Source organism: Macrobrachium nipponense, chromosome 2 (genome assembly GCF_015104395.2).
Source record: "Macrobrachium nipponense isolate FS-2020 chromosome 2, ASM1510439v2, whole genome shotgun sequence".
In the NCBI taxonomy this organism is placed as follows: Eukaryota; Metazoa; Arthropoda; class Malacostraca; order Decapoda; family Palaemonidae; genus Macrobrachium; species Macrobrachium nipponense.
The window spans coordinates 58596292-58727641 of record NC_087201.1 but is presented as its reverse complement, the minus strand read 5'-3'; the positions used below and the strand labels follow the sequence as shown (position 1 = coordinate 58727641).

Below are 131350 nucleotides of genomic sequence, written 5' to 3'. Positions count from 1 at the left end.
ATAAAATTGCGCACATTTTCATATATAAAACTTTATGTAACGGCTAATTTAAAATGGTGCAAACATTACCACAATGCATGTATGATTTTTCGGAAGAGTTTACCGCACGGACATAAAGAAAATTTTATTTTTTTCATAAATTCACCATAAATCGAAATATTGTGCTAGAGACTTCCAATTTGTTGCAAAATGAAGGTAAATGCTTGAAATATTACTAGAATATAAGCGTTTTAGCTTACAATTGTGTTTTTCGACCATTTCGGTAGAGTCAAGTTGTTACCGAAGTTTGAAATTTTGGCAATTATCGTTATTTATATGAAAATATCTCAAAACTGATAAAAGCTACAACCATGGGTTGTTTTTAGATGTATTGTGCAATGAAATTTCGCACAATTCCATCACATAAAACTTTATATAACGCTCATTTTAAAATGGTGCAAACATTACCACAATCGCATGTATGATTTTTTTCGAAGAGTTTACTGAGCGGACGTAAGGAAAAAAGTTTTTTCATAAATTCACCATAAATCACATATTGTTTCTAGAGACTTCCAATTAGTTGCAAATTAAGGTAAATGATTGAATATTACTAGAATATAAGCGTTTTAGCTTACAATTGCGTTTTTCGACCATTTCGGTAGAGTCCAAGTTGATCGAAGGTTGAAATTTTGGCAATTATCGTTATTTATATGAAAATATCTCAAACTGATAAAAGCTACAATCATGAGTATTTTATTGTTGTATTCTACATAAAAATGCGCACATTTTTCATATCAACACTTCATGTAACGGCTAATTTACAATGGTACAAAAATTATGTCAAAGTGACGAAATAATTTTCCGAGATGTGTCACAGATACTTTTTAGTGCGGCAAGAAAGAAATTCGCGCTTGCGCGCCTGCGTAACGATTGCAAACAAAACACCACCTTGATCCGTTGAACTCCAGCAATCCCCCAAGGCGCGTGATTCAAAAGTTTTTAGGTGGTAGGCCTATAAGTATTTTTCCGCGAATTTTAAAAAAACCTTTTGTAAGTCGACGTAAAATACGTCCAGTCGGCACACGGGAGACAAAAATTGTCGACGTAAAATACGTCCAGTCAGCGTAAGAGGGTTAAACACTGCTTTGATAATTTACGAAAAACGTATTTCTGAATTAAGTTCCATTCAGTAACAAAAGATTGTGATGACATTGGTAAAACAAAATCAGCTGACTATTTACAGAATGCAAACAAAACCACAGTTCAAATGGCAGATTGTTCTGTTCATATTAAAATATGATATGGTAATAATACAGGCAGCCCTGGTTAACGGCAAGGATTCCGTTCCTGGGGGGCCCGAAGCTAAGCGAAATTTGCCTCTAACCGAAATTCAAAAGTCTGTCACAATCCACCTTAAGGCGCCATAGACATGCTAACTATGCCTTAGACAGTGTCACGGCCAGATATTTTGCCCTAATATGTAATAACTCTTTAATGAAGATGGGGAATTTCATTTGCCTAATCTTTACTATGGTCTGACTGGTAGTAATAGAAATTTTTAATGTCACAGAGAGAGAGAGAGAGAGAGAGAGAGAGAGAGAGAGAGAGAGAGAGAGAGAGAGAGAGAGAGAGAGAGAGAGAGAGAGAGAGAGAGAGAGAGAGAGAGAAATTAATGTAAGCTTGAGAGAATCAATGCAAGTTTAAGTCCTTAAAAGGAGACCTGAAAATGAAATGTTAATGATAATGACAAGGCTTCAATATTCAAATTTACAAGAAATTATTAATAACTTTTAATTAATACATCCACAAACACAATGTACAGAAACTAATGCTTACCTTGAGATCCTCCAATTTCTCCCTGATTTTTATAAAACCAAGATGAAGTTTCCCACCAAAGTGATCAGCTAACCTTCGGTCATTGTCATATATACCCAAATAAGCTGAACACACTTCACAAACTCTTAATTTCTGCTGCTGATAGCTCGAGGCTGGCATTGAATTACGATACTCATGTTCAGCTGCTGCCTTTGTCTTACGAAGATCTTCAACTTCTTCCATAAGTTTCATGCTTTCCTAAAATAAATACAGTAATGTGCTACATTAAAAATTATCAATTACAAGTAGCTGGTGGTCTATTAATTTTGGATAAAATTAGTTTCAGCTACTAACAGAGGTTAAGATAGATATGATAATATATATAGCATATATATATATATATATATATATATATATATATATATATATATATATATATACATATATATATATATATATATATAGATATATATATATATAAATATATAGATAGATATATATATATATATATATATATATATATATATATATATATAGATAGATATATATATATATAATATATATATATATATATATATATATATATATATATATATATATATATATATATATATATATATAGATATATAGATATTATATTATTATATTATTATATTATATTATTATATTATATATATATATTCTGTATATCAATCTATCGATCTATATATCTGTATATATATATAGATATATATATATATATATATATATATATATATATATATATATATATATATATATATATATATATATATATATATATATATATGATTACAGCTCACACAATATCATAACAGATAAAAACACCAGTAACAAATTTTGAGTATATTTGTTATAAAATACTTACAAAATTGCTCGAGATGGGGGGATGCAGTAAATTTTTGTGAGATACAGGTTTTTCCTTTTTCCTAATATTTCTTTTGTTCTTATCTTTGCAAAGATAAGAACTGAAATCTATCATAACGTATATGTTAGATAGGAACAATACATTCCCCTAACATATAAATGTTTAAAATCAATAAAACATCAAAATAAAAAGTCAAAATACAGTAGAAACCACCTGTATTCACAGGGATGTGTACCTGATTCCCCCCCCCCCCCCACCCACAATACAGTAGAGCCCCGGACTTCGATGCTAATTTGTTCCAGAAGAATCAATGAGATGCAATTTTGTCAAGATCTGAATGAATTTTCTTTATAAGAAATACCGTATATACTCGAGTAACTTGCGATCTTGCATATCATGCGACCCCCAAATTTTTACCAATAAACAGTGGTTTTGTCATGTATCTCATGTATCATGAGAGTTACTTTTCCGAGAGCGTCAGTTCATAAGGTTGGTTGGTGGTTTAGCATGCTAATGGCCGAGTTATTCAGATGTGTGCTGCTGCTAGTCAAGTTACGGTAATTTTCTTACTAATCTCGAGAATTGAATAGAAAATCTCAAGATTAAAAAAGAATTCCAAGATAATAAATTAATTGTAAAAATAACGGAGTCCTAAATCATTCTCTCTCTCTCTCTCTCTCTCTGATCAGTAAATGTGTAGACATTGTGTGCGTTTAAAAAAATGTGCAGTACACACACATTCCGATGTTTCGGTTTTTGGAATTTTTCAGATTTCGGAAAAGTGAGGTCAGATGCATAATCAAACAAACATCACTACTGCAGTAAAAACATTTTTTCCCATTATGTTTTTCATTATTGTCATTTATTAATTACAGTTTATTTAAATAAATATTAATATAATACTGTTAAATGAATGTGAGATAACTAAGATCACCTACAACAAAATAGTGGGACAATTAATACCACATGTTCACTAATAGCAATAATTTTCAAAACAAACATTCCGTAAAACGCAAAAAATATATGTACATGACAATCAAAATATAATAATGTTTTGCAGTTCAACTTGTGAATTTTAACAATAAGTATGACTATATAATATATTTCACCATATCGATCTTGAAGTTGAAGAGTCGTAAAATTTTGAGGATGGTCCGGGAAAAGGATTTGTACTTCGTGTTTACGGTTATGAACGATTGACTTTACAACCACCCGTAACTAGGAAGCCGCGTGAGCAAGAGTGGTGTCCAGCTGAACATACGACAGTTTTCCCCAGCTTCCGCCTCTCCACACACGCAGCTTGCTTGCTCACTCAGTGTAAGCAGTGTCCCGGTACATTATACATCCTCTGTGTCTGTTTGTGTCTAGTGTTTTAGATAATTTGTGGAATTGTGGTTTGGATAATTTTTTAAGTGTCTACCGAGAGGAAATTATCTTTATCTACTCAGCCTGCCAAGAAGGAAAGAAAGGCCATTGACCTGGACACAAAAATGACAGTGATTAAGCAGTTCGAAGGAGGAAAGAAAGTTAATATGAAGTTATCACACTACTGTGTCAACGATTCCAAACGACAAAGAAAGGATTCGTGAAACTGTGAAAGGTTCTGCACCCATGCGATCAAGAGTGATAACAAAGCAACGTAATGGAGAAGTTGTTGAACATTTGGATGGAAGATCAAATTACAAAATGAACACCGTTAAGCCTTTTTACCAAGCAGGCGAAGGCTGAAAGTCTGTTTCAGACTTTGAAGGAACGTGCCAGAGAAGACTACAATCAAGAATTTTTGGCAAGTGTTGGCTGGTTCAAGAGTTTCAAGAACAGATTCCAATTGCATAATGTTTAAGTGACTGAAGAAGCAGCGAGTGCAGATGAAGAAGGAGCTAGCAAGTTTGTCGACAGTCTGGATGAAATAATTACGGATGAGCAGTATCTTCCAGAGCAGATTTTTAATGTGGATGAAACTGGGTTGTTCTGGAAATGAATGTCAGCACACACTTGCATCCAAAAAGAAGCCAAAAGCATGCCAGGATTTAAAGCTTTTAAGGATACACCGACCCTACTGCTTGGTGGGAATATCGTAGGGTTCAAGCTGAAGATGACGACCCAGAACTATCCCTGCAAGAATTTTGGAAACCGTACAATATTCTTCAGTGTATCAAGAACTTTCTACTGCCTAGGTAGCTCTGACAGAGAAGTGTATGAATGGCATATGGAAAAAGTGTCAAGGCATTATGTGAATACTTTTGCTGGATTTGACAGTGAACAAGAACTTGATGTGATACAGGGAAAACTAGTGAAACTGTCAAAAGAGCTTTCCTTGGAGTATGAAATGGAAGATATCGAAGAGTTGCTAGACCAAGATTCCGAAAAATTTACAAATGAAGAATGAAGAGCTGATGGAATTGGAAGAAGAAAGAGTGGTGGAAGAAGAAAGAGAAGCGGAGAAAGAAGACAAGTTGCCAGAGAGGAAATTTACCGCTAAGGATTATAGTAATTATCAGAGGGTTTAGTTCAACTAAATAAACTCCTTGCACATGTGGAAGAGATGGACCTAAACATTGAAAGATTTGCAAGGATTGAATAGATGGCACACGATGTGTTTCGTCCATACTGTGAAATTTATGAGGAGAAAAAGAAACATGCAGTCCAGACAAAGCTCACCATGTTTATGAAACAAACAACTCCTCCCGCCACCCAGAGCATTGCCCTAGCTGATGAAGCCGACGACCCACAGCCAGGCACCAGTGATGCCAGCAGTCGATAAGTTTTTTTTTTTTTTTTGCTGCTGTTTTCAATTGTATCTTCTATGTTTTTTTTTGTACCTGTATTTTATATCTTTGTATGTTTTCCACATATTAAACCAATTGTACTGATGTGCAGAGAAACAGGTTTGACTTTAACTTGACAAACATAAAAATAAGACAATATGATGTGTAGAGAGACAGTACAAATGGTATAAAAATTTAAAGAAATCATAACAACTGAGAAATACAATAGTGTCTAAAGAAAGATAAAAAGATTCCAAAATTAATTAACTAATTAACAGGCTGACTTACGTCCAAATCATCTTACGACCAACCAATTGCGGTCGTAAGTCAACAACTAGCTGTATATCAAGTTTTTTTTTTAATTACTTATATGTTTTAATAAACAAAATGTTTAATCATTTTTACCTCAACCATTCCATCAGCACCAAGAGCTTCAGCTTTTGCCAGCTTTTTCCCAATTTGCTCTGCTAAGTCATGAACTTTGTTCATTTTGGCTGCCACCTCAGCACTAAGCTCCTCTTGGGTCTCAGCTAAACGTTTTTTAGCAGATTCTGTACGGCGATCACAATCTGTGATGAAAGACTGCAAGTGCTCCATAGCCTGAAACATAATTATATTAGAATTAAACTAATGTCAATTTCTGTTCAAACTTGCTGGTGATTTCACAAGAACAGCAATCAGAGAAAACAATATATGATATCCTATCATTATTTCATCCTCTCAAACCCCTAGGCAAAGGAATGAGATACTTATGCAAGGTATTTCATTTATCATGACTTCAGATTACTTGCTTCATTATACAACATACTGGAGTATGAGTTCATTTTACATGGAACTAAGTCCTAACTCAGAGTTGCAAAAAATTGTTTTAAATTTTAATAGGTGCTAAATATTGCTTTATTTAAATGACCATATGTTTTGAATATTTGAATACATAATTTCAACAACCGTAAATATTTTGAACATAGTCAAATTTGACTAACATTAATGAATGAAAAAATTGTTGGGTTTTGTTATCTATATTTCAAGAAACAAAATTGCATGTACAAATATCTAAATGTGAAAGGGTTATTCAAATATTTAGAATACAAGGGAGGGATAGAAGAGTTACAAAATTAGCGACCTATAACAGTGCAACATGGTGACTTGCAAGCAATATTGCTGAAATGTATAAAAACATGAAGGCTAGTTTTGTTGCTAGGGTATCTAAATAGGCAAGAGATATAACTGAATGGGGAATATTTTCTACAGAAAATCTTTTCTTATTGAAAGATCACCAGACAAAGACCAGGAAAAAAGTTACTGTTTTCAGTTTCTAACCAGCCTGTTATCACTGGGATACTTTTATCTGCAGTATCCAATTGCATATCACCAAAGTGATATGCAAATTAACTTAATCATTTATCTACATGCCTAAGCTCTACTATAGAACTGATCTTTCAACAAAGCATAATTTTCCTACATGCCTGAGCTCTACTACAGAAATGACAAATTTTCTAAGAATTTGTATTTATCATAGCTACAAACCTGAGGTCTTAACAATAGGATAATTTCTAGTGCCTGGCTGCATCCAATTAAAAAACAGATGAAAGCAAGGAATCTTGTGATATCTGGCAACGCATGCATAGATCGGGTGAAGAGTGGTCAAGGACCACTCACCTACGCCACCACATCAGTCTTTCGCAACTCAGGATGTCTCAACACACAGGGGCGGCTAGAGATGGGCAGTATAATGTTAAGAACTCAGGTTTGTAGCTATGAAAAATACAAATTCTCTTAGAAAATTTGTCATTTGTTCATACGCGAACAAACCTTCAGTCTTAACAATAGAGTACTCATACTTGGAGGGAGATACAAGACATCCTAAGCTGGCTGGGGGCCTACCAAACACTCCAGCTTCCAGAAGAAATTACTTATGGAGAGAGACTGAAGCCTGTTGAGAAGCTAGATAAATTGATATCTAACCACTCAGACCCTGAGTGACGTACAATGATAAATGGGAGAACCATTGTATAGGGAACCAAAGAGAAACTTTGACTGTCCATTAGCAAACCAATACACCAGGGTTTGTACTACTCCCAACTCCTCCTTGCCAAGGAGTGGAGCATATGCTACCAAATGGAGGGTTTGATATTTGTATATTAAGCAACCACACTATCACTATGACTACCTTACTCACCTGTATCAGACCAGTCCAGCAAATGATATGTCTATTCCTTAACCCGCCCAAAGGAAGAAGGAAAGGTACAAGAGAAAGAAGACCAGTCAACTCACTCATTCTCTCATCCACACAATCATCTTAGGTAAGTTACGAAAGTGCCCTGTTAAGGGCAACTATGAGTTACACAACCTGTTGGGCAGCCACCACAGTACCCAGGGAAAACGTGTCCACAGACCTGTTGGCAACATCCTTAAGATAGAAAGAGGAGAACGTGGATTGGCGTAACCAAGTACCAGTGCTCAGCACTATGTACAGGCAAGTTCTTTTTGAAAGCCAGAGATGGACCAATACCCCTAATGTCATGCGCTCTACACCACCAACAGTCATTCAGTGATAGAATGCAAAACGAAGTGAACCTGTCATCATGCACAGAGGGATTTTGGGTCTTGGCCACAAATTCCAGGACAAATGTGCAGGACACCAACCCCAAACCCCTAGTGTGCTTCCCATTATAGCTCAGACCGTGGAGCTCTCCTACCCTCTTGGAAGATGCCAAGGCCAGAAGGAAAACTGTCTTGAGCGTCAAGTTCCTGTCAGATGAGCAACGCAAGGGCTCATGGACTCTAGTGAAGCTCTTGAGAACCAAGGAAACATCCCATGTCAGAGGCTTGAGCTCTCTAAGAGAACTCGACTGCTCAAACCCCTAACTAGCAAGGAAAGTTCCCAGGAAGAGGAGATGTCGATACCTCTAAGGCATAACACTAAACTCAGGGTCGCCCTCTAGCCTCTAATGGCAGAAACGGACAAATGTTTCTCGTCTCTGGGGAAGGTTAAAAAGTCTGCTATTCGCTGAATAGAGGTTGTGAGTGGAGAAAAATCCCGTTTACGACACCAATCACAGTAGATCGCCCATTTGCCTTGGTAAACCACGGAGGTTGACATTCTTAGACTGCTGGACATATGCCCTGCTGTTCTCTGAGAAAAGCCCCTCACTCGGAGGAGATACTTGATAGCCTCCAACCATGAAGAGACAGGGATTCTACTGACTGGTGGAACCTTTCCACATGGGGATGACACAGGAGATATCGCCAAGGGGGAATCTCCCTCGGAACCTCTGACAACAACGACAGCAGATCTGGGAACCATTCTGCCTGAGGCCACAGAGGGGCTACCAAAGTCATCCTGAGACCCTGTGAACTCATTAGCCTGTTCAGAACTTGACAGATTAAATAAAACGGAGGGAAGGCATACACCTCCAGGTTGTCCCAGGGATGTTGGAATGCGTCCTCTGCTAATGCTAAAGGATCTGAGACCACTGAACAGAATATCTCCAGCTTCCTGTTGAAGCAAGTCGCAAAAAGGTCCAGCATGTCTCTCCCCAAACTGGAAAAGCTTGTCTGCTACCACTTTATGAAGAGACCACTCTGTGAAAGGATTTGATCACAACAACTGAATTTGTTTGTGACCACATTCTGTTTGCCTGGGATATACCTGGCTGAGAGCTCTACCGAACTGCTGACAGCCCACTGGTGAACCTTGATGGTCAAGGCGTGAAGTTGACGAGAAACCAGGCATCCCTGCTTGTTCACATAGACTACCACCGTGGTGTTGTCCGACATGGGAACGACAGAATGACCTACCTTCTCCCGAAACTCCTTCAGACCCAGGAAGGCTGCCTTCAACTCCAAGAAATTGATATGTGTTGCTTGTCCTCCAAACTCCAAACACCTGAAGCGATGAGGCCGCCTAAATGAGCCCCCCACCTGCGAAGGAGGCCTCTGAGAACAGAAGGAAGTCCGTTGGAAGAGAACGCAGAGGGACACCCTTCGAAAGATTCTGGTCGTCCAACCACCAACGAAGGTCTTCTCTCACTTCCAGAGACAGAGGAACCATTAACAGGGGTGAGTCCCCTGCCAGAGACCAGAATTCTCCGAGTCCCCTGCCAGAGACCAGAATTCTCCCAGTCTCCATTGCAGAGACCAAAGATGAAGATGCCCATGAGGGACCAGCTTCTCCAGGGAAGACAACACTCCCAGAAGAACCTGCCACCAATGAGTTGACTGATTTGGTTCCAACAGGAAGTCGCGCGCCACCAACTGCATCTTTTCCAATCTCTGAACCGACGGGAAAACTTTTGCCAATGTCGTATCGATGACCATGCCCAGGTAGAGAATCCTTTGACTGGGTACGAAGTTCGACTTTTCCTGGCTGACTACTATGCCCAGTTCCAGGCAGAACTGAAGTAGACGATCCCTGTCCTACAGCAGCTTTTCCCTGGTAACTGCCAAGACCAACCAATCATCGAGGTACCTCAGCAAACGGATCCCCTGAGCATGGGTCCAACTTGACACAAGAGAGAAGACCCTTGTGAACACTTGAGGGACTGTTGTCAGCCCGAAGCATAGGACTTTGAACTCGAAGACCTTGTCCCCAAGAGAAAAGCGAAGGAAATTCCTGGATGTCGGGTGAACAGGGATTTGGAAGTATGTGTCCCTTAAGTCTATCGACAGCATGAAGTGGCCTTCCCTCACGGCTGCCAACACCGAACACGGGGTCTCCATCTTGAACCGTGGCTTCCTGATGAAGTGATTCAAGGAGGATAAGTCGATCACAGGTCTCCATCCTCCCGACGCCTTGGGCACCAAGAAGCTGTGACTGTAAAACCCCGGAGACGGATGCACCACTTCCTCTATCGCATCCTTGTCCAGCATTTTCTGCACTTCCTCCCGAAGAACCAAGAACTTCAGAGAATCTGGAGGATATGCTTTCCTGAGCTGCAACTTGTCCAACAGAGGAGGAGAGAAATCGAATGGCAGTAGGTACCCCACCCAAAGGACATCTACCACCCACTTCTCCACCCCATAACTCTGCCACTTGGCCCAATGGCCCGCCAGGCAACCCCCCCACCAAGGGGGCAGGAGAGGAAGAGGCACCTAACCTACCGACAGCCCCCTTTACCTCTACCCTTTGGGCCCCTTCTTGGCTTAAAGGAACGAGAGTGAAAGGGACGTTGATCCCCTGACCTAGGCTGAGTTGAACGGGAAGGCCCTGCCGAACTCGAACTCCTTGATGGTCTACCAGGCGACAATCTTCTTGACTGCTGCTGGACAGGGGGAGGAGGAGGAGCCAGACATCTACAAGGACGAGACTCCGACTTAAGACATGGCATGGTGCACCAGTCTGTATTTGGTGTCAGCCCGGCGCCGGTCTATCGCATTCTCGAGCCTCGGCTGAGGAAACAAATATTGGGACTCAACAGATCTCCATTCCTCAATGTCAGCAAGGACTCCATGTCAACTGATCTCTCCATCCTAAACAAAGCCAGATATGAAAACGCCTTGCCTCCGGACTGCAACAGACTGGCAAGCAAGGATGCACTCACCAACCCTTCTGGGGACCTGTCAGTAGCTATCTTGGCAATGACCACAGACCAGAAGTCCAACCAAGAAACCATCTGTAACATGGAGGCCGCCGTAGATTCCAATGCTGAGGCATCTTGCGGAGACAAGGACGGAGCCACCGACCTCACCTGCTCCCAAGTCAATCCCGGCTTCAGGCGAATGACGTCTGGGTTAAGATGGCACAACATAGAAAATGCAGAGTTTGTAGCATAGTACTTCCTATGTCTCATGAGATGCGGGGGTAGTAGCTTGGCAGAGCCCCTAGAGCGAAGTGAACCGTCCCGGTCTGAAACAGGCGTTAACCTTATGAAAGACCGATTGGACGTGCCCCGACAAGGGAAGCTGAAGAGAAGATTTGGGATCCTGCATACCTCCCACCAAGGCTTCCCAGCAAGAAGGAGTGTAAGACGACTGAGCCTGAGTCCTACTTTCCAAATTGTTGAACCCACGAACAAGATCAACAACTTCCAAAAAGGAAGACAAAAACCCTTGCATGTCTCCCTCCTCCTGCTCCGTTGCCGCAATGAGAAGGATGTGTAGTCTCCTCTAAGGCACCTTCCCATTAAAATTAATGGAAGGATCAGCAGCCAAACACCCCAAAACACCAACTAACCTGTCTGGGCTGGGTCCACGCGTCAGCTCCAGAGACAAACCTACTATAACACTAGGAACATCACTACGTACTTCTCCAACAGATGACTCATTAACATGTCCATGAACGGTCACAGGCGTGGCAGACGTACGAACGTGAGTTGGAGAGGAATCCCGAACACTTGAGATCGAAGGAAAATCCCCCAGTCAAACTCTTGGAAGCACCAGTGAGAGGGGCAGGTAAACACTCCTCCTGCACCAACCCTGCGCTCACCACCTTTGACCTCTTGACAGGCCCCTTGAGATCCTAATGGCGACGAATAGGCCTTGGAGAAGGAGGAGCACTTGTATCATGTGCACAGACAGGGGAGGTTGCAACACCCTTGCGATGTGCATGGATGGGGTAGGTTGCAACACCCTGGCAATGTGCATGGACGTGTGTGTGTGTGTGTGTGTGTGTGTGTGTGTGTGTGTGTGTGTGTGTGTGTGTGTGTGTGTGTGTGTGTGTTGCAACACACCTGCGATTTGATGCAGAGGACGAAGCAGCCACTGCAGATTGCACAAAGGAAGATACACTAACGCTCTCCGAAACACCAACACTCTCAAGAACACGTCCGCATTGTTCCTCCCTTGTAGGCGTAGAAAGAGCAAAGTCTTTAGCATTCCAAAGCTTGATATGCTAATGTGGTGTAGAGGGGGAAGAGGGAGAGGAAGACAGCACTGGTTTCTTATGCGATCTCTTCGCAGGAGGCGGGGACGAAGCAACACGTTTCCTTCCAGTCCTCCCAACCGACAAGGCCGCCAACTTATCATCCAAAACAGAGTCCTACCTCTTAAGCACTGCCTGGCATATAACCTCAGACTGATCTGCAAGAGAAGGCTCCGATGACATGGAAGGGAGATGTAGCGAACTGGGCGGCAAAGATGACGTCATGGCTGAGAGAGGCAGTGCTGAGGGGACGACTGGGAGTGACGTCACAGCTTCCTCTTGGTGTGAAGGGGAATCAGACGCCACTGGTGGAGGAATACACAACGACGAATCCCATGATGTCATCAACAGGACTCGAAGAAGTGGCAACGGTCACTGGCGGAGCAATACAAGATGGCTGACCTCAGCAACCCACGAAGATGAGGCCAGGAGGTGGGGGGATGGCCTGGCCAGGCTGAGGAGGGGGGTCGCAAATCTCCATAAGTGCACAAGAAACCCCTCCTAGGACAGGGGACCCCCTGGCCCGAGGGTTTTCCAATTCGCCGCCATCTTGGATGCCTCCGACTCTGGAATAAATGATTATGATGAAAAAGCCTTCCCCTTCCCGGGAATCAAATTAACTCCTGAAGAAGGGGCGACATTACAAAAGTCAGCCTGGTGGCCTCCTGATACTTTCAGCGACAAATCAATGGAAGAAAAGGAAGGAGACACAGGAACAACACTACTATGGGGGGTGAATACTGCAGGAGACGAAGCATAGGGAAGAGGCGAAAAACCTTCCCAAGAAGGAAGAGTCGAAACCTTCCGATGCTCTCTTGCTATAAAATGACTTTCATTGTTCTTTAAGCCATGCCCGGCATTCCGTGCAAGGATTCATTATAGTACAAAATTGAGAACGGCACCTAATATAAGTGATGTGGGGATCGGTCGCCGCCAAAGCCAAAAAACGAGAACACGGAAAACATGGAATCCCGGGCCACACACGTTGACGAGGCCGAGAAGGAGCAGAAGCCATAATATCAGCCAAACACACACACACACACACACTAAACACGCGAAATGGGCAATGAACCAAGTAAAGGCCAAGAGAGGATAACCATGACTCTCGCCCAGGCGGTTAAAGAAAAGACAGACGCGGTGGTGTAGGTGAGTAGTCCTTGACCACTCTTCACCATATCTACGCATACATTGCCAGATATCACAAGATTCCTTGCTTTCATCTGTTTTTTTTTTTTTTTTACCGGATCCAGCAGGGCGCTAGAAATTATCCTGTTGTTAAGACCAAAGGTTTGTTCGTGTATGAACAACTTCATCTTTTTACCAAGAAGCATTTATCAGCACAAAAAATGCATCCTAAACCCTTCCCAGATTTATATAGATTTCTGTTAATGATGTACAGATAAAACTTTACCACTTCACTCACATCAATATCGTAAAAGTAGTCTTTGGTCAACGAAGCCTGTTCATAGTCAGCTCGAAGGGCCAAGTCATGAATTTTGTAGCACTCTCCCAAATCCATTCGCTGAAAATTCATTGTTAATATTAGTGTCTTACATAGCTGATATTTTATACCTACAACAGGATATTTCCATTACATACTCATCTCCTGACCATACTTTACCTGGGAGTATAAAAATTCTTACCTCAAGCAAGTTACCTTACATTTAAATTTACCAACTACATCTTCACATCAATTATACAATTATCCAATATATTGCAACAGTGTTAAAAACTCACATGTACAGGGGAATGCTGAAGAACTAGACATGAGAAGTACAGGAACAAGATCCTAAATTCTTACCGTTGAGGAGAGAATTTCATGGGGACAGCAGGAAAGGAGAAAGCTTTTACACACCCTTGGATCGGTGAACTTCACCCGGAACCTGGTATCGTCACCTATGGAAAAACCATCAACAATGGATCATCTCTTGTGCTTTTCCAAATGCAGCCCGAATCTTAATGCTTTTATTCATACTGTCACTTGGACAAAACAAAAACCAGAAAAACTATCATTAAACGTTGCAATACATGAACAATGGTTACACAATTCATCTAAATGATGCTGCATTCAAGTAATACAAAGATTTCTGGCTGCACATGGAGTACCAATAATTCAATCTATTCTAAAACTTAACAAAAGTGACATATGACCTTGTAACTGGCTACTTTTATCAATGACTATTGGATCATCATAAATAAATTTCCTATAATGTAGGAGATGCACAAACTCCCATGAATTTGAAATTTCCTATAATGTAGGAGATGCACAAACTCCCATGAATTTGAAGTGAAAATCATAAAGGTTGGTCAAATATCCATATAGTTTTTCAAGACAACTGCATCAGATACCAAAATTCCAATGATACCTACACTCTGCTGAAGCCAAAAGCACACATCTATTACAATATTCTGAAGTTCAAAGGTAATGGAATTAACAGTGTCACATCTTTTACACCAAAGTACATGGCCAGGAAAATTCTGTGTAAAATTTAAAGTTACAGTACAACTGTTATACATATTGCATATATAGTGGTGTGTGACAACCTTTACAACCTAGGACCAAAAAGAAGCAAAAATCGCAAAGAATCATCACATTTACTTAACAAAAAATTACCCAAATATTAGTAATTTTCATGCAGCACATCAAATTAGCCAAAGAACACTATTAAATATTTCGCATCTAGCACTGAAAATGCAAAAAGATACAGCTTGTAACCTGTCCTGTAGGATGAGACTGTACTATACTAAGAGGATACAATAGCCCCTAAAAGCTTACTACAAAGTTTCAATTACAGTGGTTCAGGATGTGTGAACAATGAATGGTTAATGCTTTAGTGCAAGTATTTCAAATAATTACATACTCAAATTATGAATTTTATTGCAAGCCCCTCAGCAAAACTAGAGTGAAACAATCCTTATAGCTTACTTTGAAAGTGCCATGTACCCCACACACTCAAAAGCTGCTTAGTGCATATAGTTTATATATTCACTCAAGATAATGTGATTAACTTATATACAATATAGTTAAAAATATAATATCAGTTCATTTACTTTGCATCATAAATTACTGTACAGGCAGTCCCCGGTTATTGGCAGTCTCAGCTAATGGCGATCCGGTTTTATGTAAAATCGGCCATTTGTGGTGCCATAAGGGTGGAGTTTAGGTTATCAGTGCCATAAGGTGCCGATAATAGAGTTATGGCGCCATAACATATCTAACAGAGACTCCATTGACCAGTTATTGGCACCATTAACCAAAACTTGGCGCCAGACACACCATACATTGCCAAGCTTCAGTTAACCCTCTTACGCCGACTGGACATATTTTACGTCGACATTTTTTGTCTCCCGTGTGCCGACTGGATGTATTTTACGTCGACTTACAAAAGTTTTTTTAAAATTCGCAGAAAAATACTTATAAGCCTACCAGCCTAAAACTTTTGAATCACGCGCCTTGGGGGATGCTGGGAGTTCACGGATCAAGGTGTTGTTTTGTTTACAATCGTTACGCAGGCGCGCAAGCGCGAATTTCTTTCTTGCCGCACTAAAAATTATCTGTGACACATCTCGGAAATTATTTCATCACTTTGACATAATTTTTGTACCATTGTAAATTAGCCGTTACATGAAGTATTATATATGAAAATGTGCGCATTTTTATGTAGAATACAACAATAAAATACTCATGATTGTAGCTTTTATCAGTTTTGAGATATTTTCATATATAAATAATAATTGCCAAAATTTCAACTTTCGGTCAACTTGGACTCTACCGAAATGGTCGAAAAACGCAATTGTAAGCTAAAACGCTTATATTCTAGTAATATTCAATCATTTACCTTAATTTTGCAACTAATTGGAAGTCTCTAGCACAATATTTCGATTTATGGTGAATTTATGAAAAAACTTTTTCCTTACGTCCGCGCGGTAACTCTTTCGAAAAAAATCATACATGCGATTGTGGTAATGTTTGCACCATTTTAAAATTAGCTGTTATATAAAGTTTTATATATGGAAATGTGCGCAATTTCATGCACAATACAACTAAAAACAACCCATGGTTGTAGCTTTTATCAGTTTTGAGATATTTTCATATAAATAACGATAATTGCCAAAATTTCAACCTTCGGTCAACTTTGACTCTACCGAAATGGTCGAAAAACGCAATTGTAAGCTAAAACGCTTATATTCTAGTAATTTTCAAGCATTTACCTTCATTTTGCAACAAATTGGAAGTCTCTAGCACAATATTTCGATTTATGGTGAATTTATGAAAAAAATAACATGTTCTTTATGTCCGCATGGTAACTCTTCCGAAAAAATCATACGTGCGATTGTGGTAATGTTTGCACCATTTTAAATTAGCCGTTACATAAAGTTTTATATATGAAAATGTGCGCAATTTCATGTAGAATACAACAAAAATAATTGAAGGTTGTAGCTTTTCTCATTTTTGAAATATTTGCATATGAATCACGATAAATAGAAAAAAAAACCATGTTCGGTCAACTTTGACTACCGAAATGGTCGAAAAACGCAATTGTAAGCTAAAACTCTTACAGTCTAGTAATATTCAGTCATTTATCTTCATCTTGAAACAAATTTGAAGTCTCTAGCAAAATATTTTGATTTATGGTGAATTTAAAAAAAATATCTTTCCTTCCCTCCGCGCGCGGATTCTCCGCCACAAATCTCCGAAATACGTACGTCCCATTCTTGGAATATTTGCTCAGTTTCATATTAGGCATTTCATAGAGTTTTATATATGAAAATGTGCGCAATTTCATGTAGAATAAAACTAAAAATATTTGAAGGTTGTAGCTTTTGTTATTTCTGAAACAATTGCATATAAAAATTATATATAAAAAAATTTGACTCGTCAGATATGGTCAAAAACTGCAATTGTAAGCTAATACTATTACAGTATAGTAATATTCAATTATTTGTCTTCATTTTGAAAGAAATTGGAAGTCTCTAGGACAATATTTAGATTTATGGTGAATTTATGAAAAAAATATTTGTTTACGTCCGCGCGTTACGAATTCATGCATTATTTTGTGATATTTTCTGTGTTGCTTTTATCGTTTTACAATGTGTTATATACCAAAATGATCGCAATTTAGTGTACATTACAAAAAAAAAGTAACTTGTTACCTTTAACCGTTTTGTGCACAGCACGATTTGAATACAATTAATATGAAATTTCGTTTTTGCGCTATCATATATCGCATTATTTATATATGATAATGATAATTTTTTTCATTTCTGATGGTTGCATACTAACTTCAGGCAATGACAAAAAAAGGAGCCAAAAATGAACTCTTAATCTTGAAAACTAAGCGCGCTGTGATTTTTTGATAAAAATATTTTTTCCGCTTCCGCGCTCACTCCGAAACCCCTCCGGCACACAGGAGACAATTTTTTATTTACCGCTCCGGCGTAAGAGGGCTAATTGCAGGTTTTCGCTTATGAGCACCCCACTGAGAACAGAACCTGCCCTGACAACCAGGGACTGCCTGTATTTTGTGTCAGTATCATTATCGTGATAAAACAACATAGTACAGTATTATATGTCAAAAATGTCTTTATTCTAAATATCAGTGAAAAAGGAAAATGTAATAAGATCTTTCATAATTTTACACAATATACATATACCTCCTCTGCTGCTCAGTGATCGATGCAAAATATACCTCTAATTAACCTTTACTGGACGGGTAAATATATCAATATGCAGTTCCTCAGGCCAGGTAAACTTCAAGGCCGGAAAAAAAAAAAAAAAAATCAATGGAAAGAGGAAGATATGCATATGTACATGAAAAAAAAAAAAAAAAAATTTTTTTGCCCTACCTTCCACAAGAAGTTGAAAATGCCTACCATCCCTTGTGGGGCTTCTTTTACAAGACAATCATACATTTTACCAATTTATATATGTTTTTTCTAATAAAATTTTTTATTTTACTCTGTAAAATTATAATTACTACTCACACAATATCAAAACATGAGAAATAAAAGCAGCAAAAAATTCTTAACATATTTGATGAGGAATATTTACGTAAATTTACAGAAAATGAAGATTCAGTAACTTTTTTTTACTTTTACATGTTTTTTCTAATATTTCATTACACTTTTCTTTGTAAAATTACATTTACAACCGACATACTATCGTAAAAGACAAGAACAAAAAACAACAGCAACCCCTTGGTATATTTACAAGTAAATTTACAAAAAGACATCATGTGAGAGAGAGACAGAACATTCTCCTTGCAAGTAACAAGCACTAGTGAAGTCCTGAGATGCCCACACTCATGATTTTAGCCAGTGTAAAAGTTGCCATTTGTGAATTTATGGGCTATAAAAGTATTGGTAGCCCTTTCCCACCCGATTCTTTCCAAATCGATGGCACATAATATTGTTAATCTACAGGATCAATCCGTCTACCACCCCAAACCTGTTATTACTACTCCCGAGGATCAATCCGTCCATTAAGGATTAAGAAACCAACACCACAAATAAAGAATACTAACACATATCTCAGCTTTTGTATAGTTTGGAAGTGATTACAAAGCAAGCTACACATTTTGCAGTAATGTTCAAATGTAAAAACTTCCGCTCAATCATATGAATAGGCTACAAACTAATGATGTTCTTTCCATGAAACATGTACTACTAAAGCTAAACAGTTTCCAGTACCTAGTATTCAGTATTAAACATTAATAACTAGCCTTCACTACATTTATTTGAGTAACTCCTTAATTACTAATGTCAAATAACATACAATTATCCCTCAAAGATCTGGATTTTGTGAATATTCAAACATTCTTACCGGTTTATATATACATACCAATAAAATATGACTAGAGTTTAAAAGAAGGAAACCCTGTATTAAGGCTTGTACAAACTCTCTACAAATCACTGCAGATCTTAATGCAATGTTGCCAAATAAGGATATCCAGGTGGAGGCTGCTGCTATACTAGTGGAGACAACCAACTAACGATCAGTCCATCACTATACAGTGGAACCTCAGTTTTCATACATATCCATTCCAGAACATCCCATGAAGTCCGAAATGTATGAAATCCGACAATTCCCATAGGGAATAATGTAAATACAATTAATGTGTTCCAGGCACCCAACAATATTAAAAAAGTACATTTCATAGGGAATAAACACAGTTTTACATACAGAAAACAAGAAATATAAATGACTAATGAAATTAATAAATGAACATTTAACATCACTCTTACCTTTATGGAAGACAACTGTTAGCATATGGAAGACGGACAGGAGGGGAGAGTGAGGAGGAAAGGTTTTTGTTTGGAAGGGGAATCTTCCTCCAGAAGGACTTCAGGTATCAAGGACCTATCTGGGGTTAATTCTCTTCATTTTTCACTATCACTATCTGAGGTTACTGCCCCTCTTCATTTTTTACTGGCACTAGGACCAGCTTGAGTCACTGGACCTCCGTCACACAATAAAGCTGTCCAGACACATTTGTTTCTGGCATTTCTTTAAAATTTGCCTAAACTTAAAACACGGCATTGTAATTAAACATGCTGGAGACACCAATTACTACATCTTTGTTGGGATGCTATTTCTCCACAAAATTTTTTACATCACCCCACTTTGCAAACATGTCCTTAATCATTGAAGTACTAGGCACATTATGTATGCCCATTTCCTTTCTGTAATTTTCAAACCAGCCTCTGCTGGCCTTAAATTCACTAACAGCAGCACTTGTTGTAGGTATCTTCTCAATGAGATCGACATGCAGCATCCTCCAACACTTTGCTGCGAGTTCTTTCTTAAATTCTATAGTGTTTCTCACCTTTTTTACAGAAGAGCTAGCACTTGGAACTTTGTGGTCCCACGATGGCTTATTTAGCAGTTGCACTCAAATAAAAAAAAGCACAAAAACAATGAACACAAAAGCAGAATGGGTCACGAGAGAACATGTGATGCTTTGTTTGGGCGCTTGCTAGAGGGCCCTGGAAGGAGCATTTCCAAGTGTACAAAATCCGAGGATACGTACGAAACCCAAGACAAAATTTTGTAGCAAAAAAGTCTAAAAAACTGAGGTTCCACTGTATAAGAATATATGAGGACAGCAGGGCATTACATGTCACAAAGCACTGGATGTCTGTCTGTTCTTCCAAATGTCCATCTCTGACACTGAGTATCTTTCAAAACAGTTGACTCACCCTAAGCTAAAAACAACAGAGACTGGAGACAGGCAACATCTAAATAGACTGCCTCATCCTCAGTATGTTACCTACATAGGAGTAATATGTCTGTAAAGTGCCTTTCAAACAATATGACAATTTCTTGTATATCTTGTCAAACCTGCAGTGGCAAAATTTTTTTTTGGTAACGTGAAGATGCCCTTCAAGCTCATGTTTATTCTACAAACAATTACATACTAGGCTAAGAATACTCCAGGGTTCCAGACAGGGTTCCCTCTCTCACTACTGTAATCTGGATCTTTGAAGGTTTACCACATAAGAATTAAAAAAAAAAAAAGCTAAGGTGAATATGTTTTTTATGCAAACTTTTTTTATAGGAAGTTCATGTTGATAAAGAGTCCAAAATTTCACTTAAATCTAAAGAATAATATACTCAAAGAAAATCATAGCAGAAGAAAGCGTTAAGAAAATACGTACAGTGGTCCTAAAAAATTTGGCTTTCATAAAAGAAGCATCTACAGCCAAGAAAAATGATCTTATTACAGATAACTGGTATTGAGTGCTTTCAACTATGAGCTGTAGATAAAGAACTTTTGTTTGGTATGTATAAAAAAAATAATGAAGTTGTTACCCAAATAATTTGAAGGGGACAATATGCTTAAAACTAAAAACTGTTTTACTGACACTTCTTTTTAAAAATTAGGACTGCAAAGTTTGTGCACCTCCACAAAATAAAAATAAAAATTATGCAAAAATGTTCAACTCAAAAAAGCGCAAAGCAATGTACTTTCATTTACTATCTTAGCTTAAGATCATAAATGGCATACACACATCCCACAGACTGTAATACAGACACTAACAAGGTCATTGTCACTATAAATCTAGTTAATACCTCAGCTTAGACTAATATGTGAGGGTGTAACCTGGAGTGCAATACATGATCCCAGCCTCTCCAAAAAAATAACCAGATCAATCAAAATCACTTTCTCACATCCATACACAACACTGTTAATGACATAATTAAACACATATGCACTCATCCCCACATCAGGTTACACCATATCCTATGACATTAGTAGTGACTCTTATATGTAAAAAATAAAATAAATGCTAAAGATGGACATTATGTATCTAAAACTCACAACCAGCACCCCAAGCCGAAATGTAGATACCTTCTCTGCCGCTCGATTATTCCTGCAAAGTATGCCCATTATTGGACATGGGTTAGAAGAAGATAAATCCAAAAATATCTGCATTGGATACTGTACCATCTTCTTACAAGTTTCAGATTATAAATACTGTAGCTATAACTAATTTCTTGTGATTATAGACTGGCACACAAAAAATTGACCAATCTTGTGTATAGTAAGCCTAAAGTTAAAATACAAATGAATTACCAGACTTGCTAAATTGCAGAAAAAGGCATAAATCAATTTTATCATTTTTATATAAAACAGTAGACATTTGGCGAAAAATAGACAACAGGTTATACACACGTGGTCGCAGTGATTTCCACCATGTCAAGAATAAGCTTTGTGTCGCTCTTTGCTCCACCCTAGAAGAAATTGGGATTAACTCATCAATATCAGTAATAAGCACCAAATGTTTTGTGCAACAAAGCTACACCCAAAAACAAAACTTATTCTGTCAAACCCCAAAACTCCTCTCAACACTGGTACTTAGACAACAGAAAAATATCAACAACTTTAACCTAGATCTAAACTGAAATGACACTGCAAGACCCCACATTCTACCTGGAATGTAAAGTCCTGCAATACCAAGACAAATTATGAAATTCATAATTTCTTTTGGCAAAACAATGGCCACCAAGTTTGAAACATCAACATAAATTCTAACTTTAAACATAAGAATAATAAAATGGTCATGAATGAGGGTGAAAGTGTAATGATACGTTTTGGCTAAAAACATGATCTCTGCCCTACCAAACTCCTATAATTCAAAATACCGATTAGTTCAAAAACACCGATTAACCTCTAGCAAAATGGGTAATAACTAGGTGGAACTTCATATGTTACTGTTTTTCATAAAACATAAATGGACGAGAACTTGTTAAGGATGAAGAGCTTTGGTTAAAAAAAACAGGTACTTAGTGAAGCCCAAAGGCATTCAAAAACCTCTGACAACTTGAAGTTGCAACAGGATGACTAAGCATTCAGAATCAGCTGTATTCAATAGCAACCACCTTAGCTCACTTTATTGATCTACATCCAAATCATACCATCCCAAATTCACTTGCATTACCTTATATAATAATGGCAAATTGAGATAATCTACATCTATAATAGTAACACAAATCCAAGCCTTTACAAGGATATACTTCTAGTGCAGCAGAGGCCAGCTGAAGCTTGGAAACAAGGTTTCATAAGTTGATGGTCTCCTTTGTGCAAGTTGGGAAATGTGTGGTAGAAGAGGTGGCAATCTACTATACAGACTTGAGTTTGTATACCTAGGAAAAGGGCAAATTATCTTGAAAACTTGGCTTTGTTCCAATGAGAATACAAACCCACATCTTTATTTGGAGACATCCTTAGGAAGGGGGAGTTGCCTCTAATGTATATGTCACAGTCATGTGAGTGTGTATGGCGACACTGGCTACCTCCACCTGTCCGACTTAACAGAGCATGACAGGCCAATGGATCCCCATGCCAGTGTGGCAAGGACCCACTCTAGGAAACCATCTGAAGACACCTTAAGGGGATACCAATCAGAAGTAACTCAAGATCACTTACAGTACAATAGCACATTCTACCTCTCGCCTTGGCCCTCTTTGTCTAGAAGCAGCAGAGGGGAATCACATCTACCAACTACTCATATTCATGCATAGAAGCTGTTAAAGAACTCACTTTTGCCTGATCTGTCCAACTTTCATACAGCACTTGTTGGGCTAGAAGGCAGATAGAAGGAGACCACTTGTTGGGCTAGAAGGCAGATAGAAGGAGACTGACCAAATGAAACACCAAACATCTCACCACTTTAACCAATAAACTTAAATAAGATACTATACTGTCCAAGAGGACCTTGGGAACTACAAACTTGTTGAACTGTCATCACAGGGAGAAGAAGAAGAGAAGAAGAAGAAGAAGAGAGAAGGAAGAAGAAGAAGACGAAGATAAGACGAATAAGAAGAAGAGCGACGAAGCAGAAAAAAAAAAAAAAAAAAAAGAAAGAAAAAAAAAAGGCCAATGACTTGGTGGTATCATCCATAGAGGAGAAGAGGTAAAGTAGTCCTGTGATCAACAACTTCCCTTAATACCTGTGGCAAAAAGGCCAAGGACTTGTGGGTAACATCCTAGAGGTAGAAAGAGGTAAAGGTAGTCTCTTGGTGCAAAACTTCCCTTGATACCCGTGGCATGAAAAAGTCTCTCCTGAATGTTATAGAGGAGGCAACAGTCCAACCTCATGAGCTCTCATTTAGGGTATACACTACATCCAAGCCCACAATACACGAAGTTTATTTGATCACTTAACCCTTTAATGCCGATTGGACGTATTAAACGTCGACAAAAAATGTCTGTCGGGTGCCGATTGGACGTATTAAACGTCGACAAAAAATGTCTGTCGGGTGCCGATTGGACTTATGGTACATCTACGAAAAAGTTTTTTTAAAAATTCGCGGAAAAATAGTTAAAGGCCTACTAGGCGAAAACTTTTGAATCACGTGCCTTGGGGGATGGTGGGAGCTCACAGATCAAGGCATTGTTTTGTTTACAATCATTACCCAGGCGCGCTAGCACGAATTTCTTTCTTCTCGCACTAAAAAGCATCAGCGACATCTCAGAAATTATTTCGTCACTTTGACATAATTTTTGCACCATTTTATATTACCCGTTACATGGAGTATTATATATGAAAATGTGCGCAATTTCATGTAGAATACAAGAAAAAACAACTCATCATTGTAGCTTTTATAAGTTTTGAAATATTTTTATATAAATAACGATAAGTGCCAAAATTTCAACCTTCGGTCAACTTTGACTACCGAAATGGTCGAAAAACGCAATTGTAAGCTAAAACTCTTATATTCTAGTAATATTCAATCATTTACCTTCATTTTGCAACAAATTGGAAGTCTCTCGCACAATATCTAGATTTATGGTGAATTTATGAAAAAACTTTCCTTACGTCCGCACAGTAATTCTTCCGAAAAAATCATAAATTTTTTCGTCCGATTGTCGTAATGTTGCACCATTTTAAATTAGCCGTTACATAAACTTTTATATATGAAAATGTGCACAATTTCATGTAGAATACAACAACAAACGACCCATGGTTGTAGCTTTTATCAGTTTTGAAATATTTTCATATAAATAACACGTGCCAAAATATCAACCTTCAGTCAACTTGGACTCTACCGAAATTGTCAAAAAACGCAATTGTAAGCTAAAATTCTTACATTCTAGTAATATTCAATCATTTACCTTTATTTTGCAACAAATTGAAGTCTCTAGCACAATATTTTGATTTATGGTAAATTTATTAAATAAATTTTCCTTATGTCCGCACGGTAACTCTTCCGAAAAATAATAAATTTTTTGTCCAATTGTCGTAATGTTTGCACCATTTTAAATTAACCGTTACATAAAGTTTTATATAGGAAAATGTGCGCAAAGATCCTTCACTGTCTCGCAGAATGAAGGAATGAGTGCCCCTTCATTGTGGACAGACAAAGCGGTGGAGTTGTCTGCAAAGACCGCTATTATCTTCTCTGATACTAGATGAAAGAAGGACTGACGGCCCAGGTGAATTGCCTTCAGCTCCTTTACACTGATGTGGAGAGACTTCCGATACTCCGTCCACATCCCTGAGACTCTAAGACTCCCTAACAAGAGCTCCCAAGCCTACATCTGAGGCATCAGAATACAACTCTAGGTTGGGGTGCAGGGACGAAGAGAGAATCCTTCTTGAAGCCTTCTCTTGATAACCACCATAGGAGGTCCTCCTCGATCTCCGATATAACCAGGAAGACGACAGAGTCTGACAGTGTCTTCCTGCACCAGTTTGCTTCCAGGAAGAATTGAAAGTGCCTCATGTGAAGCCTGCCCAACTTAACAAACTGCTCCACAGAGGTCAGGGTGTCCAGAAGGCTCATTGGGCGAGGAACTCTCAACAGTCAGGGGACAAGACTCGACCCATTTTGGGGGAGGGGGAGAAAAGCCCGAAAAGATAGAGGAGTCTAGAGTAATTCCTAAATAAAGAATTCTCCAATCGGAGTCAACTGAGATTTCTGTTAACTGATCAGAATGCCAAACTACTGTGTTATGCAAGGGTCATCTTCAAATCCTCCATGCAGCAGTTCTCTGACAAGGAACAGAGACCCAGCTGTCTAGGTAAAGGCCTGTGGGGCAGCTGACAGGCTGAACAGTGCCTGAAACTGAAAAATCTTGCGCCGAAAAATGAATCGCAGGTAGTCCAGATGGATTGGGACATGAAACTAAGCATCCTGCATATCTAGGCACCATGGTGGAGAGAGGACATGGAAGAGTGATTTGTCTCCATGTGAAACTTAATCTTGACAAAAAAAATTCTGGGAGCTGACACCCATAACGAGCCTCCATCCCTCTCATGACTTCAGGACTACGAAGAGCCTCTTGTAAATGCTCTCCGAGGACTGGTCCACCACCTCTTCCACTGCCCCTTTCCAAAGAAGGGATTCGACCTCTTGAGCAAGGGTCAGGAACCTCACGGACCCTGCTGAGTAAGCCATCAAGGTGATCGCCGACTTGGATAAAGGTGGTCTTTCCTTGAAAGCAATGGAGTAGCCTCTTCTTAGAACTTGGATTAACCAAGGTTCCACCCCACTGCAGCTCCATTCCTCCCAAGAGGTACAGCCTGACACAAACCAGAGCACGAGGGACCAAATTCTTATTTGCTAGACAACTTCTTAACTGACTTGGAAGAGGGTCGAAGACTGGAACAAGGTCTAGATTGGGGTCTCGATCTTCCCCCTAAAAAGCACTGCTGAAGGGGAGAAAAAACCTTGAAGGCTACTGCAGGGGTTGGCTTGTAATGCTTTGTGAATTGGTCATCAAGTTGTGGGCAGAATTAATGTAAAGCAGATAAAACCTCCTTCATAATGTCTTGCTAGAAAAGATGCACCTTGCCAAGGGGAGAAAACAAAAGAGCAGACTAGACTTCTGAGTATGGATGTATAAGTTTTAGGGAGTGGTGGTCACTATTCGTTGCAAAAGAACACCACAGGTCTTGCTTCTTAAGAATCCCCATTGAAAAATCTGCCTTTTCTGCACAAAAATGTATGCCTAACCAGTCAGAAGAGAAGTCTTCTGCATGGACAAGACAGTCTTCTATTTTCCTGGTTAAAGCTCCTACTGTCCAGTCCAGGAAACTGATGATTTCCAACACCTTGAAGATATCCTCAAAAGATGATCAAGTTCCAGCGAGGCAAACCTAATCTTAGCTGAGGAGAAGGCTGCACAACGAGTGGCGTCGATCAAGATGGAGAAGTTGCCCAGGAAGGAGGCAGAAACTCTCAAGGAAGAAAATGCCTTGGTGGTAAAAAAATGATACCCCTTCTTCAGCAACTTTAAAGGAGAGAAAGCAAATGTTGTTTTGCCTTGATCCCTCTTGGCCACCAACCACTCCTCTACTTCCTGTAGGGATCTCTTCAAGGAAGAGGAGACGACTATCTCAGGAAGACATGAGTCATTAGGTAATTTCCACATAAGAACAGTAGAAATGAGCGAACTCGGAGGAGCTGACTCAAAGAAAAGCGTTGTTGTGGTCCAGTTCTTCCTCATTTGAAGAAATACGGGACAATGAGGGATCCCCACTCTTGGAGACTGAAGATTTCTTCTTAAGAAACCCGTTAAGATCCTTTATCGATGACAACAAATCAGAGCCAATCAAAAGTCCACAAGAGAGGATGAAGAGATGGCGGCAAAAGCTCAACAGCTGGTGCTGAGCAAGCTAGCGCAAGAGGGTGTGGCACTGCTGCTGGAGCAAAGTGCCTTGATGGAGATGGGTGCTTAACAAGAGACCACTGAAGAGTGCTCGTCGAAAGAATCTTGAGGCGAAACAGAGAAGCTGGAGGAGGGTTGGGGACTAAGTCACAAGTCCTTATACCTCTTGACAGGTGGAGGAGAGCTGTCGGCAACAGTAGATTGTTCAGAGGTCGAGAGGCAGAAGAACAGCGCCACCTGCACCTCCTTTCGAGAGACGAACCATCTGAATCTATCGATAAAGGGGCTCTAAATGAGATGTCTCTCCAGTGGCACTCTGTAGCAGTGTGGAAATACTCAACAGACTTGAAGGGGTGACTGCCCCCGGGAATACCCCACCAGCCTCCCTTGGACCTCCGGTATGTCTTCTCCCTGGTGTTGAGGAGTGGGACAGGGATCTTTGTCTAGAACTAGTGGGACAGACAGCCAACTCCTCAACATTCACAACATTGTCACCTTGCACTGCATTTGCACTAACACTTGTCACCTTGCACTGCACTTGCACTAACACTTGAAGTTTCCTACACAAAAGACTTTAAAGAAAAACCTTATTCCATCACAGTGTTCACTAAGAAATCAACAATGGTGTTGAGATTAGCAGTGCAGGAAGCTGGTAAAGGAGTAAGAGGTAAAGGAGTAGGAGGGGTCAGGATGGGAGACAAAGTCTACCAACGTCTTGAACTTACTCTTCAAAAACTTGAAGAGCTATGCAGGGATAAACTGCTGTTACTGGATACAAGCCAAGCGAATAGACTCTTACCAAAAATCTCCTCATGGTAAGTTAGTCCACAGGTTAGCAGTCTGCTGGGAAAGGGACATCATGGTTATACCTTTGATCACAGTAATCAACCATTAGTTGCCTGGAAGGATGCCATGGCTGCCAACTCCATCACACCCTATTCCACAGCTAAAAAGGATGTCCCTTCTACCTACAGTAACTCTAACCTGAAGTTACTTGGTCCACTTTTAAGGAGAAATCATGTCCATCTATGCTAGAAATCCTTCTGCTCACAGAAACCAGGGCAAACTGTAGGATGCAGTGGCTTCTGTTCTCACTCCTACTAGAGTTTATTTCAAAAATATAAGGTGGCTGCTGGATGCTCTAGAAGCTGCACCAAGCACATTCCTTTCATGGATAAGCTCTATCACTTAAAATGGTCTGTCCAGATATTCTTGTACAGGTTCCACTAGCAATAGCTCTTCCAAACCAACCAAACCTGTGGTAGGTTAGCTTGCCAACACTGCAATAGGAGCTGCAGCCAGCCAGGGCAAGGCCCATGCAGAAAATCCAAATCCAAGTGTGGGGAAAGAGACTTCTATGCCAAACAAGCTGGTCCCACCCATACGCGGCAAGCAGAAGAGCACACTATCAGTCTCATGCTGACTGGTGCACAGGTTGGTGAGTCACCAACTAGTGAGCAGACCGCTACAGCACTGAACAGTGTCCTGGCTGGGGAAGTACCATACCTACCCCACTCCATGCCCACTGAGTACAGCTGGACACTGCTACCTATGTGGCTAAAACTAATACCCCATCAGATGACAGCATTATAGCAGGATGTCCTGGAACCTGGTGTAACAACCCGAGTTTTGCCACTGGATCCAGACCTGGGCAACTTGGATTACCCTCCATGACCCAAGAAGGAAATATGAGTAGAATGGGTAGAATGAAGGTTGTATCTCTTATCTGAAGAAGAAAAGGAAATACCACAAAGTAGAAACTGCATGTACTGAATGAGGTCTGGATGAATCTTTGCCTCATCCATCTATCCCACAAATACCAGCAACCTCGTTCAGTTACTCCCATCACTTCATTTCAAAAAAAGAAAAAAAAACAGCCATGCATACACTTCTTAGCAATCTAGGTGGTCCTCTGTGCCTCCACCACCTCCTACAGTCCAGAGAGGTGGAAGACAAGGGAAATGATAAGAGGACAAAGATGATGAAGAACCTCTTCCATTCCTCTTAGATTCTCTTGCATGTGACTGGCATTTCCATTTCCCTAACATGGGGTGAAGCTGCAAAGTGTCATACTCATACCTTCCATCCATCTCCTAAGGAAAAGCAAATGCTAACGTTATGATTCAGATATGGATAAGCCAAAGCCAGGTTACAGAGTTTCACTCTAATCAGATATTCAGAGAAAGAAAACATGAAAAGTTTATCCATGGTTTGGCTCGATTTTGAATCAGCCACCATTAGTTTGTTGAGCATCCACGAGGGCAGCACCACACAATGCTTACAATTTCCCAACAGCAAAAATTATGCCATGTTTCTTTTGTCTTTATGAAATTAATTGTTAGTAATGAAAATTTATGAAATAAAATATGTTTTTGATATGAAATTTTAATGCACAAATATCTTTTTAAAAATCCCAATTGAGAAGGCTCTATTAAGTCAAAACTTTTAATCAAAACTATGAGACATTTGGCAATGCACAATCCTTATTCTTTGAGTGCTTGAAAGACCTGATTTCTTTTATATTTGGTATGCCACCCAAGAGATCAGATAGTTAAGAAGAGCAAGCATAAATTTTAATCTATACTGGAAAATATTTCTATCCTTCCCTCTTCCCATTAGCAAATGTTTTAGTGTTCATTTTCCTGAAGAGATGGCGGTGTGATTTGTTTACTTTTTGATGCACCGAGTGATTGCCGAAATTCAATCTTTTTTGTCATTTCATTACCACCTACAATCAACATAAATGACAAAAAAACTAATAAGTAGCAATAATTATGATGATGGTAAATTTAGAAAGTCACTGATAACATTCTGCAGATTCTGAGAAAAGTTAAGTAGTTGATGACATAGGGTTAGGCTAACTTGGGAATGTAGGCTAAATGTGTTAAAAGTATATATTTAAAAGCAAATTATACAATATGAAATTATAAAATGATAACATGAAAATATGAGTAATAAAATTATAAAAAATAGTGTCAGGACTCAGCCAAGTACAGGCAGTCCTTGCTTATCAGCAGCGTCAGTTAACAGTATTCCGGTTTTATAGCCTTAGCTAACAACGTTGTTCACCAGACTTTGGTGATGGCAAGTGATTTCTGGCAACACTAATAGATTTCCAGTGTTGGTATGCAGTTTATCAACACCAATAAGCGGCTCATAGTGCCCCAGTCAACAGTTTACAGGCACTTACAACATTATAAACGCCATTACAGTGGACCCCCAATATTCGCGTTCTCCGGATTCGTACTCACACATTCGCGGATTTTTCACAGGAACGTTTCCCTGCATTATTCACAGAAAATTCACTTATTCACTGTAGTTTTCTATGAGAAATATCCACAAATTCCTGGGTTGGTTTTTTTTTTATCAATAACATCATAAAATGCAGTTTGTGCTAAAACTATTAAAAAAAAAAGTATAAAAACTTTTAGTGGGTTTTTCTTGTTTTAACTAGCAAAATAGGCTATTTTCAGCGTTTTTATAGGAGTTCCAACTACTCGAGGTTCTAACTATTCAAGGGGGGGTCTGGTACATAACCCCCAAAAATACGGAGGGACCACTGTACCAAAATTATTGGTTATTTTTTTATTATCAGCTCTAAGCCTGGAACAGACCACCACCATTTACCAGGGGACTGCATGTAGTAGGAAGTCAGCAACTAGGTAGAGGGTGTGTGTGTGTGTGTGTGTGTGTGTGTGTGTGTGTGTGTGTGTGTGTGTGTGTGTGTGTGTGTGTGTGTGTCATTAGCTTGCAAGACTATGTTTACATAGGAACTGACTTTTTTAGGGGTGTATTTTATATTCTGGGATTTTCTGTGGTCTGGCAGTGGCTTAGTCCAAAGGTTCCTGGATTTAAGAGATTGGACTGTACTGAGTCCAGCCTCTTAGCCACAACCCTCACATATGAGAGACTGCCAAATTTTAAAACCTTGTTTCCGAGCTTCAGCTATCCCTGGCTGCAACAGAAGTATATCCTTATAAGAACTCGGGTATATTCTTGGAGGAACAAAATTAAATAAATTTTCATGATGAAATTTATTATTTGGATACCTACTTAACTACTGTTAAAAGATTCGTCCCAAATAATAAAAAAACATTCCAAACAGTTTCAAATTAGACAATACATATACAAAGGTGCACAATATTACATATTTAATTTGACTCACTAAATAGAAAGTAAAACAAAACAAACTTGGCCTTTCAATTTGTGACAAAATCATTTCCAGTCATGCAAATATAAACCTAAGAGATTCTGATAATTGCAAATGAAGTCATCAATAGAAATTTCCACCTGAACTCTCTATCATCACTTTGACTTCTTAGTTCCATTCTCGAACAATAAAGTATAAATACTCAGCTTCTAAATAACATCATAATTGACATTATAAAAGGAAAAACAAATCCAAAAGGAGTAATAAAAGAAAAATATTGTGTGCCCATAAGCAGCCAAGGTGTGATGTTACAAGCAAACTTTGGGATTCCCAGGGAATCTCAAAGGATTAATAAACTTCATACCATAGCATTCATACAATACACAAAACATCATGCCCAACTCTGTCATTCACACGATCATTTTGCATGTGTTTCTCTACTCATAAAGGACAAGAACATTTTATTAAAATACAATTGTTTATGCCTAGTGTAATTTGCTGCATTGTAATCTGGCTAAGTCTAGCATAGATGTGTTTTGGCTGCACTATTCTTTGGATACATTTTCACTATACTACATTTTCTCTTTCACCTGAATGAATCTGTAATCAAACTATATGTAGACAAGTTTTCCTTAAATAACAAATATATATCATGCACATTCATGTGAAAATTAATTCTTTTATCCGCAGGCCTAACAAGATGTCACACACACACACACACACACACACACAGAGTCTGTAATGAATTATAAGGACTGAGACAAGATGCACAAATTTTTGTCCTCTAGCTACAGCTTCCAACCTTTCAGTCAGGAACATACTGTGTGCACTTCTACAGGAAAGATAAAGTGTGGCCCATTCGTCAGTTAGATAGTACTTGAATACAATTAAGGTTAAGATGAAAGCCCTCTTTCTTTTTGACCTCACACCTAAAAAGTCAACTTTCAGTAAAAAAAAAATTAAGAAAACATGATTAGCAGTTCATATGATTTACATTTCTTACACTAATTATGGTACAAGGATCCATCCTAACCATAATTGCTCTGTCACCAAGGTCAAGAGTCAGCTATATCCTAAATAGCTATAAGCCTACCTATTATTCAATAATACACAACTTAATTTGACAAAAAGACTCAGCAAGGAGCTGTGTTTAGTACCAGCCCCTCAGGATGAACGATAAAACAAAAGATGGCATATTTCCCAAATAATTTCACCTAGTATGTGTACAGCATTATATACATAATGCCTTATCTATATTACTTGTTTACTTGTTTGGTTTTATGTACAGCCCTCAGCAGGGATGATTACCTCTCTTGGTGGGCCCTCGTATGTTTTCAAAATAAGTCATTATTTTTTATAAGTGTTTTTTAGTGTTTCTCATCAGTATCATAGCTCCTGCAAAATAGGAGTCCTTACTTTTTTAAAATTTGCTTTCTTCTTGTATGATCTTAATTTCAGGCCCTATCACTGGAGAATTCTTCCGTAGAATTATAAAACACAATACTTATTTTCTGAAAAATGAGGGTCACCATATGTCTCTCCTAGACACAATTTTATATCTTTCACAGTACAGTAAAACTGAAAACTAACTATAATAGCAAGGCCTGGTTCCTGTCAGTCAGTGACCGTAATATTTACCAACTTTTACTTATATTTTTGTTTATTTTTGCTTTTTATTTGACTATGATATATAAGGTAAATGAACAGACGGTGACGTTCACCTGAAGAAAGGCCACTTTTTTCTCTCAATATTTAATTGGTGAAACAATATATGTAATTAAATCTTTAAGCATACCATTCAAACAACTGAAGTTTCATCAACAAAATGAGATATATGAAACCGCCATACAAACTAAAATAAGCACGTGAAGTCTTCGTAAAATATGTGTTCAAGGCAGTTTTTAAATCCAATATGGAGTCTCTTCGGGACTAGAACAATTCGTCACTCACATGACGGCCACGTCCTTCCCAACATTACATATATATTTGCATATACATGTAATATTACTCAAGATTGTAGTTGTAATCAGCACAATAAAACATAAAAGTACGAGACATCTTATTCTTGGGGTCATGTTTTGAACTGAAAAGCATTTTTACCTTGTAATTGGTGATTTTATCTTTACAGCCATCACAACTGAAATTCCAGTTGGGTATTTGATTGCAATTATACACATTTTGTTCTTAATTCACTCCAAATTCCATTTGAAATACATGAGTTGGATCACAGTGAAACCACGGCAGGAACAATTTTTTCAGTCTTATTGCACATCTAGCTGCCAAAAACATCAGCGAGCAGACAACAGATAAGTGAATTGTCTATGCCAAAAGAAAAAATTTTTTGCTAGCATTTTTTATTGATTTAAGTAGATTTAAGTCTATATTAATATTTTGGTTCTTCAGTGCTAGGAATGACAAATGGAAACATCGTTGCTAATTTAGTGGAACTTGACACGTACCGATGCCTTTACAAATTGTTTCCATGAATTCTAACTGCAATAGTAATGCAATAATGATAAAACTGCTCTAATATTAATGTACAGTGATACCTTGAGATACGAAAGGCTCAACTTACGAAAAACTCAAGATACGAAAGCCAATACGAAAAATTTAATGGCTCTACATACAAAAAGTTTTCAAGATACGAAAGGTTTCTGTAAAGTCCGAGATTCGCCCGAACCACCGATAACAATTTTGAAACTCGCGCGCCGCCAACTTAGTAGACTCGCCACCATCCTCCTGCTCTCCCATTGGTTCCTGATGCTAGTTGCAACCATGAGATCCTTCTCTCCTATTGGCCAGCGTCCCTCCCATCATGCATCTATGTACGTGGTGGCGTGCCTCGGCCACTCGGTACCAGCATAGTTATAGTACGCACGCGGTATTCGTTTCGGGATCGTCAACTGTTTCTGAATCTACTAGTCATAGAGTTGACATTGTGATGGTGTTTGTGTCATGTGTATTTAAAAAAAAAAAATTTCTCATATCTTTTCACAGAAAATGGAAAAAGAAGAGCACCTCTTGAGTGACAACATATATGATATGATTGACCAAGATCTCTCTCGTGGGATAAGTGACCAAGATCTCTCACATGGGATAAGTGATCAAGGTCTCTCTCATGGGATAACTGGAAACTTTGCAAGGTTGGTAGAATCTCCACTCCCTGCTGAACAGAGGGTGTTGACCAATCATTTACAACGTGCATACCAGTATAATCAAGGCACTTCAGTTTACGTTGAAGGTCAGCAGCCGAACATTCAGTACCCAAATCAGTTGCAGAGAGAGCATTTGGTTGAACAGGGTTTTGATGGACACCAGGGCCAACAGTCATGAGGTGCAACAATTAGTAGATAATTATCAAGACAGGCAACCGTTAATGAACACTACGCGTTTATAGAAAAAAAAGACACCCCGAAAAGGCTCACACAGGTCGTATGCTTGCACAGTTCGATGACGTTTGTCCGAGTCGTTTCGGAAACATTGTGAAAAGTAGGCAGAAGCAATCTTCCTTGGATCGTTATTTTTTAAAGAGGCCTTTAGCATTAGCAAGAGTAAGCAAAAAGGAAGAACCAAGTGATAAAAAACAGAAAGTTGAAAGTGGTGATGAAGTTGAAATTCTGTAAGTAAAAAGTTATAAATCAAAAAAAGAAAAAGAAAACGGCAGAAATTAAGGATATTCTAGCCACTTTTTATAAAGTGCAATCGTTTGTCCTCCTCCTCCTCTGCCGCCACTTTCGGAGATAGCCTCACTCGAAAGGTAAGCTTCCACATTTAACATACAGTATTTCTTGTATGCCATGTACACTAATACATTTTATTTACAGGTTATTTTGCATTTCGTTATAAATTTAGGTATTGAATGGTCCAAATTGTAGTATTATTTCATTGTTTATAGGTCAATTTAGCTTTATTATGAAATTTACAGGGGTGTTTTTAGAGGGCTTGGAACGGATTAGCCATTTTACATGTAAAATGTGGTCCAAGATACGAAAACCTCATGATACGAAGGGCGCCTAGGAAGGGATTAATTTCGCATCTCAAGGTACTACTGTATATATTACAAATAAATACACTAAATTCACTTAATTCATAGATACTCTAAATTCACTTATTTCCAGTCTTGTGTAAGTTGTATCCCCAGTGTGGAGAGTAAACACACATACCAAATGGCAACAGCTCTTCCTGGGTATTGAGTAAACTTATGTTTTCAGTCTTCTTACTTCTGCTAATTAGGTATGTCCTGTTCCTATTCTCCCTGGTTTTAAATTTTTTTATAATTTGTATATGTACTATTGATGCTTCAACGTGCCTTTTAGTAAAATGCAACGAAAGCATCTGTCGTGAATCGTTTGCATAATAAACTTGTAGGAACAATACTGCCTTATCCCTTTGTCTTCAAGTTTGTATCCTGAGCGGGGAGTCACACTAATTGATTTATATATATACATTTACATATATATATAATTGATTTATATATATATATTTACATAGTGATATATATTTACATATATTATGTATATATAATCATGAAAGTTAGGAACATGATAAATCCATAAAGATATAAGCCACGGGGGAAAATAAACAACGGAGTATCCACGGGTTCTTTCGAATTTCAAACGTCCTTTACATACGTGTACACACACACACACACACTATATATATATATATAATTATATATATATATAGATAAATAATTACAGGACATACATACCATTACAAAACCCACACACACAAACATATACGAACATATACCTAATAATATATAAATATATATATATCTAAGACTTTCCCATTTTTATCTCACTTATGTTGTCTAAACCAGTATTAACATTTTGTCATTATTTTTCAAGGGGGCCACATATTCACGTGGCCGTGACGGCGCAGGCCATGTGCCTGGCCACTTGGCCGTTTTTGGTCCATATGAAATGAAAAGGCCCGGATTTGAATCACCCATGAAATCATTAATATAGGGAAGTTATCATTTTGACCAGTATAATTCATTAAGGGTTAATTCATTCCCCACCCAAAAAACCCGGTTTCCCACTGGGGGTCCTCCAAGATTGGAAAGGTTAACCAAATAGGGTAAAAATACTGTTCCTCCTCAAAAAAAAAGACCAACTTTAGATAAAGCACTAAGTAATTAAGTAATTCATCAGAAAAAAATATCAAAATTAACAGTGGCGGAACTACTGTATAGAATTACCAAAATATATTATACGAAGACCTCGCATGCTTATTTTAGTTGTTACCTATATGGCATTTTCACCCATGATGTTGATGAAACTCCATCTTTTGAATGGCATGCTTAAAGATGTAATTGTTTTGTTGTTTCACCAATTGAATAGAGTGAAAAAGGGTGATGATCTTGGGTAAAATGGACTTAAAGCGGTTGCTTACCCTAAGCTATGCGTAAAAAATTATACAACTTGGTGGTTGTAGGTACCTAGGTAGGTATGGCTAAATTCTAGGTAGTACCTAGCCTAGCCTATAACTAGGCTAGGTAGTTCGCCACAGCTTTTGATAAGTACCTAGTTCGAAGTAGACAGCCTATGAGCTGCCTACGTATCTTAAGTTGGTTATTATCTAGTGCTGAATGTAGGCCTAGTCTAAGGGAACACGAAATAAAGGTATAGTAGGCTAGTGGTAGAAAAACTACAAACCCGACACCACACGCTAGGCTAACATACCCTATCAGCTCCTCTCTCTCCACTAGGTAACTCGAGATACCAAAAAAATGAATTAGGACTACACATAAAAGTGGGTATGAGACGTAGGCAGAAGAATATAATACAGTCCTCGGGGTGTTGGCTTTAAAAATGCAAAGCATCCATTGCCTAATCGTCGATCGCCGTAGGCTGTGAGGGTGAAGCTGTTTCCTACCGTAGGCTATCATTTAGTATTCGCCTGCGAAAAAATCACGAAACAAACACAATACTTATCAAGATCCTCACCATTTCTGGCCGTTCCCATCAATTGGTCCAACATAGCACGCATTTGGTCATGCGCCGACATGATGACAAAATTTGGGAGCAGCAACCTGACAACGATATGGTAAACGCCAGTCAGCTATTGTCGATCTCCATGTAATGCTTCTTAAATGCCTAACAAGATGTTCCTAAGGACTCCGAGCAATTCCACTTTATGGAGTGATGTTAGATTTCATTACTATTATTTCTCCCAAGTGACCTATTGAAAATGTCATTATTTTAAAGGAAGGTAAATGAAATTTAACATATTCTGTAGTTGACAAATAGCTGTAGTAATTCAGCGATTAACCTTTGCAAGGGTGGTAGTCATGAAAGAAAAACACAGTTTCTGGTGAACAATAGGAACAAAACTAAAAATGTCCATACTTTCAATTCATCATCTTACAGTCATTCTAATTAACGTTATTTTTAAAGAGGCGTATAAATAAATTAATGAGAAGTAATACCAAATTATTTTTTCAGATTCTAGACCGTAGACACCACAGGTAATGTCGTGGCTTCGATCGCCGTCCATAAATACGTCAGTGTACTTTTCTTGAAACCAAACTATCTTTTTTCTTTCTGTGTTTCTTTCCTTTAGCATACTTGGATAAATTTTCAGCTCCTATTTATTGCAAATGGTCAGTCAGTGATGTTAATTATTTCAAAATTTTGGGACGATTAAATACTCTAGTAGCACCTTGCAATTTGTGTAGTCTGTCAAGGTCTCTCAAGTACTCAGTCGGTTAAAAGTACTAGCGTTGTTCAGAGCCATTGTGTAACAGGTCATTCAGCAAATTTACATTTTTCATTACCTGAAGGAGCTATCCCACTCCCATGAAAACACCATGTGAAAGCCAAAGATGCAGCCATGGAAGCTGCCAGCATATTTAATACATAGGTAGTGTATTACATGGACAGTTCCCGGTAACAAGCAGACAAACTTCTGACCCTTTGAACGAGCCTGTTAGTTCCAGAACAGTGCAGCGCCTTCATTTTTTATTGAATAAAACGTGGATATATAATTTTTCAATAAGACCTTTTTGCATTATATATATATATAATATATATATATATATATATATATATATATATATATATATATATATGTGTGTGTGTGTGTGTGTGTGTGTGTGTGTGTAGAAGCCACGAAGGAAAGATACAACGGAGTGCGCCACGAGATCTTTCGACTCGAGGTCTTTAATATACTTTGCATTCCTTAGTTGTTCATGAAATTCGGCATTGGCAGTCTGGGATTCATACGACCTACTACAATTAGTTATCAAATCCACAGTCGTAATACTCAAAAAATGATTTTAAAAAAATTGTTTAAACACTTCATATTTTCAGAGTTCCTGATATCAAATTGAAGCTTGTTTTACAGTCTTGTAACTGCAAAATTTGAAGGCTCTAAAACCAACTTTAGAAGAGCATCGTGGCTCAAGTAACTTGAAACCTTTTGTACCTAGTTTTGTGTTGACTCCATTCGTTTAATGTGCTATGTACTGAAAACCTTCTCTCGGTAGCTTGAGCCATTAAACGTTTCAAACCATTCTCGCGTTGACTGGGTACACTACTCGAACAACGTTGGGGTAATCCAATCCCGAGGTGCAACACCCACCATTAATCTTGGGGCTTTATATATTTTGCATTTCTTGGTTTCATCGGCAATATTTTCAAGATGATGACCAGTAACCCTTACATTATTGATGATCAAGCAACACTGCTGAATCTCGGACTTTGTCAACAATCAGAAATGGATTACTATAGTAATTACATTCACCTGAATATCACCAAGTCTCCTTGAGTTATTACCCCCATCCCCATCCACAAACCATGCAGTCTGACATAAACAAAGTAGGACTTCACTCCACCAATTCCCTGTGGTTCCTGTCGCCTCAATGTTTCATAAGATTATTCTAATTTGTACCTACTACACAGTATTTTCCGTCCCCCATATAGTCTTCCGAATGCTCAATGATGTCATCGGCGGTTCCAATTTAGAGTAAATCATCTTGAAACTACTACTATCCTTCTAAAAAATGGTTATCTGGATGCAATAGTGCTTACAGTGTAATTCCTGTCTCATGAATGATCCGACCTTCATTTGTCGTCCTTGATATTTAGGTAGTAATCTCTACAGTTACAAAAGGGGAATGATGCCAGGGTACATGACATTTAACCCCGCATACAGGCTTGCCGCATTTTCATGAGTTTCCTGATCGGATGATGAGACTGGGGAGCGCCTCAACATGCTGAGACTGAGAGCATGATATAGCAGGCCAGATGGGTTATCCCAGGGTGCACCCCCCTATCCTTCTAATGGTGGTCAAACGGCTCTCCTGGATTACACCGCCCAGGCCCTGGTGGCTATCAAGCATCTTTACCATTATGTTGCCAGGGGGACAAGAATAGTATGCCCGATATTATGTCCTTGGAATGGATGCTGTCATTGTTACATCTTGAAAACTGTGACTCATGTTTCCAAAGGGATGCCATCTGCTTACATGAAAGGGCAGAATACCAGCACTGCATGAGGGAACAGCAGTGGCACGCAACTTCCAGTAAGGACTAAGGAGCACAAGATCTTGACAGCAACGTGCACAACCGCCACCTCCTCTTATCGCCATCCTTTACGTGGAAACTATAATTGAACATGAAGCAGGAGATCATTCATCTTCCAACTACCATCATCAGAGCCTGCTCTCTGCCAGGAGAGCTGTCTCATCAGTCAATCAAGTTATAAGTCCTGAAACTTTGCAAGCAGAGTACAGTACTAGTGTAATGTCAGGGGCAATATGAGAACTATTGACAACTTGTATATAATTTACCCAACGCCATGTGAAAACTCATTCATGAGACAGAAATTCTAGTAAAAGCTCAACAACATCCAGACCCGTTTTTTTAATGAAGTTTTAAAAAAAGGGTCTTTTAGATATTTCCATTATCAAGGTTATCTTAAGCTTACTAGCTGGGCTTCTTGTTTCTTAACTAGTTTGTGCTGAATTAAGTTTATTAATTCCATGTTCCTGGAATTATCATAGAATAGAATATGTGATTTTGGCATAAAGCCAAGCACTGGGACCCATAGAGTCATTCAGCGGTATAGTGATAATGAATAGAAAGGGAAATGTAAATAATGAGTTCAATGGGAATGATATAAATAATGAGTTTGAAATAGATACCCTGATGATCAATGTTTAAAACGGTCAAAATGAAATTAAGAGTTACCATTTATGATAAAAAATACAGATAAAGATTTAAAAAATTAATAATTATATCTAGATAAAATTACTAGACATTTTTATAAAATCCACAAGCCTTTAAAAATCTCATAACAGGGCCAACATCGATGTTGTCTCCTAAAATTTCAGATATAGTTTTACCATCTAAATGGTACATCCGCCTCTCATTTACATACCTGTTGCAGTGAACCAGAATGTGCTCAGCTGTCAAAGGGCTATCACAGTGAACACACACTGGAGCACTACCACATCAAGAAGAAACTGTGTCATTCGGAAGTGACCAATTGTCAACCTTGTTAAAATAACTTCAGTCCTCCTGTCTATTTGATAGGATAATTGCCAAATTCCTACTTGAGGTTTAATTGTTTTTAACTTCTTATTATGAGCAAGAAGGGGAGATGACCATCGCTTCTGCCACTTTCTTAGTATATAGTTACGAATATAGATTTTCATATCAAAATTGGGGACTCTATTTGTATCAATTTCTCTTTGGGAACAGGCACTCTTTGCTTCTCGGTCTGCTTCTTCATTACTTGGGATCCCAACATGACCAGGAATCCAACAAAAACGTACTGTTTTACGCCTACAAGAAATGAGAAACAGCCACGCTTGAGCCTTTTGTACTAAAGGATGGGAAGAATTATAACTATTAAGGCTTTTCAGAGCACTTTTACAGTCTGAGTATATGACACATGACTTCTTATTTGAATGATATGCTATATCTAGGGCTTTTACAATAGCAGATAGTTCAACTGTATATACTGAAACAGCTGGAGAGGTAGCTTTGCAACATTACAAAAATTATCAGTTACCACAGCTAAACCTACTCCCTCGCTTGACTTTGAGCCATCTGTATAAATTTTAAAGTTATTATGAACTTCATCATGTTCTAAAAACAGTGACTTTATTTCTTCATTGGGGGTGTCCTTTTTTACTATATTTTTCTTGCACAGTTCAGCTTTTGGTATGAACCAAGGTGGAATTTTGGAAGGGGCCAATTCATAAACATTCTGAGTCAGTAGAGAATTTTCATTTACAGATGCATTTAGCCGGTTCTGGAATGGAACAGAAGATCTTGGCTTGAATTTGCTAGCATCAAGTTGATTAATAACCTTATTTGATGGATTGCTAGCATTACTTTTTATCCTCATCAAGTATCGGAGGCCTAATTCTTCACGTCGTAAATCAAGTGGAAATTGGTGCGTATCCACATTAAGACTCTCGACGGGGGATGTTGGAAAAGCCCCAGAGCAAATACGTAAACCCATATTTTGGACTACATCAAGTTCGTGGAGTTTACTTTTGCAAGCTGATGAATAAATATGGCATCCGTAATCCAACTTTGATTTACATAATGCATCATATAGTTGTAGCAAAGTTTTCTTAGCTGCACCCCAGTTAAAGCCACAGACCACTTTCAGAAGATTGAGAGATTTCTTTACTTTGCACTTTAAATTTTCAATATGCTTACTGCTTAGACCATGTGAGTTTGGAATAAAAAATAATTCCTAAGAACTTAACATCATCTGCATATGGTAGAACAGACCCATCAAGTTTCAAATTTGGTACAACAACTTGACGTCTTGTAGAGAACCTAAAACCATTTTGTCTTGCCCATCGAGAGATAGAGTCGATGGATTTTTGTAAATACTTGCAAGCCGATTCAGTATCATATGCAATGCAATAAATAGCTAGATCATCAACAAAAAGTGAGGCCCGTACAGGATTTGAAATTTCATTGATGACGCTGTCAGTGGCAACAGCAAAACAAGTTACACTCAGCACACTCCACTGTGGGGCACCTACCTCTAGTTTGAATGGGGAAGTTCCCATTCTTACTCTTACAAACCGGTCTGTTAAAAAGGAGTTAATGAACCTAATCATATTTCCTTGTATGCCTAATTTATGCAGCTGCTTAACAATTCCGTGACGCCATGTTGTATCATACGCTTTTTCTAAGTCAAAGAATACACCAATTATCTGACTGGTTTACAAAGCCCTGTTGAATTTGATTAGAAAGTCTAAGCAGAGGGTCAAGGGTAGATCTGTTCTTGCAAAAGCCAAACTGGAGTGGAAAAAGTAGTTTGTGTGTTTCTAAGTGCCAGACTAAACGAGAGTTGATCATTTCCCATCAGCTTGCATACACAGCTAGTAAGAGCTATGGGCCTGTAACTTGTTGTCTGATAAGGGCTTTTATTTGGTTTTTGAATTGGAATTACTATTGCAATTTTCCATCCTCTTGGTAAGATTCCAGTATCCCAAATTTTATTAATAATCTTCAAGAGGTATGATTTTGCTTCCTCGGGTAACTGTCGAAGCATTACATACAGGATAGTATCCTCACCAGGAGAAGTATCATCCATTGAAGAAATGGCATCTTGTAGCTCATGCAGAGAATTTAGCATTATAACCTTCAAGATTACCACCAGATAAATCTAAAGGACCCTGGGTTTTCCTAATCCTCTGGAAGTCAGTTGAATAATTACTTGCACTTGAAATGTGGGAAAAGTGCTGACCTACGTATTCAGCTACATCTTTGGGACTTGTTATCAGTGAATCTCCAACCTTTAAAGAGTGTGTTTTAGGAGGAGAAAATTTCCCTGCAAGCTTTCTTAATTTCTTCCAAACTACTCTGGATGGAGTTTTTGAATTAATTCCATTTATGTAGTATATCCACGTATTTCTTTTTGCACTACGAAAATATCGACGCTGTTTGACCATAGCTCGTTGATATATTATCTTAGCAGTAGATGTGCCACTTGACTTATATTTTCTATAGCATCTTCTTGTAATTTTTCTGAGAACAGCACATTTCTTATCCCACCAAGGGACAGCAGGTCTTCGTAGTTTTCCACTTGTTCTTGGTATAGCAGCCTCTGCACTTGTTAATACTGTATTTGAAAAATAGTCGTATGCTTCTAAGTGGCATTTAAAAGATTCATAAGACTTGTCTAATCTTATACCCGTCTTATATTTTACCCAGTCTGCTTCCATTACCCTCCATTTTGGTGGTGCTTCTGTAAGAAAATTTCTGACCAACTTCAAATAGATAGGAAAGTGATCACTACCATGCAGATATTCGTCAACAGACCAGTTAAAATCCAAAGTTATGTCTGATGAACATATACTCAAATCAATAGCTGAATACGAATTAAAATGTATGTTATGGTAAGTCATCGTACCATCATTAAGAACCACAATATTATTAATAACTTCCTCTATCAATTTTCCCCCATTATCTATAGTCACCTCCCCACAGTGGATTGTGTGCACTAAAATTTCCTAGAAGCATGAATGGTGCCGGTAATTGATTTAACAATGACTGAATGTCAGCCACTGAGAAAGCAGATCTAGAAGGAAGGTAAATGAAACAGACAGTAATTTGCTGGTCTAAAATTATGTTTAGTGTAAGTGCCTGTAAATTTGTAGTAAGGGGTACTTGAGAGTATTCCAAAGATTTATTCACAATAATAGCAGCTCCCGACGTGCACGGTCACCGGCAGGAGGGACCGAGGAGAAAATCTCATAGTTAACCCCAGGATTAAAAAACTCTGGACCTAATTTGGTTTCTTGCAGACATGCTATACCAGGATTTCTCTCTCTCAACAAGAATTTTAGCTCTTCTGCACGTGTACGCAGTCCTTTACAATTCCATTGCAGGATATCAAAAGATGCCATTATGAAGAGAGATTTTTAGTTGGCTGACCAAATGAAAAATATGAAGCTCTTGAAAGAGAGGGCTTACCTGATGGTGATTTGGTCATGCTATTCTTTCTTGGTGGTCTATTCAGCCTCTCAGAGGAGGAAGACTTTTCTGATGGCATAATTTTACATTTGCCTTTCCTTACTTGGGCAGGTGACAAAGATGTGGAATGGGTACGGGATCTTTTATTACCTGTATTTCACATTCCATATTTGCATGGTGTACCTCTGCCACATGAGGTACTAAGGTCTGCAATCTTTCTTGTGGAAGGTTCCCTAAATCTGGGAGTGAGATTGCCTGGGATGCCTCTAGAGATGAGGTTAGGGAGGCTTCTGAAGAAGCCTGAAAGACCCCTAAAGAGGGGGTTTGAGAAGCTCCCACAGAGGAAGCCTCTGGAGCTTGAACAATTTCAAGCTCTGAAAAAAGAAGTTGTTTTGTTCGAGGGATGGTGCTCCTTTCCTTAGGCTGAGGAGCTAGATTGCTCATAGAAGGACGAGATTCTTTCTTTAGTGGTGGTTGTTTGCTGAGAGAACTAGAATTTTTATATTTCTATTTCACCACATCACTATATTTAGTTGTCCTAGCTAAGAGTTTCTTTGCATAGCCTACATTTATGTGCTCTGCATGGGATTTAAGCAAAGCTTCCTGTCAGTCCTTATACGATTCACAATTTCTATCTCTGGGACTATGTTCCTTCTTGCAGTTAATACAATTTAACTGTCTTGAACACTTGCCATGCTCTGGGAGACAGCATGTGCCACAGAGCTTAGGTCTTATACATACCGGATATGGGTAACCATAACCAAAGCAGTTGAAACATTGGAGTGGTCGGGATTTAAAGGGACGTATATTAATTATTTCCTTTTCCACTTCAATGGAATTTGGCAAGTCTTCATCACAAAATGTAAAAATAATCATAGACAACCTAGGTACTTTAAAAACTTCCCAAACATTGGGAGGTCACATATCGAGGATTTCCTCCTCTGAAAATTCATATAAGTCCTGGTGGAAGATGACACCTTTAGCATAGCTAAAATTGTAGCGAGGCTTTACTTCTTTGATAATGCCTTCTGGGGTAATCCTCCAGTTGGATATTATGGCTGCCTGTTCCACTGATTCTGCATGCACCAAAAAGCTGTTTTGACCAAAGCGTGTAATTTTGGAATTAATAATGCCTCCTATTTGACACTGCAAGTATCTCCTGAACAGTATTATGTTAACCCGCTTTTCTTTAACTGATGCTACCAGCCATTTTGCGGGCTTGGGGTTTTTTTCTACCGATGTTTTATTGTTTTGTTATCTGTGTTTTTGGGGTAATATACCTTTAGGTTAGAAGGGGGCCTTTTTATTAAAGCACATGAGATATCCTTCCTAGATTCCCTATAGTATTCAGAGTAGGCAACCCAAGCCTCTTTATAATCTGAAAAAACATTATCCAAACCTGCCAGGAGTCTAGTGTCTGCCAATTTAATTCCTATTTTCTTAATAGCTCCATATTTGCAAAATTCCTTTTATTATTTCAAACCTCATATCTAATGGAAGAGACTCAATGAATAAAGTAGATTTATCTTCCCCAGTCTCAATACTTGGGAAAATATATGGTTCCCGAGTTACCACCAATTTTTCTGTATTTTCAGCAGATGCCTCATGTCTCAAAAGTCGATCCAAGTTCACCAATATTTGGGGGATTTTCAGTTTCCAAGATTGGTGCAGAGGTCTTCATCTGTGCCAAAACAGTATCATCAGAGGGCCCAGGGGTACTCGAATCTTTATTCCTACAACTCATAAAGATCGAACAGAAAAAAAAAAAAAAAAAAAAAAAAAAAAAAAAAAACCTGAAAACCTTAAAAAGATATCATCAGCCTTTCATGGAGTTTATTCCTCCACTAATGGCACAAGTGAGAAACTGACTCCCAAATGTCCACGTCCCTACCCTACCCCACAGGGGATGGCACAACATTATTAGAGTGGCCCCAAGTGTAAGCCAGACCCGCTTAATAGGACTAAGAGTATTACAAGAAAACAATTATCCCCACCCTAATCACATTATGGGCAAACTGGATAGAATGCTGAGAGTCCTAAACCCAGAACCAGACCGCCCTGGAATCCATGGTCTAGTCCTACAGGTCCAAACATTATCGGGCAGTTGATGGTCCCACTATTTAGCTGCGGATATAAACCCATTCCCAGCTATGATATCTTTCCCCATTTGTCAGGTCCAACAAATTTTACAAAAAGTGGAAAGTTCCACAAAATTTATTCCAAATATACATATATAACAATATAGGACTCTGGCTTGAATCCGGGAACTAATTCCTGGGGTTCAAGAGCCCCCTCACCACATCAAGGTGGTCCCATATCGAGGGGGCTGGAATTATTGTTATTCCAACTGCCGTTATTGTATTGCTTTGTATTACCATAAGTGAACCAAAGAGCATTTTTGTGTATGCCTTATTAAGGCTTCTGGATATATATCTCATGTCACAAGCTGTGCTAAATGGATCTGTGTAGCACTGTTTAGAAGTAACGTAAGGAAATCCCTTAGATAATTATGAGTACTTTGCATGTACTGTTTCTTTGCGTAATGATATAACACGACTTGTGACTAGTCTTCTTGTGTGCAGGACTGTAACATGCATTCCTCCATTTTTCATTTCCTAACAACAACTGCAGTTGCAGTGATTGATAATAGACTTCTTGTTCTCGTTAGCCATTCCACAGCAGTGTTAAATGTAAATGTACCGTCTCGATGTGTCTGTGTGCTGTAGTGATTCACTCCTAATCATGTTCTCTTGAATTAAGTTCTATAAATTATCTCATGGACACACTTTTATTGTTGGAATTGGAATAAAAAGTTTAGGCCCAAGGCCAGTTGCTGAGACCTATGAGGTTCTTCAGTGGTGGAAAGGAAATTGAGAGTAAGGAGTTTTTAAGTGCAACAGGAGGAAACTTTGCAGTGCACTATGAAACAATTGTTAGGTAGGGACAGAAAGGTGGAAGATACAGATAATGAACTAGTAGTTACAGAAATAAGAATGAAAGGGGACTCCAGCTAGGGGGCAGGAGGACACTGCAAATTACCAGAAGTAATGGCTACAGTGCACCAAGCAAGATGCACTGATAGCACTACCCATATAAAAGTATTCTGTCTGGAAGCAATGTTCAGTCAGTGTCTGGGTAATATTGTCAAACATTTATTATTGTAATATTTTACATTAGAAAATAACTGGATATGTTACTTGGGCCCTTATTGACTTCAACCTCCCATAGCTGTTTTACTTTCTGTTCAATGAAGTCCTCATATACTTGCACTATAGCTCTTTCTTGTTTTGCTCCCTATTCTTCCTGTTTTGCTATAGTCTACTCGTGTTTTATAACTACATTAACTATTTTTCTTTGCTTTCCTCTATCTTTTACTATTTATTTAATAATTTGAATGAGTAACCAAGGCTCCCTGGTTTGTTATTAACCCTCTTACGCCGAAGCAGTAAATAAAAAATTGTCTCCCGTGTGCCGGAGGTGTTTCAGAGTGAGCGCGGAAGCGGAAAAAATATTTTTTTCAAAAAATCACAGCGCGCTTAGTTTTCAAGATTAAGAGATCATTTCATTTTTGGCTCCTTTTTTTGCCATTGGCTGAAGTTTAGTATGCAACCATCAGAAATGAAAAAAATTATCATTATCATATATAAATAATGCGATATATGATAGCGCAAAAACGAAATTTCATATATAATTGTATTCAAATAGCGCTGTGCGCAAAACGGTTAAAGGTAACAAGTTACTTTTATTTCGTTGTAATTTACACTAAATTGTGATCATTTTGGTATATAACACATTGTAAAACGATAAAAGCAACACAGAGAAAATGTAACGCGCGGACGTAAACAAATATTTTTTTCAAAAATCACCATAAATCTAAATATTGTCCTAGAGACTTCCAATTTCTTTAAAAATGAAGACAAATGATTGAATATTACTATACTGTAAGAGTATTAGCTTACAATTGCAGTTTTCGACCATATCTGACGAGTTAAGTTGACCGAATGTCGAATTTTTTATATATATAATTTTTATATGCAATTATTTCGGAAATAAGAAAAGCTACAACCTTCAAATATTTTTCGTTTTATTCTACATGAAATTGCGCACATTTTCATATATAAAACTCTATGAAATGCCTAATATGAAACGGGGCAAATATTAGGAGAAGGGGACGTACGCATTTCGGAGATTTGTGGCGGAGAATCCGCGCGCAGAGGGAAGGAAAGATTTTTTTTAAAATTCACCATAAATCTAAATATTTTGCTAGAGACTTCGAATTTGTTTCAAGATGAAGATAAATGACTGAATATTACTAGACTGTAAGAGTTTTAGCTTACAATTGCGTTTTTCGACCATTTCGGTAGAGTCAAAGTTGACCAAATGTGGTTTTTTTTTCTATTTATCGTGATTTATATGCAAATATTTCAAAACTTATAAAAGCAACAACCTTCAATTATTTTTTGTTGTATTCTACATGAAATTGCACACATTTTCATATATAAAACTTTATGTAACGGCTAATTTAAAATGGTGCAAACATTACCACAATCGCACGTATGATTTTTTTCGGAATAGTTACCGCGCGGACGTAAAGAAAATGTTATTTTTTTCATAAATTCACCATAAATCGAAATATTGTGCTAGAGACTTCCAATTTGTTGCAAAATGAAGGTAAATGCTTGATTATTACTAGAATATAAGCGTTTTAGCTTACAATTGCGTTTTTCGACCATTTCGGTAGAGTCAAATTTGACCGAAGGTTGAAATTTTGGCAATTATCATTTTTTATATGAAAATATCTCAAAACTGATAAAAGCTACAACCATGGGTTGTTTTTAGTTGTATTGTGCATGAAATTGCACACATTTTCATATATAAAACTATATAACGGCTAATTTTAAAATGGTGCAAACATTACCACAATCGCATGTATGATTTTTTTCGGAAGGGTTACCGCGCGGACGTAAGGAAAAGGTTTTTTCATAATTTCACCATAAATCGAAATATTGTGCTAGAGACTTCCAATTAGTTGCAAAATTAAGGTAAATGATTGAATATTACTAAAATATGAGTTTTAGCTTAAAATTGCGTTTTTCGACCATTTCGGTAGAGTCAAAGTTGACCGAAGGTTGAAATTTTAAATTTTGGCAATTATCGTTATTTATATGAAAATATCTCAAAACTGATAAAAGCTACAATCATGAGTATTTTATTGTTGTATTATACATAAAAATGCGCACATTTTCATATATAATACTTCATGTAACTGCTAATTTACAATGGTACAAAAATTATGTCAAAGTGACGAAATAATTTCAGAGATGTGTCACAGATACTTTTTAGTGCGGCAAAGAAAGAAATTCGTTGTGCTTTGCGCGCTCCCTGCTTAACGATTGTAAAAAACAACACCTTGATCCGTGAATTCCCAGCATCCCCCAAGGCGCGTGATTCAAAAGTTTTAGGCTGGTAGGCTATAAGTATTTTTCCGCGAAATCTTTTAAAAAAAACTTTTAAAGTAGACGTAAAATACGTCCATCGCACACGGGGAGACAAAAACTGTCGACGTAAAATACGCCCAGTCCGCGTAAGAGGGTTAACATAACTTCTATTTTTTTTTTTTTTTTTTTTTTTAGTTTTAAATTTTTCCATGTTGAGTAGTCCTTCCATGTATTTATAATTACACTTGAAATTAGGATTACTTGCATCATACAGACACCTACCTATTTATGAATAGTCAACACCCAAAACATTCATGGATACAAATGGGATCGCAAGTTAAAATTGTGCTCAAGTGTGCTCAGTAAGTGCAAAATTTTTTTGTTTAGGTGACTATTCTGTGTTTTAGGATGAAAAAATGTACAGTACTGTATTGATTTTCTATCATATTGTTTCTAAATAGGCACGAATAGTAACAAATTTCCAAACTTTTCAACATACATACCGCTGTTGTTAAGTAACTTATTTGCAAACAAATTATTCTATTGTTAAGACCGAAGGTTTATTCGTATATGAACAACAGTGGTGTCTGTACGTAATTTTGAAATCATTGATAACCGTTTGTCTAACTTAACCTATAAATTTATTAATATCGTGTTCATTTTTACTGTCTCTACTAATTCTATGCCTCTTATGTTAAATGGAGTTTTCTGGTGCCAAACTTGTTTCCTGAAGTACGGGGAACATAAAGGTAAATGAACCAAACCTTAACAAAAAGGCATCATGTTATCTATTCACCACTTGTCTTTTTATAATGGCAACCTGTCATTAGTGTTTTAAATCAACTTTTAGTTCAAATTATCGCTCAAGTTAAGTCTGAAATTAGATACACTTTTAAAACTGTCAGTAAAACATGGTTATCATTTTTACCAAAGTTAACATCTAATAGTGGAGTAACATATTTTATTCAAGTATACTCCACAAACTTATTGCATCAAGTTGCAAAAGGTCAAGAAGCACAACCGATCATTTCAATATGGACAAAACAATTTCTTAGTACAACTGGAGAGTTTCTCTCATTTCTTTTGCTGTGCCATTCCTTATTAACATTTAACTAAATTTTCTCTTTTCCTGATTCTCAAAGGAAAAGTTTCATGTTAGAGCTTAAAATGTTGACTGATACACTTGCATACATGTTATGCGTAGAAAATGATGATCGCTACACTTTCCATAAACGTCATGCATGGAAAATGAGGATCGCTACACTTTACACGCATGTCATGTATTGAAAATGAAGATTGCTACACTTCACATATACGTCATGCATGGAAAATGATAATTGCTACACTTTATGATCACTACACTTCAAATACATGGAAAAAGATGATTGATACACTTGACATACATGTCATGTATGGGTGCATCAATTGGGAAGAAATGTATTTCTTCTAATCAACAGCAAATTTAAACATGGTGGAAACTTGCACAGATTATAATAAGAAATCTAACTTTCCACATACTATTATGAAACTGCAACAATGTACAAATACATAGGTAACCACAAAAGGTAGTAATGAGTAAATAATTTATTTTATTAAAAATTAAATGAACACTCATTTACAGATGATCACTTAAGTAAAAATCTCAAGTCATCTACTAGCAACAGACAATATTGACAAGATGGCAAAATATTTATTCAATACAGGTACGTACTTAAATAAAACCAAAAAACAAAAAATAAAAGTTTCTGGCCTATTATGTTACTAAAAAATACTGCTTTAAAAGTACTTCAAACCAGAAATAAACATGGTCATCCACCACAATCTAACCATGAGCTCTCTTATTTCGGGTTCTGGCATTTAATGTTTGTTCAGAGAGACTGCACTGGATAGTCATTTCAAATCCTTATAAATATTACCAAGGATGATACAGTACCAAAGAGCATACATTATTATATTACCATGTGAGCACAACTTAAACAAGGCTATTCAAAAGCAGTGACACGGCCACAAACTCACGGAAACTTGGAATTCTATCCATTGTTGTTAAATGGTCTTATCAATCAACTTAAAAACCCTATTTGTATATAACAGAAAATCCTACTGATGTGATGAAACAAAGGTGTTACTTTTCAGTAAAAAAAAAATACTTCCCTGTTACTTTGCTTTGCTATTCCCTACAAATGTAAAGTGAAATCGTACCTCTACTCTTCTTGCATCTGGCATATTTCTTCCTAGATATGTTTAAGCATTGGATATGCATCACAAATCAATCCAATTTTCACAAAAATAAACAAGTATTCAATATAACAAGGCCAACTTATTAAATCAGGGTGCTAACATAGTCACAGATATAGTGACTGCAGGTGTTGCATACGATTGTTTATGTAAACTATACTTTAATGTGTAACATATAACAAATAACAAGCAATGTTGACTGGAAGACTACCCAAAATTATTATACACTTGAATATTACAAAAAATATTTTTTGAGACCTTATTAACAAGGAAAAGACCTGAATAACTAAAAGCCCACAAAATACAAACAATAAAACTGCAGAAGCAAGCACAAAATTCAACATTAATACCCTATTCCATAGTCACGATTTCACAATTTCTATTTATTTTGAGTAAATGCAAGACCGTAAACATTGCTGCTTCTGAAACATTTTCAGTAGTCCTAATTATTACAACAATGGCAAACATTTACACTTTATACTGGATTATTTGACTTCTGCATGTATGTAGTTTTGTTATATTTTTTATGCTTACTTTGCATGTCAAAATTAAAACCTTATTGGGTACCAATAGTATCACAAAATTACTCTACCTAGCCTCCCAAAGGGTGGAACACATCTCTTTTACTCCTATAATTTTACAAGCTAGCAAATTCCTTTTCACCAGTTCGTATCTAGTCTCCAGAAGACATACCACAACTTTCATAACGACTAAGACAGGTATCTGAAGTAAACTGCTAACAGGTCATAAAAATAAATTACAACGTGACCCTCTTAAAACAAAAGGTCATTGGATTCACTCCACACCATCATGGTCATCTCTGATTTCTCCCTGTTCAAGACTTTCATCTCTGCAATAAAAGACAATAAAATAAAAACTATTCGAATAGTTCATAAGGTTTACTTCTCATTAAAACAAAATATAAAAAGAAACTATGAAAAGAATAAATAATCATCTATCAGTCTTTCTGATAGATAAGCAGTGCACAAGAATGGATCTAAATTCAATGCCAGTAGGGTCACGGCATACACTGCAGCTAAGCGATGCAAATGCTTTAATAAGACATTCATATTTAATCTTCGAGAATTTTCGCTAAATCTTACTTATTGCCACTACATCCTAAATTTTCATGCTGGTTCCATAAAGTACACAGTACAACTATAATTTTACCACCATGTGTTTCAGGAGCACAAGATATGGAATAAAGTAACAGTTTTAAAATGACAAAGTGTTTGTTGAAGGGGCAGGGAATTAAGAGTCAATAAATTACCTCTTTCTAAAATCTTAACACCAAAAGAGATTATATATTTACAAGATACATTACCTAACAATGCTGGACACTTAGTATGAAAAAAAAAAAAGTAAAAATTATTGAGCTAACAGTTACAAAATTAATATGGAAAGGCAATATTCAACTGTGCCACGTTTTCTTTCCACACCGAAGTTTACTGTACACCAAAAATATCACTAACAAAAACCTTCAACCAATCATTAAGGTAAACAATTGATATATGCAACTTTCACAGTAGTTCTCTGAATCATGTCCATTATTCACTCCACATGTTTTCCAACACCTGCCTTCTTGACTTTTCTCATTCTACAAATCTCTGCTGTCAAGTCATTTTCAAAACCGATACATTTTACTCATCCCCCTTGCCTACTCACATGCTTTCCTATTCAGTATATATGTACTGTATATGTGTGTGTGCATTATTTACACTGGAACACTGGTTATATATATATATATTTTTTCCATAAGAACTTATACAGTAATTTACCAAAATGGAATTCACTTTGAAAATGTTACTGCACATGGCATTCAAGAAAACAATTCACTTTTTAAAACCTTGCTGCATAGTTTACCAAAAAAAAAGTCACCAGAACTTAAAAAAGAAACAAAAAAGGAAAATAAATTTTTTTTTTTTACCTCCTATCTTGAACTTCACCCTCTTCAGGTAAATCTGGCAGAACCTTTTTTTCCTCAATATCACGAACAATCTTGTCCCTTGAACTTCTGTCTTTTGATTGAGATCGATCGCGTGACTTTGTATGGCGTTCTCTTGACCTTGTTCGCCTTGACCTTGACCTCCTTGTACTTTCTCGGCTCCTTCCATCAAATAAACAAGACATGTACTACTGCGGATATTTTATTTTCTTTTGAAGGCATAGCTCAATCATTCCTATATAAACAAGGCCAATCTACGTGTATCTTTGCACAGCAGTTAATATTTTTCTACCTTACCTACGATCTCGTGACCTAGAACGAGAATGGGACCTGTAATGTCTATCCCTTGACCTTGATCGTCGACGACGCCTATCTCGTGATCGTGACCTTGATCTTGACCTACGTCTTCTCTTCTCTCTATCACTGTCTCTGTATCTATCCCTACGATCTCTTTCATTATCACGGTATCTCTCTCGTTCCCTCTCGTTCTCTCTGAAAATGAAAAAGTTGACAATACTATACAATTACTAGAGTGAGTATGACATTCTATAATAAAGTTTTATATATACTTACCAAGTAATTACATAGCTAATCGCTACTAACAGCAATAGTTATAACAACTTGGCCAACCACCTCATTATGTTTCGTGCCAATGTTCATCACATGAGAGGAGGGTGGGCTCTAAATGTAATTATACTTGGTATTTATATATAACACAAACTTTATTTTATTATAAAAATGTAATTTTTACATAAGTGACTTACCAAGTAATTAAAAAGCTAATTCCATATTGAAGGAGGTGGGATATGAACATATTCTACTTCAAACTATTAAGTGATGTAATGAATTTGAAATAGAAAAATTGCTAGCATTGAGAACAATGCTTGTCGTTTCCTATTAGTTACAAGAGCAACTGCAGGTGGATACTGTCTGTGATTGGTGCTCATCTTAACTTATAGTGGTGGCTCTATAGCCCAGGGTCGCCTCTTACTTAACCCTTAAACGCCAAGCTGGTATTTCCGAAACTGTCTCCCGTATACCGGCGGCGTTCACTAGTGAGCGCCGAAGCAGAAAAAGATTTTTTATAAAAATCACAGCACGCTTAATTTTCAAGATTAAGAGTTCATTTTTGGCTCCTTTTTTTGTCATTACCTAACATTTAGTATGCAACCGTCAGAAATGAAAAAAAATATCATTATCATATATATATATATATAGTGGAATATATGACAGCGCAAAAAATTTTTTTTTGTATATAATTGTATACAAATCGCGCGGTGAGCAAAACGGTTAAAGCTAATGAGTTAATTATTTTTTGTTGTATTGTACACTAAATTACGATGATTTTGGTATATAACAAATTGTAAAACGATCAAAGCAACACAGAGAAAATATTATCACAATATGATGCACGAATTCGTAATGCGCGGACGTAAAAAATAGCTGTTTTAAAAAATTCAACAAAATCTAAATATTGTGCTAGAGACTTCTCATTTGTTGCAAAATGAAGGTAATTGATTGAATATTACTACACTGTAAGTGTTGTAGCTTACAATTGCAGTTTTCGACCATTTCAGTCGAGTTAAAAGTTGATCGAAGGTCGAATTTTTCCTATTTATCGTTATTTATATGAAAATATTTCAAAACTGATGAGAGCTACAACCATGGGTTGCTTTTCGTTGTATTCTTAATGAAATTGCGCATATTTGCATATATAATAAAACTTTATGTAACGACTATTTTAAAATGGTGCAAACATTACGACAATCGGACGAAAATATTTATGATTTTTTCGGAAGAGTTACCGCGCTGTCGTAGGAAAAAGTTTTTTTCATAAATTCACCATAAATCAAAATATTGTGCAAGAGACTTCCAATTTGTTGCAAAATAAAGGTAAATGATTGAATATTACTAGAATGTAATAGTTTTAGCTTACAATTGCGTTTTTTTACCATCTCGGTTGAGTCTAAGTTGACCGAAGGTTAAAATTTTGGCACTTATCGTTATTTATATAAAAATATTTCAAACTGATAAAAGCTACAACGATGGGTTGTTTTTTTTTGTATTCTACATGAAATTGTGCTAATTCAAAATGGTGCAAACATTACGACAATTGGACAAAAAAAATTTCAGATTTTTTCGGAAGAGTTACCGCGTGGACGTAAGGAAAAAAATTTTTCCCCCCTCCCCCCCATAAATTCACCATAAATTGGAATATCGTGCTAGAGACTTCCTATTGGTTGCAAAATAAAGGTAAATGATTGAATATTACCAAAATGTAAGAGATTGAGCTTACAATTGCGTTTTTCAACCATTTCGGTAGAGTCAAAGTTGACCGAAGGGTGATGTTTTGGCACTTATCGTTATTTATATGAAATCATTTCAAAACTGATAAAGCTACAACCATGGGTTGTTTTTCGTTGTATATATTGTACATGAAATTGCACACATTTTCATATATAAAACTTTATTTAACGGCTAATATAAAACTGTGCAAACATTACGACAATCGTACAAAGTAATTTATGATTTTTTCGGCAGTTACTGCGCAGACGTAGGAAAAAGTATTTTTTTAAAAATTCACCATAAATCGAAATATTGTGCTAGAGACTTCCAATTTGTTGCAAAATGAAGGTAAATGATGGAGTATTACTAGAATGTAAGAGTTTTAGCTTACAATTGCGGTTTTCGATTATTTTGGTCAAGTCAAAGTTGACCGAAGATTGAAATTTTGGCATTTATCGTTATTTGTATGAAAATATTTCAAAACTGATAAAAGCTACAATGATGGGTTGTTTTTGGTTGTATTCTACATGACATTGCACACATTTCCATATATAAAACTTTATGTAACGGCTAATTCAAAATGGTGCAAACATTACGATAATCAGACGAAAAAATTTCTGATTTTTTCTGAAGAGTTACCGCGCGGACGTAAGGAAAAAGTTTTTTTCATAAATTCACCATAAATGGAAATATTGTGCTAGAGACTTCCAATTTGTTGTAAAATGAGGGTAAATGATTGAATTAGAATATAAGAGTTTTAGCTTACAATTACGTTTTGCGACCATTTTGGTAGAGTCAAAGTTGAACGAAGGTTGAAATTTTGGCACTTATCGTTATTTATATGAAAATATTTCAAAACTGATAAAAGCTACAACCATGAGTTGTTTTTTTGTTGTATTCTACATGAAATTGCACACATTTTCAATAAATTCGCGCTTGCACGCCTTGGTAACGATTGTAAACAAAACAACAGCTTGATCCGTGAACTCCCAGCATCCGCCAAGGTGCATGATTCAAAAGTTTTCGCCTAGTAGGCCTATAACTATTCCGCGAATTTTAAAAAAAAGTTTTTTTCGTCAACGTTTCGTACGTTGGTTCGGCACCCGACAGACAATTTTCGTCGACGTTTTAAACGTCCAATCGGCGTTAAGGGGTTGGTGGATATTCTGCAGCGAGGGTAGTATTCCGCTAGTTAGCAAAGCATTACTGGTGTTGGCCCTTGCCCTTGGCACAGCACCAAAATAAAAACCAACCAAATAACACTGACACCTACACTGAAATAAAACCACAACCCATGCACCAGAGTGGTGGGTTTGCCAGGTACACAGCAACCCCCTGGTCTACTTCACTATAAGGTGAAAAAACAGGCAACAATCCTATGCGTCTTCCCACAATGCCAAGCCAGTTTCTAAACCAGGATATTCAATTTCCAGACACAATGTTGCTGGCACCAGGCCGAAGAAGGTGCCAAGCAAGCTGTTGGGAGCTAGCAGACATTGGAAACTCTAAAGCTGGTGCAAGAGTGTGCCAGGTGAGCAAAAAGCTTGGAGATCTTGGAATTTCTCAAGCAGTACAATTGAAGATCCATGTGAGCCAGAGGCTCTGGGCACCAGGAGAGCAGGAAGCTCAGAGCGCTTGGAGTTTAAGAGGACCGCCTCAGTTGGGAGGCCTGAAATACGACAATTTTGAGCTCGGTGGGCGAAACAGAGTTTTACTCATTTCTGGTAACATTGATGTGTGCCACAGCCAGACGTAAAATATTAGTGCTATAGCTAACCTGTAAGTGGGTCAATAATTATTTTTTGTGAAAGTATCCGCAATGAAAATATCACGAAAAATGCAATGTTTTGATATCCTTTTGATATCCGTTGCATTTTACATAAATTTTCCATAGGTAATCATATTTGTTGTACGGCATTTTTCCCATCCTACGCTTTCTGAAGCGGAGAGGCAGGAGAGCAGCTGCTGCTGCACAAACACATCAGTAACCCGCATAACTTTGATGTAACCACACTGTTCACTTCTGAGCCGGAGTTGTCAAGTACTCTTTATATCTAGTGCGTTTTTTCTTGTTTATTCATCAAAATGCCAAGGAAGAAGCAGTCAAGAAAGTGTACATTAGCTAGAGAAAGGTTGAAAGAAAGACTTAGAAAGATAACAAGAAAGAACACCAAGATGAAGCATGTGCATTCATCACCTCCCAGGCCTAACTGGCGACAATGAGTGAGGTGGTGCCTCATGATACCCACCCCCTGGGGGGAGGGGGGGGTAATATAACTTTTTAAAGTGGGGGGACCAGATACCATAGAAGTACGCCGTTAGAATAAGAAAATCAAGCTTAAGTAAATGTCTATATAGATGCCTATGCGGCATTCACTGAGAATTTCATTACACAAACTTTAACACATGATATCTCAAAACTATGTTTTTCAGTGTATGGGTCGCTTTAAAAACCTAAGGCTTTTTATTTGTTGTCCTATTTTCAAAATTCAAATACCATTGAAATCCTTGATAAATTCTACATCAAAAGAATTGGAAGAATTTAAAAATTATTCAAATTTCTATTTTTTATGAATTTTTGAATTAAGTAATTAAATTTAAAAAATATATATTTTTTTACATCGATGAATTTTTTTTATTTTATCTATTTTTTTTAATCTTTCTCAATTCATAGGATAGAGCAACTCTTTGTGAGTATTAATTGCTTTAGTTATTAAAATTTAGTTAAAAACTAAGGAAGCCTTAGGGTTTTAAAGCAATGCATCTAAAAAATCAGGAAAAAAATTAATATAAAAAAAAAGAATGGATGGAAATTTATGAAACTTTTTTAGTAACTTTCCATTAGGTGACTTATAAATGGGTAGCAAAACATAATTGCTCCAAGCAATATTTCGATAACCAAACGAAGGTGGTCACCTTAAAAAAACTGGCGCCAGACTGTAGCTAGCGCAAGGAGAGTTGGGTGCTCAGAGTGCTAGAAGATGGGGGCACTGAAAACTCCAAAGCTGGAGCCAGACAGTAGTTTGCACCAGGCAAGCTCAGCACCTGACTATCTAGAAGCTCAGAGCACTAGGAGTTCTATAGTTGGAGAAAGACTGTAGCTGACGCCAGGCAAGCCGAGCGTCAGGAGAGTAGGAAGCTCTGGACATTAGGAACTCTATGGCTAGTACCAAGACAAAGCTGGCACTAGGCAAGCTGGGAGCCTGGAGAGCTATAAGCTCAGGCTCCTGAACCTCTAACTTAAGGCAGACTGTAGCTGGCGCTGCTAGAACTTATTTCACTAAAGATAGAAGGACGCGGGGAAACTCTGCTTCCATTGGTTCGATGCAGCATGGAAGGAAGGAACGTGTTTGAAAGCTCATGGGGTAGAGGAAGTTCTGACGTCCTTAGCTTTCACTGAGATGAAGACAACATGTTCTGCAAAACCTGAGGTTCTACACAAAAATAAGGCCATTTAGGATGAGAGACAACACATTCTGGACAAAAGAAGTTGGATTCTACCAAAAACTGAAGAGAAAAACAGCTCTTAGCTTTCACTTGATTCAGAAAAGGTTTTCATGATGCCTCAAAGAGCAAGCCCACTCGGTAAGAGGGTTTAGTACTAAAATTTTATGTTCTTCCTCAGAGCAAACGATGTCCAGTAAATTTCTAAGGGAGAAAAAGCGGATCCATAACTGGGATGGTTTCTCGTTTAGCTAAATATACCAGGAAAAAAAATAACTCTAAACGATGTCTTGGCTCTTACTAATATGTTCTAGCAGAGGGTAGAGGCCAACAGGATTTAGGTCCCTCTGCCTAAACACTAGTTTACAGTTCAAAACCCCTAACTAATGAAGACCAGCAAAAGGGTAATCCCAAAATGAGCGACAGATGTCTCAGGGGAAGAGACACTAGTTTCGTAAATCAGCCCACTAAGTCTGGTAGACTGGGCTAAAGAATGACGTCTGCCTCCACATTTTGTTCTGATAATCTTGCGAATCACATGAAACCAGTCCAGGCAAGAATGAACTGTCTTTGGAAGTTTCTTGAAGAGCGTAAGTCTTTTGGAAGTCAGTCATGACTTCAAAGTCCAGGGTGAAGTAATGACACGCTAGAGACCAACTGCTAAAGCAGGACCATCCCAAGAAAAGGAATGGAGCTCAGTGATAAATTCAAATGGTAAGAAAATAAAAAACATTGTTTTGAGTGTTAAGTCCCACGAGAGTGCTTCTGACAAAGGCTTAACCTTGAACTTTTGAATTGGACTTCTTGCAAAATTTTTCTATCTTTTCTAAAACATGACCTCGCTGAATAAAGACTAATGATCAACAACATGACATTACATGAGAACAGAGAGCAAGTTTCTCATCAAACTGTGTATGTAATTAAATAATGACGTCTCACTCACTCAGCAGACCAACCCTCCAACAGTTGTAGCGTTGGGTCAACTGCCCATGCAGCTGGGTCCAGGTGAGAATACAACAGTTTGGCATTCAATGATTTGGCAAAGATTGGGGAAACAGAAAACTTTGAAGTTAGTGTTGGATTACACCAAGGGTCAGCATTAAACCCGTTTTTGTTTGTGCTATCATGGATGTGCTGAGTGAAAAAATCAGGAATGAAGTGCTGTAGGAGTTGTTGCACGCCAATGATCTGGTGATTATTGCATAAATGAGGAGGACCTAGAGAGAAGGGTTGGAGAGTGGCAGGAGTCTTGAGAGGGGTGGCTTAAAGGTGACTGAAAGAAAGAAAAGATTTGGGAGAGAAATAGAGAAGATAGAAAGAATAGTAATACAAGAAATAAGAGGCTCAATTATAAAACAAGCAGAAAAGTTTAAATACTTAGGATCTATTTTAAGCCAAGAGGGAGGATGTGAGGCTGAAGTTGACTGTTGGATAAATGCAGCATGGGGGAAGTGGAGAGATGTAGCTGCAGTAGCATGTGATAAGAGAATGGCAATTAAGCTAAAAGTCAAGATCTATAGCTCAGTGATAAGATGATTGTTAATGTATGGATCAGAAACATGGGCTCTAAGAAGAAAAGCGGAAGTAATGCTTGAGAGAACATAGGTGATAATGCTGAGGTGGATTATGGAAATAAGAGGAGGAGGCTTACTGAAGACTTCAGAGGTTATAACAGAATCACGATTGAGATGGTATGGGCATGTGTTAAGGATGGATAATGAGGAAGTAAAGAGAGCTTGGGAAAACCTGAAGAAGATCGAGAGGGAGACAAAGAATTAAATAAGAGCATAAAGTGAAGGAAGATATGGAGAGAATAGGTTTGGTGGAGGATGATACCTTTGATAGAAGGCAGTGGAGAGAGCACATCAGACAACCGAACTCTTAATGTAAAGAGACCACTCCAATGGCTCTGCCCAAGTGAAGTTCTCAGCTGCCAGAAGGCAGTAATCCACCTATGTCCTCCCTTAATTCCTGTCAGGCGACGTCAGTTTTGTTGGTTTTCATCCATGTGCAGTGGTCTGAAAAGGCAATCACAAATGCTTGGACACCTGAAGCTCAAAGGTATTAGTAAGCAGCTTTCCTTCTTGAACCAAGCTCTATGAACCTGAGACTCCTCCAGGTGTGAACCCTAGGGACTCGTAGCACTACCTTGAACAAGTTCCTGAGGAGAACTAAAAACAAACAACAATCCCTGAGTATATTTATTGGGCAAATATATTCTAGATATACTGGGAAGGAGAGACATAATGCCATCCCCTAGTAACATCTCATGGAGCACTGTTTTCCATCTTCCTCATATCATAGCTGTGGTGTGTGTGTTATCATATGACTTACCTTAAGCCATTTATGGCTCATTCAAGAGATCTGAACATTTTCCTGCAAAATTCATTCAAACTGTATGGTGCAAAATATAAATTCCCACCTGAAGGCTTAGATCGCACCCTGAAGCTATTATTATGCCTTATACGATCACGACCAGACACGAGGGCGGTTAATTATGGAGAGCGACTGACTATGATCATCCTTTAACTAGCAATTTGCCATTTTCTAGTTCCATAATTGAGCTTTCAAGTAACAGATTTTATCTCAATGTATATATAATATAGTGACCACCAGCTCCATAGGCAGAGCTAAGAATAAGTGTGGAGACTGTATAGTCTACGGGCATAATCAATAACACAAGGAATAATGCACCAATGAGGGTATCTAATCCTTATTTGGTATGAAATTGATGCTAGGCTCCCAGCAGTGGATACTGATTAACAAACAAGTCTACTTTCTCTGACACAGGTAGAGGAAGCTTACATATATTAAGCATTTTACTAATTTACATTCAAGTTGTAAAACAGATCTTACCTGGAGAAATCATATTCACCAGCCTCTCCACCATAGCGTGAACTGCGCTCCATCTCCCACTCTTCTCTACGCTTCTCTTTCCTGCTTTCAACAGTTTTCTGAAGATTTTAAGACAAGATCTGATTAAAAAAGTTGGGTCATAAACAATGTATAAGTATAATAATTAGAGTAAGCAAGAAGCAGACCTTCTCGGATACATGTCTTATTGAAAAGAATGGCAGAGTTAACTAAATTTATCTTATAAATGCCCCCCCACCCCAACACCAACACCAAGAAGAGCACCAGGATATCACAGACTGCCTTCGCCACTTGGAGGAGAAGGATGCCAAAATAAAAATGAGAGCAGTGACTAGAAAGCTGATCAACCTGAATGGAGGGAAGTTCCACATCCCTCACCAACACAAGAACTACATCAACTTGACCTCTTCCATACCGACCAGGGAGATTACAGAAGCAGTATCGTTGATTGGCACCTTAGGGATACTGGCAAGCAACTGACGGAGAAAGAAGGGATCATCATATGGAGAGCAGATAAGACCACTGCCTTTGTATTAATCAACATCAAGAAATATCACTAAAAGCTGAATGACATTCTGGCTGACACTACCAAGTTCCTGAGAATCATGAAGAACCCTACTGACGAGATTAAGCGGGAGGCAAACAAGATCATAGACACTGTCAACACTGCCTCCAACACATGCCACCTCCCACCAATTACAATTTGGGATGCATTTAAGGAAACAGTAAGACCCATAAAGCAAGCAACCCTCTGCTCCCTATCATCAGCCAGATTCCTGCTCCAACATATCAGCTAGCCAAGAAGCTGAATACTATCTTGAACCCCTACACCCGATCGAACTAATGTCTCTGTAGATGAAACGATCCAACTGATCCATGAATGTTCTGATTAGCCCTGAACATGCCCTGCTTTTAATTTGCACCAAGAAAGCTCCTTCTCCAACCACTGGAAATATGTTCACCCAGATCGACAGTGTGGTGATGGGCTCCCCGACTCGGACTCCCGTTCACCAATTTCTACATGGGAACCGTCGAGCAGAGGGTCTATGAAAGCAACGACCAGCCTAAAATGTACGACACCATCACTGTGGCTAACTCCCATGAAGAAAATGTGCTTTCCACCAGCATAGCAGCCTCAGTTTCACAATTGAACACAGCGAAGACTGCCGCCTTCCATTTCTTGATGTCCTGGTTGAAGGGAGGGATACCCAGTTGACCACCAAAGTCTTCACAAAGCCAACAAATCTGGGCACGTCACAATGAAGACAGTGAGTGCCCCAAGAAGTACAAGCCCTCCACAATCTGTGCTGATGTTAGAAGAGTCCTCTCACACTGCTCCTCCTGGAATGACACTCGTGATGAACTAGTGTGTGCTGCCCAGATCCTCATTGATAACAGCCACCCCAATCAAGACATATAAGTCTATCTGAAGGAACATTGAAAGCTGGCACCAGCAGGAACCTTGCACTGATGGCCCTGAACAGATCCGATTTTTTTTATAAAGGGCACTTCCACTTAAGTATAAGGAAGAAGAAAGCCCTTAAGATCATTAAATAAAAAGTCAGCCCTACCAATCGTGATAAGATGATCCATCTGATTATTTACTATAAAAGTAGGAAAACCAGCAGCCTGGTGATAAAGAGTGATCCAGACACTCCTAGGCAGCAGGACCTTGAACAAGATCAACATAGAGTACCGGTACTCACGCCCCGTCCAAGGATACCTTGGTACCTACGTCAGTATAACCACAATGCACCTTTTAAAAAGAATTCCCTGCCACCCTTAGGAGGGGGCAATATTCAACCATGCTGGACTGCTCATAACCCGAGGATCTTCCGACGAGACTGTACAAAATTTTGAAATCACTGATCAAGCTCCAGACCACCACTGCCTGTGCCTCCTGGAAGCCCTGCATATTGGTAAGGAAAAGCCCTTACTTAATACCATGCAAGAAACCTCCCTCCTTCCCACAGTTGCCAGGTAACGCGCACCAAGTGTGAGGCAGATTCAACAAGATTCATCCCAACTCTACTCCAGGGACCCCAACAAGAAGCAACCTCTGCATATAACTCCGACTAGAAGGCTTTGCCTGAGAAGAAATTCCCCCCAGGCAGCCAAATAGAAACAAGACCCAGGATCTCACCACCCCCACCCCCTACTATAAAAGCTGACCCATCCACAATGCCCACTCAGAATGTCCTTTGCAGCATCCAGATAAATGGCCAAAACATGTCAACTTTAAAGAAATACCAGACTAAAAAATACAGTACGTCATGACAATTTTCCAGCGATCACCTTCTACAATCCCGTTTTAGTCTCCAGATGTATATTAACCCTCTTACGCTGATTGGACGTATTATACGTCGAGATAAATTGTCTGTCGGGTGCTGATTGGACGTATCGTTTGTCGACATAGAAAAGTTTTTTTTTTTAAATTCGCGGAAAAATACTTATAGGCCTACCAGCCGAAAACTTTTGAATCACGCGCCTTGAGGGATGCTGGGAGTTCACGGATCAAGGTGTTGTTTTGTTTAGAAGCGTGACCCAAGTGCGCATGTGCAAAATGCCTCCCTCTTGCATCAGCCAGCATCAGCGACGCATCGTCCGAGAGCAATCTTTTGCCGCAATCGTGTTTTGCCGAACTTGTGCGAGTTTGAATATTTGTGGTGCTACAGGATGTTCACAGAGATGTCTCAACGAAGTATGGAACGTGAAAGGCGCGTTTTACCCGTCGGAAGGGATCGTGTAAGACATATTTTGGACTTGGATGCTGGCGAGGGACCCAGCACCCAAGATGACCTCGCGCCTCAACGCCGTTCTATGCGGCCACGTGTGGATGAAAGTGGTTTAGGATCACGTGTGTCTCGTGTGCCTTTAGTAACCCCTAGGAAGCATCAGGGTGTCCTTAGGGACATTCGTAGACATTTGGGAGGCCTCCAACCAAGGGACATTGATGCATACTTATCAGAGCTCAGTCGGGAGTATGTCACAAGTTCTCATTTTGATGGCGGTTGGTCATCTAGTCTTGAGGACATCACTCCCGATGTCAGTAATGATGAATATTTGCCCCCAATGTCCGTTCGAGGCTCACATCCCGAAAGTGAGCTCGAATTTAGTGGTTTTAGTGCATATGAGGGGGAATCTGAGGAGGGGGAGGATGAGGATATAGGCTCCAGTTTTGTTGCCGATGACGATACAGAAAGCGAGGGCCTAAATGAGGGAGATGGGCCAGTGAGGGGGTTTCGTGTGCGAAATCGTGCCCGCGAGCACGTAGAACGTAGAAGGTCGGAGTGTCGCGCCAGCCAAGGTGAAGGTCGGTCGTTTGAGGGCGACGAGGGGTGGACGGAGGACCCCATCCCACCTAACATGCACCCATTCACGGCAACACCTGGGCTCACCGTACCTGTTCCTCTCACTGCTCTGGGCTTCATTCAGCTGTTCCTTACGCGGGAATTGCTGGAGTACCTGGTAGCAGAGATGGCAGACTACGCTCAGTACTGCCGTGATGAACTCCGCACGACATTGTCGTATCGCTGGCGGGGCTGCAACCTCACCGATATGGCACATTTTGTGGGGCTCCACATTTATTTTGGATTGATGCCTGCTGCTGACGTCAGGCAATATTGGAGGCGGAATTTTTTTTAAGTACGCCCAATGTGCCCAGCGTTATGCCCCGTGATACTTTCCTGGCGTTGGACAGATATTTCAACGCCTTCAACCGAAGGGCCATACCCGGAATAACTCTGATCGCCTCAACTTAGTCCGCCCAGTGTTGGAATACATTCGTGAACGGTGCAAAATTCTTGTGGTTCCTGGAAAGAACCTTTCTTTGGATGAGGGGATGATGCCTTACAAAGGACATCTAAGCATTAAAGTGTATAACCCCAAGAAGCCGAAGAAATATGGAGTAAAATTTTTTTTTATTACCGAGTCCAACACTGGATACATTGTGGACTTCTTAGTGTACGTATTCCTGGGTCTTCTCCACGATGCGTAACACTGTTTTCAGGCTTGTGGATCGTTTCCGTAACCAGGGATACCACCTGTTTATGGATAATTATTATAACTCGGTATCCCTGGCCCAGGAACTGTATGAAGCAGGTATTCCCGTCAGTGGTACCCTTCGGTTGGTGCGTGGGGCCCCGAATGTCCTCAAGAGGTTTGCTAGCCATCCGCAACATCTGGCAGAAGGAGAGACAGAGTGGCGGCGGAAGGGAGCTGTCTTCGTCATCTGTTGGAGGGGGTCCAACTCGTCCCCATGATTACGAGGAGTCATGAACCCATCCAAGAGGAGGTCGTACAGCGGAAGAAGACACGTCGACAGGGCCGAGTTGTGTCTAAGGAGTTTTGTGCCGAGCGGCCTACCGTCATTGGGCACTACAATAGGCACATAGGAGTTGATCTCTTTGATCAACTCATCCAGTACTATCCCTTCGCCAGGAGAACCAGGAGGTGGACCCAGAAGCTCCTCAAATACATCCTTCAGTTGGCCCTCCAAAATGCCTACATACTGTACTGTGGGTACTACAGTCATGGTCTCCGGAGGATGACCCACTTACAGTTCCTCGAGACAGCCGGGAATGCCCTCATCCACTTTAATCCTCATGAGTGGCCTTCCATGACAGCTCCCCAGCCCAGAGCTGCAGATCTGCCCCTAGAGGAAAGGGCAGATCTTAGGAAGGCCAACTTCGGTCATCCTGCTGCTGCCGGCGCCGCACGCATCACTTCTTGTCGGATAGTGGACCCTGTGTGTTGGCTGCAGGCAGGGGATCACACACTGGAGCTCCTAGAAGGGCGCAGGCAGAAACGGTGCCGGGTGTACCATATGAATGGCAGAAGGAGAGACACCCGGTTCTTCTGTCGCACCTGGAAAATAGCTCTTTGTAGGTTCTGGGAGTGTAACCGCAAGTACCAAAATGCGGTCTTCTATCGGCGTGCGCCTGATCAACCGACAGCGGAGGGCGCACGGGACCGCGTGTCCCATCAGCAGTAAGGGCACGCATCGCCCTCCTCTTCCTGTACCTCGTCACGTCAAGAGGAATAAAATGCAAGACTCTTCAATGGAGGAGGGAGAAAACAAGCATAGTACGAAGAGTTAAGATTACGAGTGAGTATTCTGCATTTATTTTATATTTATTTTTATATTTATTACAAGTTTTTATATATCCGTATCTAGTGATGTATGATATGTTATTTCATTTTATGCAAAAAGAAAAGTTTCATCTGCATTCCTTTTATTTATGTATTCGTACCAGAATCAAAAAATGTAATAAATAAATAAATAAATATATATATATATAATATATATATATATTATATATATAATTATATAAATAAATAAATATATATATATAGATATATATATATATATAGATATATATATATATTATACTATCAGGACGATATATATATAATTATATATATATTAATATATCTATATATATATATATATATATATATATATATATATATATATATACATACATACATACATACATATACATACATACTATACAACATACATACACACACACACACACACACATATATACTATATATATATATATATATATATATATATATATATATATATATATCTATATATATACAGTAGTACCTCGAGATACGAAAGGCTCAACTTACGAAAAATCCAAGTTACGAAAGCCAATGCGAAAAATTTTACTGCTCTACATACGAAAAGTTTTCAAGATACGAAAGGTTTCTGAAAGTCGAGATTCGCCCGATAACAATTTTGAAACTCGCGCCGCACGCCGCCATCTTAGTGCTAGTAGACTCGCCACCATCCTCCTGCTCTCCCATTGGTTCCTGATGCTAGCCAAGCCATGAGATCCTTCTCTCTGATTGGACAGCATCCCTCCCATCATGCATCTTCTATACGTACGCGCTGGCGTCCCTTAGCTCGGCCACTACGCACCCGAAACTTTACCGTACGCAATTGGCATTCGTTCACTCCAACGATTTCGTTTAGTAACGTAAATTTGTTAGTGATTTCGTTGCAGTACATATTATCGTGTTGTGCGAAGACTGTATTATTACGTATTTGTGTAACTTTACGTAAATTAACGTAGTCATGGGTCCCAAGAAAGTTGAAATTCACGAAAAGAAGCGCATGCTGTCTCTGGAGACAAAGATGGAGATCATAAAGAAGTACAAAGCTGGTATGCGATTGAGTGTGATCGCAAAGGAATACGGCCGTAATCCGTCGACAATAGGCACCATCCTTAAACAGAAGGATGCCATCAAAGCAACTACACCATCGAAGGGCATCACTATTTTGTCCAGCAAGAGGAGCCATGTGCACAACGAGATGGAACGGCTGCTCCTCATCTGGATAAAAGACAAAGAAATCGCTGGCGATACAGTAACGGAGACAGCAATCGCTCACAAGGCCAGTGCTATTTTCGGCGATTTGATTGAGCAGGCGGAAGACGAGGGAGGGGAAGGGACTTCAACGCCAACCCCAGAGTTCAAGGCTTCGCATGGCTGGTTCAAGAAATTTCGTTAACGGACTGGATCATCCATTCGGTGGTGCGTCATGGGGAGGCTGCCAGCTCGGACACGAAAGCGGCCGAAGCCTTTAAAAAGATGTTCGACGAGATGATGACCAAGGAAGGCTACAGTTCTCAGCAAGTCTTCAACTGTGATGAGACTGGCCTTTTTTGGAAAAAAATGCCTCGTCGGACATACATCACGGAGGAAGAGAAGAAGCTACCCGGGCATAAGCCTATGAAAGACAGGCTTACACTCGCACTTTGTTTGAACGCCAGTGGGGATTGCAAGGTGAAGTCCCTACTGGTGTATCACTCCGAGACTCCTCGAGCCTTCAAGGCCCACAAAGTGTTGAAGGAGAAGCTTCCAGTGATGTGGAGGGCTAATGCAAAAGCCTGGGTAACGAGGCTTTTGTTCACGGAGTGGGTAAATCTGTGTTTCGGCCCGACTGTGAAGAGTTTTTTGGAAGAGAAGCGCCTCCCCCTGAAATGTCTGCTGGTGTTGGACAATGCCCCTCCCCACCCTCCTGGCCTCGAGGAAGATATCCTAGCGGAGTATTCCTTCGTTAAGATTCTTTTTCTTCCGCCCAACACCACCCCTCTCCTCCAGCCCATGGACCAGCAAGTGATAGCGAACTTTAAGAAGCTGTACACGAAACATCTTTTCAACAGATGTTTCGACATCACCGATACCACAAACCTCACCTTGCGTCAATTTTGGAAGGAGCATTTCGACATCGTCATTGACCTAGCTTGGCAGGAGGTTTCGAGGCGAACCTTGAATTCCTCGTGGAGGAAACTCTGGCCTGATGCCGTATCCGCCAGAGACTTCGAGGGATTCGACGTGGGCGAAGCTGGTACTGCAGAGTCAGAAACAGTTGATGATCCCGAAACTGTTTTGGAACCAGATCTTGATGAGATCGTTGCACTCGGCAAGTCCATGGGGCTGGTCGTCGACGAGGATGACATCAACGACCTTCTCGAGGAGCACCAAGAGGAGCTTACGACGGATGACCTGAAGGAGTTGGAGGCCATGCAACTCAACGTCGTTCAAGAGGAGTTCTCTAGCAGCGGCGAGGAAGAGGAGGAGGAGCCTATGACAACGGCAGAAATTAAGGATATTCTAGGCGCTTTTCATAAAGTGCAATTGTTTATCGAAAAAAGACACCCCGAAAAGGCTCACACAGGTCGTATGCTTGCGCAGTTCGATGACGTTTGCTTGAGTCGTTTCAGGAACATTGTGAAAAGTAGGCAGAAGCAATCTTCCTTGGATCGTTATTTTTTAAGGAGGCCTTCAGCATTAGCAGGAGTAAGCAAAAAGGAAGAACCAAGTGATAAAAAACAAAGTTGAATAAAGCAAAAAGGGAAAGAACCAAGTGATGCAAAAACAGAACGTTGAAAGCGGTGATGAAGTTGAAATTCTGTAATAATAATAAAAAAAGCCTACGTAAAAGTAAAAAAGTTAAAAAAAAAAAAAAAAAAAAAAAAAAAAAAATGTAATTTCTAGATTTTTGTAAGTTAAGTGTTACAGTTTTGTTAAGGTTATTTCGTAAATTTTAGTTTTATGGTTTTCCTTAAATTTTTTGTGTGTTTTCATAAAGTTAAGTGTACGTACGTACGTTATCTGCCGTTTGTCCTCCTCCTCCTCTGCCGCCACTATCGGAGATAGCCTCACTCGAAAGGTAAGCTTCCACATTTTACGTTACAGTAATAATATTTCTTGTCACTAATATACACTTTTATTTACAGGTTTTCGATTTTTATTCTTAATTTAGGTATTGAATGGTCCAATTGTTGTAGTATTTCATTGTTTATTAGGTCAATTTAGCTTTATTATGAAATTTAATGGGGTGTTTTTGGAGGGCTTGGAACGGATTAGCCATTTTACATGTAAAATGTGTTCCAAGATACGAAAAACTCATTATACGAAGGCCGCCTCGGAACGGATTAATTTCTTATCTCCAGGTACCACTGTATATATTCTTATAAGTACAATTAACATACTAATTAGGATATGTATGTATATACATAACTGTTATACATACCCCACACACACACAACACACACACACCACAATATTATATACTTATGAGATAAGATTATTAGTATGGATTATATATATTATATATATATAACATACGTACACCCACACCACCACAACCACACACACACACACACACACACAACAATAGATAATACTATAGAGATAATATATATATATATAAAATTAGATGACACATACATACAATACATAATTACATACATACATACATACACACACAACACACGCACACACACACACACATATATATATATATATGATATATATATATATATATATATATATATATATATATATATATATATATATATATATATATATATACTTCGTGATCAAGTTATTCTATATATATATATATATATATGATAACTTGATCACGAAGTATATACTATATATAATGTATATATATATATATATATATATATATATATATATATATATATATATATATACAGTGGTCCCCCCGTATTCGCGGGGGATGCGTACCAGACCCTCCCGTGAATAGTTAGAAAACCCACGAATGTTTGGAACCCCTATGAAAATGCTAAAAACAGCCTATTTTGTTGATTAAAACTCAAGAAAAACCCCCTAAAAATTTTCATACTTGGTTTTTTAATAGTTTTATCACAAAAAGTACATTCTATGATGAAATTCATCAAAATAACCAGGAATTTGTGGATATTTATCATAGAAATATACCACGAATTTTCCGCGAATAATGCAGGGAAACGTTCCCCAGAGAAAATCCGCGAATCTGGAGAACGCGAATACGGGGGGTCCACTGTATATATATGTATATATATATATATATATATAGTATATATATATATATATATATATATATATATATATATATATATATATATATATCTAGATAGATATATAATATAGATAATATATATATATATATATATATATATATATCATATATATATATAATAATATAATATATATATATATAAATATATTATATATAATATATACATATATATATATATATATATATATATATATATATATATATTTATATATTTATATATATATATATATATATATAGATATATATATATATTTTTAAATATACACTGGTCCCCCGTTATTCACGGGGGATGCGTACCAGATCCCCCCGTGAATAGTTAGAATCCGCGAATGTTGGAACCCCTATAAAAATGCTAAAAACAGCCACTAAAAATGTTCATACTTGGTTTTTTCAATATTTTTATCACAAAAAGTGCATTTTATGAAGAAATTGATAACAAAAACCAGGAATTTGTGGATATTTCTCATAGAAAAATACCGGCGAATGCGCGAATTTTCCACAAATAATGCAGGGAAACGTTCCCGAGAGAAATCCGCGAATGTGTGAGTCCGCGAATCCGGAGAACGCGAATACGGGGGGTCCACTGTATATATATATATATATATATATATATATATATATATATATATATATATAATTTTTTTATCTATATTGGTATTTTTGGGTAAACAAAACACTACTTAAAAGTCTAGTAATATTCAGTCATTTATCTTCATTTTGAAACAAATTTGAAGTCTCTAGCACAATACTTAGATTTATGGTAAATTTAAAAAAAAAACTTTTTCCTTCCCTCCACGCGCCGATTCTCTGCCACAAATCTCCTAAATGCGTACGTCGCATTCTCCTAATATTTGCTCCCTTTCATATTAGGCGTTTCATAGAGTTCTATATATGAAAATGTGCACAATTTCACGTCGAATAAAACAATAAATATTTGAAGGTTTTAGCTTTTCTCATTTTTGAAATAATTACATATAAATCACGATAAACAGAAAAAAAACTACGTTCGCTCAACTTTGTCTAAACCGAAATGGTCGAAAAACGCAATTGTAAGCAAAAACTCTTACAGTCTAGTAATATTCAGTCATTTATCTTAATTCTGAAACAAATTCAAAGTCTCTAGCACAATATTTAGATTTATGGTGAATTTTTGAAAAAAAACTTTTCCCTTCCTTCCGCGCGCGGATTCTCCACTGCAAATCTCCGAAATGCGTATGTCGCATTCTCCTAATATTTGCTCCCTTTCATATTAGGCGTTTCATAGAGTTTTATATATGAAAATGTGCGCAATTTTAAGTAGAATACAACAAAAAATATTTGAAGGTTGTAGCTTTTCTAATTTTTTAAATAGTTGCATATAAATCACGATGAATAGAAAAAAAACTATGTTCGCTCAAATTTGACTCAACCGAAATGGTCGAAAAACGCAATTGTAAGCAAAAACTCTTACAGTCTAGTAATATTCAGTCATTTATATTCATTTTGAAACAAATTCAAAGTCTCTAGCACAATATTTAGATTTATGGTGAATTTTTGAAAAAACTTTTTCCTTGCCTCTGCGCGCCGATTCTCCGCCGCAAATCTCCGAAATGCGTACGTTGCTTTCTCCTAATATTTGCTCCCTTTCATATTAGGCGTTTCACAGAGTTTTATATATGAAAATGTGCACAATTTTCTGTAGAATACAACAATAAATAATTGAAGGTTGTAGCTTTCTCATTTTTGAAATATTTGCATATAAACAAAATATATATATAAAAATTTCGACATTCGGTCAACTTTAACTCTTCCGAAATGGTCGAAAACTGCAATTGTAAGCTAAAACTCTTACAGTATAGTAATATTCAATCATTTGTCTTCATTTTGAAATAAATTGGAAGTCTCTAGAACAATATTTAGATTTATGGTGAACTTTAGAAAAATAAAATTTGTCCAAAATTGCATTTTTCTAACTATACAAACCTGAGGTCCTTTTACAAAAGGAAGGTAACTAGCAGCAGCTGGATGGTCGTAAGCTTTCGAACAAGGGAGTTCGGTAGTTACTGCTTGTCCGACAGTGCACGTGCCGCGCGACTAGGAGGCGAAGAATCACTTTTGCTTTAGGCCCAAGCAAAAAATGCAGAGTGAGGGGTGGCATGAGATGGGACTATGTGTAAAAGGACCTCAGGTTTGTATAGATAGGAAAAATGCTATTTTGGACAAATTGTCATTTGTTCCGACACAGGATACAAACCTTTCAGTCCTTTTACAATAGGAAGACTCACTTCTTGGTGGGAGGAATCTGAGTCTTTTGTGAACAGACTGGTGTTCGCCCAACCTTGGATTGCCTCCCTGGTCATAAGAGTGAGGGAGGGATCCAAGCCTCTGTCCGATTGATCAGGGTGCGTACCGCAGGATCAATGGTCAGACCTCTGGACCAAGTAATAAGAGAGGGGCAAGCGTATCTCTTAATAACAGCAAGCAAGAACTTCTCCTGTTTGCAAGAGGCAACATAAAGTTATGGGTTTGTCTCTTGTTGGCTTCCACTTCCCCCCCTTTGTTGGGGGAAGTGGTGGATATTCACTCCTATCCCTAGTGAAAGGGATAGGATGGGGCTCTGTCGAGTAGCTCACCTGCATCTCGTCCTTATCCAGCAGGGTGACGACCGTTCCCCTCTGCCTACAGGTAAAGGGGGAGAAAAAGATGGGAAGAGGAGCCCAAGGAAAAAGTATCCAAGGACCTGTGGGCAATATCCCGAAGGTAAAAGGTGGTGAAGGTGGTCTGTTTGGACCAGACCCCTGCCTTCAGTACCTGCGCCACAGAGAGGTTCTTGCGGAACGCGAGGGAAGAACCAATATCTCTGACTTCGTGGGCTCTCGGACGAAGGGTACGGATGTCGTCGCTACCATCAGCTTCGTACGCCCTCCTGATCACCTCACGTAGTCAGAAAGAAAGAGTATTCCTGTATACTTCTTTCTTGGTCATGCCGGTGCTAACGAAGAGGCGTCAACACTCAGACCTGAGGTGTTGAGTTTTCTTCAGATAGCACTGTCACGCCCTCACAGGACAAAGCAGCATATCCTTCGCATCGAAGGCGGTGAAGTCCATTGGGGAGGGAATTGTGAAGGACTCGAACCGATCGGCAGGGACCGAAGGCTTCTGAGTCTTCGCTACGAAGTTCGGTACGAAATCGAGCGTCACAGATCCCCATCCCTTGGATGCTTGACTTCGCAGGAAAAGTCATGCAGTTCCCTCAGAGGAAAAGAAGGGAATAGTCGCTATGACCTATCCCTCTTCTCGACTTCTGTGATGTCCAGCACCCATATTGGTCTATCCGTCTGCAGCGAAGTGTTTTGTATTCTCCTATCCCATTGCAGCGAAGTTTCTTCTTCTCGGTAGTGGATAGGACACCGACACTCCATGGTGGGTGTCAATGGTATGGATACTGGGACAAGCTATTAGGACGAAGTAACGATTGATCTGGAACAACCGAACTAATTCCACAGCGTAGATCGCAACTGACTCGTGCGCTCTGACAGCTGCCGACTGACTGGCACTGCGTTCGGTAGTGAGGCAAGTTGTCCAAGCATCCAAGCAAGTAACGTGACCTTCGCCTTTTAAAGGGTTATGCCGAGAGACCATACAAATCATCTATTTGTTTGTCACCGATGCCAGACGGCGAGGTGATGATTCTCTTAATGCATGTGCCCAACAGGCGAAAGTCAATTGCCTTCTAGAGAAAGAGGTCCCTGATGGCAAGACATTCTCATAGTAGTTGAATCTCAGCTAAGGAGAAACAACACTATGTGCCGTTGAAGACGAAGGTGGAAAGTGAATGCAGCCTACGTCTTCACAGCCGAATCGAGAGAAGGATTCTCAAGATTCCGAACCTGTGCTTACAAAGGACTGAAAACACTAACCGCTATTTCATTGCTGTCTGTTGAGGAGTCGTAGTTGCAATGAAAGCAGGGCATTTTTCAGTAATGAAAAACACAGGGAAGTACTGCCTGAAGAACTGCTTCTCATGGGCTGATCGTTTGGAAGTAGAGTTGGCAGGTCGGGGAGCAGGCGATCTCTTCCGATACATCTGTTAATTCGGGGTGAACAATGAACAATTGCACACCTATGAATACGAGATATTTTGAAGACAAACTCAGATGTCTGAAGAAATCATTCCGCATTATCGCAGTGCGATGCAGCGGGAGACTAGTACAGACTTCTGTTACTGTGCGGTAAACAGAAAGATGAACGAGTCCAAGAGATATCTCTGTTGAAAATTCTCACAATGTCCAAGGCGATGCAGTAGATGGTCATTCATGTATGCGAGAATTCTCGTTAATCAGAGACCTAAGTCCGTGATTGTTGGGCAGAGATACGGTTCAGTAGTCAATCATTGAAGGGGAGAGACATAAACCGACCGTGCATCTCGGAGAGCCAGCTGGTACTGGGCTGCCATCGACAGTCTTATACATAGTTAGCTCTCGCTCACTCGTCATCCTGAGTTGCCAGGTAATCCATTCCACAAAGGAATGAGTTCGGCTAGAACCATAGAGCGTAAAAAATACGCTCAAGCAATTACATTTAAACGAAACAGATTTCAGTAAATACAAAAGCTGAGGTGGTGTTGTCGTGACAATACCATAAGTACGTATCTTAAAATCGAAACTGGTAACTCCTGGGAGGTTGCAGGCAGTCCCGAGTTGCAGTTCAATTAAGATACTAGTCGTCTCGGTTACAATCCGTAGAATTAACTACAGTATGCGCCTACACCCCGGACAATTCAACTGCTTAACGGAATCATGTTGCGAGGGTAATATACGTAGTATATTTGTAGGTTTCTGTACAATGACCTCCATCCTAAATTCTTTTCCCTTCGAGGAATGAGAATAAGGATTGGAAATCGAAACCCTTCGTTCTCTAGTCAAGAGAGTGAAGAAGTCTTCCCCGAAGGAAAGCTTCAATGGTGAACAGAATACCGAAGACGATAGTTCAAGCCAAACTGGATGTTCTTCCTTCAGCAGCAGTGCTTCTTCCAAACGCTAGAAATTCCAGGAATTCGAGCATTCGGCGAGGTTCCCGATTATCGTAGTAACAATTATCGGGGATTCTCGTCTAGCCCACTCTGGACCGTGGTTTCGCCTAAGTGTTTGGAGATCGTAAAAAACTTGAACACTCTGAGAGTGCTAGAAATTCTGCAGAATTCTAAGCACTCTGCGAAACCCCCACCGAATTCGTCAAACGATCATCGGTTGGTGGTCCTCCCGATTCCCGTAGAAATCGAGGATGGGGCAGGATCCTTCCTCAACGATGGGGACTTACGTCAGGTAGGACCCGAAGGTCCCCCCCAGTAACGCAGTCTCCCACGTGGGATCCTACATAGAACTCTCTGCAGGATCCCTCCCCTTTCCCTCATAGCCGTAAGGAGAGAGGGAATGGGGGAGGAATTGGATACTCGCTCGCCTTCCCAACGGAACTAGCAGTTGGAGAAAAGAGTAGGAGCAGCCATCACCTTGCAGCGATGGCCTCTCAGAGTCTGGGAAAACGTATCGTCAGGAGAAAACGTTTTCCCGAGGAGGGTTACGAACTCGTACTGTAGGTAAGGGTCTGCCGCCACCGTGAACGTCGTCTGGGTGGGGTTGATTGACACCTGACAGGAGAGAGCTGATACCGTCCTCCGACGCATCCCAGTCCTCGTCGAGGCCGAAACCTCTCAAGAGGACCGACAGGGGGAGCGCTCCAAGTGCCGCCTCACACCACAGGTCTAACCAGGAGACAGCCAGGAAAGCCGCCATAGCGGTGGATTCCAGGCCTAGTGCCTCTTGCTGCTACAACCAGAAGTTCTCTGACAGGAGCTGCTGCAGACACACACCCAGAGTTAGCCTGGCTAACTCTGGGTTCACCTGTTTGGGTGGCATTGGATCCTCTGATGGCACGTAGAATCACCGCTGTCGCAGTAGAGGAGGAGGAGGAAGTAGCTTGGATGACCTGCCAGACCTCAGCGATCGCAGCCGACCCACCGTCGGTTTGGGTTCCTTCTTCGGACCCCAAAACGACTCGAGCCGGGACGTGGGCTCGGATGGTGGGAGCGGCGATCCTTCACCGAGGTCGTTGTGCTGACGAATCAGCGCAAAAACCTTGGCAAGGTTCCTATGGATCCCCGGAGTGACTGCATCTTGCGGAGTAGGACCGTCAAGCCCCTCGAACAACAGCAACTCCCGAGATCCTCCCCCTTCAGGAGGGGGAACAGCAACAGACCCCTCTCGGTCTCCTCCTGTCACTTGCGCGTACGACCTAGTCAACCATAAGACCGTGCCTGGTACGTATGGCGTCATGACGGGATCGTGTGGGGCACGCCCCTCACGATACTCCTCGGTGTCTCGCCCTTCCCGGTGTAACCCGAGGAAGTTGAAGGCACGGGAGAGGAAGACCTGACACTCCCCCCTCGCTCACTGGCAGAACCAGTGTTCTTGGGGGGGCTGCAGGCGATCACCAACCCACAGTGGGGATCGAGCTGAAGGCCTGGTCACGCCGTTCCCCTGGGGAGAACGGCTGGACCGAGAACAGCGGCCCCGATCTCGTGCGTCAAGAGGAACTGCTGCTGGTTGCCCTACCCGTCCGGTCCCGGTGTGAGCGGCGGTCAGGCGACCTGCAGAGACCACTGTCACGGTGAGACTGGTGCGTGTCCTCACAGTGCGTCGAACCACTGGCACCAGCCGTGACTGGCGCCAGCGATCGGGGGGACCTCTTCCCAGCCTCAGCCCGTGGCCGGTCTGGGACCGTCACGTCAACCTGGGTGACCGGCTGGTCGCTACGAGAGCGAGAGCTGGCCTGGTGAGACGGAACTTGGTGTAGCGGCAGAACCTCTAGCACCAGGCGAGGAAGTACCGGTGTTAGCCGGTAACCCTCTGGTCCCCGTCTTCTTCTTCCTTGCGGAAGAAGAGACGGGCTCTACTCCTGAACGAGGAGGAGGAGCAGCGGAAGGACCCGTGGGACGGGCTCTGAGAAGTTCCTGAAGGAGCCTTCTTAGGAGGGGAGGAGGCAGCCTATATCTTCCTCGGCTGGGTAGCCTTGGAAGTCGAAGGGGAAGGGGCGGCTGCAGACGACGAAGACGACGACAACATCTTCCTCCTCTTCCTCTTCTTCTTCGTCAGCTTCCTCAGGACAGATGTGAGGTCAGCCATCCAGGGCGGAGCCGGGGCCTGGACACACCTGTCTGGACAGACCAACGTCTGGGGCAGCAACACCGTGGGCGAGATGACGTCAGCAGGTATGGGAACAGCGGGAACAGCAGGAACAGCCAGCACAGCATCGGAGGCAGGTACAGCAGGCACGGCAGGTAGTCCAGGAGACGGGGCAGCACCCAGCGACATCCTGGGTACTGGCGGCAGGTCCAGGGGCGAGCTCTTTAGGTAGCGGAAGTCCAAGAGAGGCAGCACGGCAAATCCGGGCGGCGGCGGCACGCCCCTCCTCGGTACGACGGCGGCACACCCTCCTCGGTACGGCGGCAATCGGCCCATGCACAGAGGCTGAAGGAGTCACAAACAACACGTGCGGAGAATACACCAGGTGAGGAGGGGCGGCGTACCCAGGGGTAGACAAAGTGGAAGTTGTGGTCACCATTCCAAGGGTGACTGCACCAGACCCCACCGCAATCCCAATTGACGCCCATTCCTGTCCAAGGTCATCCCCCACAGCAGAAGCACCTGCGGAAGCAAGAGTCGGGTACACAGGAGGGGTTCCCCCTCCCACAAGGGGGGGGAGGGGGAACGAGCCCCACCCCAAACGAACGGACGAGCCCAAATACAATTGGACGTTGGGCAACGAGCGCCCTCCTCTATGCTCGACGGATCGGGCGAAGAAGAAGGCAAAACCCCCGAAAAAAACCCCCAACACAAAGGAAGGTGCTATATGTGGGAGCTGGGGGGGGGGGGGGGGGGGGGGCAGGAAAGAAGACAACGAATTGGTTACCAAGGGAGTCCCGGGACAGCTTTCCGATGACTCCTTGGCAGGCCTTCGTTCTTCCCGCTCCCCCCACACCACCCACTGCACCTCTGACCAATACACGGCTCGGCCCGAGAGCATTCGCGCCCTCGGCACCAAGTGCAAGGGCATGAGGATCAATTCCAGGGTATGAGCGGAAACCTTGATCCATAATGATAAAAATACATGAAAATGAAAAAGAATACAGTGGTCCCCCGTATTCGCGGGGGATGCGTACCAGACCCCCCCGCGAATAGTTAGAATCCGCGAATGTTTGGAACCCCCCTCTAAAAATGCTCATAAACTGTCCTGGACATGCAAACACCCAAGTATCCCTTAAAGACCATCCTTCATCAAATATACATAAAATATCCTATTATGGTTCATATTAATCTTTGAAATATTATTAATACTATTTTAAAGTAAATCTTACATTTTATGTTTATACATAAATACATACTATGTATGTACTGAATGACTTAGTTACGTATGTGAAAATAATTCAGTCCCCCCATAAGTATTCGGTCATGCACGTTTTCTCTCATACTGTTACTATTTGAGACATCCATTTTCTTTTTGTGAAATCACAAATACCAAATGTCTAGTTAATTAAAGTATTATCCTACATCAAATATACCATTGAATTGGTATTATTAATATCATTTTAAAGTAATCTTAAACATTTTACCATTAGAAATATATAAACAGCCAATACGCAGAGAGAGAGAGAGCGAGAGAAGAGGTAGAAAGGAAGAGACGAGAGGAGAGGAGAGAAGAGAGAGAGAGAGAGAGGGTTGTCCTTATTTAAAAGAGTGAAATGGATAGATGATTGTAGTTCTTTAAAATACTATCACAAGTGAATTTTGAGATTAGTTATATTATTATTATTAGCAAAAATATTAATAAACATACACATGTACCATAGAAATTATTTCATATATATCAGCAAAAGAGAAAGAGATGGCAACACTGGATTTGACAGTTGGAACCCAGCCAACAAGCTGGCTACGCAACAAGACACGGGGTTACATAATTCTTTTTATTTATAAACTAAAATCTTGCTAATTCATTTAGTATTTTCTTTAATGAACTTTATATTATTGCTGTTTACATTAATATTGATATTTGAAATTATAAATCATCATCCAAAAAAAATACATCGCTTTAAGAGAGAGAGAGAGAGAGAGAGAGACGAGAGAGAGAGAGAGAGAGAGAGAGAGAGAGAGAGAGAGAGAGAGATTATCGTAGTATTTGTAAAATACTTTCACATATGATTTTTGTAATTACAGTTATTATTATTATTATTTGAAAATATTAATAAACATATTACGCTATATGTACCATAAAAATCTCTCATCTCAGTAGAGAGAGAGAGAGAGAGAGAGAGAGAGAGAGAGAGAGAGAGAGAGAGAGAGAGAGAGAGAGAGAGAGAGAGAGAGGAAATTTGATGCCCACTTGATGACAGCAACAAATCAGCTCCTTCCCCTCCGGTCACTTAACTTGATACGTATATCTGAGTTTTTTTTTTTTTTTTTTTAGAAGAATCTGACTGGGATTTCCTTCATACTTCCATAATTTTTTAATTTATAAGCAAAAATCTTACTAATTCACTATGGTATTTTCTTTAATGAATTGATATTATTGCTGTATATTAAATATTAATATTTGAAAATAGTAAATCATTTATTTATCATACAAAAAACATACATCTTTGTAGTAGAGAGAAAGAGAGAGAGAATTATTATTTTTTTATGTGATATTTAAACTTATTAAACTTACTCAATATTGGGTCTATGACAGGAAGAGGAAGAGAGTTGGCAGAGTTAATGAGGATAAAGAGAGTGGATATTTTGTGTGTGCAGGAAACTCGATGGAAGGGTAATAAAGCTAAAGAACTGGGGATGGCTACAAGTTAATCTATAGTGGAGCAAATGAGCAGGGTAGGAATGGCGTTGGAGTAGTGTTGTCGGGGGAAATGAAGAATGCAGTGACGGAAGTGAGTAGAAAGAATGACCGCATTATGAGAGTGAAGATATGTTATGGAGGGAAACAATGAACATCATTAGCGCTTATGCTCCCACAAGTGGGCTGCCAGAGGAAGAAAGACCGTGTTTTTGGGACGAAATGAGTGAGGTAACGCAAGAACTGGAAGAGCAGGAGAGGACTGTAGTGGGGCAGACTTTAATGGACATGTCGGAAATGAAAAAGATGTAATTGAACGTGTGCATGGAGGACATGGGATTGGGGAGAGAAACCCAAGAAGGAGAGAGTATAGTAGACTTTGCCGTGTCCTTTGATAGGCAATAGTGAACACATTCCTTCAAAAAGAAGAGGGAGCACTTGATAACATACAGGAGTGGCGGTAGGTGCACACAAATAGATTACCTCCTTTACAATAGATCAAGGCTGGTGGAAGTTAGGAATTGTAAAGTTATCCCAGGTGACCACGTGGCCCCCCCAACATAGGCTCCTTTGTATGGATTTAAAGATGAAAAGAGAAAAGAAAACGAAACGAATGGGGTAAAGAAAATCAAGTGGTATAAAATTGTTTAGGGAGGGATAATGATAAGAAGAGAGAGTTCCGGAGAAGAGTGCTGGGAGAGGTTGATCTGGGAATTGAAGATGTGGGAGAATGGTGGAGGCAGAATGCATCAGTGATTAGAAGACATGGAAAGGAAAAGATACTAGGGGAAACATCTGGAAATAGTATGGGAGGAAAAGGAGAGCTGGTGGTGGGAAGAATGAGGTGGGGGAAGTGGTGAAAGGTAAAAGGGAGGCAAAGAAGAGATTTGAAGAGTCACAGCTGCAGGAGGACAGAGAAAGATTAAGAGAAAGAAACAAAGAAGTAAAAAGGGTGGTAGCTCAAGCTAAGGCAAGGGCATATGAAGAGGTTTATAATGAACTGGAAACCAAGGAAGGGTTGAGTAAGATGCTCAACTGTCAAAAGTAAGAAATAAAAGAACAAGGACATCACCCATATTAAGCAATGAAAAAGATAGGAATGGTACGGTCGTAAAAAAAAGGAAGAAGACATCCTGAAAAGATGGAAAGAGTATTTCGAACAACTGCTAAATGAAGAAAATGAAAGACTTGTAAGAGAGGATGGACAAGTAAACATGGGAATGGTAATGGGGATGGGGATCTAGGGATGAAGTGATACGAGCCTTAAAAAGAATGAGAAAATGGGAAGGCAACAGGACCTGACTTAATCCCAGTCGAAGTTTGGAAAGCCTTAGGAGAGGAAGGGGTAGACATCTTGTATGATCTGATGGTAAAAATAATTCGAACAGGAAAAGATACCAGAAGAATGGCGGGAAAGCATATTGATACCTATATTTAAAGGTAAAGGTGATGTCCAGGAATGCAGTAATTATAGAGGTATAAAACTATGTCTCACACGTTGAAGATTTGGAAAGAATCATAGATAGCAGGCTGAGAGAGGAAGTTAGAATAGGGAAGGAACAGTTAGGATTTATGAAGGGAAGCGGCACAACGGATGGAATATTTTGCATAAGGCAGCTAATGGAGAAATTCAGAGAAAAACAACGAGACCTGCATCTGGTATTCATGAGACCTTGAAAAGGCCTATGACAGAGTGCCAAGGCAAGAAATATGGAGATGTTTGAGGGAGAAGATGGTGCCGGAAAAGTATGTCAGAATTATTCAGGAGATGTACAGGAATGTGTATACTAGAGTGAGGAGTAGTGTTGGTGAGACGGATGGATTTGAGATATGAATTGGATTACACGGGGTCAGCACTTAGCCCATTCATCTTCAACATCGTGATGGATGTAATGACCAGGGATGTTAGAGAAGCAGTGCCATGGTGCATATTATACGCGGATGACATTGTGTTGTGTTCAGAGGGGAAGGAGGAGTGGAGGGGAGGTTGGAGAGGTGGAGAGCAGCACTTGAGGAGAGAGGAATGAGAATAAGCAGATCAAAAACCGAATATATGTGTTCTAGTATTACTGAGGACGGTGGAAGTAGCATAAGATTGGGTGGGGAAGAAATAAAGAAAGTACAGAAGTTCAAGTACTTAGGGTCCGTATTGGAGGATAGTGGAAGCATGGACCAATGAGGTGAGACACCGAATTCAGGCAGGATGGAATAACTGGAGGTCTGCATCAGGGTCCTCTGTGACAAGAAGGTCCCTCTGAAATTGAAAGGAAAGTTCCATAGGACGGTGGTCAGACCAGCAATGTTATATGGAACAGAAACGGCAAGTATGAGGAAAACAGAGGAGAAGAAGATGGATGTAGCAGAAATGAGAATGTTGAGATGGATGTCGGGGAGTAACAAGGGAAGATAGGATTAGAAATGAGTATATAAGAGGATCAACAAACGGTAGCTGAAATATCGAAGAAAATACAGGAAGGAAGGCTTCGATGGTATGGACACCTGTTACGAAGGGAGGAACGTCATGTTTTTGGAAGACTATCCGATGGAAATGGAAGTGCAGGGTAGAAGGAAGAAGGGAAGACCAAGAAAGAGATGGCGTGATTGTGTAAGGGAAGATATGGAATTGAAAGGTATAAATGAGAACGAGGCACAAGACAGAATCGATGGAGACGACTCCATTCGTAATGGCGACCCCATATAAAAATGGGTTTAAGCTAGAAGAAGAAACTTACTAAATACAGTATAATCAAAATTAATATTAGAAAATTAGTAAATCATTTTTGTATCATAAAAACTGTATTGAGTCATGAAAATAAACATCAAAATACACTAATTGGTGATTATTTTCGTCGGAAAATTCCGCGAATGGGCGAGTCCGTCCGCGAATAATTTCTAGATAGGTTCCAAAGAAAAACCCGCGAATGTGTGAGTCCGCGAATCCAGAGAACGCGAATACGGGGGGAACACTGTACTGCATTTACAATTTCACTTTCACTTTCAAACAAAAATAAAAGGCTCAGGACGAGAGCATTCCCGCCCTCGGCACCGAGCGCAAAGGGCAAGAAAATAAATGAAAAATGAAAAAGAGCACTGCACTTACGATTTTCACTTTCACCCAAAAAATACAAGGCTTGGCGCGAGAGCACTCTCGCCCTCGACACCGAGCACAAAGGACATGGGGATCGATCTCGGGAAAACTTCTAAATTCCCACATTTATGCCGCCAGGGCACAGTCGCCTGGTAATGGAAGGGCAGGGAGATTCCTTGGATCCTTGGTCCATTATTCACTTGAATTAATAATAAGTGTATATGAAAAAATGAAAAAGAGTACTTACAGTTCACTTTTACACACACAAATAGTAAGAGAAAACACAAATATCCTGAAAACACACGACTATGAAGCGGGCAGAGAGCGATGAAGAGCACTTCTACACACCAGCAGGCCGAAAGCAAAAGTGATTCTTCGCCTCCCAGTCGCGCGGCGCGCGCACTGTCGGACAAGCAGTTAACTACCAAACTCCCTTGTTCAAAAGCTTACGACCATCCAGCTGCCACTAGTTACCTTCCTATTGTAAAAGGACCGAAAGGTTTGTATCCCGTGTCAGAACAAAAACATTTTTTTACGTCCGCGCGTTACGAATTCATGCATCATTTTGTGATAATATTTTCTCTGTGTTCCTTTGATCGTTTTACAATTGTTATATACCAAAATGATTGCAATTTAGTTTACAATACAACGAAAAAAATTAACTCATTAGCTTTAGCCGATTTGCTCACAGCGCGATTTGAATACAATTATATATGAAATTTTGTTTTTGCGGTATCACATATCGCATTATTTATATATGATGATTTTTTTTTTTTCTGATGGTTGCATACTAAACTTCAGGCAATGACAAAAAAAGGAGCCAAAAATGAACTCTTAATCTTGAAAACTAAGCGAGCTGTGATTTTTTGAAAACTATTTTTTTCGCTTCCACGCTCACTCCAAACCCGCCTCGGCATTCGGGAGACGTTTTGGTTTTTAGGGCTACGGCGTAAGAGGGTTAAGATATGACGATAATATATAAGGTAAAAAATGGTTTTACATATTCTGTTTACGCTTCGTCGCCGAGAGAGAGAGAGAGAGAGAGAGAGAGAGAGAGAGAGAGAGAGAGAGAAAATTCTTTCTCCATTACATGAAGAATGAGTAAAAATGTATTTTATTTTAACCCTTGGAAGCCACTATTGAATACTGGCAGTGACAACTTAAACACAACTCGATAAACGCTCGATAGTTATGGCAGATGACGTCAGCAATCAGCTGTGTCTCTATAGAGAGAGAGAGAGAGAGAGAGAGAGAGAGAGAGAGAGAGAGAGAGAGAGAGAGAGAGAGAGAGAGAGATTTTAGCAGGAGGTTCTCAGCATTATTCTAACCTATTCGCAGGGGTCCACTGTATAAGCCAGTCTCGCTGATTATGAAAAATGAATTACCACAAAAATTGAGAAAATTCTTTACTAGATAAATTTGGTTAACTCTGTCATTCTTTTCAGTAATATATAATACTAGGCTTATCTTTAATATCATTCATCTATGCAATATTTAGTATAGAGGTAACCTGTGCTATTTACTGAATGTAACAGGTGGTGTTCTGGACCGCAAAAATTATGAATTGATGTCCATGATTAAATTAAAAAAAAAAAAAGCAACAGACTAACTGGATAATGCACAGGTATCTGGACAACTTGTAAATATGGAAAAATATTCTGAAAATGTATATCAATAAATGCCCTAGCTAAGGAGGCATATTGTGAATCATGAAACTGCCCTGAGGTGTGGTGTCCAGCAGCTGGAGAGAGCCAAAAATACAATGGATAAGACATGGAGGCCTGAAACATGATGGGAATTGAAGAAGAGGGTGCACAAATTGGAAAAGTTCAGAACCCAGCGAGTCTCTATTAACCTGACAGACTAGTAATTAATTTAGTATTTTTAAAAATTACCCTGAACAAAATAAATACTTACTTTGAGTTCTTCCAATTTCTCCCTGATTTTTATAAATCCAAGATGAAGTTTGCCACCAAAGTGATCTGCTAACCTTCGGTCATTATCATGTATGCCTAAATAAGCTGAACATACTTCACAAACTCGTAATTTCTGCTGCTGATAGCTAGAGGCTGGCATCGAATTACGATACTCATGTTCAGCTGCAGCTTTTGTCTTACGAAGATCTTCAACTTCTTCCATAAGTTTCATACTTTCCTGAAAGAAAACACAAGAATGACCTAAAGTAAAGATTATTCATGGAAAAACTATTACAATGTAGCTTTGTCTTTATTTTCAGTTCCACCTTGCCAAAAACTACACAAAACAACAGAATATTTAATGCCTTGTAGATGGGTCACATACATATACTATATGTTCACATATAGTAATGTGGTGAAGTCCGGATAGCATACACATATATACGTTCAAGATTTGGCGCCATACAGTTTGAAAGAATTTGGCGAGAAAAATTTTCCTAGTTCCATGTATCACCACTATTGGCAACTCTTCAGATCGCCATATAAGTCAGTTATGATATTGTCTGAGCTGCAATTATTATTTGATAAAAAATGAAAATATTAGAAAGAACACTTCTAACTTGGTAAAATTAGCATATTTTTACTACTGTCTTGAGGAAAAGAGGTCCACAAGGGAGTGGGAAATATTCACTTTCAACTTCCCGTGGAAGGTAAAAAAAAAAAAAACTAAAAAAAAAAATCTTATAATATGAGCCATATATACATATCTTCCTCTTTCCTTTTGTAAATATTTTGTTTATTTTTTTTTAAATGGCCGTCCTTAAATTTAGCCCAGTCATGGGTGCACGCATTAGTGTATACTGGCCCAGACTGTGAGGGTTAAGGCCAGTACACATTGCTAACAGTCTATTTCATTACATCTGTCTAGTCAGCAAAGTAGGCTTCAATTAAATTTGGCAATATCACAAATCTGAAATCAATTTGTATTTTTCATAACTAACACAACAAAAATAAACAAAACAATTTGGTACTTAAAAGAAATAGCACTTGGACTTGTTTAATGATGACTTCATGTAAAACAATACTGTGACATTAATTCTGATAAGGGAAAGTTCCCTTTGGTCTCATTACATAGGCTAATTAGTTATACAAGTGTAGTACGCTCAGATTTTACAAAATAAAAGGAAACTACGAAAAGTCTGATGCACACAAACATACACTCATGCCCAATGCCAATGCAGATACTATTAGAAGTTGAAATATGAAAATGTTATAATTTAATCATCTTTAACTCAGTGCCAATAATGTTGTACCTGTAACAAGTAATACAGCTCTAAAACAAGATCAGCAGACAAGTGCACATACAACACAGTTATAACTTTGTACTATGGCTGTGTATTTCAACTGGTCGTCTAATTTACACCAATATATACAAATTTAAGCTTTTAACAGTTCACTGCACTTATATAACAAAATACAGATGTGCATAATTAGTGCCAGGTGTGTTGTTGAATGGCTATTATATGACCCTTCATTGTCCAACAAAATGACAAATATAGCAAGGCTCTGGAAAACTGACCAAAAATACTGTTATAGCAATAATAGCTTAAATATTCATATATAATTGGAAGATAATTATTTTTACCTCAACCATTCCATCAGCACCAAGAGCTTCAGCTTTTGCCAACTTCTTCCCAATTTGTTCTGCTAAGTCATGAACTTTATTCATTTTGGCTGCCACCTCAGCACTAAGCTCCTCTTGGGTCTCAGCTAAACGCTTCTTGGCTGATTCTGTACGGCGGTCACAGTCTGTGATGAAAGACTGCAAGTGCTCCATAGCCTGAAACAGTCATCAGAATTAAACTAAATTTCTGAGCAAAAGTTGATTAGGACTTGATCACAAATAAAAACCATGAAAAGAAAAAAAGTTTTTAAAAACCAGCAATAATAAATCTATCATTCAACAAACTAAGACAGCACAGACAGTAACACAATGTTGCTACCTTTAATATTAGATACATATTATTTGAATTAACAACCATAAAGCCAAGTACTTGAGCTCTCTCATCCATGCTGCATTTATGACAGTGAAAAGGGGTAGACTGAGTGGTTAAACAGCAGGAATAAGATATTTAGAAAATGAGATGAATTAAAGGATCTAGCAGGAGAAACATGTTGAAGACCAGACTAAATTTAACTATAACTCCATCATCCGCCCTCAAATTTAACCTGTTAACCCTTAATGGACAAATACCCTCATATGAGTTTGTGTGGTGGACAGATTATCTCTTGGTGAGTATCACAATACTAAAAGCAACTGATTCGGAGAAATTGGGAGAAAAGAGGTTCCATTACCTCAATGCTTTATAAATTTAGTAATGGTAACTTTTAGACTGGCTCAGCGTGCTGATTCTAGGCCTCTCGCCTCACATGATGCCTTTTTATATATGTATTTGCTTATAAACATACCCAGAGGTTGCTGTTGGTTTTCGGTCTTATCTTTTTATGATAATATGTCAGTTATAATTATAATTTTGCAAAGAAAAGCTACATCTTTGATATCAGTAAATTTATATAAATATTTAACAACAAATATAGTACTCAGAATTTGTTACTGATTTTAGTTCTTATCTGTTATGATAATGAGTGAGATGTAATTATAAATTTATAAAATAAAATTATTAGAAAAACATGTCAAACTTGGTAAAATTATGACTGTCTAGAAAAAGAGGCCCCACAAGGTATTGTAAATAGTAATTCTCAACTTCTTGTGGAAGGTAGGGAGAGTTTCTTTTAGACTTTTTTATCTATTTTTTTCACGATGTGCTTTTGTATGTCTTCCTGTTTCCATTGATGTATTTTTTTTCTTAAATTGGCCAACCTCAAAGTTTGGCCACTCTGGGGTGCTGCATGTTTTTTGTAGCCCAGATTTTAAGGGTTAAGCGTCACTTACGGGAGGCATCACTGCTCCAGTAGTTACATCTTTTCGCTCACAGTGGGTTCATTCAGTCTATGGTAACTTTTATGCTTTGTTTTTTGTGTAAGCACATTAGGATATTAAATTATATAGAGTAAGACTAGATGAGAAATTTTTTTTGCCTTTTTAATATCCTAAAATTACAAGCAGGAAATAAGATAAATTACTATTTTTGTATGTCATGCCTGGAAGCATAGAGCCATTGGAGCAATGAATGGTTTAATTTTATTTACATTTGTATCATACTATTTTAAAGTGCACATGATTTTGAAGGCAAACTTTCTATATATACATCTGAAAACTGGTTGGCAAATCTGCTAATTTCTGTTACAATGCACTCTATGCTTCAGCCTATGTTAGAAGCTTCTGAGCTGCTATCCTGAGTCTTCTAGTCATTGAGTAGTGATAGTATCTCTTCAGTCATTATTTTTCTTTCGCTCTGGAACATTCATTGTGGGGGATAAATGGGACTAAAACAAAGATATCAATTTCTTGCTAATGAATACCCTAAGTGTACCAGGAAATGAGAGGTACAGTCAACCCCAACCTATTTGCTGTTCAAGATTTGCAGCTTCACCTATTCACACATTTTTCTGTGGAACTTGCCGTGGAATTATTGCCAAAAATTCAGTGATTCATGGATTTTCATCAAGGGGGGGAGGAGGTTGGTGTCTTATTATCATAGAAAATCTCTGTTGAGTAGCAGACTGTCTACAGTGCGCAGTCCATTGGCAGTGCAAGAACATCTCCATCTATGGTGCTCATTCCCTTGACAGTGTATAAGTTGACAGTAGGGTACTTAGTATGTATCTGCATAGAGCATCTTATCATAGGACATCCTCTGGGGTTATCCTATCATCTCCTCTGTCTACTTATGGACGACCCATGTTAGACCTCTTTGCAACACAGTTCAACAGAAAGCTAGAGGTCTACTGTTCGATGCATCTACTCATATGACACCTCCTCTGTTGAAAACGTGCATTTCCATTGGCAGCGCGAGGACATCTCTGTTTTTGGTGCAAATTCCACTGACAATGCACAAGTTAACAGTAGGGTACTTAGCACGTACCTGCAATAAGTATCTTATCGTAGGACATCACCTGGGGTTACCCTATCATCTCCTCTGTCTACTTGGGGACCTATATTAGACCTTTTCATTACACGGTTCAACAGAAAACTAGAGGTCTATTGTTTAGTAGTCTCAGATCTGTTCGCTGGGGCAGAGTATAACCCTCATCATACTTGGGACAACCTGGAAGTTTATGCCTTCCCTCCATTCTGCCTGATCCATCATGTCCTGAACAGAGTGATGGGTTCCAAACATCTCAGGATGACCCTAGTAGCTCCTTTGTAGCCCCAAGTAGTGGTTCCCAGAACTTCTGTCTCTTTGCTCAGCAATGCCAAGAGATTCCCCTTTGGCACAACCTTCTCTGCCCATCATATGTTCAACCAATCAGTAGGGTCCTTATCTCTTCACACTTGGAGACTGTCCAGTATCTCTGTGAGCGAGAGATCTTTCTCGCAGAGCAGCAACTCACATGTCCATATACCTCAGGAGATCTTCGTCAGCCATGCACAAAGGCAAATGGATCATCTGCTGTGATTGGTATTGTCAACAGGTTTTCTCTCCATGCGGAACTTCTGTTCGGCAGATAGTAGTGAACTGCCTGATCTTTCTCAGAACTACCAAACTTCTGAGTCTGCTGTTAAAGACTACCTTAGGATTAGTGCTTCGTCTGAGACCGACGTCCTCTCCCGTCTCATACCACATGCCTGCTTTTCCGCTAAGTCTAGAAGGCGGAAGAGCAAACGAGGTCTTTCCTTGAGCCTTCCTTCTCTCCATCCAGTCGTGGACTTTACGAAATGCCCTCTTAGTCGAAAGGGACTTCTTCATCCTCACAAACCCAGAGACCTTGTTAATCTTGGAAGATGAAAGTTGAGAGGGGGGAGAGCGAGGAGCTTCAGGATGAAAAGTGTCCCCGAACGCAGACTGAAGAAGGCAGTTCAAGACCTGATAGTCTGATGAGACAGGAACCAGCGGTTGCTCCCCATCATCAGCCTCTTCTGAAGCGCCGCTCACCTCACCTTCCGACACAGGTGAAGTAGGAGGAAGCAAAGTTGATACAAGACCTTCAGGTCTAAGTTTCAAAGCGGAGCGTTGCTGCGAAGTAGAAGGCACAGCAGACTCCTGAGCAGGTAAAGTAGAAGCCGGAACACGGTGCACCTTTTGAAGTCGTGAAGAATCTTGAAGAGAGTCCTCAAAAACGCGTGGGCGTCAACGAGCGTCCACCCGAGCGTCAGTTGGAGCGCGCCTGGCGTCCACTGGCGCACACCTGGCTTCTACTGGCGCACGATTGGCGTCCGCTGGTGTGCACTTGGCGTCCACTGCCAAGCGCTTGGCGTCCACTGGCTCACTCCTGGCTGTCACTGGCGCTCGCCTGGCGTCCGACCGAGCGTCAAGATCATGAACTTGCACCGAAGCGTCCAAACAAGCGTCACGCTCTCGACAGGTGTCAAGCTTACAAGCAGGTAACACCGCTTCAAGCAAAGAGCGCGAAACAACATCTTCACGTCCTCTAGAGAGCCGCTGGGGAGCCGCACGAACTCTAGAAGGCGACGAAAAAGGAGAGAGAGACGAGCGAGGAGAGGAGAGGGAGACTGTCTAGATCTCTTTACTGGCAGCCTGTCATCCTTCCTACGGCGACATGGTTGCATCTCTCTTAGAAATCACATCAGCAAGCTGCTGCTGCAACGAGCGAAGAATCTTCTCGGTAGGAGAAGACTCCCTCTCAGGAGAGGGGCTGATCCTGTGAGAAGGCAAGGGGCGAGGGGACGCCTTCTTCCTTCTCACAGGAACTGCTGCTGCACGCACTCTGGAGCGACTGGGGCGCTCGAAAGAGTCATCATCCGATGACGCCTTACTCCTCTTCTGCGGCGGGAAGGCCGCGAAGACACTGTCAGGCGAAGATCGTCGATCGGGAGAAAATCCTGGACGTGAAGCGTCCCATTCACGAACACTCCTTTTCAATGGGCGTGAAACTGACTGAGAGCTCCACCCCTTACGCGGGGAGGAAGCCTCGGAAGAAGAAAAGCACTCCTTGAGGAGGCGTGCACGGTCACGCTCCTTAGCAGTCTGGGTAGCGTCAACAGAAATTACCGAAGGCACGTCAGATCAGTGGGGGTTCCCCGTAACCCTCCTACGGCTTTCGACATGCCCTCTCCATGAAACCTGGGAGTCCAGCAGAGGTCCAGGCCTAGAGGCGAAATGGGGCCGATCTGATGCACCCTCCACAACACAAGGGGCACTATCACTGCACTTTGCACCTTCACTTTTGCCTTCTAAGGCGAGCACTTTCGATTCTAGATTGCGAATCGACTAATATTAAAGCAAGGGCATTACCCTCCACAGACACTGTTTCAGGGCCCGAAGGCGACACTACAGGGTTAGGAGTAGCAACTACAATAGGAGGGTTAGTAGGAGAAACATGAATTTCCTGACGTTTACCTGAAATGCTCCTGGAGGAAGACCTCCTCAACCTATCACGCTCAAGCTTTCGAAGATAGGTTTCATACGCCTTCCACTCAGAATCTGAAAGACATGCACACTCCTTGCAGCGATTCTCATACATACAATCATGCCCCCTACAACTCTTACACAATGTATGCGGGTCTACCGATGCTTTCAGTAGCCTACCTCTACATTCACTTCTAGTACAAAACCTGGCGCTAGCCGAACTAGACCCAGACATCTTAGTTTTAAGAGAAATCAAGCCAAAATCCAATAAATTACACAAATAATGTGCCTAGCCACCGATCCAAAGTCAAGATACCAAAAAATCAATAAGGATACTTAAGTAGCCAAAGTTTCCTAAATCCCAGACGGAGGTGCTGAAAACAGTTGTTTACAGCACCGGCGACAGAAAAAATATGAATAGAAAATGGGAATGGTTCCTGATACCCGCCTCCCAGCGGCGGGAATGGGTACTAACCACCTGACTCCCACTACGTGTGTCGTAAGTTTTTTAAATTCTGTCGGACATTGGAAAATACAGCTATATATATATCTGACAGGTAAGTTTCATGAACAAAATTCAATGTTTTTCTTAAAGTATACTTTTAGGCACTCAAAAAAATTACGAAAACTTCACTTACATCAATATCATAGAAGTAGTCCTTGGTCAATGAAGCCTGTTCATAGTCAGCTCGAAGGGCCAAGTCATGAATTTTGTAGCACTCCCCTAAATCCATCCGCTGGAAATTCATAGTCGAGATTAAAATCTTAAAAATAAGATCTTTCATATCTTCAACAGGAAAGAAATCTTTTCTGCTGGTCTAATGACCATAACTTACTCATGAGTTAGAGATGTTCTTATTTGAATTTAAATGACAGCTAAATAAATTAATCAACCATCATAAAATATACAATATATTGCAACAGTGTTAAAAACTCACATGTACAGGGGAATGCTGAAGAACTAGACATGAGAAGTACAGGAACAAGATCCTAAATTCTTACCGTTGAGGAGAGAATTTCATGGGGACAGCAGGAAAGGAGAAAGCTTTTACACACCCTTGGATCGGTGAACTTCACCCGGAACCTGGTATCGTCACCTATGGAAAAACCATCAACAATGGATCATCTCTTGTGCTTTTCCAAATGCAGCCTGAATCTTAATGCTTTTATTCATACTGTCAAAGTTGAAAAAAAAAAACTACTATCAAACATTACAATATGTACATGAACAATGATTACACAATGTATCTAAATGATGCTGCATTCAAAATAATAAAAAGATTTCTGGCTGCACATGGAGTAACAATACTTCAATCTATTCTAAAACTTAACACAAGTGACATATGACCTTGTAATTTGCTACTTTTAACCACTGACTGGAGATATAACCATAACCAAAATTCCTATTTGAGATGCACAAAATTCCAATAATTAGCCATGAAGTTAAAATTTGGCCAAATATAGAATTAGCTTTCCCCTGACATAAAAGAACTTATCATAATTGCAGCTGTCAAAAGCACTGCCATTTTTGTTCATGAAAACCTGTCGCTCAGGACACAAGTATACTTTTATTATGGCACTATAAATTCACAAGCATGACTAGCAAAAAATGCTGTGTAAAATTTAGAAATGAAGAAATGTTGAATATAATTTGTCTATAACGTTTGTATAACTTCTACAACTCCAGACCATTGGTAAGTAAAACTGTAGCAACAAAAGCAAAGTGAAGCAACCTAAACCTAATTAACTTTTCAGTGGGTAATGTAATACTGCTAAATTTAAAGTGCTCTAGCATTGACTTGCGAGATTATGGCGTAATTGTAATATCTTTCTTTCATTGCTTGCCTTGAATTTATTTAAAATAATAAAATGTTGGTTTTGCTGTAATCATGAAACTGCTACCTGCACGTTATTGTAGTACAATGTTCAAAACTAAAAAAAGTCAAAATTATATGATGTTTGCTGGAAAATTTGGCAAATTACAACACTACAACCTCTAAAGATTATTGTAATTTACAATTTAAAAAAAAAACAACATTTTACTCTACATAATATTCAGCTAAATTCTAATAGATATTAGTAATGGGATAGAGGCAATTCAAGTATTATGAAGGAAACTTATTTATGATAGTCTTGCTTCATATAATAGCTATTGTTGACAATGGATGAATTATAATACAAGTCTACACATCAATTCATTCTAATGTAGGGTATGCAATATTCTCTCCATGGAGAAATTAATGCTGGATGTAAAGGAAATTACTGATAATACAACTGGAATTTAAAATCATGGGTGAAGTTCTCATAGCATTATCATACCTTACTGTCCACCATTAATGTCAGATACCCTGAGCATATAATTTCTGAAGACAAGACAAAGCTGAATGTGAACTTTCCAAATACTTTAGGGAAGAATGCATATACGTACTAAGCTTTTAAAATCTAAGATTAATATAATGTTGTCACAAAACTTTAAATCACAAATTGCTCTACCACACCAAAAATGAATAAGGGGAAGATACAGCAGTCCTAACAAACCTGGCTTTCATGCACACACCTCATCACTAAATAATCCTGGCACAGGTGACTGTTAAATCAATGCTTTCACCTCTTGATGAGTATGAGTCTTATAAAAGAAAACAAATGGTTCATTTACCTAATTATCAAAGGGTCTATATCTTGTAGCTAAACCCCACTTACTTCCAATTTTCCTTTTGTTTAAAGGGACTGGAATGTTTGTGCACCTCCAAGAAAAAAATTATGCAGAAATACTCAGCTTACAAAGCACATTGAACAAAGCAATGTACTTTCAACACAAGTTTTGTCTTGACATTTAGTTTCAGATCATAAATAATTTACACACAGATTTCAAAAAAAGGCACTAACAAGGTCATGGTCACTATAAATCTAGTCAATACCTCAGCTTAGACTAATATGTGAGGGTGTAACCTGGAGTGCAATACATGATCCCAGCCTCTCTCAAAACAACCAGATCAATCAAAATCACTTTCTCACATCCATACACAACACTGTTAATGACATAATTAAACACACATGCACTCATCCCCACATCAGGTTACACCATATCCTATGACATTAGTAGTGACTCTTATAATATATGAAAAAATAAAATAAATGCTAAAGATGGACATTATGTATCTAAAACTCACAACCAGCACCCCAAGCCGAAATGTAGATACCTTCTCTGCCGCTCGATTATTCCTGCAAAGTATGCCCATTATTGGACATGGGTTAGAAGAAGATAAATCCAAAAATATCTGCATTGGATACTGTACCATCTTCTTACAAGTTTCAGATTATAAATACTGTAGCTATAACTAATTTCTTGTGATTATAGACTGGCACACAAAAAATTGACCAATCTTGTGTATAATAAGCCTAAAGTTAAAATACAAATGAATTACCAGACTTGCTAAATTGCAGAAAAAGGCATAAATCAATTTTATCAATTTTATATAAAACAGTAGACATTTGGCGAAAAATAGACAACAGGTTATACACACGTGGTCGCAGTGATTTCCACCATGTCAAGATAAAGCTTTGTGTCGCTCTTTGCTCCACCCTAGAAGAAATTGGGATTAACTCATCAATATCAGTAATAAGCACCAAATGTTTTGTGCAACAAAGCTACACCCAAAAACAAAACTTAATTCTGTCAAACCCTAAAACTCGTCACAACACTGGTACTTAGACAACAGAAAAATATCAGCAACTTTAACCTAGATGTAGGCTAATGACATTGCATGACCAACATTCTACCTGGAATGTAATGCCCTGCAATACCAAAACAAATTAAGAAATACATGCTTTCTTTGGAAAATCAATGACCACCAAGTTTGCAACATCAACATAAAGTCCATTTTTAAAAATAAAGCTAATGAAAACGATTGTGACTAGGGATGAAAAGGAAACTACTTAGCATAATTCAAATAATTCTTTCCCTACCAACTTCCACTTTTCCAAAAATTAATTAACCTATGAAAAATGGGTAGGTTAAAAACTAAGTAGAAATTTACACACATAATTTTTGTTAAAAAGCATATATATGGACAAGACTGCAATATGGGTGAAAGGCTTCAGGAAAAAACAAGCAATCTGTAGAAACCAAAAGCATTCAAGAACTTCTGACAACCTGAAGTTGCAACAGAATTATAAAGCTACCAGGATCAGCTTATAAATGGCAGCTCTTGTACTGTGTTCAATAAGGACCTAATGACCCAAATCATATTGTCCCAGATATATTCAATTACTATAAGGTAAACCCTCAAAGGTCCACTTAAATAATTGGCTCAGTAAAACTGACTATATTTTCAAATATTTGGACTTCAAAGGTGTAGGCACATTCTGGTAATTTTATAAAGAAATAAAATATATTAAGATAAATGAGGCAGACAAGGAAAAAGTAACATAAGAGGGCAAATTCTAAATGGACAATGCAATACAAATTTGTTACTATTTTTACGGTTGGAAAGTTTAAAATATTAATGCTAAAACATAATAAATATCAATTAAAACACTTGAGTAAAAATAATTAGTTGATACATAACTAAAAACGAATGTCTATTTATGGTAAAATACCACAGTGCCTGTTCAATGAAAACGTGCGATAGTGAGGAGCACAGATCTTTTCCATTATATACACACACACACACACACACACACATATATATATATATATATATATCTATATATATATATATATATATATATATATATATATATATATCTATATACAGGCGGTCCCCGGGTTACGACGGGGGTTCCGTTCTTAAGACGCGTCGTAACCCGAAAATCGTCGTAAGCCGGAACGACGTTCTTGAAAACATGTCCACAGGGAAATTTCACTACTAATTTGCAATTTTTCTTAGGTCTTATCTCTAAAATTATCACTAATTTACTTTTTTCATGTGCAACACTGTGTATTCACAAATTACTGTATATTTTCATTAAAATACAAGAGAGAGAGAGAGAGAGAGAGAGAGAGAGAAAAAAAAATAACTTCCTTACGGTTTCAATAGATTGAAATGAGTCTGTAGGCAACTTTTTTCCCCCCTCCCATACATATATTTCTCCAGAGAGAGAAAGAGAGGACTGTGCAATTATGTTTGTCTGTCTATCAATTCTTTTGCTGAGAGCGAGAGAGATAAAAGGAAGAAATAGAAACACCAAATGTATGACAAGTAGCTTTGAGAGAGAGAGAGAGAGAGAGAGGAGGACATGACGAGAGCGAGAGATGAGAGAGAGAGAGAGAGAGAGAGTTGTCCTCACAGTATTTAAAAGAGAGAAATGGAATGATTATTGTATTTAAAATACTCAGATATGAATTTTGTACTTACAGTTAATAAGTATTATTATTGGAAAATATTAATGATAAACTTCTTACATACATGTCCATGAAAATGATCTCATCTCAGTAAGAGAGAGAGAGAGAGAGAGAGAGAGAGAGAGAGAGAGAGAGGAGAGAGAGAGAGAGAGAGAGAGAGAGAGAGAGAGAGAGAGAATTACATAAAAATGTTATTGTTATTATACAATTAAGTTTGTTCATACTTACCTGGCAGATATATATATAGCTGTATTTTCTGACGTCCGACAGAAATTTCAAAACTCGCGGCACACACAGTGGGCGGCCAGGTGGTAGTACCCATTCCCGCCGCTGGGAGGCGGATATCAGGAACCATTCCCATTTTCTATTCATATTAATTAATGCTGTCTCCTGAGGGGAGGAGGGTGGGCACTTAATTATATATATCTGCCAGGTAAGTATGAACAAACTTAATTGTATAATAACAATAACATTTTGTCATGCCACTTACCTGACAGATATATATATAGCTGAATCCCACCTTCGGATGGTGAGAAGAGACAGAATAGGATTTTTGTGGGGAAACTTAAATTAAGTAGATGATATACATCTTGGTTCCTTACCTGTTGCAAAGTAGACTATGTGATTACTGTCACGTAAGGCTGCTTTTGCTTAATCACAGAGTTGCCAGCCAGGTGGAGACCTGTAGTGCTGGTGCGCTCTGGATGATCTGTCAACGCGGGTGCGAGACCTCAGCGTGACAAGATCATCGAGGCCATACAAATGAGGGCAACGAAGCAACTGACCACCACCTGACCAACTATACACAAAAACCCCCTTAACACTAAACTAATGATGGGAGATCCTTCACATAAGACTCACCCACAACTAAAAAAAACACAACTAACCTAAACTTAAACCTAACTAAGGAATAGGGAAAGAGGCTACTTTTCCACCCCAATACTGTGTCCGCAGAAAACGTATGGCCCCAGTGCATTACAATCGTCATAGATCGTTCTCACATCCCTTAGGTAATGTGAGGCGAAGACGGAGTTGCTCCTCCAAAAGGTGCAATCAAGGATGTCCTTGATTGACATGTTCTTTTGGAAGGCAAGAGAGGTAGCGACGGCTCGTACTTGCGTGCGCTTTTACTCGGAAGAGGCTCAAATCAGTCTTCTGGAAAGATGAATGAGCCTCCCGCGGAATGGTGGTCCCTTAGAAAGAAAGCCACAGCATTCTTCGATAAAGGTAACTCTGGCCTCTTCACAGAGCACCAGAGGTTACCTGAGGGACCTCTTTACCTCTTTAGTTCTATGCACGTAGAACTTGAGAGCCCTTACCGGGCAAAGGACTCTCTCTGGTTCTTGGCCCACCAGACTTGACATACCCTTGATCTCGAAAGTCCTTCGGCCAGGGTTCGAAGGATTTTCATTCTTCGCCAAGAAAGATGGGTTCAACGAGCAGACAGCATTGTCCCCTTTGAAGCCCATTAACTTGCTAAACGCTTGAATTTCACTAACTCTCTTAGCCGTCGCAAGAGAAGTTAGGAAAAAGAGCCTTCCTTGTCAGGTTTCGAAGAGACGCTGTCTGAAGCGGTTCGAAAGTGTGCGACATAAGGAATTTCAGGACTACATCCAGATTCCATGATGGAGGTCTCATTTGAGGAACCTTCGAGGTCTCGAAAGACTTCAAAAGGTCATGAATATCCTTGTTGTCAGACAGGTCTAGGCCTCTGTGCCTAAAAACCGCTGACAACATGCTTTTGTATCCCTTGATGGTAGGGACCGCTAATTTCTGCACTTTCTGAGAAATAGCAGAAAATCAGCTATCTGGTTCACAGAGGTCGAGGAAGAGGAAACTCCCTCCTTTTTACACCATGCCCTGAAGGAAGCCCACTTCGACTGGTAAACAGCTCTTGTGGAAGCACGTCTCGCCTGTGCGATTGCTCTCGCAGCTGCTTTCGAAAAACCTCTCGCTCTGGCCAACTTTTCGATAGTCTGAACGCAGTCAGACTCAGAGCGGAGAGGTTTTGGTGAAACCTTTCGAAGTGAGGCTGTTTGAGTAGATCTCTCCTCCAGGGCAATGTCCTTGGAAAGTCTACAAGGAAAGACATGACCTCTGTGAACCATTCTCTCGCTGGCCACATCGAGCGATCAGGGTTAACCTTGTCCCTTCCGAGGCCGCACAAACTTCCTCATGACTTCCCCCAAATCTTGAATGGAATGGTGGGAAGGCATATAGGTCTAGGCCCCGTCCAATTCCAAAGCAAAGCGTCTACCGCGATTGCTTCTGGATCCAGGACCGGGAGCAGTAAAGAGGAAGTCTCTTGTTCCTTGACGTTGCGAATAAGTCGACCAGTGGACGTCCCCACAGCGTCCACAGGTCTCGACAAACGTCCTCGTGCAAGGTCCATTCCGTCGGAAGGACTTGGTCTCGACGACTGAGGAGGTCTGCCCTTACGTTTTTGCACTCCTGCAATGAATCTCGTCAGGATAGTCACCTTCTTTCTTTTTGCCCACAGCAGAATCTCTCTCGCTAGGGAGTACAACGTTCTGGAGTGTGTTCCTCCCTGGTTTTTTAAATAAGCGATGCTGTGGGTATTGTCTGAGTTTATCTGAACAATCTTGTTTTCCAAACTCTTCTCGAAGAACTGCAGGGACAGAAAGACTGCTGCCAGTTCTTTGACATTTATATGCCAGGCTACCTGTTCCCCTCTCCAGGAGCCTGACACTTCCTTCCCCCCTAGTGTTGCTCCCCATCCTGTGATGGAAGCGTCTGAAAAACAACACTAGGTCGGGGGCTCAAAAGACTTAGGGACACGCCCTCTTGAAGCTTCTGAGGGTCCAACCACCATCTTAGATGGTTCTTGATAGGAATCGATATTCTCAATACTGCATTGAGATCGTCTTTGGCCTTCCACTCGTCTGCCAAGAAGTAATTGGAATGAGGCCTGATGTGCAGTCTTCCCAAGGAAACAAACCTTTCCAGCGAGGAAATGGTCCCAGCAGACTCATCCATTCCCTCGCCGAGCAAGTCTCTTTTCCTTAGAAAGGCTGAGATCTTTTCTAAGCCTAGCCGCTGACGTTCCTGGGACGGAAACGCTCGAAAAGCCACTGAATCCATCTGAATCCCCAGATACACGATGGACTGTGTTGGGGTCAGATGCGACTTTTCGATTGTTGACCAGAAGTCCCAGGACTTCGCTAAGGCTAAAGTGAACTGCAAGTCCTTCAGACACTTCTCTCTCGACGACGATCTGATCAGCCAGTCGTCGAGGTATAGGGAAACTCTTATTCCCGAAGAGTGTAGCCACCTCGCTACATTCTTCATCACCACTGTGAAACACCATCGGAGCCGTGGTCAGTCCGAAGCACATAGCTCTGAACTGCCATACTTTGTTGTTCAAGACAAATCTTAGATACTTTCTTGAAAGAGGGTGGATCGGGATGTGGAAGTACGCGTCCTGCAAGTCTAAGGATACCATCCAGTCGCCCCGGTCTCAAAGCTCCCAGAACAGAATGAGGCGTCTCCATCGTGAATTTGATCTTTTCCACGAAAAGATTGAGCCTGCTCACATCTAGAACTGGACGCCACCTGACGACTGCTTTGGTACCAGGAAGATTCTGTTGTAAAAACCTGGAGACTGCAGGTCCGCGACTTGTTCCACCGCTCTTTTGTCGATCATCTGTTGAAGAAGATCGAACAAGACTTTCTTCTTTTCTCCTTGATAGGATGGAGAAAGGTCTCTGGGAGTCGTAGAAAGAGGAGGAAGTTCCAAAAGGGGATCTTGTACCCCTGCTCCCACGATCTTGAGGGACCAAGAGTCCGTGTCTCTCTCTCTCCACGCTCCCGCAAAATACTTTCAGTCTGGCTCCGACTGGTGTCTGAAGGACATGCTTTTCACTTGGAAGGCTTTGGCTTAAAGGAAGCTCTTCCTCGTGAAAACCCTCTCCCTCGAGGAGCTGCTCTCGAGGGGGGAGCCCACGAAAGGGCTTAACTTTCTTCGGCGGCGGACGAAACTGCAGCCGAAGAGGTTGAAGGTACGGCTGACCGTCTAGTAGACTGGGCCAAAAGGTCCTGAGTAGCCTTCTCTTGTAAGCTGTTCGTCAGGTCCTTTAACCAAAGTCTGGGGGAAGAGATGGTTTCGAAAAAGAGGCGAAAACAACAAATCCGCTTTCTGAGCTGGCGTCACCGAACGAGCTGTGAAATGCACAGCAAAGCTCTCTTTTTTAGTAAAGCTGTTCCGAAGTGAGATACGAGCTCCTCCGAACCCATCCCTGACGGCTTTGGTCCATACATGTAACACGTTGGACAGCTCCCCCAGACTAAGAGATTCTGGGCTTCTCGCTTGCATATCCAGAACTCCCAAACACCAGTCAAGGAAGTTGAAGACTTCCAGCGTCTGAGCAGACCCCTTCAATGATGGTCAGTCTCCGACGCGGTCCAAGTTACCTTGGCAGAGGGTAAAAGCGACCTCCTCTGCCAAATCCACAAGGCTGGAGAAATCTCCCTGAGCAGAAGAAGGGATACGAATTCCCACTTCATCTTTGGTTCTATACCAAATGCCCCCTTTTCCACTAAGTCTAGTAGGATGTAATGCGAAGGTCGTCTTACCTTGCTCTCTCCTTCGTATCATCCAGTCCTGGAGCTTTTTGAAAGCACGTTTTGTTGATAGAGAAGTTTTCATCTCTACAAACTCCGGGATTTTCCAGTTTTAGATGAGGGAAAACTGCGAAGGAGGAGACTTGGGAGCTGCGGGCTGAAATTTATCTTCAAACAAAGACCGCAAGAGTCGTACGAGGACCTTATAGTCCGAGATAGAAGGGGCTGTAGCAGGTTCCTCTTCAGCCGATTTCGGCAGAATTACTTAGCTCTCCTTCTTCTCTAAACGGAAGAGGAGACCGTCTGTCAGGAGAAGGCGTCCTAATGGCGGGTCTTGGCTTTATCAAAGGACCCCTATCCTTGATAGATGCAGCCTTAATATGGCTGTCTTCTTTATGACGCTTACTGCTCGTTGACGGTAGAGCGTCCTGAGGAGGACGAGCGTCCTCAGCGCCTTCCGCAGCAGTCTCACCTGCTCGAGAAGCGTCCTTACATTTCTTCGCTGGTATACGTGCCTGTGCACGTAAACTAGCGTCTGGGGGAAAGACTTCTTGATCAGAATCCCCAAAAACATCTTGAAAGGAGGTCTGAACGTCCTGGCGAGCTTCCTGCCAAGCGTCCTGTCTAGCGTCCTGGTGAGCGTCCTGTCTAGCGACCTGGCGAGCGTCCTGACGAACGTCTTGCCTAGCGTCCTGCCAAGCGTCCTGACGAACGTCCTGGCTTAGCGTCTTGCCAAGCGTCCTGACGAGCGTCTTGACAAGCGTCCTGACGAGCGTCTTGCCCAACGTCCTGCCGAACGTCCTCGTACAGAGCGTCCTCCTCAAAAGCGTCCTGACGTAACGTCCTTCTAGCGGACGAACGAGATCGGCGAATCGCCGCAGAGAAGCGATCGGCGAACGAGACGAAGAAGTCGGAGAAGGCGAAGGAGACTGCTTAGTCCTCTTGACAGGCAGTCTAAGGTCGCCTTCCTTCGCTTAGGCTCGACTGCTGCTGGGCGAGTCCTCTGAGCCATAAGCGAGGATAGCTGGTCCTGAAGGGACAAAAGAATGTTCTTCGTCGGGGAAGAATGAGCAGAGGAAGCAGGACTGATCCTGTAGAAGACGAGGGCAGGTGGGGGACGCCTCCTTCCTTCTCACAGGTACAGCTACCTGTTTCTCAGGTATACGCGCCTGTGCACGCAACCTAGCGTCCTCATCGGAGGAAATCCTACCTCTCTTCTGAGGCGGAAAGACATCATAAGCGTCTTCCGACGAAAGCGGCGAAAGAGGACGTGAAGCGTCCTCCGCAAGAAACGTCCTCTTTAACGGACGAGAGTCTCTCCGAGCGCTCCACCCCTTGCGCGGGGGGGGAGGACGCTTCGGAGGACGAGAAGCACTCTTTCAGGACGCGTGATCGTGCACGGTCCTTGGCAGCCTGGGTCTTTGCTACATGGTCTGCCGAAGGGACGCCAGATCGGTGGGAAGCCCCCGTAACCCTCTTGCGGCTTTCGACATACCTCCTCCTGGGTATTGGGAGTCTGATAGAGGTCTAGGCCTAGAGGCATTATGGGGCCGATCTGACGCCCCCTCCCCACAACACTGGGGGGCACGATCACACACTTGCACCGAGCCAGTTTCTAAGGCTTTCACTTTGCTCAATGAGTCGAAGAGACTCCAAAATCATAGAGAGAGCATTCGCTTCTCCCCACACAGAATCAGAGCCCGAAGGCAACACAGGTTTAGGGGTTGTAAACACTACAGGTGTTAGTAACAGGAGAAGTAGTCTTACCTTTGGAAGAACCACTCCTTGAGGAAGACCTCCTGATCCTATCGCGCTCCAATTTAAGGCGATAGGACTCATATACTCTCCATTCATCATCAGTCAATTTCTCACATTCATTACACCGATGATCAATCAAACAATTAAGCCCCCTACAACTCATACATACTGTGTGGGGGTCTACCGATGCTTTCGGTAGCCTCACCTTACAATCAGCCCTCACACACACTCTGAAACTCACAACACTTGATCCAGACATATCTTATAGAGAAAAGTCAATCCAAAATCAAAAAAACGGTCCACTATCGCGCATGCCATTCAACAATCCAATTCAATACCAAAAAAATCAATCAGATACTTAAAAGCGAGTCAATTTTCAAAAAAATCCTGAGCAGAGGTCTGTAAACAGATGTTTACCGACCGGCGACAGAAAAAAATATGAATAGAAAATGGGGGAATGGTTCGATATCCGCCTCCCAGCGGCGGGAAATGGGTACTACCACTGGCCCCCACTGCAGTGTGCCGCGAGTTTTGAAAATTCTGTCGGACGTCAGAAAATCCAGATATATATATATCTGTCAGGTAAGTGGCATGACAAACCATTAAATTCGTTGCCCATTGTATGGCATTAAGCTCCGAGTTGTCACTCGAGTTGAGTTAGGGAAATTGATACAGAAAAAGACAAAGGGAAGAATTTTCTTTTGAAATTAGTTATCGTATTATTACTACTTCTATTATTATTATTATTATTATTATTTGAAAATATAATAAACACATGCATCTACCATAAAAATTCTCTCATCTCAGTAAGAAAGAGGAATTATCCTTACAAGTGAAATGGAAAGGTAATTTTCATCTCTTTAAAATACGACCATTATGATTTTGTAATTAAAGTTTTATTATTATTATTATTATTAAATAACTGAAATTATCAATAAACATTTTTACATACTAGTACCATAAAAATTCTTTCATCTCGGTAAAAACGAGAGAGAGAGAGAGAGAGAGTGTGTTTATCTCTCTCTGTTCTCTCAAAAAATACTTATAACGCTTCCAGCGAAAGAGAGGGATTGAGTTACCACAATGACACATTATTATCTTGTGTGGCAAAAGAGAGAGAGAGAGACGAGAGAGAGAGAGAGAGAGAAGAGAGAAGAGAGAGAGAGAGAGACGAAGAGAGAGAGAGAGAGAGTTAACCTTAATTAAAAGTGACATGGATAGATTTGTACGTATTGTATTTCTTTAAAATACTATCACATATGAATTTTGTAATTACAGTTATTATTATTATTATTATTATTATTATTTGAAAGTATTAAAAACAAATAGTACAAGTACATAAAAAATCTCGAGTCTCAGTAAATGAGAGAGAGAGAGAGAGAGAGAGAGAGAGAGAGAGGGAGAGAGAGAGAGAGAGAGAGAGAGAGAGAGAGAGAGAGAGAGAGAGAGGGGGGAAAAATTTCAGGACCACGTCATTGCAACACTGCAGCTCTTCCCCCAACTCTTCCCCTCGGGCTGTCACAGAACTTGATATATCTGACAGTTTTTTAGTACCTGCATCCGAGGAAAAGGTTACAGAGAGACTGGGATTTCCTTCATTCTTCCATAATTTTTTAAATATAAGCTAAAATCTTACTAATTCACTATGGTATTTTCTTTATTGAATTGATATTATTGCTGTTATTAAATTAATATTAATATTTGAAAATAGTAAAATCATTTCTTATCATACAAAAAAACATACATCTTTGTAGTAGAGAGAGAGAGAGAGAGAGAGAGAGAGAGAGAGAGAGAGAGAGAGAGAGAGAGAGAGAGAGAGAGAGAATTATTATTTTTATGGAGATACCGAGTTACTGACAGCTATAATGAAACATTGTAATGTAATATTAAAACAGAAGAAGAATTCTAAAAAATACATATGTATTTGTTGGTTTCATGATCGCAGTCTGATTAATTTTATTTCTATGAAATGTATTTAGTCATGAAAATAAACATCAAAATACACTAATTAGTGATTATTTCATCAGAAAATACAGAGAGAGAGAGAGAGAGAGAGAGAGAAACTGTGCTAAAACTATAAAGGGATTCTTATCATAGTTTGTGTTTTTAAAAGCGTTTGTAAACTCGGAGCGTCGGAAGCGTCGCGTCGTAACCTCGGAACAAGCGTCGTAACCCAGGGCGGATTTTTACAATTAATATTTAAGAAAGCGTCGTAACCTCGGAACGTCGTAACCCGGGGACCGCCTGTATATATATGGAATTCCTATAAAAATGCTGAAAACACCCTTTTTTGTTAGTTAAAACTCAAGAAAAACCACTAAAAATTTTCATATTTGGTTTTTTTAATAGTTTTATCACAAAAAGTACATTTTATGATGAAATTTATAAAAAAAAACCAGGAATTTGTGGATATTTCTCATAGAAAAATACAGCAAATGCATGAATTTTCTGCGAATAATGCGGGGAAACGTTCCCGAGAGAAATCCGCGAATGTGTGAGTCCACGAATGTGGAGAACACGAATACGGGGGGTCCACTGTGTGTGAGTGTGTGTGTTTATACAGTGGTCCCCCCCGTATTCGAGGGGGATGCGTACCAGACCCCCCGTGAATAGTTAGAACCCGCGAATGTTTGGAACTCCTATAAAAACGCTAAAAACAGCCTATTTTGTTAGTTAAAACTCAAGAAAAACAACTAAAAATGTTCATAATTGGTGTTTTTAATAGTTTTATCACAAAATGTACATTTTATGATGAAATTGATAAAAAAACCCAGGAATTTGTGGATATTTCTCATAGAAAAATACCGCGAATGCGCGAATTTTCTGCGAATAATGCGGGGGAAATGTTCCCGAGAGAAATCCGCGAATGTGAGAGTCCGCGAATCCGGAGAACGCAAATATGGGGGGCTCACTGTATGTATGTATGTATGTATGTATGTATGTATGTATGTATGATGTATGTATATATATATATATATATATATATATATATATATATATATATATATATATATATATATATATACGTATATTATATATACGTATATATATATATATATATTATATTGGAGAGAAGAAGAGTTAAAATATTACTGTATGTATGTAAAAGCAATAACAATTCACATAAAAAGGGAATTTCCCAATGGATTAAATATAATGATAAAATATGAAAACAATCAAATGGAATACAAAAAAAACAGTCTTAATTGAGCCAATGTTCTGTGCACTGAGTGAGACAATCTAGTTAAACAATATTAACAAAATAGTGAATGAAAGAACAAAGCTTTTCCCAATAAAATTTAGCATAAATGATTAACAAAATCATTCGTCAATGTGGTGATACACAGCTAACTTGAGGTATAGAGAGGGCGCATTTATATTTTTGAGGAATAATGAATGAATGATTTTAAGTTACCATGCATCGTGGTATTGTTAAGGAGTGAGGAGAGTAAAATCTTTACTATAATATGTACGTAAAAGCAGTATCAATTCACATAAAAAATAAAGTGTTATTTCACAATAAATTTAACATAATGATAAAATATGAAAACAATAAATGCAATGCAGAAAAAGGAAAAGAAAAATAAGTCTTAATTGAGCCAGTGTTCAGTGTATCGAGTGAGACGGTCTAGTTGAATAATATTAACAAAATAGTGAATGAAAGAACAAAGCTTTTCACAATAAAATTTAGCACAAATGGTTAACAAAATCATTCGTAATTGCAGTGATACACAGCTAACCTGAGGTAGAGGGAGGGAGCATTTATATTTTTGAGGAATAATGAATGAGAGATTATAAGTTATTGTGCGTCGTGGCATTGTTGAGGAGTGAAGAGATAGTAAAATCTTTACTATAATAAGTACGTAAAAGCAGTACCAATTCACATGAAAAATAAAATGTTATTTCACAATAAATTTAACAATGATAAAACATGAAAACAAATGTAATACAGTAAAGAGAAAAAAAAGCTGGCTCAAGTCAGTGTTTGGTGCGCTGAGAGAGAGAGAGAGAGAGAGAGAGAGAGAGAGAGAGAGAGAGAGAGAGAGAGAGAGAGAGAGAACGGCTCTGCTACCTACTGACTAATCAGCTGATCTGGGATGATTATTCACCCATTTCTTTCACTTACACTCGATTTGCCCAAATCACTTTTATTTTTGTTGCGGTAAAATACCAATCTAGTGACAAATGCTTGTTATGATATCTTACTACTGTAAAAGTAACTCAGCTCTGTGATAAACAAACTGGCGCCGCTTTCAGCTTCTACATGCCTTTGATTGTTTGTTGAAATGGTTTCCTTGTGAAAAGTTATATCTCTTTAATTTTCTTGTATTATTGACTTATTTGTGTGCAAAATCCTCATGGTTTAAAAGTCTGCTGTTTGCCAACAGCAAGTTGATGTATTGTGGCATAATTAATCTCTTTCGTGCACTAAGATCCAAGTGTAAAAACGCTGATTGCTCTCTCTCTCTCTCTCTGACACAATCGGACACACACACAATTGATTCCTTTGATTGTTTTTGTACCTTATATGTGAATAAAATTGATTTTGTTATCAACCTTTGCACATTGCAACCAATTCAGTTTGCTCAAAGGGTTCCTGTCTCTCCTCCCTCCATCCCCCAGCCGGCCGGCACCATTTTTACCAAACAGTTCGTAAATTGTACATATAAAAAATTAAATTTAGACGATTTTACTTCATATAACGCACTGTTTCATTATCTAACACTGTTAATTTAACTTTTAAACACATTAATAATAGAAAAAATGTGAAAAGGGGGACTTTCGAGTTGGCTGGAACAAATTATTCCAATTCACTTTATTTTTTAGGGGGATATTTGTTTATATTCCCCCTTTCCACATTTTTCTATTTTGAACAAATCATACTTCGAACAGCCTTCTGGAACGGATTAAGTTCAAAGTACGATGTACAACCGTGTGTGTGTGTGTGTGTGTGTGTGTGTGTGTGTGTGTGTGTGTGTGTGTGTGTGTGTGTGTGAGATATATATATATATATATATATATATATATATATATATATAATATATATATATATATATATATATATATATATATATATATATATATAGTCTGGTCCCGAATTATCCGTGTTCGAATTGTGCAATTTCCCTTATATGCGGTCGCTACTTCTCAAAAACTAGATTTTCTGTACCTGGGAAGCCGTTCAAAGTTTGCAAGTTACGCACCGCAAAACGTATCAAATCTATTGTCTTCTTAAGTATTTCAGGTTGGAGGGGCAGGGTTCAAAGGTATCTGAGAGAAGGCGTGTGGGAAATGCTTGGAGGAAAAAAATTATTATTACCCCAAGGCTCATCCTCGCGCATTTGTGACATATTGCAGTGTTTATGAATGATCGGTATCATCATCATCGCCATACATATTATTCAGATCTGAGAAGTGTATTCTGATCATCCACATCGTATGCATCTGCCTAGAAGTCAAAGAGGAAACCTATTTTCTCGAAACTAAAAAGCTTGCCCTTATGTTAAAGATGAAGGAAAGAGCAACTTCCATTTTGGCAGCAGTCGATAACTTGAAATCCGTCATTGCTGAACATGAAGTAAGAAATTTTTTTCTAGGTTAACTTCTTTTGACTAACTTTTGGCATTTGATAATTGATTTTTTCTACTGTTGAAATAGGTTTTGATAAAAAAGAATAGATAAAGTGATTAACAGAGAAGAGATGTGTTTGAGAGAGAGAGAGAGAGAGAGAGAGAGAGAGAGAGAGAGAGAGAGAGAGAGAGAGAGAGAGAGAGAGAATCGGCATCTTACGGCACCGATAACTGAAACTTAGCCGGCGCTAGACAAGCACCATAAGACCGGATCGCCATTAACAGTCCACCGATATCCAGGGACTGCCTATACTTGGTTGACTGCTAGATAGATCGAGTCTCAGTCCTCTCCCATGTCTCCCAGATGGCTAAATCAAGTTAATATGCCTTAAGGGATAAAAACAGGAGATGCCAGAGCAACTATAGCACGACAGCAGAAATGTATTGAGAGTGCAGTGTACTCTGTCTTGAAAGGGGAGGCCGATTCCAAAGCAATGGAATCTTTGATGAAAGCCAAATGACCCAGGAAGTTAAACTTCCCAGAGATGGCCACAGTGCCTATATAGCAGTGCAATTCATAGGGGATGCCTCACTGTAACTACAGCATAAGCAGAAGCTGAGACTGAAGATAGAACCAACAATATATCAGCTGCAGCACCAGCCAAGGAATGCCCTTTAATTGGTGATTGGTTAGCATGCACCTTCTTTGTTGAGCAACGGGAGAACGGGTAGACACCATCACAGCAGAAGCAGTGGGGATCGAGGCATGCACATTGCAAAGAAAAGGTGAAAATGTCTCAATTACTCCTCATACTTTCCCAATGGGTAGGGTGACCAAGAAACTCACTTGTCTTAGTTGAAAGATAGAATACATTCTTGCATATGCAAGCAGTACAAAAAGAATGAAGATTCAGTAGTCACAGGTGACAAGAACTTAGCACAAAATCACATAATATCTGTGCTGACCATGATGACCACTTTTCCTTGGAGAATTATCAAGCCCCATCACCTTACTATGTAGTACAGCCAAAACTAGAACAAGTAAGATGCCCAGTCTCAACCAATCAAAATAAAAAAATTCCTTATGGAAAGTTTTAACAACATCCATGATGCAAGTCTTCCAGAAAGTCAGCATAGCCAGACAACTGGGGAAAAAAAGTGACGCTTTAATATGTAAGTGGGTGGGTCATCCACTCCGTCACTCACCTGCTGCCCTTAATTCCCTTATTACCAAACTTCTAGGAACAGATATATCTTTCATTAAAGGTATACATATCCATATATAAGACAAATGTTTGTGTAATAGAAAGAACAAATAGTGTATACTGTATAGGAAAACTACGAGACCTCTATACACAGAATTATACTGAAAATGTTCCAGTCTACTATGCAGACCAAATAAGGGTCTGAAAAACACAACTGGACGATGATGAGAATGAATATAAATTGTTAATCGCAAATAGGCTGAATAAGGCCTTCCATAACATGGAGAAAATGGTAAAATTCTACTAGTAGGAATAAAGCCTAACCAAACCTCGTGTCAGGCTTTACCTGGCAGATACGACACGACCCTTTAACCTTTGATAAAAGGATAAAATATATGGCACTTAACATGGCAGGTTCAGATCAGAATCAATAAACTAGCCAAGTCTAATGCCTTTTAAATCCTTGCAATACTTCACTAACTAGGCTAACCTACCCTACATGGTAATTTTACAGTGGAAATCACATAAAGGAAAAGGGTATAGTACAGTATTAGGATAGCATACATTCCTGAATTTGGCTGTCATGATTCAGCCTATGATGCCCTAAATATGGTTTCAGGTAAGATACATCATCTAACGGAGTATATCCACCAAAAATCAATGGCAAATTCTACAAAATTAAAAGAAAAACTTAGATTTACCAAAACAGGTAAAAAACTTAATCCTCTTCAGGTAAAATATTAAGAGTTTACCAGAAATACATGCTGAATTTACAAAGACAGAAGCAATAACAAAGTAAAAATTTAAATCAATATATACATTCTCCTTACTGATAACCAAATTCCAAACTGTAAAACTGCCTAGATAATACCACCAAATTAAGGCCTAAAGGATCTCAAATAATAATTGTCGATGATGGTGATGATAAACTAGCCTAGGTTATTACACATACTTTTCCGTTAAATTCATTCCTTAACAGCATACACTAGGTCAAAAGGCTACACCAAAAATCAGTAATTTTATGGAAGAGCTCATGAAGATTTTGTTTATTAATGAAATTTTTTGACTAAGCAATAAAGAAAAGTGCCTATAGCTTATGATACAGTACAGATGATATACCTTACGAAATTAACCAAAAGTTTGAAAAATTTATTGGCATTAATGTTTTTACAGTAATTACCAAGGGGCTGATACTAAATGTGGCATCCTGCAAGGCTTTTCTGTGTACATCTTTCATATTATCTCCCCCATAGTGCAACATACATATACACCTTTTCTACACTGTTCAGTCATAATTTAGGATCATTCTTGCATTGTGACTTCCAAGGGTTTTGGGAAGTTATTATCTACGACTACTATTTCTTGGGCATCACTATATGATATTTAATCTTTTATGTTCTTACAGTAATCTCCAATGGGTTTGTACTAAACACACTGCCAAGGTGGATACATATCAGGTTAAAACCTTTGGGATTAACTAAGCTATCTACGAACGATCCAAATTTAATTAATAAATATCTGTGCAGAGCTTTTCTGTTTTTATAACTGCCCAAAAATCTTGTCATTTTAGAGAACTGAGTGGCCTATGTATAGGTATGGTGCTTAAAAATATCTACAATGAGCCTGTAGGCTACTGTACAAACAAAACTGTTATGGCCCAAGCACACCTTAAGCTAAGAATATGCTATGTACACACTTCAAGTCTGCAGTATAATCTCAAGGCTACACTAGCTATTGGAAAATAAAACAGGCCTAGGTAGCAAAATACATGGTGCTGAATGCAAATTTGGTAGAACAATGGGAGCCTATTAGGTTACTTTTTGGAAGACTCCAGCCACCTTTCACAATTATAATTCTAATTTTTCATTGGTAAAACACATCAAAACAAAAAATTTCTTCTCAATACGTAACCTTCACAAAAGCTTAATTAAAAGAGAAAAAAATGAGTCAAATTATGGTAAGGCATGAAGTTTCTCTTAGTAGGGTGGAAATAGACATGCAAACGTAACGACTCGGTGAACATAAAAAATATATGTTCACCAAGTCACAATGGATAGCTCGTTACATTTGCATGTCTGTTTCCACCCTACTTGACTCTCTTGCCATTGCACACTGTAACAATTTTTGCCCACATGCACAGCAACTCCACCCACTGATCAAGGTCCTCCAATGCATTACTATTGGCTACTGGTTTTTGGCAGGTTACAGCGGATGTGTTTTAAGACAGCAACCTATTTGCGCATGCATTCTATTTGAGTTTCACTTCGAATTGGCCAATCAGAATTCAGATTTCTTTTACTCAGTAGTTTTCTTTCCTTTTTTCATTGAAGTTATTGAAAAATGCAGATCAAATTCAAATTGAAATCTGTGGCCTTGCTGGAAAATGCACTCATTCAAATCCAAATTTAGTTTAGTCATAGCTGGCATTTGCAAAAGTTGTAATGTGACTGAATACGAGGCAATTAATAGTTTTTTTCACAATAATTCAAAAGCTCTGCAATTTTTAAGAAACCACAGTGTGCATCCAAAGGAAGTAAAGTAACCTAAGTGTTCCAAGGCTTTGTACTGTACGCTCTGATCGCCATTATTGGCAATGTCACACCAAATTCAAAAGCCAAAAACTAAAAAGCATGGTGTGCAACATCTGACACAAACTAATGGTTTATTCACATTTTATGTAAATTTACCTGCAAGTAACCGTACCATAGCAGACCAGCAAAATATTCTTCAATGCAATTTACATTGTAGCATTCACACTATACCGAACCAGCACGGACCATCACCTTTAAATGGCAGCAGGATTTCTCTGTGACAATAGTTTGCAGGTACGGTCATGTCACTGCAGTGTATTGTTAACATGGCAACTCCACTGAGCATGACTCCTCTTCTCTGCCCTGTACCCATTATTATGAGGGGACTCCAACAGAGGATGAGGTCGATGGGGCAGCGGCGCACCCCTCTCGTGGGACCGTCATGGGAACCACGAGCACGGGCGAACACTGCGCAGACCATAAGTCCGGGGAGTGGGGTTGACCAAGACAGCATGTCCCATCACAGTGGCTACCGCACCTACCCAAACCTCTTTGGTGGGCTGTGAGGGGGAGAGCGGAGCATTGCGTGAGGCGGGGTGGGGGCTGAACCCGCCCGACTCCATGTAGGCTGTCGCCTCTATGCCTTGTAACCCCCTCTTATGGGGAACTTCATCTAAGGGAACCAAGTCCACCTGGGGAGGGGGTCGACTGCGAGGGCATCATTGGAGGGGGGAAGCAGTCCGTGCTGCGGTTGCAACCCCCCCCCCACCCCCCCCCCCCCCCCAACAGACATAACCCCTCCCTCCACCGAAGCACTTCCATGGGGAAGTATGAACGGAGTGTGAGGGGCGCCAGTCCAGGACCGGGTCTGGCCCATTGAGGGACCTGTCAGCTCCCTCTGTCTCCAAGGGGCATCAATCCCCCCCAGGGATGTGATCAGGGGGGCTCCGATGACTCGTAGAAAAACTCTTGACGGAAGCCTTGGCTGGACGAGCGGAGCGCTCCTCTCAAGAGTGGGACACTCTACGGCAGGACACACCTCAGTGGGACTCCTCACGCCCCGCCATTGAAGGGAGCCCGGCAACAACTCACCTAGGCCCCCTCGCTGGGAAGGGACTGGGGAAAGAATCCGAAACTCCGCTGGGGAGTCCTGAAGCGGAACCAGGGATGGTGAAGGGCCTCCTGGCCCCCAGCCCGTACTTCTACTCCTCAGAACTTCCAAGAGTACTTCTTGGAGGGGGATCGAGGCTTTCTCTTCCTCCTTATCGATGCAAGATCCCATGACGTAAAAGGGCGGCCCCAACACCAGTTAACCCTTTCATGTCCAACTGACGTAATAGTACGTAAAAATACTCTATACCCTATCTATCCAACTGACGTAGCGGAACGTAAAAATTTCTAGCGATAATTCTCACTATGCGCCGGGCAGAGTGCTATGTTTCTTATCCTCTTTTCTATCAATTTTTTCACCGGCTGGACTTATTCGTTTTCCATTCATTTATATGACAATATTTAGTGAATTTTATTAGCTTTCTCATAAAAAAAAGTAATTTTGTCGAAAAATTATTTTTTCCTATATACAAACCTAGGTTGTCTAACAAAAGGATATCCGCGGGAATGCGCCGCCGCTACCGCATACAAAGAGTTCAAACTTGAATCGCTGTACCTGGGTCTGGGGTAACTGCGCGGGGTGAGCCCGGGCCAGCTTGGGTAGGTCATTGTGATACCATTCTTTGAGCCGTTAGAATACTTAGTCTAAACAGACACACTCTTCAAAAGGGGGGCCATAACTAAATGAGGGGTGGATGAGGAGGGCCATTAATCCGTTAGACAACCTAGGTTTGTATATAGGAAAATATAATTTTTCGACAAAATTACTATTGTTCCGACTAAGTACAAACCGTCGGTTGTCTAACAAAAGGAGACTCGAACTGAGGATGGGAAGGTGAGTGACCTGACCTGCAACCTCTTGAGAGCAGCCAATAACTTTACCGAACCCTGATGCTAACCCCAGGACCCCCTACTCCTCATCACACTTTACACGGTAATGATTCAATAGGGGAGAACCCAAGGGGCTCCGGCTGTTGTCCTAACCTATGGTACTAATACTCACTCAGAGAGCTGTTCCTGAAGGATTCTTAGCCATCATTCTACTCTCCAGGTAAGTCAGTAGTGGCCAAATCGTGTCATGAACAGTACAGTCATACGTAGGATACTACCAGGAAACTCACTCATACCCCTTACATTCGGCCAGACTTAGGCGGGAATTGCTGGGAGTGTGTGTGTGTGTATTTCCAAATTGAGGTACGCAGTGCGGGTGACCAATGCCTAGAGGATCTCTTGGGCTGCGACAATGGGGCCGAGAGAGAACACCTCTAAAGATTTGAATGTAACTTCTCGTAGGATAGAGGTGAATGGTGGTTTGACTCTCCAGGTGCCTGCTCTCAATACCTGACCCACTGAGAGGTTCTTCCTGAAGAGCATAGAGGAGCCTATGCCCCGTAAACTTCAGTGAGTCCCTCCACCTTTTTGGCATTGGTACTGTTCCTTGTTTTTCCGGGGGGGGAGGACCTTAGGCCCTTTTCTTATAATTTGTCTGATCCGAAGGAAGATGGTATTCATAGCCACCTCTTTCGGATGCTTGCCCGTGGCCACGAACAGCCGTTTGATAGCCTGTCTGAACTGTCTAGCCCTCTTGAGGTAGGCTTTCATGGCTCTGACCGGGCATAGAATCAGTTCCTCTTTGTCAAAGCAGTAAATTACCCCCAAGGAAGGAATGGCTGGTAAAAGAGGAAAACAATCTCCTCTGGCTTGGATGGGTCTGAGTCTTGGCTACAAAGCCAGGGACAAACGAGAACCCCATCTCCCTCCAACACCTGGTGTGTGACACTTCGTAGGACAGCGCGTGTAGTTCGCTGACCCTCTTCGAAGATGCCAGGGCGAAGGAGGAAAAGGGTCTTCAAGGTGAGGTTCTTCAAGGAAGCTGAATGTAAGGGCTCATAGGGAGGACCTCTCAAGGATTCCAGGACTAAGGCCACATCCCAGTGGGGAGTCCGTAGCTCTCTCGGGGGACAGGTCTTCCTAAAGTGCTTGAAGAGCAACAAAATTTCTGGAGATGCAGCGAGGTCCATGCCTTTCAACGCGAACACTTGATTTAAAGCCGCTCTATAACCCTCCACTGCCGATATGGATAGTCGTTTATCCTTCCTGAGGTTGGTGGAAAAAAACTCGCTAGTTGAGGGATGGTGGGGGCCTCGTCTGGGGCAATGCCTTTATCTTGACACCAATCTTGAAACAGTCGCCACTTTCCCTGGTACAATCTGCCTGAGGATGGTTTCACAGGATTGGCCATGGCCTCAGCTAACTGCCTGGAATACCTCTACCACGGAGGATTTTGATGACAGTCTGAACCCGTGTAAGCGGAGGGCTGACGGATTTGGGTGTAGGCATCCGTTGTTGGGTTGGGCGAGGAGATCTACTCTGTCTGGTAGGCTTACCGGGTCCTCTAACTGGAGATCCAGCACTTCTGGGAACCAGGGGGCTTCCGGCCACCAATGAGCTACTAAGGTTACTCGTAGGTTCTGTGAGTAGCGAATCTTCTGAAGGATCTTCTGGAGGAGGGGGAAAGGCGGGAAGGCGTAAGCGTCCAGGTTCTTCCAATCTTGCAGGAGGGCATCCTCTCCCGCTGCCTGCGGGTCTGGGAGTGGGGAGAAGAACACTGGCAGTTCTCTGTTCCATGCGGTGGCAAAGAGGTCTATCGAAGGAGAGCCCCACCTCTTTATCAGGCCATCTGCTACTTCTTGATGGAGGGACCATTCTGTGTTGATTATCTGTCCCCTCCTGCTCAGATGGTCCGCCCAAACATTTTTCTTGCCTGGAATATATCTTGTTTAGATATGCCACCACTGTGGAGTTGTCTGACATTAGGCCCACCGTTTTCCCTTGGAGTTGAGACAGGAAGTGCTGAAGGGAGAGGAAGACTGCCTTCAATTCCAAGACATTGATGTGAGCTGCTCTCTCTTCTTCCGACCACAGGCCGCTCACTTCTTCCTCCGTCAGGTGCGCCCCCCACCCTTCTTTTGATGCATCCGTGAAGAGAAGAATCTCTGGGGTTCTTGGACTGAGAGAGGATGCCCCTTGGAGGTGGGAAGGAACCATCCACCACTCCAGGGACTTCCTTACTTCTGGGAGAGAAGAATTTTGCTGTTGGGGTTGGGGTCCCTTCCTGAGGAGACCATTGTTTCTTGAACAGCCACTGAAGCGGCCTCATACGCCTTCTGCTGTGAGGCACTAGTCTCTCTATTGAGGCCATGTGTCCTAAGATGGACTGGCAGAGTTTGGCAGTGGGAGGGCTGGGCCCCAAAGCTCTCCGCACTTGAGTTACTAGGCCGGAGACCCTGTTCTCCGAGGGGAAGGCCTTCATGAGGGATGAATCTAGTGTCATTCCGAGGTACACCATCCTTTGTCTGGGAGTGAAATCCGACTTGTCGACATTCACCCACCACACCCCGTTCCTGAACGGATGACAAAACTAGCTGAAGGTGATCCGCACACTGCGCAGCCGTCTCGGCTAAGATGAGCCAATCGTCCAGGTAGCGGAGGAGACGGATGCCTCTTGCGTGTGCCCATACTGACACTATCTTGAAGACCCTGGTGAACACCTGTGGGGCTGTGGCGAGGCCGAAGCACAGGCAGGTGAACTGCAGAGTCTTTCCCTTGCTGACAATCCTGAGGAATTTTCTGGAGGAGAGGTGAACAGGGACTTGGAAGTAGGCATCTTGAAGGTCTATTGAGGCCATGAAGTCTCCCTCCCTGACACAAGCTCGGACGGAGTCTGCCGTTTCCATCCGAAACTTTGTCAGAGAAAGGAACTTGTTGAGGGGTGAAAGGTCTATGACTGGCCTCCAACCCCCTGTTGCCTTTTCTACCAGGAAGAGTCTGGAGTAGAACCCTGGACCTGGATCCTGAACCTCTTCCAACGCCCCTTTCTGAAGTAGCTTGGATATTTCCTCCTCCAGGGCCCGTCCGCGGTCCGAGTCTGGTCGATAGGAAGGGACTTGGATGGGGGTAGGGGATAGAGTGGGTGTAGACTGGAAGGGAAGACGGTAGCCTGACTTGATAACCTGCAGGGTCCAATCTTCCGCTCCTGCTTGCTGCCACACTTGCCAATTGGCAGCCAAGCAACCCCCTACCTTCCGCTGACGGGCAGGATCTGGCCTAGAACTTCTTGCGGGGACCTCCCTCTCTTCTGTTGCCTTTCTGCTTCCGCTCCTTTGATGGAAAGGGCCGAGTCTTCTCCCTATGGAACTTGTCCTTCGACACAGAGTAAGGTTTCTTCTCCTCTCGCCTACGCACAGGAAAAGCCGGTCTCTGCGCTTCTCTTACTTGTTGGCTAATTTGTGGTGCTGGCCGTGGTCTATGGCCCAGGATTGCGGAATTGGAGAGAGCCCTAGATTGGAGAGATCGCTCCTTCTTCTCCGCTGCCTTGCGAACTTCTTCCGCTGGAATAAGTTCTTTCTGGAACAGCGGGTTTTTCCGTAAGTCCGGGAGGAGGTCTCTCACCACTGGCGATTTGGCCTCCTTGAAGGCATTCTCTCTCCTTTTCACCTCCATATTAGCCCTCAGGACTGCTAAATTGTCTGCTTGGTGTGAGAGAGTCTTGATCCTACACTGCATGAACGAAGACAAGTTCTGCTGCTGCTGAGGCTGGAGCTCGGGTAAGAACTGCGGAAGTGCCACCAGTAAACGTTCCATCCACGAATTCGTAGCGAGGGCCAGAGCTAGAGCACGAATGAGTCCTTCGGTTTCTGAGGGAGAGAGCAAGAGGTGCTTTTTCTGTAGGGCGTCCAGACTGACATCTAAGAGATCTGCAAGGTCCCTGGAATATGCAGACTCCCTTAGTTTGTCACCTGTTGGCCTATAATACCTGCTGGCCCCCTGAGCAGGGATAGGAAGCCACCTCTGTTTCTCTGATACCCTAGTTGGTGAAGTCGTGGCTTCTCTGGACGCTCTAGCCATGGCTAGCCTAACCTGGTTGCTCCAGGGGAGGCTGACCAAGGGGGGCTGCGAATTCTTCAGGTTGAGCACCTTATGCACCTCTGACTGAAACTCCTGGTTTAGCTCCTCAGTTTCCGCTAGGCCATTGGCGCTTCTAATCATCGACAGAATCTGGTTGAATGATAAGGGCTCGGGTTCCGCAGGTGAGCTAGTCTGACTGCCGTCTGAATCGGGGTCAGAATCGGGCTCCCCCTCAGAGCAGGAATCGGGCTCGGAATCAGAGCAGAACTGTCACCCAAATCTGGAAACAGTTCCTCTGACTTCTTCTCCAATAGGAACTTCTTCCTGGCTTCTTCCATCTTTCTGGCAGACTCCTCTAGACTGGTGTTCTTCTTCTCCATTTGCTGGGAAACCTCCTTTCTGGAGCTTAAGTAGTCCTCCACCGCCTGTTTGACCAGGTTCGCAATGTCCAGTGCGGGAGTGAGGACCTGGTCCCCCACTGTACCTAGGCTAACTGATGGAGGTGGTGCGGAGGTACTAGGCTCAAGCCTAGGCCTAGCTTTCTCGGGCACCAATGCTGGCACTGGTCTCTCAGCGCGACCTTGGCCTTGCGGCATCGAAAGGTCTCCGTTGATGCTCCTCCTACGAGCGTTGTGGCTGGCTGGCTTCTTGAGTCGGGTTGCCGCAACTTCTGGAGGGGAGGGGGCCTCCGGCTCCTGCGAGTTGGGTCCCGTTCCGGGCTCCTTAGCACTGTCCTCAGGATGAGAGGGTGAGGCATCAGGTCCGTCACTGGATCCCTCCTGGGGCTGGACTGATTGTGCCCGAGAGGAACAGGGGGTTACCTTGGCACCCGGCTGTGTCTCGGTACTGCTACGGTCATACCTAGATAGTTCGGCCTTTAGGCTAGGCGGGAACATGCTCTCGGTTGAAGACCCCTTCTTGTTACGCTTCGAGGCAGGAACATGGTTCCCAGCCCCTAAGGCGGCAGCTTTCCTCTTACCTGCTTCCCTAGCCCCCGACGACGAAGGTTTCTTTAGCCTAAGTCTCTTGGGAAGGACACTAGGCTCACTAACTGGGTCCCCAGTTAATAAGGAGGAAGGATTACTAGGCCTAGTGTTCTCCAATTGGGCACTATCCTCCTCACACACGACCTTAGGCCCCACAGTAGTCGGCCTAGGCCTAGGCTTATCGGCATCAACACTAGCGTCACTGAAAAAACTCTTATGCGCCTCATAATAGAGCCTCCACTGATCATTATTCCACTGCGCACAGGTTGAACACGATGTATCAGGGGAACATTCAAAACCCCTACATGCAATACACCACAGATGAGGATCCGAGGTTGGCGAAGGCAAAGATGTACCGCAACGCATGCCATCGGAAACACACACACAAATCCTCCCCGAAAAACCCACCATAGATCCGCCTTCCATACTTACAGGGAAGTTAGGATGCTAGGTAATACTAAAGGATAAATAAATGGATAGGAAAAGGGCACTGGGGAAGCACTCAAGCACAGGATGTCAAAGATATATCACGATAAAGAATGATGACTACAGTCGGCGGTCATGCGTTGTTTATCTCAAGTCGGGTCAAGGCGGAAGGAGTAGGTGTTGACACGACGGCTACCGCGAAAAGAATGGTATCACAATGACCTACCCAAGCTGGCCCGGGCTCACCCCGCGCAGTTACCCCAGACCCAGGTACAGTGATTCAAGTTTGAACTCTTTGTATGCGGTAGCGGCGGCGCGTTCCCGCAGATATCCTTTTGTTAGACAACCGACGGTTTGTACTTAGTCGGAACAATAATTAATTTGCCTGACTTTCATAGTTTTTGGGTTAGGAACGAAAATATAAAAAAATAAAGATTTGTTTTTTTTTTGTTAAATAACTCTCATTTTTTCGTATTTAGAGGGCTGGGACTCTTATTCTGACTATTCCACCATAAAATACTAACATTTAGAAAAAAAGGACAGCAAAATGAACGTTGTTAGCATAAAATTTATATTTTTGCTGAATTTTCAAAATAATAATTTTTTCACACTGTCGAGTGCTCCCAGACACCTCGGATATCTAGGGACACCGCGCTCAAAACTAAGCGGATATGAAAGAGTTAAAAAAGTGCGGAGGTCAATCTTCACAGGAGAGGGAAAAAGCCCCACGAGCCCTGCCCTCAGGACCAGGGCAACGCCGTAGAAAAGAAGCCTCCAACTTAAAACCAACACCAACACACGTGCGGTCAACACCCACACACAGGGAAACACAAAGGGATACGGACCGGTAACGGACGATAAGCTGAAGCGTGTGAACGCTACAGCAACCAGGAAAGGACTGCAGGTCAGAGGTCGTGATCTTCGACCCTGGGGCATACCTGGATGGGGGTCAGGAGGGAATAACCAGTTTTTTTCTGGTTGGTACCAGATTGACATCCAGGATCCTCCTAATAAAGTAGTTCAGGGTAAGTATATGGCATCGGAACAAATAAATTTTTCTGCCAAATGCATTCTCCACTACTTTTCAAGCTCAAGATATGCGATAACTGAGATTGATTTCTGGACATTCTGAAATACCGATGAAACTTGTGTTCATCCTCCATTAATTCTTTATACTATATAGTGTAAAGTATTCTCTTTCACTTCTCCTTTTCTTCAGATATTTAAGCACCCAATAAGCAAGTGTTTTGCTTTCCCTCTTCTGTTTTCCTCTTTCTCTTCAAAAAGTCACTTAACACCAAAATTCTTAAACATATCAAACTTGCTTAAGACGCTGCTGGTATGAAGAACTGGACTACAGTCACTAGACTACAACCCTAAATGCTGGAGAGCTTACAGTGCAGTGTGAATTATATGCAGGATACAGTCAGGTTGATGTCTATTACTTGCTGATATACTAGTGTGAATAGACACTGATAAGGCAAGACAATACAGCCCACCCTCCATAGCTAATACGGCAAAATTGTAACCAGGAAACACCCAAAATTATGGAAGGTTGGTCTTTTTATAGTCTTTTAGTGCTCTGTTGTTTCCTACCCCACATCCTGAAACATCCAACTTATAAGGTAAGACAATTCTGCCCAGCCCCCACCCTCTATGCCTAATAGTACAGCAAAATTGCAACCAGTAACCAACCATGGGTTATGTTAGGTTGGTATTTTTAGGGTCACTCAGTGGTGTCATTTCCTACCCAACATCCTGAAACATCCGACTCGGACTTACAAGGTAAGACAATACCGCCCACCCCCACCCATAGATAGTAATACAGCAAAACTGTAATCCGTAAACTCCCCTAGGTTAAGTTAGGTTGGTATTTTCAAGTTCTTTTAGGTAGTGCCCTGTCATTCTATTTACTTCTGTATGAAAAACCACTTTTTTTCTGTTAGTTTTCTTGTTATTTTGTTGTGTTCTGCTTGTTAGCCTACTAGCTATTATCTTCCACACATCTAGGTTTCTGTTTTCCCCACCTACCCACCCACTTCCCACATGGAGACCCCCATTATTGTTGGGCTACCTATGTAAGGTGGCAGTACTAGGTAGAATATAAGAGGGGGAGAAAAAAAAAAAAGTTTTTCATGCAAAATTGGCTGGCTGGAATCTTCCCAAAATTACCGCCTACTTACTATAAGGCTGGCTAAATTAGCTATTTTCCCGTTTTGTTTTCAAACACAACTATAGGTAAGCCCTATCCTGTGGTACAAGAAACTTGACCCTAGACGAGTTCGTTTAGACAAGCCATTTCTCTTCATTAACAACAAAGATTAACTTGTCAATATAGCTGTAGTCTAGGTCTAGGCTACTCATCTGTCTCCTGTAGATAATGTTGTAGTGAAAGGTTTCCTAGTAACTTTCCTAACCATAAGTAGCCTAGCTAGTAGCCATGAGAACAATCGGGATAGCCTAGGTGGTCATTCGAAACATCAGCCTAGTAGTAATCTGGCAAGTGTTGACAGTTAGCTCTGGAAATCGAATTGAAAATAACACCTGACGTTTGTGCGCATATCAACTGACTGATATACGCAACAGATAATCTCCTAGAGGCATTGAATGCAAATATCCCATCTTCGTCGATCGCCATTGTCGAAGGCAAGAGAGAGAGCGGCGGCGTTTTCCCTACCGTAGACTAACACTACCCTAATTTGCCTGCGAACAAAAACACAAGAGAGTATTCAGCAAGATTCTCACCATTTCTGGCTGTTCCCATTAATTGGTCCAACATAGCGCGCATTTGGTCATGTGCCGACATGATGAGAAGGTTGGTGTCAGGGTTATCCTGGCAATTGGACTGCGAGAGATCGCTCAGCTGCTAGACGGAGACTTGCGACCTCTCTCCAACTACCGTAATCTGAAATTCTTAGGGACAGACAGGGCCAGCAAAGGCACTGCGCAATCCCACCTTCTAAAATTATAAACACAATTTTTAGTATTGTTTCCCAACATTTTCGTACAAAATATTAAGTTCAAGTTAAAATTAAAGACTTCTTTTTATTTATTGTGGTTGATATAAACATGTAGATTTGATTATTAATATAGACTGTGCCGTATAATAAAAGAATAACTCCCAGAATGTTTCTGCATTACTATTTCTATGATTGTGGGTCTCGCAGGGCGCCATCAGTGGAAAAATAGTAAACAATAAACGGTTATTGCTTCCGATTTTTCATTGTATTCCTTGCATTTTAAAAGGTAGATTAATTCATGTACTGTACAATAAGGAAAGTGCTAGAGTAATTCCAAACTTTAAAATACACACTGCATTGACGGGCATGGAAGGATTGCATCATATTTCATAGTTAAGCTGAATGCCTAAAAGGTTATTTTCAATTCCATATACCATCTTTTATATCAAATCTGAGCAATCTCTCTTTAGATTTTATATGACGCACGCTGTTACAAGAGAGTTAATACTTGTGCTTTATTAAATTCTAGGCCGTAGACAAATTTTCTAAATAACATCGGGTCTTCGATCGCTACCCATAATGCGTCTGTGTAATCAGTTCGACCTAATATATCTTCTATGAACGTACTTTCTTAGATTAACTTATTTCTCTCATTCCCGTACAACGTTCAGGTTGAGGACTGTCATGCGATACTTTTTTATGACACCGATAGGCTACAATGCATTCCAAGACTGCCACTTGCAGCGAACTGTAGACTTCGAGGTTCAAGTTTTCATGGGAGACCGCTGGGCGATTAGGGCAGAACATTTTTTTTTTTTAGGGGAGCTTTCTCCAAGATGCAACTTAAATCATCATACATCTTTGATTTAGATATCCTTATATCTTAATAACCAAGACATAAAAATACAATCACTCGACACCATAATACGATTTACCACGGTTTTTCCAGAAATAAGTCCCAAAAAACTCTTGGAACTCTGTTCATTGATACTAATTTTATTTTTAAATGAGAAAGTTTATAAGCAAATAGATGGTATGGCCATGGGCTCCTTCTTTCGCTAATATCTTTATGGGTCATTTAGAAGAACAATTCTTTACTATAACCAGTGTCCAGATACTTTTAAACCCATTTCTTTAGACGATCTGTAGATGACGTTTTTACTTTTCACTGCAGAACTTCATTCCCTGTTGTTTGTAGATTTTGTCAACTCTTTTAATCCCAACATTACTTTTAATATGAAAAAAATGTAATGGCCGCATTTCCTTTTTAGACAATTTGGTCTCATTCTGAGGGAAATTATGTGACGCATTTTTAGAAAGAAACGTTTACCGGCCTTGGTTTAAACTTTTTTAGTCATTAAGGTGTTGCCAATGATAGCGTTTCTAATACTTTTAGATATACTCAGTCAGAATAGTTTTCTTGCTGTTTCTCTTTTATTTTTTTTTATTCTATTGATAAGTGACACATAAAAAAGTCATGTAGCTTTTCCCGAAAGCTCGTCTGTGCCTCTGTCATATTCAAAGAAATGATAATGTTTGCAACGGTACGTCTTTTGGCTATACTGTTTCATCCACACACATATATATATATATATATATATATATATATATATATATATATATATATATATATATATATATATAACTACTCCCTCAACCATTGTACACACACACACACACACACACACACTCACACACACCACACACATAACATATATATATATATATATTATATATATATATATATATATATATATATATATATATATATATATATATATATATATATAACGGGAGCAAATCATTATGTAAAATTAACAACAATAAAACGATTATATACAAAGCCTTTTTTCTTATGCGTAAGGATAAAAGAAAATATGTCAGAAAGTTGTGTTTATACATTTCCCTAGAATAAAACATTAGGAAATGTAATGCAAAACAAAGGAAGGCAACACTGCGCTGTCACAGGTCCGTGAACGCGTTGCCATGGTTACTAGGACGCTGTCATAGCAGCCTCCTTTCAGGAAGAAATCGCTTTACGATATTTACTGGCAGAGAATTTTTTTATTTTTTTGTTGTTTTTCTGGACATAGTGCTGTCTTCCATTACATAAGTGAATATTCACTCGTCACAATGGCTGAACCTACTGAAAAGGTGAGAGTAAAGCTAATCGAGTTTATTTTAAGCTTTCGACGAAGATATTCTTTTCAGCTTCTACTGCAGTTTTCAGAATCCTGAGCATCATGAAATGAAATTCAGGTTACTCTTCTACTATTTGTAGCAGATTGGTATTTTACGTGCAATGACATTCAACATGCAACTTTGCAATTGTAAATGAAATCCGTTTTGACATATTCCATTACTAACCTCGTACGACCAAAATAATCAATTTTAGTTGAATTGTCGTGTTTCATTGTAGACGTTGCATTTCCTGCTCAGATATAACGAGTTAATAACTGGCTTCTATACATTAATTTACTTTCAAAGTCATTATAGTCTTTATTAATCGTCGTAATGAAATATTGCCAAAATTAATGAAATGTGTGTGTGTGTGTGTGTGTGTGTGTGTGTGTGTGTGTGTGTGTAAGAGAGAGGGAGTACTTTCGAATAACTTATGTATCTTTTCTGTAGACTTACCTTTTATAAAGAGTTTTGATCCTAAACGCAGAGAAAGGCAAGGAACAACAACCTTTGGCATCGTGTGATAAAAAGAAATGCCAAACAATTAAAAACAGTATTTGCAATTTTAATGTAGCATTCGTTGAGTAATGAAGAATGACGTTACGGGTACACACACACGCGCCCTTTCTCTATCTTTTATATAGTGCGTGAAAATTTAAGATTCTCACTATAGTCTCGGTGGAATTTTTATCCATTTATTTCAATTATTTCATATGACAAATAAAGTGCGTAACAAAATTACGTTCATAAGCAAAGGATGACAAAGTTTTCGATAAACTTGATACAGGTATGGTTACCCTTCACTGCGGAAGAAAGATAAATAAACTAACCTGTTAACCAAACCCTGGTTCAAAGTATAAAGGGGAACACAGGCAAGGTGTCTAGACACACATAAAATCTTAAAGGTGTGGTCGTATGTGAAGACACTGCAGATAAGGCCTGGAGAGAGAGAAAAAAAACGTTGCGTGCAAGGTAGTGAAAAGGTAAGAAAAAAAGAAGTTAGAAAAACGGCAAAGATTTCCTAACGATTTAAAAACAAGTTTGAACAACCAGCTTTTCCTAATATCTGATTCGGCCAGAGAGAGAGAGAGAGAGAGAGAGAGAGAGAGAGAGAGAGAGAGAGAGAGAGAGAGAGAGAGTGTCTTGGGACTTTCGCTAGACTTGAGCGGATACCTACCAGCTGCAAGCAGGAAATCTATTTTGGGGACCTACCTTGCTCAGATGTTGGCCAATGCGAGAACCAGTTACGTAAGAAATTTGGTTGCGTCGATCTTTCATATTGTTTATTGTCGTTTCCATAGAAAGTCTGCTGTCATGCAATATAAATGTTGGGACGAAAGGACGGGTGTATCTTAACTGCTCGTGTGATTTGCTTTGTCCTCACCAAGGAATGCGTAAATTATTCTTCGGAGGATTCGAGGATGAAAATGAAGCAAATAAATGAATAGGTTAGCAAAAAGAAACATCAAACTATACTATCGGTTACATAACATCAAATCAAACAATAACGTAATATACTAAACGATGAAGCAACAAACTTTAAAACAAAAAAAGTGAAGGAAGTACTACTTAGAAGGAATTCATCTTGACCTGACAAGCCAATCGACAGGAAGGAATCAAGATATTCATTCCTAGGCGTATTACTATTGTTTACGTTCTGGCCAAACTCTGCCTCTTTGACAGCGCCACTGCATCGTATAATATTACTCTCGCACAGTACTAAAATTAATTATTCTTCGTTTGCTAGAAATCAGCTCCCGACAGTATTCTTAAATATCATCAGTGGTGACATTAATAAGCAAAGAGAAGGAAAAGATAATGTCTGGTGATTTTTGTATGCACTGCCAAAACTCTATATTTCTTGATATTTTTTCGAGGTTATAGATTATGTAGTCCTAGGATTCATTGTCTTTGATAAGAAGTAATCCTAGGGTTCATTGTCTTTGATAAGAAGTATTCCTAGGATTCATTGTCTTTGAAAAGACGTAGTCCTAGGATTCATTGTCTCTGAAAAGACGTAGTCCTAGGATTCATTGTCTTTGAAAAGATATAGTCCTAAGATTCATTGTCTTTGAAAAGATGTAGATCTAGGATTCATTGTCTTTGAAAAGAAGTAGTCCTAAGATTCATTGTCCTTGAAGAGAAATAGTCCTAGGATTCATTGTCTCTGAAAAGAAGTAGTCCTAGGATTTACTGTCTTTGAAAAGCAGTGGTCCTCAGATCCATGATTCACTCTTGCTTGGGCTAGATAACGGCATTGATCTCATTAGAAAAATATTTGCGAAGTTTTCCTCCTTCGTCTGGTACCTTCGGATAATTATGAACTTACGAGTCAGTCTTCGTTATCCGTCACCTTGGAATTCTTTGCTTTAACCATATTTCTAAAGATCTGTACTACACAGTCTACACTGCGTATGTTAGTCATTGTCAGAAGTAAGGTATTGTTTTATATCGGCAGTAACTCTTCATTTAAGCATATTTTATTGAATCTGATTGCTGCTATAGTGTCGGTCAGTTTAAAATATTAAAATACTCCTTTTCTGTTCTCCTGATGGTGTCCTTTTCTTCTTTTGGAGGGCTGAAGATAAGTTGGCCCAATTCCTCCCAGGAGAAAAGAAACGTCAGGGGAAAAACCAGAAATGACATCGGAAGCAGCAGAGGAATTGGGACAAATTATCTCTAGCTGTCCAAAAGAAGAAAAGAACACCATCAGAAGTGCAGAAAAGGAGTATTTTAAACTGAATGGCATCGTAGCAGCAATCAGATACAATAAGATAAGGTATTTGTTGTATCTTTTTAGGAGGACGAAACACTCAACATTTCTCTATTATTCATATTAAGAGAGGAGCCACCTCTGGACAGCTTTTTTATGCTTGTTACCTTAAAGCGTTGGATGTGGTAACCAAACAAACGGAAATTCCTTTTACCCTAAACACACAGGGGTCTTTTTAAGTGGGTTTATTATTATTCTCTCGATGTGTAATTTTAAACGGATATTCCCCTTGGTACAAAAGTTTGCATTTGATGCCTGCTTCCAAATAGGAGCCTTATTTTTGCTTTGTAGAGGGCTATTTGTATATCCGCCCTCAGATCTTAAGCACTACTGAGGCTAGAGGGATGCAAGTTAGTATGTTGGTCACCCACCCTCCTATCACCAAGCATATCAACCTGCAGCCCTCTAGCCTCAGGAGGTTTTTTTTTTCTTTTAATGTTAAAGTTATCCATAATAGTGTGTGGCAACGCTATGGGCAGGCCACCATCGGGCCGTGGCTGACAGCTTCATGGGCCATGGCTTGTATAGTATTATACACTGTACAGAAAACTCAATTGAACCGTTCCGCAATTTTTACTGTTTTTTTTTCTTTTCTTTTTCTTTTTTCTCCGAGCGACAACAATTCTTCTTCATTAGGGAAATTATAGCACTCAGACTATTCCCAAAGTTTAAAGTGGCATTAATTGATTATAATGAGATCTCGTTAATTAGTTAGTGAATAGTTTAGACTAAACTGGCCTTATTCCAGCACGAGACTTACTCAACTGAAGTCCGTATGTGCGGTATAGCTTTCAAGGCATAAAATTATTCAAACCGCTAAACCAGACGGGTTCTCATTATCTTTCCAGAATAGTCTAATTTGTTACCGTCACTTTTTTAGCAGGAGGACGATTTATAGTTGAGATGCTTTATAAATTGTCCTGTTTTCATCTATATACTACGAAATGAATATAAAAGCATATTTGTTCAAATTAATATTGAAATTAATAATATGATAATCACTAACAACTTTTGTAACTTAACGTTCTGAGGTAAGTCCATGACCTCCAAAATCCTTCGAAGGTACCAGAGAAAGGAATTGTTGTTAGTGTTGCTTTCATATTGTCGCGACTAAGATGTCAGGTGTTTCAGAGAAATATCACTATATCATGGCAAACAGTTCAACATGATTTTTTTTGGAGACCGAAATTGGGACACAAACAACCTAAAATAACAAAAAATACTTTCAAACAGCAAAGGTTGTTTTCCCCGTGGATCAGAGCTTATACGTGGTGTAAAATATCATCATCAGGAAGTAAAGCACCACCTTTAAGAGACAGTAAACTTCATTGTGCATTAACCGGAGCCATTTCTACCCCACCAGGAAGCAACGGGATCTGATGACCAGCAACAGGATGAAGCATCAGTATCGATTTCAACCCCTCATCACGAGGGAGATGAGACGTAAGTTTCTCTCTCTCTCTCTCTCTCTCTCTCTCTCTCTCTCTCTCTCTCTCTCTCTCTCTCTCTTGTT

The 131350-nt window shown here is 40.1% G+C and overlaps 3 protein-coding genes across 6 annotated transcripts in view; 1 reads left to right on the top strand and 2 right to left on the bottom strand.

The window, feature by feature from the left end:
* The window catches only part of LOC135220618 (putative RNA-binding protein Luc7-like 1), a 57856-nt gene extending 20171 nt beyond the window's left edge, over positions 1-37685 (bottom strand). The window contains exons 1-7 of one of the 3 annotated variants that reach the window (XM_064257928.1): positions 37531-37659; positions 21988-22046; positions 21634-21685; positions 14112-14206; positions 13734-13832; positions 5854-6048; positions 1816-2052 (exon numbers count right to left, since the gene is read on the bottom strand). In XM_064257928.1, coding sequence (XP_064113998.1) covers positions 1816-2052; positions 5854-6048; positions 13734-13829 — 528 coding nt within the window. In that variant the 5' untranslated portion in view covers positions 13830-13832; positions 14112-14206; positions 21634-21685; positions 21988-22046; positions 37531-37659. Of the gene's footprint in view, positions 1-1815; positions 2053-5853; positions 6049-13733; positions 13833-14111; positions 14207-21633; positions 21835-21987; positions 22047-37530 lie in introns of those variants that run through there. The other 2 variants (XM_064257927.1, XM_064257929.1) reach the window with 2 other exon arrangements.
* A 13860-nt stretch (positions 37686-51545) lies between these two features.
* Positions 51546-124856, bottom strand: LOC135220619 (putative RNA-binding protein Luc7-like 1). Of its 2 annotated transcripts, XM_064257930.1 has the most exons (9): positions 124669-124853; positions 94507-94601; positions 94143-94241; positions 88659-88853; positions 87015-87251; positions 62740-62837; positions 54451-54645; positions 54136-54315; positions 51546-53058 (listed from the first exon to the last, which is right to left on the bottom strand). In XM_064257930.1, exons 1-9 carry the CDS (start codon positions 124727-124729, stop codon positions 53004-53006), a joined length of 1215 nt encoding a protein of 404 aa, XP_064114000.1. In that variant the 5' UTR covers positions 124730-124853; the 3' UTR covers positions 51546-53003. The 2 variants fall into 2 exon arrangements, with proteins under 2 accessions (XP_064114000.1, XP_064114001.1); XM_064257931.1 differs by lacking the exons at positions 54136-54315; positions 54451-54645 and having other exon boundaries at positions 124669-124856.
* A 2057-nt stretch (positions 124857-126913) lies between these two features.
* Positions 126914-131350, top strand: part of LOC135221429 (cilia- and flagella-associated protein 58-like) — a 65951-nt gene continuing 61514 nt past the window's right edge. The window contains 2 exon segments of the mRNA XM_064259201.1: positions 126914-127037; positions 131201-131280. Coding sequence (XP_064115271.1) covers positions 127017-127037; positions 131201-131280 — 101 coding nt within the window. The 5' untranslated portion in view covers positions 126914-127016.

What these genes read in the sequence shown, in the direction of transcription:
- LOC135220619 (XM_064257930.1), bottom strand. Translation starts at nt 124,729, where the DNA reads ATGTCGGCACATGACCAAATGCGCGCTATGTTGGACCAATTAATGGGA. An exon ending in ATGAAATTCTCTCCTCAACG is followed by an intron (nt 94,242 to 94,506) that starts GTAAGAATTTAG and finishes ATGAATTTCCAG; the next exon opens with CGGATGGATTTAGGGGAGTG. An exon ending in TCTAGGTCACGAGATCGTAG is followed by an intron (nt 54,316 to 54,450) that starts GTAAGGTAGAAA and finishes ATTTGATGGAAG; the next exon opens with GAGCCGAGAAAGTACAAGGA.